The sequence below is a fragment of the Boleophthalmus pectinirostris genome, unplaced genomic scaffold, assembly GCF_026225935.1.
Source record: "Boleophthalmus pectinirostris isolate CB_2022bp ecotype Guang Dong unplaced genomic scaffold, ASM2622593v1 HiC_scaffold_21, whole genome shotgun sequence".
NCBI classification, from domain to species: Eukaryota; Metazoa; Chordata; class Actinopteri; order Gobiiformes; family Gobiidae; genus Boleophthalmus; species Boleophthalmus pectinirostris.
In genome coordinates, this window is record NW_026571175.1 from 7433885 (window position 1) to 7578063 (window position 144179).

Consider the following 144179-nt stretch of genomic DNA (forward strand, 5'->3'; position numbering starts at 1 on the left):
AAAATATATATCTTCATGTTGTCTGCGCTGAAATGAATCATAGGATATGAAGTTCCTGATGTTTATTAGCTATTACTACTATAAAACCATGCATTTAAGCAAAGGACCTTGTAATTCGATATATTGTGACGCCCCATGATACTATTGTGTAACGCTTGACCATGTGAAATCACAATATTTCAGTTATCTCTAATGGTTATGTATGTGCATATTTCATAATTGTCCATGTTCCTGTGTGTAGTTCTGAAATGAAGAAATTACTTAAAGTAAATGTAACAAATATTAAATGAGTTCAAGGTTTACAGATATCAAGAGTAATGTTGAGTTCTTCACAAAAAACATATACATGATGTTTTTGAATTGAATGAGCACCTCACATCAGGTTGCCAGATAAAACCAGGGATAAAACCAGTTTGCAATATACCCAAAATTGTGGGATGTGGGATAAACATAACGGCTAATTCATGCATCCCGAATTTCAGACTTCCGGTCATCGTGCTGTGCATACTGGGAAGGACCCTCCGAAAAAGTGAGCATCAAAACGCCTCGTTTGATTTTACAGTGGGTTGTGTCTATTGTCAAAGTCGAACTTTTCAAGTCTTTTGAACCATATCGCTTTTGTTTCTGGTTCTGATATTGTCATATTTTAGTTTTGGGATTCAGACATCATAATTGTGTGGTTGTTGGGTGTCGTAACAGCGGAAAACAGGCTTCGGACATGTGCAAACTCCATAAGTGCAAAAGGTAATCATATTTGTGTGACTGCAAACTTCCGTTCAGCAAAATCCCGATTCCTTGCTCAACCTTGGTTACGAATTTAAAAAGTCAACGCCAAAACAAAAGGCACCAGCTGTTCACCAAGAAACACCTTCCACTGCAAAGAGACCAAGACGTCATGTTACTGTAAAGTCAGTTGAACAAGAAAGTGTGAGCTCAGCCTGTTTGTCTTCTGTACCTCTCGCTTAACAAACGGGATCCCGCTTTGATGGCGCTCCACATACAAAATGTTCACTGCAAACTGGCAGCCAAAGGTTTCCTTTTTCATCTTTCCTGTGGATCAATCCTGCCCATCGCCTTCGCCTTTCACTATTTTTCAATTCCGTTGGGAAGGGAAAACACGGAACACGGAGGTTTGCAGTCTGATTCCCTTTTGCAGTTATGGAGTTCGGAAACTTCTGAAGCCCGTTTTCCGCTGTTAGGGTCCAGCAACCACACAATTACAATGTCCAAATCCCAAAACTAAAATATGACAATATCAGAACCAGAAACAAAAACGATATGGTTCAAAAAATTTGTCAACAGACGCATCCCACTGGGAAATCAAACATGACGGTTTGATGCTCACTTTTTTGGAGGATCCTTCCCAGTATGCATTGCGTGACGATTGAATTCGGGATGCATGTATTGTGACGGTACTGCCGCTTATAACTGAGTAGTAAGTGTTACTGCTATTACTTTTACTTTTACTTATTTAGAATTTACCTTTTATATTGTTTCTCTTTGTTATTATATTATATTGTGATGTGTGAGCTACTGTGTCCTAAACATTTCTACTGCGGATCAGTAAGGTTTGCCTAAGTCTAAGTTTAAGTCTACTTTTAAAGGCACACTATGTAACTTTTCTGGTGAAGGGTTTGCCACCTACTCGTTACCATGGAGATTACTGCTTTGTCTAGAATATGGCGCAGATTTGCATGAACTTCTCTAGCTCCACCGCCACAAGCATCAACAATGAAGCGAAAACATCTCCACGGAAACCAATTAGGTGCCATAGTCTCTAACCAGAAAAGTTACGCAATGCACCTTTAAATTGGCTTTGTGCTGCAACAGTAGAAAGACATTACATTTAACAACAGATAAAGACACAGTGAGGACATGTTCAGTGAGTAAGGATAAGTTTTATTGGTGTTTGAGGAGATCCATCATCCCTGTGGACAGCACACAATACTGGTGAGGAATCAGGGCTCGTGCCGCTTCATGGGATTTGTAGTTCTTTATAACAGTCACAACGAGAAGTTAGCTTAGCATCCACCGAGAGGAGAAATACGAGGCTGAGGACGTTATTGAGAAGAAGGTCCTTTAGTTATTGTGGTTTTTGTGTTACCCGTTATAATGTACAGCAGCAAACCATCACTGCCACCAATGAGAGACCGGAGCACCAATCGGCCGTCCGAAAAACACATCCAAAACACAGGAACATAGAAAAATATCACGGTCAAAAAGTTCGTAAAGATCCGCAAAATCTGGTGTCAAAATAAAGGAAAGAGTCAAGTCACTTCATTTAAGAGACTTCCAGTTTGTGTGGACATAAAACAACGAGGGAAAAATATATTGGATGGTAGTACTACAACTCCCAAGATGCACCTGTGGCTCGGTAAAGTGTCCACGAACAGGCTCATGTAGGAAATCAAGTAAAAGTCATTGTCAGGAATCAAAACAGGAGAAAAACATTGAACAAGTCGTTCAGAAAATCAAAAATTACAACGGGATCATAAACAACAACGATAATCGGTTAGCACTGTTTAGCAAGAAACATTAGCAAAGAAATAAAGACAATTTAGTTGCCATTTCTACATAAAGACGACACATTTAAAAGTCAACCATTTAACTAAACCCCTCCCCCAAAACATGATTGTCCAATCACAGCAAACAAAAGTTAATTTCACTTCGTGGGTCGCCATCTTTGGGTACACAGTGTCCTTTAGAACTACAAACTAAAACAGGCGTAGCTTATTGGTCATTAAAACGCGACATGACCTTAAAGAGCTACTAATCAAACTTTTAAAAGGCCTTGTACCTGATTTTTTATTTATTTATTTTTTAAGTGTATTTGATATACTGTATAAGCAAATCTTGACGTCAAAACAACTCCGGTACTGAATTGGCATTTTTCCGTACGACAATCAGGAGGTGTGTATTGGCATGCTAGTTGTTGTTTGCGTTTAAGTGATGGTAAAACTCAGCTCTGGTCTGGAAGAGTTGTGAAAAGCGCTTATAAAGTCATCGCGGTGAATCATTACGACGTTCTGAAGCAGGAATAACTTTGGACTAGTTCTGTTTTTATGTTTTAACAAAAACATGAAAATAAAAAAATCAGGTACAGCACCGTTAAGTGTAATTAAATAGAATCAGGTAGCCTAAGTAATGATTTTGATACTATAAGGTAGGTTGTCTAGTTGTATGGATAAAAATCTCTATTTCGCAATTGAAAATATAACATATTTATGTGTGTTTTGTTAGTAATAAAAATATTTGGCCTTCTAGCTTTTTAGTACACTATACCTGCTATGTTTATTTAATGACCATTTTAATATCTATATTTTTGTACATAGTAATAAAATATCATAGTATCTTAATTGGTTAGTTATGGCTTCTAAATTTCCATGGGTAATATAGAACAGTCTATCAATAACTTTGGCTAATATTACTATAGACTTAAATATACCTTAGTTAGAGCAGTGCTATTGATTTGGGATACTAAAAATTAGTTATGTTTTTATGTTTAGACCAGCAATTTCTTCACAAACTGTCATTTCTGTGTTTAAAATGATATTAAAGTGGGATTAAACACCTAGCTCCGCCCACAATCGTGTTGCAAACAGAGCAGCTGAACAGAGCTTTTTCACAACGGCAACATAACGGAAGTGCCCCGCTGTAGGTTTACGGGAATTCCGGTTAAAGCTACTTTATGGCAAAATGTCTGTGGAAATGTTTTTTCACCAGCTTCATAAATCTGCCCCATCAACAAATCTTCATCCAACAAAGTCGACAAAGGATAAACATGACGAATTTATCCACAACTATCAAGGGAAGAAAGACGAAAACGTAAATGCGAACAACGGCGACGCATTAGTAAACTACTCCTGAGCAAAACTAACATTATAGTCATGAATAAAACATAAGTAATACGTAATTCGTTAATAAGTAACTTGTGAACTCAGACTGATTCGAGAATTTAAGATAAAAATCGATTTTATGATGTAGATATTATGAGAGATCGAGAGATTTGTGCAGTTCGAACGCTACAGATGTTCACAGATCTCATGTCTCGCATTTAAACTGCACAAATCTCTCTGTCTATGATAATATCTACATCACGAATTCGATTTTTAATTTTAATTCCAGAATCAGTCTGAGTTAACAAGTTACTTACGTTTTATTCATGACCATAATGTTAGTTTTGCTCAGGAGTAGTTCACTAATGCGTCGTCGTTGTTCGCCTTTACGTTTTCGTCTTTCTTACTTTGATATTTGTGAATAAATTCTTCATGGACACAATATGTTCTTTGTCGACCTTGTTGGATGAAGATTTGATGATGGGGCAGATTTATGAATACGCAAGATATTTCCACAGATATTTTGCCATAGAAAAGCATAAACGTAAGTGACATTTACCCGACATCGCGGCTCTTCCGTCCGTTGTGAAAAAGGTGTACTGGCCGTGGAGAGGAGGGGCGGGGTCTAGGGGTATAAGGAGCAGCGTGATTGGTCGAATGGGTATCGACGCTTTAAACTCCGCCCCTGCAGTTAGGCGTCTGGATCAGAAACATCAGAATGTAATCAGGGCAGTTCTATGTGATGTCACGTAGTACATGAAACTGCTTTTTTTAACGCAAAGCTGCAAATTTACCCAGATTTTGTGTTTAGTTCCACTTTAAACTCACAGTATAGTAATATAATAATAATAATATAACATATACTAATGCTGGAGGCGGGGTTTAGAGAACGGTTAGTTGGTCCGGCGTGAATCCTGGCCAAAAAAACGAAAACAAAAATACCCAAAAAAAGTTTAAAACGGGGAAATAACTTCATAGAATCCCCTTTCCAACAAAAAAAAAAGAACATTTTAAAGCACATTTTTCATAATCAAATCATATATTACCGTTTTTTGCATTATTCAAAAATGTGTTTTCAGACAAAACACCTGAGAAAAACTAACAAAGAATTCCAATGAGTTTTCCCATTATAATCAATTATGTATATTACAACTAGAATCACATCATAATTCAAGCATATATAATTTACACATATATATATATCTATTGTACGAGAATAGTTTAATATTGGATAATGCAGTTGTATGGTACAGTATAAGAGATAGGGTGCGTTTCTTTCTGGCATTTCATTGGGTAGTTAAGGAGAGGTATCGACAAGTGTAGAAATCTATATATATATATATATATATATATACGATTTATCCATATCATTTTCAACAAAAACAAAATGAAAAGTAAAGGTTTAATAGACAAATAAAAGGGTGTAGGCAGTTTAGTCTGTTTTGTGTTTTGGGGTTGGAAAAAATGAGCACCATTCGTCTATAAAGGACCACCACAGTAAAGGTGAGAGAGTGCATGCTCAAAGACGCAGCAAATCAACCCGGCAACAGTGTCATATTTGCACTCAGGATGGACGGATGAGGAAACAGAGAGAGAAAAGAAGGAGAGAGGGAAAAAAAAAAGGATAGCTAGTCTGAAAAATAGATCGCCAACCTGTTGCTAACCTGCAGCAATGGTGTCCAAATCATTCGTAAGTAATAGCGAGCTTTAGAATGGTTACATATGGGGCTGTTACCATGGCGATTAACAATTTTATCTTTCAAACGTCCTCAAAATGGCATTCATAAAAGAAAAAAAAAAAAAAAAAAAGTGACTGAATCCGATTAAAAAGATAAAACTGAGGCTGTATTACTTTGGATTTTTGTATTTGTTATGAACTATATGACAATTACAAGCAAATTGTAGTCAGAAAATTTAATAAATGCAATGTTTTGACTTTTTACTTTTGAAATTTGGCAATAAAAATATGAGTAAATTAATTTAACCTTGACAAATGGTGATTAAAAGTGCTTCCAGGAATTTAAAACGTGATAAATTTAGGTTGACACGGCAGCAATTCGGTCTGTATCTTATTAAACTAATAGACCTTTCTTTTTTTTTTTTTTTGCATAATTATTATTAAAAGTTGTCTCTCTGTTTCCTCTCTGTCTCTCCTCCAAAATGGCCGCCCGCGAAATCAACACAGAAGAAGAGTTGAACCCAAACGTCCACAATGAAACGAACAGAAAGATTGTAAAACTATACAACGTTATATTCCACCTTTGCCCAAGTGAGGCCCATCGAAAACAATCATTACTAAGATTCTCTGTCTGAAAATACCTGAATCAGCCTAGATACATTCTCAAATAGCTTCCATCTGTCCAGCTTTGCCGTTTAAAATAGACCATTTGTTGTTAAAGTGCACATGAGAGGTTTTCGTGTTTTTCGAATTCTGACTTGGTTTGGTGGGATAGTACCTGTGCTAAAATATTTATCCAAGTTTTACATCAGTTTGAGTGGAAAAAGTTGAGAAGAGAAATAGAGTTCTAAAATGAAAAACCTTTATGTCATCGAGTTTAACAAGGTGTTTTATTTGAATTAGTCTAATCATAACTATTGTGTAATCCAGACAAGTTTTGGGATGCACCAAAGCTGGAAAATATGCTGGATCGGGTATCGGTCGCATGATATCGGTTATTGAGATCGTATATTGCAACTGGGCCTTTCATTGGATGTAATAAGATTGTTTAAAAGCTGATTTTGGACCAAACCGTGTCTTAATGTTTGAACTTTGATACATACAAAGCGGTTACTTGAAGAATAAATAACAGGTACGTTATAGAGCGTGGAAACCCGACTGAAGTTCGACGTGTTCCGACGGGTTCGAGCAAATATTTAGGACTCGCTTTGAGACTCTTAAGTGTTCAAAAGATCAGATCGCTGCATTTCTAGTTTAGACACAAGTCAAAACCGTGTTATTATTTGTGAAATGCGGCACGGAACTTCAGACACATGATTTGTAAAGCATAAAAGATTGGTGATAAAGTCCGCGGGAAGTAGAGTCACTATCGAGAATCTAAAGCGTCACCTCGATCTGTTCGCTGTGTGGATGTAAACAGACCTTTTTACTTTTAAATAACGCCTCAAACTGGATTAATAGTACGGTTTTGTGGACTGGATGTTATTATTTGCAGAGGACAAATTATATGGATAATATGAATGAGATGCTGCACTTTACGAGAGGTAATAAAGTCTTCTCCTGAGTTTGTATTTTGCGTCTTTGTGTCCGTTGGAGGCTACACAAACAATATCTAATGTGTGTCAATAATCGGCCTGTGAAAAAAGTGTGATTTTAATTGCGTCGGTTTGGTCGAACTCGGACACAAATATCTTAATGGCTATCGAGCTCGGGTCGGATTCGATCACTGCTCTGTCGGACGAGGGCCGGGCTCGGACAGAAAAATTCGTCCCGATCCACACTCTAGTACGCTTCGCATTTGGATCTCTTGTGTAATAAGTTCACTGTGTTTTAAGGACGTCCCTACATTGGTTTTGGTTAATATCGGGTATCGGCAAGCAAGTTAAAAGAATCGATATTGGTGCATCCTTAGTTTTGACCCTTGTTTACAATATGGTCGCCAGATAACCTTTATAAAATTACCTCTACGTTTGTCGTATTTGCTGCTCGTGTCCAACTGGAAAGTAAAATTTGACACTTTTCTCAAACATTTAAAACACTAGAGGCAAGATTAAAAAAAAAAATCGTAACTATAATGTTAAAAATTTGATGAACTGAGTCGTCTAACCTGCCATATGCACTTTAAGCGGTTAAAAGCTGGGAGAGGAAATTATTTACGCATGGCCCCGTGACCGCACAGCTCACAGCCCCTCCCCTCCCCATATAGAAAATATACAAAAGATTATCTCCAAATTCCTCCTCTTGCGGCTATCTCTGCTATTAGAAAAATATACATTAATAATCCTATGTCAAAATCTCTATGGACGAAATCCCTGCAACCACTTCTTCCTGCGTTTTCCTGGACTAGCCCCACCTTCTCATCGACCCAGATCGAAAAATATACACGTTATATCAGTATTGTGTCCTATTTATAGAAAATAATTACACATTTGAACCACTTGTGTCCATGCCTTTGAAAAGCTCTAAAAAGTGAAGTTGTTTTTCTTCCGTTGGGTTTTGTATTGTGAGTTCAACACTGTGTATAGAAGAGGTCAAAGCTGAGAGGCGAGAGACGCACTACTTGTACAAACCCCGAGCCACACCGGACGTAAGCGCGGGCGGGGCGGATCCACGAGGGGGGGGCGGGGCTAGGGCGGGACGATACGGTGATACAGTACATGTGAATTGACCAGCAAGTCTAAAATGACAAAGCAATACAACTCCAGCAACGTACAGAGCACTCATACATGGAGCAAGTGTTCAGTAAGAAGTATTTACAGAGAAACTGGTGTTAAAACGTTCAAGTTGTTCAGAAAAGCTGATTTAATGTACAATGTTTTGTGGTGTAGTTCGTTTAATCCATAAAAACGATCCTGCCTTTCACCTGTATAGTTTATTTTTTTCATCCCAAGGTCCAAATAAATAAAAACGTGAATATAGAACGCACGTAACTTGAAGTGGTAAAGTCTATAATTTCAAAATACGCACCATTTTCTTGCATTTTTTTAGCATTTGTATCAAAGTATTACTGCTAAAACTCATATTTCAAGATGGTGGTCATGATTTAATCCAATGAATTCAATCCACGAGAGTCAGAATGATTCAAATTTAAGACTTCACGGTTTAAAATAAATTATCGGACTGTTTTTGTTTGGTCAAACGTCCTCAAAATGGTGCCTATAAACATGAAAATGAAACCGATATATATTAAAACTTTTACTCAAGTAACAGTTAAAGTTCTTCCCCCATATGTACTTGTATTTTTATGTATTTTAACCATATTTACTTTCAACCGCAATCAATAATAATAACTGATCTACTGCATTTAGCCGTAACTTGACAGACCGTTATAGCGTCCGACGTTTTGTAGTTTTGCATTTTAGCGAACTACAATTCCCACCACAAATAAACTCGCATATATTTGACGCTGTAAAAAATGTAAAGTTGTGTACATCGTGTAATTCCATGTATGCAGAGAGTAGCTTAAAACGTGTTGCTGGTGATTGGCTTGCTAAAAAAATCCACCCCAAAAATAATCGACGTTTAAATCCGGTGTGGCACAGAGCTTATCACAAATCTACATCTCTCCCCTCTTCTCCAACTTCCATCTAAAGTGCAGTTGTAAGCGGGTTGCCTTTGTACCCTATATCTCTATCCGAAAAAAACTCCGAAGATCTTTTTTCCGCCGTCTCGTTCCGCCGGCCTCCTCACAAGTCTCCGTGGCGACTCTCGTATTTGTTGATGATGTTCCGACAGCGCCCCAGCTCCTTCCGCATGTCGGCGACCTCCTGGCGTAGCGCGGCGTTCTCCCTCTCCAGGAACGCCGCCCGGACGGAGATCTGGTTTTCCTTCAGTCGCCGCGCGTCCCTGGACCTCTTGGCGGCTTCGTTGTTTTTGACACGGCGACTCCAGTATTTCTCGTCCTGTTATAGCGGCATGTTTTTGGGGGTGTGTGGGGAGGAAGGAGGGAGGGGAGAGAGACAGAAGATAACAAAAACAAAAGAAAACAAAACAAAAAAAAACAGAGAGAGGAGAAACAGGAGGATCAGTCATGTGATGAGAGAGAGGTGAAGACAAGGAGAAGGCTCAATAACAACTGTGCATGGAAAAGCAGTGTAGCATTGCAGTATAAAGCAACGTGGGCGTTTCTGTAAGCTTTGACAACGGTTTAAATATTCTATACTTTGATTCTTTTGGGTTTTAACTGCGTTCAGCGGTTAGTGTCTATAAGAGGTGTTTAAAACCTTGTTCAGACCTTGTATAGACCTGATTTAGACCTTTATTAGACCTTGTTTAAACCTGGTTTAGACCTCCTTGAGTCTTGAGTTCGACCTCTCTCCACTGCTCCTCTGTGTAGCCTTGACCTAGGTTAGTCCTGGTTTAGTGCTGCTTTAGTACTGGGTTATACCTAGTTTAGTCTTGGTTTGGTCCTGTTAGTTATAGTGGGTCTGGTCTGTTCGTGGTCAGTATCAATCAGAAGTGCTTTGAACCTGGTTTAGACCTGGTTTAGCCCTGCTTTAATCTTAGAGTTAGGCCTCTCTCCTCTGCTCCCCTGCTTTAGTTCTACTTAAGTCGTAGCCTAGACTTTAGTTTAGACCTGGGTGAGTCCTGGTTTAGACCTGGTTTAGACCTGGTTTAGTCTTAAGAGTTAGACCTCTCTCCTCTGCTCCTCTGCCTTAGTTCCACTTAAATTGTAGCCTAGACTTAGTTTAGTCCTGGGTTAGTCCTGGTTTAGACCCGGTTTAGACCTGCTTTTTCATTTTTACTTACTTTGGACCTGGTTTAGCCCTGCTTTAATCTTAGAACTCTCCTCTGCTCCTCTTCTTTGGTTCAACTTAAGTCATAGCCTAGACCTGGTTTAGTCCTGGGTTAGTCCTGCTTTAGACCTGCCTTTTGCTTCTGACTTACTTTTGACCTGCTTTACTCTTGAGTTCGACCTCTTTCCTTTGCTCCTCTGCTTTAAGTCTACTTAAGTTGTAGCCTAGACTTAGTTTAGTCCTGGGTTAGTCCTGCTTTAGTCCTGGTTTAGTACTGGTTTACAAATAGGTTAGTCTCGGTTTGGTCCTGGTTAGTTTTAGCTCATGTGGGTCTGGTCTGTTAGTGGTCAGTATCAATCAAAAGTGCTTCAGACCTGGTTTAGTCCTCAATGGTCCTAGTTTAGCTGAAGGTTAGACCTGGTTTAGTCCTGGTTTAGTCCTGGTTGGTTATATCTCCTGAGGGGTCTTCCTTGTCTGCAGTGATCAGTACCTACATCAGAAGTGCATTAGACTAGTGTAGTCTTGCTTAAGTCCCTGGTTTAGACCTGGTTTAATCTTGGTTTAGTGCAGCTCTCGTGATGTGTTCCCAGTCTGCAGTTAGACTTGGTTTAGTCCTGCTTAAGTCCTGTTTTAGACCTGGTTTAGTGCAGCTTGTACGGGATGTTCCTGCAGCTCTACAATAATACTCAGTTTATGTACCAAACGTGGTCAAAAGATGGAACAGAACAGTTTCTGCAGCTCAAGTGACTGTGGAGGATTCTTGCTGTTGTCAAAGCTTACAATAAACGACCGTCACATTCACGGCCACAGTCAACAGACACAGCAGCCAAGAGATCAGCACGACGTATCAGTTTAAAAGGGCTGCTGTTTGAATGAGGAAACCTTTAGGAGATTTACGGTACATGAACTGATAATATTACAACATCATTCCTGACTATTGTTTAGAACCAAACTAAAAGGACCTGTGTCTGATTTTCCCCATGTGTTTCAACATAATCAGTCTTACCAAGTATTGTATAAGCAGCTCCTGATGTCAAAATAAATCCACTGTGTACCAATATCTAATTAAAGAAAAATGCATGACGTACTTGAAGAATAACTTTGGACTGGCAAACTGTTTTAAGGGTAAATAGTATTAAGATTGTAGAAAAATCAGATACTAATCGATACTAAAACCAGTACTGAAACTAGATATTCATTTAAGCAGGTATTGATATTAAAAAAGTCACATTCACAGGACAGAAATGAATCTTTAGAATGATCTTGAGCTGTGTCAGAACAAGTATAAGAGGACAAAGACTGGAATGGAACCTACCTGGACCACTAAGATATAAAACCACATGGGAATATAAAAGAAAGTATAGATTTAATGTTGAAAATCACATTCTATCATCTAAAGAAGGAGAGTTTTCAGTATGATTGTGGTATCGGAATCGGCATCGAGTCCTTAGCATTGAAATATAGAGTAAAATTGTATTACCGTGGCAACACTAGACAGAGGTGGGAAGAATTCATCATTTTGCAAGTCTCAATTAAGTCTCAAGTCTTTGACCTCAAGTCCGAGTCAAATACAGGCAAGTCCAAGTCGAGTCTCGAGTCACTGGCTTGTAAGTCCAAATCAAGTCCAAGCCATCTGTCATTTGACATTTTTAAACCAAAGTACCAAATATAGCTTAGATTTTTGCAATTTATATGAATTTTAAGATATACTGTACTTATAAAGTCGTAGTATATTTATATATGAGTATTTATAAGGTGTGGAGTCATCAAGGTAGATTCCATGGCAAGGAGAAAATTCAGTTTATTGACTGGACAAAAGTTTGGTTGAAGACGTTGAGACGATGAGCTGCGAAACGTCTTCAACCAAACTAACTTTTGTCCAGTCGACAAACAGGATTTTCTCCTCGCCGAGTATTTATAGAGTATATAAGAGTTGTAGAAATGCATACTTTTCCTTTTTTAAATGTCTTGACAAGATCTTAGAGTCAATCATCACAAATTCAGATTTAAAAGTGCTTTGCAAGTCTCCTCAAGTCTCATTTCTCAAGTCCAAGTCGAGTCCCAAGTCCTAGTCCATTTTATCAAGTCAAGTCTCAAAGTCCTAAAAATAGTGACTCAGTTCTCGAGTCCAAATCACAACTTGCAAGTCCCCACCTCTGCTAGACTGTATACTTGACATTCCAATATTGAAACCAACTATTTTTTTATCCTTGTACATGATAAATTGTTCACTTCTAGCACTGAGTGAAATGAAAACTGCTAAGACATTTACTACCCAAATACAAAACACAAGACGAATGCGTGATAGCCTTCCTTTTCCTGGAGCTTAGCATAAGATTAGACTCTCGGGGCTACTATAATAATTCACATTTTTACAACAGCATATGAAATCATTATGGCCTTCAATTGAGTATTAGGCAAATGGCTTTCTCCTATCCGGCGTAGCTTTTATTGTATGCATGATTTCCTGCCTGGGTCATATACAGTATATTGGGTATTGGATATTACTGTGTGGTTGGATGGTTGGTGTAAAGTGGGGTTCATGATTTATACAGAGGCTGGCTTCATTTTGCACTGGCCTCAGGAGCTGCAGATGCTTTCATACATAAACATTTATTTGAACAAAGCACCAGTATCAGGAACACAGAAGGAGGACTTGAAAGCTTAGGTATAATAGGTCTAAGAAGGTTTAAAATATGGCATTGATTTCATAGCTATTAGAAAGTGTGATGTTTAGTTCATTTGCATGTTTATTTAAGTTTGACAGTTTCCCTACTCTACTTCTTTACTCACCATACAGGTTTGGAACTGTGGAAGACTAAATGACCCTCCCACCCTCAAAAAAACCCTCAAAAAACCCTCAAAAAACAAACATGCTTTTATTTAGTCTACGTTTGACTGTGTATTTAGATATATTGAGAGATATGTATAAACTATGAACCATTTTAACAAGTACTTTCTTCTCAGTTGCAGTTTTAAAGTACTTTTGTTGCCATAGCAGCCCTAACCCTAAAATATTCTTATCAGGTGAACAAAGTGCCATGACCAATGGGATTTGAACGACCAAGTTGTAAAATCAGTTTTGAAACTAAGGAAATGACTTGATGCCGATTTTGATGCCACAATGATAAAAAAATATATACATTTCTATACATTTTCTCTATCAAATATCATAGCGTCGCACATATTGTCTTATAATAGTGTTGTAGTCAAGATCGCGTCAAGATGCGGCCTTGACTACAACACTACAATACAATTGTTTTTAGCAGTTGTATTGTGTTTGTACTGTGTGTTTTATTCTACTGCGATTGTCATTGTCTGTTCTTTGTTTGTGTACAGCACTTTGGCCAAATGTAAAGTTTTTAAAGTGCTTTATAAATACAGTTAGTATGGAATGGTATGGTAAGACCGCGTCAAGACCAAGCCAAGACCAAGACCTGTCCGAGACCACAGGGCCCCAAGACCAAGAAAAGACCAAGACCTCTGAAGATTGAGACCAAGACTTTTAAAGGCCGAGACAGAGACAAGACCAATACCACGGCCCAAATTGTGACCATCTTTGTCATTTTTTAAAATGTATTTGTATTTTAGTTATTTTGGCACATTTATATCAACATAAATCTATCTCCATTTTATCTGATAAATTTGAATTTAAGCTTAAAATAAGCCAAGCAAACTGTGCTTCACTTAAACACTCTGCGCCCCTTTATGGACCCCCACCCATCTTTAACTTAGAGAACTTCCACTGGCACTTTACAAAAACCTGTAAAAACTGAAGAAAGTGGGTAGGATTTTTTTAAACTGTTCTTTCAAGTTCCTAACTGGAGTTAAACCTCGAGTCTGTGACAAGACCGAGTCCAAACACGGTCGAGTCCAAGACGAGACCAAGACTGTATCAAAATGATCTTGAGACGGGTCTTGAGACCAAGACCGGTCTCAAGTACTACAACACTATCTTATAATAGTTGTGGTAAAACTTTAAAACAATTGTCTAGCTTTGTCCTGTTTATGTAAAATTTTCAGTATCAATATCTGTTAAATAAGCAACTACTTTATGTATAATACTTGCTTTAGTATTGATTAGTATCTGAGTTTGCAGTATTATTTTGACAACCCTACCACGACTTCCGCTTTTCTTTCAGCAGTCACCATCCCTTTTAAACTGCTAAATCAGTACTGCGTAAGCCAACAGAGAGCAGAGCTGGAGCAGTGCATGATGGGAGCTGTAGTACCTTCTGCTCGTCGGGCACTAGCATCTTGCGTGCCTTCTTGATCATGGGCTGCGGTTTGAGCTCTTCGTCGGAGAAGCGGTGCCGGCGCGGGTCGAACGCGTCCTGTCCCGGGACGCTGGACAGGGCCAGGTCGGCGGGGTCGGGGTCGAAGTTCACCATGATGTCGGAGCTGCCGTTGGTCCCTGCTGGGGTGGGGGGGCCGGGGGGGCAGGTGGTGGAGGGAGAGGGGTCCTGCGGCACCGACTGGCCTCCTGGAAGAGAGAGGAGGAGATACAGGACGTCAATTCACTGTGAGAAACAAGAAGAGATGGTATGTATTTAAAATTCATAAAGTTGAGTCATAAAGTCCGTAAATTGTTCAAATTAAATACACTAGTCAGAAGTTTTAGAACACCCACATTTTTCCAGTTATTTATTGCAATTCAAGTCATGCAAGTCCAATGAAGAGCTTGAAATGGTACAAAGGTAAAAACTGAACAGCCAGAGGTTAAAAAAAAGATAAAAGATAAAACTAAACACGAGTTCAAGCTCTGACAAAACTACCTCAGGAAAAAAGAACAAGATGGTAAACTTGAAAACATGGAGCGTCCAGCACAGTGTCCAGACTTAAACTCCATCGAGCTGGTTTGGGATGAACTGGACAGAAGAGTGAAGCAACCTACAAGTGCCACACATTTATGGGAACTTCTGCAACAGACTTGGGAAGAACTTTCTGAACAATATTTGATTTCCACTGTAAAAAGAAGGAGCCACGAGTGTGTTCAGCTGTTATATCTGCCAAAGGTATTGTTGAATCAAAAGTTTTGGTCAACAGTAAATAGTAAACAGTAAAGAATTGGAAAAAGTGTGGTGTTCTAAAATTTTTGACTGGTATATATGTTTTACAACACTGATTTAATCCCATATTACGCTATTTCCTGATTATAATGTTGTTTCCTCATCACAAACAGACCTGGAGTGGTGTTTTGTGTCATTCACATATGTTCGACACACAAACCCTGCATATTTAGGCTGAGTTCTTCTTTCAAACAGAAAAATACTCTGTTCCACCTTGTGATAATACAAGAAGTGCTCAACTGTGTTTTTAAACTCCATACACTTCAACAAAATCATTTCATCAATCATTTCAGCCCAATTTTGGCAATCTCTCTCTTTTTAACAGTACCAAAGGGCCCATATTATATACTATCTTCTGATTCTGAGGTTGGATCTTCATCAAAAACTGACCTGGAGTTGTGTTTTGTTTCATTCACACATTTTTAACACAAAAACCTTGCATATTTAGGCTGAGTTCTTCTCTCAAACTGAAAATACTCTGTTCCAACTTATCATACTATACCATAATTTCAGCACAAGAATTTCCAATCTCTAATAAACAAAAGGTGAAAAGTAACTTGAACACTACAGCTTCATGACATCACAAGGTGGAACAGAGCATTGTGAGCTTTGGGGATGTAGGACTATAATAATGCAGACATGTGTGAATGAAACAAAACACAACTCCAGGTCTGTTTTTGAGGAGGTAACAACTTTCTAACACGACTTAAAGCTCACAAGAGTCAATTTTGCGTAATATAGGACCTTTAATTACAAAAACACTGGAGATGACATTCGATCTGTTCATGCTATAAACTGGTGTTTTAGTTCTCAAGACCATTATCCAATCAAAAAGCACGAGTCTGTTATTCGGGTTGCCAGTTTCAATGCTGAACTCCAGTTGGTTTCAACCTAAAATGACTCTCTGAGGTTCCGAGCTTTCACATAAGACCTGTTTATATTCTGAAAATGAGAAAAACAACAGCAAGAGTTAAGCTACGTAGTGTCTTTAATGTATTTGTTTATTTAACATTTTGATTAGGGGTCCTGTGTGTGGAGAGAAAAGAAATAAGAAGCTCTTTTCTTTTGATCAAATGACCAGCTCGATACCGTAACGCGCTCTATTTCTGAAGTAGTTGTCTTCTTTCTAATGACCACTAGGAGTCACCAGTGTCCAACTTTTCCACATGCATCGCTCGAGAATTTGTTCATTTGAGCAGATCAGACCAGGCTCCAATTACAAAGCAACAAAATCAGCCACAAACCAACAGTGTGGCAATCATTTCTACTGTCTAGTGCTTCAAAGGAATTAGTATGTAATCATTTACTTCAAAATCCAAAATCTTTCAATGTTTCTTTGCACTTTTGCTGCAGAAAAAGCTTCAGTTTTGGTTAAATCTGGAAGTTTAAAACACAAATCTTCAAAATTCCTGCAGTTAGGAAAAATATTTGCAGTAATTGTACTATTAATACACTGTTAATACACAAGAAGCATAAAATATTGGACCATACATTACATCTACCAGAAGTTGGACCAAGTCGTTGTTTTGCAAGTCTCTAAGTGAGTCTCAAGTCTTTGACCTCAAGTCCGAGTCAAGTCCTAAGTCAAAGACAAATCCAAATTGAGTCTTGAGTCACTGGCCCATAAGTTCAAGTCAAGTCCAAGTCATCTGCTTTAAGCTTCAAGTCATTTCAAATCTTTAAACCAACTTAGATTATTGCAATTTATATGACTTTTAAGATAAATTGTACTTAAAAAAATCATAGTATATTTATATATAAGTATGTATAGAGTATGTAGAGATGTAGAAATTAGTTTAGTTCATTTTTCCTTTTTGAATGGCTTGACAAGATCTTAGTGTGAATCATGATCAGAATAGAAAGAATTCAGATTTAAAAGTGCTTCTCAAGTCTTCTCAAATCACAGGCCTCAAGCTTGAGTCAAGTCTCAAGTCTCTAAGCCTTGAGTCCCAAGTCTAGTCCATTTTATCAAGTCAAGTCTCAAGTCCTAAAACTAGTAACTCAAGTCTGACTCAAGTCCAAGTCCTGACTTGCAAGTCCCCACCTCTGCCATGTACTATTGATCTACTACTATACAGCTATACTATACAACACATCTTCAATCAGTGATTTTTGTAATTTATTTGATGTTTAAACTAAATTGTACTTAAAAAGTCACGGTATATTTATATATGAGTATTTATTTCAGAGTTGTTGAAATGCTCATTTTTCCTTTTTAAATGTCTTGACAAAAGTGCAAATTATAATCAGTCAGAATAGAAAGAGTTCAGATTTAAGAGTGCTTAATAACAGAATCAAGTCTTCTCAAGTCACAGGCCTCAAGTCCAAGTCGAGTCCCAAGTCTTTGTCTATTTTATCAAGTCAAGTCTCAAGTCCTCAACTCTGACATGTACTGTTATTGTCAAACTCTGTTCTCTATGAAAAGCTGTTATAAGTCAACGTACATAATTATTGATGATTGAAAGGTTCTATATTGCTCAAAATGGCCAGAATAATAAGCTTTAAGCCAGGTTAGAATGTTGTTTCCTCCTCAAAAACAAACCTGGAGTTGTGTTTTATTATCATTAGTCTGTCTACATCTCCAAAGCTCCACCTTATGATGTCACGAAGCTGTAGTTTTCAAGTTACTTTTTACCTTTAGTTTATTAGATTTGGTATGATGGTGAAATGATGGTATGCTATGATAAACTGGAACAAAGTATTTTCAGTTTGAGCAAAGAACTCAGCCTAAATCTGCAACGTTTTTGTGTTAAACGTGTGAATGAAACAAAACATCACAAAACTCCAGGTTCGTTTGTGATAAGGATTCAACATTAGAAGCAGAAAGTCTCGGGCCCTTTACTGCTGAGTTGTCTAACACATGATAAATTCTGTTGTCCCAGAAAAGATGGGACACTGGAAGAGCCACTACTCTAACTGAAAATAATGAGGTATGTCCCTGAAGCAAAACGGTGGCATGAGCCCAGCTGCAGAGAGGGAGAGTGCACTTCCTAAAACTCACCGTGCTGCTTACTCACCGTTCTGTTCAGAGTTTTAATGTACAATAGTGACTTGGTGTGGCTTATTTGCGAAGTTTTACAATCATCAGTACAGTTACAAGTTTCTTCAACGAAAAATATGAATAGACAAGGTAAATACAGTACAGAAATTACAAAAAAATTAAATAAAAATACAAAGTTGGATTTCTCTTTGCACTGTCCCTTTTAGAGTTTCTTGATGAATGTAAAGACCTGCAGTGTTCCACAGTACATCATTATTACACTTATGTTTACAAGTATCTGATGCTACCAGGTCAGATCTGTGTAGAGGCAAGCCCGTTCCCAGTAAGAATGCATATCTTTCAGGACTATTTAAATGTGGAAAAAAGTGAAACATTTCAAGCAAGGCAATAACATCTTCATGGAGACCTGCAATTGGTTTACCCTCCACCAGAAAAGTTACACAGTGCACCTTTAAATGTGTACATGCTTACAAAGTACTGAGTAATACTACAACTACTTCGATCTCTATATGAACACTACAGTGGAACAGAGCATTTTGAGCTTTGGAAATGTAGACAGATTAATAATAAAGGGTAAGGCTGTGTAATTAATCGAATTTTGATCATGATTGTGTGTCAAACAATCTCCAAACTCATTTAATCGAGCGGAAACGATAGAACAGCTGGATATAAAGATTATTTTGGATACATTTATGTTTTTCTATGTAGCTCGCCAAAGTACTTCTGAATTATACATATTGTGCTCAATGACTCAAATTTGAAGAAGTACCATTATAAATGTATCATTTAGATACTTAACTTTGAGCACTTATAAATGGATAAATGTTTATATTTTATAGACTTCAAACTGTTCCAAATCTACAGATTTCCTATGCTGAATTTCTTGTGACCACGTAAAGTAGTAGCTCTTTGGCATTTTCTTTTTTAGCTCACCGGAAGAAAAAGGTAGGAGACCCCTGCCCTATTTCATGTTCAAAGTATATTTTATTCTTTTTATGTTTTATACATCGCAAAACTGCTCTAACGTTCATATTTGTAGTCTGTATTTATTTGAAAGTTTTGCGTAAACGATCAATAACAAAGTGTTTTTTTGAGAGAGAAACACTGAATAAATGCATCGTGTAACTAAAAAATAATCGTTTGAATAATCGTGATTTCAATATTGACCAAAATAATTGTGATAATGATTTTTTCCGTAATCGAGCAGCCATAAATAAAGAGTTACTCAAACATGTGTGAAAGAAACAAAACACAACCCCAGGTCTGTTTTTGAGAAGGTAACAACATTCTAACATGTCTTAAATCTCACTAGAGTCAATTTTGCGCAATATCCGACTTTTAATCTGGATAATATTGCGTTTTAAGAATCAAATCCCCGATACGATCCGTCATTAACTCATCAAATACTAAGATAAACATTGCAGCTGCAGCTTTAAAACATCCTGCTATCCCTCCGTGTGACCACCAGGTGACAGCGCGGAGCCAGAAAACCCACAAAGGCCATTGAGTTCATGTTAGGATGAATCTCCAGAGCAAGGCATCAAGCTGTTTAACCCTTTGTGTGACCAGAGCCGCTCAAAAACGCCGCAAAATCACGCATTTACGAGATAAGAGGCGTTCTCTCTTGATCCTAGAACAGAGGACGCAACAGACAGTGGCCGGTATTGTGACACGGGAGATTAAACGAAGATATTAGGAGGTTATTTGAGGCTGCAGAGGGGAAATGATGCGGTGAGAGAGTCCATCTGCACTGCAAAATACACAAGACGAAATGCACCAGAAATCCTCGGTTCACGGTTTTACAGTATTGCAGGATTTTGAACAAAAAAAGCGTCCATTTTGGAGCATAGTGGTGGGTTGGAGAAAGAGAGGAGAGGGAGAGAGGGAGAGGAGAGAGAGAAAAAGAGAGAGAGTGGGCTCCAGGCGAAGTGCCATGGATTAAAAATAACCACGGAGCTGCTAACTGGTAAACTGGAGTGGTACTGCACACTAGAGCAGGGGTATAGGAGATTTAATACTGAGTGGAAAGATAATTGGATTAGATTAAATGACAGGTTTAATGATGTGTCAATGGTACATGCATGATTCAGACATACTGTAGGGATTATTACATGGAAAATAAAGTCAAATAACAAACCGTGCGTCATCATTTTCTGTATATTTCCAGCTTGTTTTGAAATATTTTGCTCGTACACTACATACAAAGTGGCTATGATTCAGACGTTTCAAATAGGGCTGCTAATAATAATTCCCACGTAATAAAAATTTGAATGCAATTTGAAAAGACAAACCAGCTTTTGATAGCTCCTCCGCTCTCTTGAGGTGTTTTGCATTTATTTTTTGCTTAAAGCCAAAAATAAACAAAAATAAAAGCATGTTCTTTGAATTTGCATGTGTTTATTCTATTGAAAGTGCTCACTGCAGGCTCGCATCTCCACAAACCTGACTCTTGTTTGGTCTGGAAGATGGAGTCCTACTGTTTGTTTTCATGGGAATGTTGCTGAATTTTTCACAATAGGCATAAAACGTACATCCATGGAGAACGTTCCCAATTATGGTTTTAACTTTCTGTTTATTTTCTATTTATTTTATTTTATTATATCTATTTTCTATTTATCTATAACAGATAATATTCCCCACAACAAAAACTAACCCTATGTCCTGTCAATAATTCGCATGACGTCTTGTATAAAGCTGTAATTTTATTTTATTACTTATCTTTCTATTTTATTTTGACTTGTACATATACATTTATATAATTATACCTTATTTGACACTTGTCTCTTGTGATCCTTTTTGCTGCTTATTTAGAATTTATTATAAACATTTATATTTTTACTCTGTTATTATATTATATTGTGATGTGTGAGCTACTGTGTCCAAATAATTTGCCTTGTGCATCAATAAAGTTTGTCTAAACCCAAACATTTAGAGTAATTAAATAGATTAAGTTGTGTAAACTCAAAATTTAGAAACAGTTCTTCGAACCTAATTATGTCAAGTTGCTGAAACCTGTTCTTCTTTTTGAGTAATTTTTAATTATTATTATTTTTTTTTTTAATTAAAGGGAACTCTTGTTGGTATAAGTGAGTGTATCTTCAAAACATAGATGAGGTACAAGTTAGAAAAATTAAGTAGTTAAAAATAATATGTAATGTGTATATAATTATAATAAAGTATGTGTATACTGTGTAATGTATGTAAGTATGTATGTATACTTACATACATTAAACTATATACATATTATATTATATTATTGTATATATTATTATATAATTTTGATTAGACGAGTAAATCCCATGACTTTCACCCAGGGCCCCGGGTTCAGACCCCCTCCTACAGTGTGTACAATGTGTGTTTACTATGATGTGTTTATATGTACACTATAATGTGTGGTAGATACAGCTGTATATATTGGATTGTGTGCACAATGTGCCATGGATTACATATAAAACTGAAAATTAATTAAATTATTCCAGTGGTTTCAAACTCTAACTGCAAATATTTGAGTTGAGTTAAACGAGCACTTTTACTTCAGCTCTTACAGAAAGGGACAGGTAGCAAGTACAACTGTTTAAGTTCTGGAAGATTGTGATTTTTAAGTTCAACAACTTAAAATAATTGAAGCAATCGATTACCTCAATTTTTTGGACTTGTGTTTGCTTATTTTGGTTTACAGTGTAAGTCTAAGTCTATGTCCATAGGATCATGCTGATGACGTGCCACCTCAGAAACGTACATAGTGTATCTTTAAGAGTCTGATGTTTTGTGTTTTCTGAATGTGGAAATGTCAGAGAGACTGAGCCTGTCAGATCAAAGCTGTGGATGTCACTCATTTCACTCACAAATTCACCAGAAAACCCTCCAAACCACAGGCAAATCCCAACTCTGGACTCCAGCCAGGAACATGTCTCCAGGAAGCAAAACTACACAGGAGACCAAACCTGTCTATTCCCCTGAAAACACAAACCAAGATCTCGTGCTAGGAGATCTCGCGAGATGAAACTGGCACACAGAAAAATGTTCTCGTGAGATTTTTTCCATGTGTAATTAAATGAGTGAGTTAAATCTCCTATAGGACAGAACTGGACTCTGGATCGGACAATTTATATATTATGAACTCTGCCAAAATCTCATGTCTTGTCTCCTGTTGTGGAAATTTTTTCTCATTCCACCTCTCCAAACTATGAACAAATTAAAATGTAACTCTTCGCAGACAAACCTTTTGAATGTGACACTAAAATTCAGTTTGGTCCTTGGCACGCTAACACTTAACACTCATTTTGGCAGAGGAAAAAAGTTTGGGCACCCCTACAGTCTAGCAGTCTTCACACTTTGGTCTGTCCTGGTTTGATCTTGGCTTGGTTCTGATGTAGACCTGGTTTAGTCCTGGTTAAGTCGCAGTTTTGACGTGGCATGTGTCAATAGTTCCTTCGAAAATATTGGAAATGCTGCCAAAATAGTGACACAAAATGAATAGAAGGGGCATAGGACAACAGCCTGGTTTGATCCTGGTCTCGCTCCAAGTCTTGGTTTGGTCTTTTTCCAGTCCAAGTCTAGTTCCAGTTGAGGATATTGGACAACAAGCGAAGTTATAAAGGACACTAAATGGAAAATTGGTCCCCAGCCTCAGCCAGTGCTTACTGCTGTTGTGTCTATACTATTAGAATCCCCTTATACACTGTAAGGACTTAGACAAGAAGTACTATTTTTGTTTTACTATAACTCGTAAAGTATCAACACATAATCTTGGCAAAATAATCAGATTTTGTATGGAAATAAGTAGGGGTGTAGTGGTAAATGTATTTGCGCTGAACTGTTTACTAGTACCGGACGTTCCGTGCATGAGTGAGTTTGCGCAATTTGTGTGTGTTTACATTTTGAAAAGTTTTGTTTACTGTTTACGAGGAATTAATTTTTTTATCCATCGATCCATTTTCTTCCATTTATCCGTTGCTGAGTCGTGGGGGCAGCAGTCTAAGCATTGACTCCGAGACTTCCCTCACCCCAAACGCGTCCTCCAGCTCCTAATATTTCATACATTTGTTGCTTATTTGAGAATATTTTATTTATAGTATTAGTATTACCAAGCAGAACGTTGCATTTATTGTATTTTTCTGTTTGTATAATGTTAAAACAAATTGTTAGTTGAATAAAAACACAAATAAACAACAAGGAAATGGTTTTGCATTTTGTTCCCGCACTGTACCGAAATGAACCGAAGCATGGCCTCAAAACCAAGGTAAGTACTGAAATATCGTGATATCGTATCTTCAAAAATCTCACAATAATATCGTGGACCATCACAATATATCGAATGACAAGTCTCTTTGTTTAAATTAAGAGTTATGGTGCAGCAATAGCTACAAAAATTACAGAGAACTACATAGACCATGATCCTTTGCTCCATTTCAGTGCAGACTACAAGAAGAAATAACAGTTCTAACACTTTTAAGTCTTAGTTCTTTGGATTAAATCTTGTCAAGGCATTTTAAGAGGAAAAGTAGCATATTCACAATTTTGTTTGCCTCTTACCATGCGATGTATATTCTGAAAATATTGTATAAATATAGAGATTTGAATATTGTTACATCCCTAATCATGAGCCTCCCCACCATATCGTGAGCTTTCCCACGATATCGCAATAAATATCGTACCGTGAGGTTCATACTGTGACGATATTGTATCGTGAGACTTGGATATCGTTACACCCCTACTGAGGAATGATTGTTGTGTACCGTTACACCTCTAGAAATAAGTTTATCGAATACCATACAGTCACTTGTTGGACTTTTTTTCAAATTCTCTGCAATGCAAAAAAAAGGTCAAATGACAATTCTATAAGAGCTAAATTTCACACTATAATTTCAAAAGTTTACCACAACTGGTTAAAGGGCCTACATTATATTATTTTCTTATCTGTAATAATGTTGTTTCTTCATCACAAACAGACCTGGAGTTGTGTTTTGTTTCATTCACACAAGTTTAACACTAACCCTGTATATTTAGGTATATATTTAGTTCTTCTCTCTAACAGAAAACAATCTAATGTTCCAACTTGTGATGTCGTGGGAAGGACAGGAAGTTCTCCGCTGTATTTTTAAACTCCATACACTTTCACTAGAATCATTTGGATGATTTCAGCTCTGGAATCGCCAATCTCTACTGAACTAAAGATAAAAGGAGCTGGTAACTTGATAATTATTGCTTCATGATGTCACAAGGTAGAACAGAGCATTTTGTGTTTTGGAGATGTAAACAGATTAACAGAACAAAACACAACTCCAGGTTTGTTTTTGAGGAGGTAACAGTGTTCTAACATGGCTTAAAGCTCACAGGAGTCCACCCCAAATCATAAAAATGTCACAATTCAACTACACATACTGTATGAGAAAAACCGGAAACTCTAATAAGGCCAGATGACTACAAAACTTTTTTTTTTGAATATGTAAATTACACCGAATATCCATAAATGACAAAACTATTATTGTGCTGTAAGAGAGTTTTGTGAAACACCCACTTGCTCAATAATAAATTACAAAATCGATCAACAGAAATTTGGCACTTGTTTCCGGGAAATGAAGTGTTTTATACACAATGTGCCAAGTTCATCAAGTAAACATTAAGTGAACCATTAAAGTAAACTTCATTTGGTAGTACGTTTCTGGGTATGTTCCTGTTCAAAAAATCGATCGAGAAGTTTTACACAATAACTAATAAATCATTTGATTTCCTGTAATTTAGCATTAAAAAAATATGAATAGGAAAATATGTTGAGGAAATGTTTGACTCAAATCTCATCATTTCCTTTCATCACCAGGTCAGATAAACAACAGGTTAATAATACTGTAATATCAGACCATCCAATACATGCTTTTGTGTCACACCACATCAAAACAGGAACTAAACTTCTTGGAGAAAACCTGGAACTAAACGTGGACTAGACCAGGACTAAACGAGGGCTAGAACAGGACCAAAACCCAGTAAAACCCATATTATCTCTTTGAACTGACAGTTGTGGTCTGGGTCTGGCCCTGGGTTAGTCCTGATTTACTCCGGGTTTAGACCTGGTTTAGTCCTGGGTTAGTCCTGGTTTAGTCTCTGGTCTAGTCCTGGTTTAGTCTTTGTTTAGTCCTGGTTTAGTCCTCGGTCGTGCCTCTGAACCTGCTCCAGAGCTGTGTTAGTGCTGGAGCGGCTCATTTCCTGTCTGTGCTCTGTGGCGCTCAGATGGAGAGCTCACTGTACTTTCTCTGTTTGTTTTAATTTGTGGAGATTAAGATTGTTTTTCTTTGATTTCACTCGACTGTGGCTGGAACACAGAGGATCAAACTGAGATGCAAACAATTCTATCAATGAATAAAGACCAAATAATGGGAACAGGGAACACTTTGAATTGTGGACCACACACTAATAACCATAAAAATAGCAATATCTTAAAGTTGTCATACGCTTTACAAATCCTCTCAAGGCTCTAACACACAAGACATTATTCACTCCACACATGCTGCTGGTGGTAGATGTAATCGTAGCCGCAGTTGCTCTGAGGCAAACCGACATAAGCGAGGCTGCTCACCTGCACCATCGGCCCCTCCAACCAATCACTCTCACACAAACTTAACTTTCAGAGACAATGTGGATGTGGATGAAAAGTCTTGAAGTTGAACCTCTGACCTTTGGGTTGGGGAACCACTGCTCTAAACACTAACTTGCTAACTACATGCTAATTGTTATTATTCCACTATAAGTTATTTATAAAGAGCTTATTAAGATTATAGTACATGTACAAAATCATCTGTCTCGAATGACACTAATAATCACTAATATTATAGTAATAATCACTAATATTATAGTAATAATCACTAATATTATAGTAATAATCACTTCATGAGAAGAAAACAGTTTGTGGCTGGATTAGTGTTTTATAAATAGAGTATGTCTTATATTCATTAACATGTGCTCCCTGTTCTAAAGTCTCAGCAGATTTATGTCCACACAACAACGCTCCTGGAATTATTTTTGCGGGTTGAAAAAAATTCATGTCCACACACGTGTTGGATCAATAAATATTCATGTCCAGAGGACAACGGAGCACTGAGTGAAAATGATGTAATACAACTGCCACACCTGTATGTGGCGCTGTAAACAGGATACAGCCAGAGCCACTGGACACACAACACGAGAAAGAGTACATGCTTAATTATTTAGTCATTTAATTATTATTATTATTTTAAATCATTTAATAATTGTGTATGCGTCTCCGCTGGTGTTGTACTACATAGTAGATTAACAGGTTTTAATGCGACAGTGCAAACTTCTGCATCTGCAGCACAAACTTAACTCAGTTGTCTGCCATGTTTGTTGTTATGGTAGCTCACTTGGTAGTGTGTGTCATTTGCTGTATTCATCTTTTGAAGGTGAAGTCACACTGCCAACCTGACAATCATGTGTCCTTTGGAAAGCCCCCCCCTTGCCCCCAGTATTTGCACACACTGGTGTATGAATGTGTGAAGTGCTTTGAGTGCCGTGAAGGTGGAAAAGCTGTTGTGGATTGTTGTGGAGTGGTGAAAGAGTTTGCAATACATTTTAATTTCACAATTTGGGAAATCCATACTAAATCCACATTACATATCGGCCCAAAAATATTGGCAGAGGTTGTTTTTTAAGGGGTGGAACGAGACACGAGATTGGGTCTACGAGAACGAGACAAGATGAGATTTTGACATCATTGCTAAAATGTAAATAGTCCAATTTAGCTCCCAAAGATGCCTTCAGACTTTGTATTTTCTGCATTTAATATTTCTGTTGTCATTGTAGCAGTGCTTCTTGGAACTATGGCTTCTCAAAAGATGTAACCCACCAGCAATTAACTTTTTTTTTTGTCCAATTCAAATCGGGAAAAAGTCTCATGAGATTATTTTTCTCATATGCGCACAGTCTTGTGTTATTTTTGTCTCGCGAGATCTTGTGGCACGAGATCTTGTCCCATCCCTAGTCATCATCATTGGATTGTCTGAATTCTAAACAATAAGTATCGGCATTGGTCATGAAAAAATGTATTTACCATTTGTCACTTTTCTAATAGAAGTAAAAGAAACAGATGTTGTCAGTGCAGGAGCTCACATTGCCAGTGTTATTTCAATCCTTCTCTGCTGCGTTTCGACATCTCTACAGAGTGACTAACGCCTCTGTGTGTGCAGAGGTGGTCAGGGCTGCAGCAGCGCATCACGTGACCCCTCTCCTCCTCCTCTTCTTTTCACTAATGGTTTGTTTGAACTAAAACTATCTCCCCACCTGCTCCTCCTCCTCCACAGGCTCTGCTCTCGGGGCCCAAGCACGTCCAGGTATTTTCAGAGGAGCAGGGATGTGAGCAATGCAGAGGTGTGAATGGTCCAACGCAAAAGGAAAGAGCAGCCTACACATAGTACGAAGGATATATGCGGACGTGGACTTTTAAACTGGAATTTGTTTGTATTTTCAGGTTATATTCACAGATTGCAGGTTTATGTTCTATGCAACATGAGGACTCCCACATTTCTGCATTCTCATTCAAAACGTATATGTATATTTAGTTCAAGCAGATTATGCAACAGTTTTTATCCATATTATAGTTGCTTTCCCCAATTTTCTATTTACTCTGTCAAATTTGTATTTGGAGTGATTTGTGCATGTTGAAGTAATCTTTAATCGCTTATTTTCAAGATGCAATATTGCTGATGGCAAACTGGCAAACACCCACTGCTCTGTACTTATTTAGTTCACCAATTTTGTTTTCTTAATCAGTCATATGCGTAGGATTCAGCAGTGGTGCGTAGTAATTTTGGTAAATGCAGTATGAGAAAAAAAATCTACTACTTGCTGGCAGGGCTGGTTGTCATTCAGCTGCCGATACGATACATACATCAATACAAAGGCCACGATACGATACGTATCTCGATACAAAAGGCCAAGATACGATACATACCTCGATACAAAAGCCACGATCAATACATACCTCGATACAAAAGCCACGATCGATACATACCTCGATACAAAGGCCACGATACAATACATACCTCGATACAAAAGCCACGATCAATACATACCTCGATACATAGGCCATGATACAATACATATCTCAATACAAAGGCCACGATACGATACATACCTCGATACAGTGAGCTTTCGATTTGATACGATTCAATCCGATAAAAAAAAAGGCTAAATCATGGCTGTGATACTAAAAGTCTTTGTTAACCCACTTCTTGTGCAAATTTAATATGATAAATCATATGAAAAATCCCCAAAACAGTGGAAATGTCAATTGTGTTGCAAAAACAAATTTCTTTCCTCTGAACAAGCAACAACACTGTAGCACTGTAGCAAAATAATTTTGTAAAATATACCAATAAATACTCTTGATGATATATCGATAAAGCAGCCTATGATATTGATATTGTATACAATATATCAATATTTCTACTTGCTGGCTCGATGTGCAGCCATCCATAGAAGAAGCAGACGACTTAACAGCTCCTTGTTGTGATGACATTTATGATGAAGTCAGATTCCACTGGGCATTCATTTTAGATCAATAATGCAAGTTAAAATGGGCAAATTCTAATATAACCATGCATGGGTGTCATAGATTATAACTATGCACTATGTAACTTTGTGATTTGCTGTCTGTCACCTCCTTGTTTCTATGGATATGTCATTTGAATGTTGCCTTGAATGTTCCACCTTATTACTTTAAACAGTTCTACTTTACATTTATTCAGTTACAGGTGGTTTTATAGTTCAAAAATCCTAAAAAACAAAACAAAACAGGCATTCTAACTGTGAGCGGGGTCACCTCTCCACCGATCTGACCCGTCACTTGGTCTGGTTCAGGTTCCATGAAGATAGAAAGGTTTAATACCATACTGTGAAACATTCCAAACAAAGCAATAACATCTCCATGAAGAAAAGCATTTGGCGAACCCAGTACCAGAAAAGTTACACAATGCAGCTTTAAAGGAATCGTAATCGGAAGCTACATGCTTTTTAAAGATACTAAAATCACAACTGAACCTGAGTTACTAGTTCCTTAACTTGCAGATATCTCTATTTGCACGGGATAAGTACAACCAGGGGATGTCTGGTAATTTGCAATTTACCGGCCCACCTCTGTGTTACTTGCAGAGCATTCGTACGGGATAAGCGAAATCCGTAAATTACTCTGTTTTACTGACATTGACACAAATATTGCAAGAGAAAAGAACACGGAAAGAAAAGAAAGAGACAGAAAAGGCGCGCAATTTACAACAAACATTGAAATGCAGATTCGCACTAGTATTATCACCAGATGTCTGCGTTCAGAGAAATATATTAGGTAATTTGCAGCATCATTTTTAGTTTACAAATTACAGACGTGACGCATTCGCACGGGATTAAGATCTCAGGCATCGTCCGAAATTATTACAAATCACCAAAGGTCCACTGGCAAAACTAATCCCGTGTGATTAGGGTTTATAGTTTCTCATTCACAGTGTACGAACAGCACGTACTGCGGCAAGCTCAGGCACTGACTAATGACTGGCTCCAGGTGCATGCTGGTCGGATTCAGTTGGGAGCGAGTCCTGTCTATGTTGTTTTTGTATTACAGGATTTTTATTTTGCAGTTTTGCTAGAAAAACCTTGAAAAATCTCATAACTTGGTCTGGTGGAGTCACCTGTTTGTATCCTTGGATTAAATTGAATTCAAGTCATTCTGTGGAACATCCTTGGCAAAGCAACGGCATTTCTAGGTGAGAAGCAGGTTACAGATTAACCAGGATGGCGCCACCTAGTCAGTTCATTTCTTTCCAGCGACAAGGTCAGGAATTGTGAGGTGTGAAAAATCCCTCAGTCGTCCAGGTAGAATCCATGGCAAAGGAGAAATTCAGTTTGTCGACTGGACAAGTTAGTTTGGTCGAAAACGTTTCGCAGCTCATTCATACGGAAGCCGAGAGGGGTCACAACAAATGCAAACGCGACAACACAACAAAAAGCCACAACACACCAAAAAAAAAGCCACAACACACCAAAAAAAGCCACAACGGAAATGATCGCGGGACTCTATTTTAATGCAAACACCGCAACAAATTAAAACGTCACAACACAAACTCAAATGCTGCAACACATTAAAAAGCCACAACACATTAAAAAGCCACAACACATCAAAAAGCCTACAACGTGAAAAGTAAAGGAACGGAGAAGTTGGAAACGTAAGTAAAATTAATTTATTGTTTTATCATTATTCATTTCAAGTTGTAGTTCTTCTTCTTCACTTGCCGCTGAATCTGACCTCCGTTGTGGCTTTTTGATGTGTTGTGGCTTTTTGTTGCAGCACATGTGTTTGTGTTTTGGCGTTTGTATTTGTTGCGGCGTTTGCATTAAAATAGAGTCCCGCGGTCATTTCCGTTGTGGCTTTTTTTGGTGTGTTATGGCTTTTTGTTGTGTTGTCGCATTTGTATTTGTTGCGGCGTTTGCGTTTGTTGTGACCCCTCTCGGCTTCCGTACATTTAAGCTGCTCTGAAAAAGAAACGTATTCGACCAAACTAACTTTTGCCCAGTCAACAAACTGAATTTCAACTGACTTTCTCCTTTGCCATCGGCCAGGAATCGGAAAACACTAGACGGTTTGCAAGAACCCCAGAAGTGCGAGTCCAGGCACCAGCCAATCAGCGAAGAGCCAGACATTCTTTGTTGTCAACGATTCCCGAGATCGAGGATTTAAAGTTGGAACAAAGAGAATGTTTGGTGAATTTTATCAAGGGGAAAGACGTTATTGCCCTTCTTCCTACAGGATTTGGAAAAATCTTAATATACCAGTTAGACTCGTTAGCAGCGCATTACATACGTCACGACCAAATAGGAGCAATTGGTTAAATAAAAAAGTACCTGCTTACTGTCAAGAGAACGAATTCTAATGCTGCAAGGTCAGACGGTTTCCACGAAGTAAAACTGGCTGATGAAGCAGACTAGGTTACAGACCGTCCACCAGAAAAGTTACGTAATGCACCTCTAAATTGGATTTTTGATGAAACGGATTAAGTTACATGAAAGGACAGCTGTAATGCTTTGTGCCAGTAGTAATATTTTTTTTATGTTTTACAGAGATCTTACAGAGAAATCCATATATTCATATTTTGTAGCTGATGTCATCAACGTTCCCTGGGGGTGTGATGCTAACTGTAGGCTCCGCTCTGTCTGCGGCTTTGTTAAACTTTAATCTGTGCTTTATCTGAACATAATCTGACCGTAAAGAACTGACTTAGCTGAAACTACAACAGGTGAAATCACGTGTACTGTTAAAAAAAAAAGTCGCTTACACATCAAATTTATTAATAACAGTTTTTCAGTTAGTCACTCTCACCGTTTGGTTGAAAATGAAACACCTAAACAGGACCATGAACGCTTTTATCACTCCTGAAACCGCGCTGATTAAATCCATTTTGTGTTTTATTTCTTGAGTTTTCAGACAAACTTAACTCGTTTTTGACAGTTTTTCTAATGTGTGCACTCTGTCACCATGGTAACGCCTAAACATCCCAACACACAAATGAGCGTAGACCCCCCCAGCGTGATGTAGTATGCATCAGAAGTATCAGTATGACAGTGTTGAAAGAAAGCATGGTATATTAGCCTAATAGCATAATTGGGGTAATAATATAAGGCCAACATTTTGTCATTGAATTCCAAATATGGAGCGAGCACAATGGCGGCGTGGATGGCAGCGATTACAGTCTGAATGCTGGTGTCACTTAAATGATTTGTGACTCACGGCTCGGAGTTTAACACCAAAAAAAAAAAAAAAAAAACTCCCACTGCAAAAACACATGAAAATACCACTGTGTTCTATAAAGCTTTGGGCTGAGGGAAGAATATAACCTAATCAATAATACAGCTTCTCTTACAATAGTATTTCAAATGAGGCTGTACAGACAGACTTTATTGATCCATAAGGGAAATTATTTGGACACAGAAGCTCACACATCACAATAGAATTTAATAACAAAGAGCAAAAATATAAATGGTAATAATAAATACTAGTAACAAAGAGAGCAAGAGTCTGGTGTCAAATAAAGCATAATTCTATAAATGTATATGTACAAGTCAAAATTAAATATAGAAATGTAGTAATATGAATATAACTCAAATATTTACTGCAACTTGTATTGTACTGTGTTGTATTCCACGTTTATTCTAGATTTATTGTAAAAGCAGCTATGGTTAAAATGAGACCACTGTGTGTTTGCATCTAATAATAAAGTGTTTTTATCCTCCTTTATCTTCTGTGAATCAGGAACTAAGGCTGATCGAATGTTAGCATGCTAGTTGTTGTTGTATATTACGCAAAAGTGACTCTTGCTTGAGCTTTGTGGCCATACTGGCTTGTCAAAGTTTAATCTCTTCAGATCTCAGAAGCTCAACAGGGTTAGTACTTGGATGGGAGACACTGGGAAAATCAGGTGCCACAGGGGGCGCCGGTCACAAAAACTGTTATTGTGTCTTTAGGCAAGGCACTTCACCCACATTGTCTAGTATGAAAGTGGTGTGTGCATTTGCGAGAGGGTCCGATGGTGCAGATTGGCAGCCACGCTTCCACCAGTCTGACCCAGGGCAGCTGTGGTTACAATAGTAGTTTACCATGGAGTGAATTAAAAAAAGATCTGTAACGTGTCTTTATAACATGTTTCTGTGAAAAGTGTTATGTAAAGTAAACTTAATTTAAATTAATTTAAACTTTAAGCCATGTTAGAATGTTGTTCCCTCCTCAAAAAAACAAACCTGGAGTTGTCTTTTCTTTCATTCACACATGTTTGAGTACCTCTTTATTATTATTCTACATCCCCAATGCTCTGTTCCACCTGCCATGTAATAATAAAGCCTTTTTATTCTCCGTGAATCAGGAAGTAAGGCTGATGCACTGTTAGCCTGCTAGTTTTTGTTAGCTCGGAAAGTCTGACACAGTGATGTACATTTTCAGGAATACATCAGTGTTGTAGGTTACCAAAAACATGCAGTGGTAGACAAAGTAATTGACAAAGGACCGAGGAAGGGCATGTGGCATAAAAAAAAAAAAAAAAAAAACATCAAATGAAAATGCAAACACCTGCAGCTATGATTCAGATGATTCACAGTGCGGAGTTCAAAATAGGGGTGCCAAAAGTGTCGAAAATCAGATACTAATCAATACTAAAACTAGTATCGAAACGAGATACTCATTTGAGCAGGTATCAATACTGAAAAAGTCATATTCACAGGACAGAAATCAACCTTCCTGAGCAGCTTTAGAATGATCTTGAGCTGTATCAGAACAATTACAGGTTTTTATTCCTCAAATGTACCGCAAAAACATGCATTATTTATGGGAGCTGGTCCACTTCTCCACAAATCTGACCTGTAACTCGGCCTGGTAATGTGTCTCCGTGGTAGATAGTAAAATTAAACGCATATTGTAGAACATTCCAGGAAAAAAAGCGGCGGACCCTCTACCAGAAAAGTTACACAGTGCACCTTTAATGTTGAAAATCACATTGTATTGTCTAAGGAAAGAGTGTTTTTTATTATCATTGTGTTACTGGAATCGCTATTGCGTATCGAGATTGGACATTTTTGTAGAATGACAACAGTAGCTTACTAAAAAACAGATGTAATATTTCTTTGGGCAGTTTTGCTTAACCGTTTTCATTAACTGCGTGATCTTATTTAACTTCTCCTCTCCACATAAACCCGCCTTTACTCCTGAGAGCTGTAATCTGCAGTTTTTTACGACGCACTGGACATACTCACATTTGCGGGGGGATAATTGCGTCCACACACTCAATACTGTGTACTGTCCACAGCGAGGGAACATTACATTGAATTCCTTTACCTCGGCCACAGTAAACAAGGCCGAGGACACGGAGTTCATTCTATACATGAAGCCTTCTATAATGCGCTGTTTGTGTTTGGGACTCAGCTCAAAGCCTATAGTCGTATCGCAATAAGAGTTTGAGGTCGTCACGTCAGTATTCAACCTAAAATGACCCAACAGCCAATTTCCCTGCTGTGTTGTACTGATAGTTACACAATACTAAACGCTTGAAGTACATTTATTCTGTTGCGTAGTCCAATCAGAGTACTATACTGTGAATACTGGATACTTTTTATGTATGATTTATTTAGAATTTTTCAAAATGTAAAAGACAATTTACATAGAGATGTGTAATATCCAAGGCACAGATACAATATTAACAGTTTACAAAAGAGAGAAACCAAAAACAAGAAAAAAAGAGCTACAAAAGGAGGACAAAAAAGGACACAAAACAATAACATTTCGCATAGTTATATCAAACACAAGATACCCATGAATACCGTATTTTTCTGACTATAAGTTGCACTTTTTTCATGGTTGGGGTGTTTCCTGCGACTTAAACTCCGGTGTGACTTATATATTAAAATTTTCATACTGACAGTCACGAGAGGATGCTCTAGGCTTGAGTGTCAGTATCTGCTGCTCCTATTACTCCTGTACCTCTGTCACTTTGTCCTCTACTGTGTATGTCTCCTGCAGAAAAAGTCTCTGTCCTGCTGCATGTAGAGAAATATGCAGCTGAAAACAGTAATGATGCTGATGATGAGTCTGACAACAGCTACACAGAAGAGGAAGTGGCGCTCCGTTTACCTCCGGAGGTCAGGGAGTTGCTCAGAAGTGACACCGAGGATGAAGAATTTAATGGATTTAGTGATTTGGAGTGAGTAGGAGAGTTTGGTAAACTTGTTCTGTTGTTTATTCTATAGTTATCTGAAGAACTGTTCGTATGTGACGTTAACAATCTGTTGTTCTCTGTTCTGTTTTTATTACTAGAACTTGCTTTCAAGATGAAATGTCGGTTCATGGTCTCTGATTTTATGAAATAAATTTCCCCCAAAAAGTGCGACTTATAGTCTGGTGAGACTTATATATGTTTTTTTCTTCTTCATTTTTTGGCTGGTGTGACTTGAAACAAGCAACTTACAGTCCAAAAAATACGGTATATGAAATAAAACACAATACAACTCATGGGGTCACCTCCAGTGTCAGACACATGACATGATCTATAAAAGGTAACCAGCAGGGATGTAACAATAACTGAAATATCGTGATATCATTTCGTCAAGTGTCTCATAATAATATCGTGGACTGTCACAATATATCGAATCACAAGTTCTTTTGCTTAAATGCATGGTTTTAAAGTATCAACAGCTTATGAACATATGGAACTACATATCCCATGATTCATTTCAGCACAGACAACATGAAGAAATATGTTTTTTACTTGAATTCTTGGGATTATGATGGAAATAATTCACACCAAAATCTTGTCAAGGTGTTTTAAAAGTAAAAAAGTGTCCCATCTATAATTATATAAGCCTCTCCAAAATATCACAATAAATGTTGTATCGTGAGATGCATATCGTGATAATATCGTACTGAGATCTTCAATCTTTTCTCTTTCATTTTCTATAGGTGGAAATCTCTCCTGTTAAGATTAATGTATATTGTGCACTGTCCCTGTCTCATAAATAAACTTAATAAATAAAATAACAATAAATAAATAATTCAATAACATTTTGGAGATTTGACTTTTTTATTTTTTTGTATAATTTTCCTTGTGAAAACGTGCGCATGTATAAACGATCAGTAAGAAATCAGATTACTCACCAAATAGAAGTGGCAATGTTTACATGCACATCATAATCTGACTATATTCTGATTTCTGGACCAGTATTTTCAGTACTTCAATAATCTGATAACAGAAATCAGACAATAATCAGATTTTTGGTGTGGATATAAACACTATGTTTGAATAAAAGACTAAACACTTGCCACTGTTTGTATTAATGGACCCAGCTTTTTCAATGACATCTAAAAATGAGATAGGCCAAATCATTACTCAAGCCCCTGACAGGTTACAGGACAAATTTAAAGCTGAAATTTCTTCTTGAAGTTCAGCTTGTCTCCATGGAGATGTTATTGCTTTGCCTAGAATGTTCCATAGTATGCCAATGAACATATCAATCTTGATAAAGACAGAAAGGCCACACCACAAAACCGGTTTACAAATGTTTTTCACACATGTCTGAGTAACATGTTATTATTAGACTGTCTACATCTCCACAACTCAAAATGCTCTGTTGCACCTTGTGATGTCATGTAGTAGTAGTTTTCATGTTAGCAGCTACAAAACTTTTACTTTTTTTGGATTAGATTGGCTGAAATGATCCAAATGATTCTAGTGAAGATGTATGGAGTTTAAAAGCACAATGGAGCACTTCCTGTATTACCACATGACATCACAAGGTGGAGCATAGTGTTTTGTTTTTAAGAGAAGAACAACAAAACTCCAGGTATGTTTGGGATGAGCAAACAGAGATTAGAAAATAGAGCAATATGGGCCCTTTAAGAGTTTGATATTTCTCATCAGATGTGTCTAAATAGAGCAGACAAATGCACTTCCTGTGTGTGTGTGTGTGTGTACGTGTGCGTGTGTGCGTGCCGCAGGGGCTCGTCTCTGGTACAAACTGATTACACTCTGGAGCTGTGATTAAAACGGATCACTCCCTTTAGATTCATAAAGACAAACTCATCAAATGTAACTGCGGCTCACACTGACTAAGCAACGCAGTCATCAACACTACGGCCCGGTTTGTGCTGCTGATAGTTGAAGATAGTTCTGATCTATGGTATAATGTTTCCTCAACACACACAATTTGCATATTTAGGTTGTGTTTTTCTCTCAAATGTTCCAATTTGTGTCCAACAGAAAGCGCTCCAATGTGTTTTCAAACTCTATACGTCTTCACTAGAATCATTTGGATGATTTCACGCCTGGAATTGTGAATCTCTAGTGAACAAAATATAAAAGTTAACTGTTTTAATGACATCACAAGGTGGAAAGGAGCATTTTGAGCTTTGGAGATGTAGACAGACTAATAATAAAGGATTACTCAAACATGTGTGAATGAAACAAAACACAAATCCAGGTCTGTTTTTGATGAGGTAACGACATTTTGACATGGATTAAAGCTCACAAGAGTCAATCTGCCACCTGCTTGTCTCCATGGAGATGCTGTTGTTTTCCTAGAACAGGGATCACCCATCTTTTTTTTTTTTTTCTGGGAGCCACATTATCGCTCCTGACTGTGATGGGGGTTGGGGTCGGGTCGGCCGTTTAACCGAATTATACGACCCTGACGACGCAGATTATATTATTTGAAAACCTCCGCACTTTCTTTCCATATCAGACAAACTGCACGCTCCTCACACTGAACAAAAAAAGAATCGGTCGACCACTCTTCTTTGAAAACTCGGCGCTCTCTGTCAGCTTTTCGTACTTTAACACTCGCCATTTTGCTGCGCTTAACTGCACTAGAAAACTCTGCACGTGCGTCGACTGTCACTGTTTGATCTCGAGCTTGTCAAGTGACGAAAATTTGGTGCCAAAAGTAAGTACGTCATATAATAATGTAAATATAAATATAAATACTTCATATAAGCATATTTTTGAGGATTGCCTTCTAGGGCTAGTTCAAGTGGTGGGGGGCCGGCCAACGGGGCGTGGAGGACTGCAGTCGGACCGCGGGCCTTACTTTGATGACCCCTGGCCTAGAACGTTCCACAGTACGGTACGGCATTAAACTCTGCTACCGTGTGTTTAATTACTCGGTGTTCATGGGTGTTTTTATTACTCAAATATACATTACAAACATGCATTGTTACAGTGAGTGGGCTTGCCTCTCCACAGATCTGAGCTGTGATTTTCAAGTGCAATATATTGCTGAAAAGTATAAAAGTTATTTATTGCATTTTCTCAACCTCAAATCTTACAGTAGACAGAAAAAAAAAATATTCACCAGCAGTACAAAGAAAAAGTACCAACAAATCAATATAGTAATTTGTAGTAGCAGTCAGTAGTAGTAGTACAGTAAAATATTAAGTAATATTTAGTCCTGTCACGATAATTACTATATTAACTAAGGTTCAATATATAAAAGCTGGAACAATATTTTTGGGGGTTCAGTATTTATTGTGTGTACATTTTCTTTCCAATACTGCGGAGATTTTTTTCCATTTTTAGGTAATACGATTAGACTTGAGCTGTAGAGGGGAAAATACATAACTTCTATGACTAATTATTGCTTCATTTTATTATTTATTTGTTCCAGTTCTGTCCTTTAAATGATACTGTCTATTTAAAAAACTACTTTACTGGTGTTATCTTGCGTGTTTGAGTGACAGGTCTCGAAGTAGCAGTGAGTAGTAGCGCAGTTATGCATGAAGTACGCAGTGATAGTAGCAGTATTACTGTCAGTACTCTGTCGGTAACCTGCAGGAGTGGTCTCGGGCTCTTCATATCCGGTTGTGTGTATCTGCGTTCAGTTTGGAGGGCTCTTGCAGCTGTGTACGCACAAACACCCCACAGAAATACTATACACAGGAGGAATGTGATATAGGACCAGAGTTACATAAGGACCACCTCCCTCAGTGTAAACAAGCTGAGAGTCTACTGTACCATTGTTTAACATGAGAGGGTATGTACAGGCCATGGGCTGGGAGGAAATCATATGTGAAGATACATAGAACAGTACATGGAAACTGTTGTGCTCAAGTGGACGTACAGCTCACCAATAACATTATTTTAACAAGACAGATTAAGACGTATTACGGTTCTGTCTGCTTTATTTTATAATATATGACACCTGTGGATGACTATGTTGGAATTTGGGCATTTTAAACTACAATATTCATCTGGTATGACTATATAAAAGAAACAAGTCAGCTAACAGATGCATCACAAATTTCGGACTTCTGGTCACTGCACAATGCATACTGGGAAGGATCCTCCGAAAAAGTGAGTATCAAACCGCCATGTTTGATTTCCCAGTGGGATATTGTCAAAGCCGATCTTTTCAAGTCTTTTGAACCATATCGCTTTTGTTTCTGGTTCTGATATTGTCATATTTTAGTTTTGGGATTCAGACATCGTAATTGTGTGGTTGCTGGATCCTAACAGCGAAAAACGGCTTGAGAAATGGGCTTCGGAAGTTTACAAACTCCATAAATGCAAAAGGGAATCAGATCTGTGTGACTTTTTTTTTAGTACATCCAACAAGCGCACAATTACAATTTCTGAATTATCGTGGGTTGCTGTATTGATATATAGAGTTTTTTTTTTTTTTTTTGCTTAGTATGTTTCTTTGTGACATTATGCAAGATAGATGTATTTCATATTAAATTTGCACAAAAACGGGTTTAACAAAGAAATATTGTTGCTAAAATGCGTTATTATTGCATGTAGCCCCATAATGTGATCATATCGTATCGTGAGCCATGTATCGTGAATCGTATCATTTGTTTTTTTTTTGTTTTGGTTTGTTTTTTTTTACTGAAATTACTTCATAATGCTGATGAATCCTTTGAGTATTACTGATTAAGAAAATAAAATTGGAGAAGAAGCAGTGGGCGAGTACCGGTGACGTGAGAACAGGGTTAAATGTGGTAATTTTGTACTGAGGTGTATAAAGGTGGATTAATTTATATGTAAAAAGGCAGATTGAGATTGATTCTGTCTTTATATAATACATCATGTCCTTATACTTTTGTGGATAAACAGCAGGACATGTCTGTAGGTGAACAGGAATTTCTTTAGTCGGTAACTGTGCTGGCGATGTGCATTTATATCTTAATATAAAAGATGAAATAAAACAAAGGGGAATGGAAATAAAGTGTATTACAAAGAAGTAGTTTATAAGCAAAACTGACTCCTGTGAACTTTTAGCCATACTAGAATGTGGCTACAGACCTGGAGTTTTGTTTTGTTTCATCCACACATATTTGAGTGATGCTTTATTATTAGTCTGTCTACACCGCCAAAGCTCAAAATGCTCTGTTCCACCTCGTGATGTCATGAAGCTGTAGTTTTCAAGTGAACAGCTTTATCTTTAGTTCAGCAGAGTTTGGAAATCACAAGGCTGATATGACATCACAAGGTGGAACAGAGTGTTTTTTGTCTGAGAGAAGAATACGCAGGATTAAACTAAACATCAAGCAAAACGTGAATGAAACAAAACACAACTCCAGGTCTGTTTGTGATGAGGAAACAACATTATAACAGATCAGAGAATAACGTCATATGGGCCCTTTAAGTGAAATACACGTTTGTTTTTTAATCCTAACATTATATACGACACAGAATGAGACCAGTGCAGTGAGTGTGCGAGTGTGTGTGTGTGTGTGTGTGTGTGTGAGTGTGGTTGAGTTAAAGGGCCAAGGTCATGGGCTTCTGCTGTGACGTCTACAATATTTATAACTACATTTAGTGCCACTTTAGACCGAGACATATGCAAGTTTGTTTTTACTGAGAGGGAAAGGAGAGGAAGGAGGGAGGGAGAGAGAAAGGAAGAAAGAAAGAATAAAGAAAGAAGGAGAAAGAGAGGGAGAGAGCGGGAGGGGTAGAGAACAGGTGAAGTGGAGAGAGAGAGAGGAAGGGGGATAATGTCCGTGATTTTAATTGTGTTTGTGCCTGAGCAGAGAAATCTGAACTGAACTGCCCTTTGGGATTAAAACAGTTGTAGATTCATTGAGTGATAAATGGCTCACAACACATGAATATGGTAATGCAATAGTTACGCACTAATCCAGCTTCATCTGCTCCAATACCGATATCGATACTTTCACTTTCAGCATCTGCCCATACCCAATTTTAAACGGCACCAGTGTAAGGACGGAGAATGAGCTTTTATCTCCAAAAAATGTAGTGTAGTAACTGTCGAACAATGTTATGCAGATTAAAGTTCAAACATTATGAGACCAGGTCAGATCCTTCAAATCCAAGGCCATGGTTCTTGGAAAAATAGTGGCTTGCATTCTCCGCGTGGGTGGAGAGTCCCTCAAGTGGAGGAGTTCAAGTGTCTCAGAGTCTAGTTCAGGAGTGAGGGGAGGACGGAGCGTGAGATTGACAGGTGGATTGGTGCAGTGATGCGGTCACAGTATTGGATCGTTATGGTGAAGAGGGAGCTGAGTCGAAAAGCAAAGCTCTTGATTTACCGGTCAGACTACGTTCGTCCCTTCACCTATGATCATGAGCTCTGGGTAGTGACCAAAAGGACGAGATCGCGGATACAAGCTGAAATGAGTTTCCTTCGCAGGGTGGCTGGGTGCTCCCTTTGAGATAGGGTGAGGAGCTTAGTCACACGGGAGGAACTCGGAGTAGAGCCGCTGCTCCTCCACATTGAGAGGAGCCAGCTGAGGTGGCTCGGGCATCTGTTCCGGATGACTCCTGGGCGTCTCCCTCGGGAGGTGTTCCGGGCATGTCCCACTGGGAAGAAGCCCCAGGGAAGACCCAGGACATGCTGGAAAGTCTATCTCTTTGGGCTGGCCTGGAAACACCTTGAGGTTCCCCCGGAGGAGCTGGAGGAAGTGTCTGGGATGAAGGAAGTTTGGGAGTCCTTGCTTAGACCCCAACCCCAGATAAGCAGAAGAAAACAGATGGATCAATATTATGAGACATTCCAGGCCAACATCAGTCTGTCAGTCAGTCTGTAAATAGTCTTATTACATGGCCCAAACGGGATATCGACTGAACCGATATCATGGGGCCGATATCCAATCCACTTCCTGCACAAGACCAATACGATATAATACTGAGAATACGTCAAATGTACAAGCTTCCTTTCTTTAAAAAACAACCCCACTCTTTATCTCACTTTATCTCTCCCTCTCCTCTCGTGCTCTCTCTCCCTTCATTTCCTCTTTCTTTCTCACCTTCTCTCCCCCTCCCTTTCCTCTCTCTCTATTCTCTTTTTCTTTCTTTCTCCCTTCTTCCTCTCTCTCGTTTTCTGATCCCACATTTTTCTCTCTCCCTTTCTCCCTCCCTGTTTCCCTTTCTCTTCCTCTCTGTCCCTCCAATCTCCTTTCTCCTTTCCTTTTCACTCCTTTCCCTCTCACCCCCTCTTCCTCTCTGTATCCCATGATAACAACATGAATCACATTTTTTTTTAGAATCACGATATTTTAATTTTTTTGCACATCCCTACAGAGGACCCTCGTGGAAAAAAAATCCTCCGAACCACATTAGACCATAACTCACACATTAGTCAGCGTTGTGGCATCATAATTTCATTTCAGGCAACACATTTTCTATTTTTAGTTTGCTTTTGCTTGATTTTCTTTTGCTGGAACCCGATTGAATGAAGCACGTTTGAAAAGCGCTCCGGCCCAGAGAGGAGGAGGAGGAGGAGAGAGCACTGCGAACACTCCCCCAGCACGGACCTCTCCCCGGGCTCAGCTGTCCCGTCGATCAGGTTTCAGAAACACTCCCGCAAACTCACGCTGTACAACTGCGTGTTAAGAGGGCGCTGCGAAGGTCAGAGGTCAAACGCCGTCACATTCACAAACTCCGATGACGCTGAATGAAGAGATAAACAACAATAAAAGCCGCATTTCTCCAAAAAACAGTGCGGTTCTTAAAGAGGGGGTTTTACGCTGCATTTTTGGAGCTTTCATCCACGTTATAACAAAAACACGACTGAGCCTCGGCCGCAAACCTGCTTCACCCACGCTCCAGGACGATAATTCTCCATAAATATACAAAACACGATCCAAAAAAATACACAAGGACTTCACAAACCCGATGTGACGTACGGTAGTTTAGTTAGTCGTAATGTGCGTGTAGTGGGCTCTTTACAAAAAAACACGAAAGATATGTCTGAAATCATCACAGTTTATATAATCTTGAACAAATTTGAAAAAAAAAGAAAGAAGCTCCTGTATTTTTTGGACTATAAGGTGCACCGGATTATAAGGTGCATTAAGCGAAACAAACGGACGACACTTGAGACTGATCCTTTAGTCCAAACATCCATGATCCATTGGCAGATCGTGGCGTAATTCGTCCGGCGTTACCTCCCTGTCTTGGTGAATGTGGATTATGAATGTGAATGTGGGTGCATAGTTTAAGTTTGTTTTTTAATTTTCTATGAGGAGGACTCAAATATACATCGAATAATAATGTGCTTAACGCAGCTTTGCCACATTTGTTTACATTTTACAGCAATGAAACTTAAAACCACATGACTAATTTGCATAAACTATAAGCGCTGAAAAAACAGCCCCTGTCAGACTAAAGGACATGACTCAGTGTGTTCTTTCTGCGACATGGCGACGGCGTTAATGTGCGCTGAGTCGACGCAGAACTATACTTTGCGAGGCTCCTGACTTCAGTAGCCGTAATGCTCCGACAATGCATCAAGCGGCGCAGCTTTGTAGTTTACCAAAGTCGTACTAAAACATTTTGACAGATTTTTGAGCACCGTGTACCACATAAAATCAGTTTGCGGTCAGTAAACACAACCAGAATTAATCCATAAGACGCACTGGATTATAAGGTGCACTTTTTGATTTTAAGTGAGCCTTATATTCCAACTTAATACAGTCTTTTTCTGACAAATATTGCAACAGTGATTATATATGCAATTTCAAAAAGAAGAATTTTGAGAAAACACCAAAATATGAACTAATGGCTCTATTCACGCTTACGTCACAAAACGACATAAGATGTTTGGAAACATGCGAATTGCGACGACTTACTTTGGGTTTTCTTGGCAACAGAAACTCTTAGAAAATCTGGGAAAATCGAGAAAATGGCTTCACCTAGATGTGATTGTATTCTTTCTTTTTTCCTTTTGCACAATGCCTATTCATTTGTATATTATCATTTGTCTTCGAGTTAGGACTGGGTATCCTTAAAAAGTTGTCGATACGATACATACCTCGATACGTAGGCCACAATACGATACATATCTCAATATACAGGCCATGATACTATGCATATCTGGATACAAAGACCGTGATATGATACATAACTCGATACATAGGCCACGATACGATACATACTTCGATACGATACAGTGTACTTTCAATTCAATACGATATATTTCAACTCAATTCGATACGAATAAAAATTAAAAATAAAGGCTAAGAAGAAAGTGTGAAAATAGAGAGAGAATAGGAAAATAGAAGGAGAGGGGGAGAGCAAAAGAAAGAAGGAAAACAGAAAGAAAGGAGAAAGAGAAATGGAGATGGAGAGAGAAAGAGAGAGAGGGATAGAGAGAGAGAAAAAAGAAGGAAATGAGAGGGGGCAGGGAGAAAGAGGGGAGAGGAGAGATGGAGAGAGTGGCAAGAAAGGGAAGGACAGAGGAAAAGGGAAAGATAGAGAGGGAGAAAAGGAAAGCAAGAAAGAAGAGAGGGGTAGGTTGAAAAATGTAGAATAATGCATAATAATGAGGGATAAAAAGAAAGATACAGAGGGAGGAAAGAGGGAGAGAGAGAAGAAATGGTGAGATGGACGGAATGAAAACAAAGAAGAGGAATTAAGGAGAGATAAAAAGATGGATAAACAGAGAGGTAGGAAATGGAAGGAATGGGAGAGAGAAAGAAGGAGGGAGGATAGAGGGAAGAGATAAGGAGGAAGAGGGGGAAAAAAGAATGAAAAGAATGAGAACAAGTAATGAGCCACACACACATTTAGTCCTGAAAACAGTTTTTAAAAAGCGTTGTAATTGAGTAAAATATACCAAAAAATCCTCTTGCCGATATATCGATACAGCAGCCCATGGTATCGATACTGTATCACCACATTAAACGATATGATATGTTGATATTTTGATATGTTTGCACACTCCTAAACCTCATTTTTCCAGATGTTTTCCGAGAAAGAGAGACAGAGAAAGAGAACAGAGAGAAAGACAGAGAGAGAGAGCAGAGAGAGAAACAACAGAGAGAGAGAAAAGAGAGAAAGAAAACAGAGAGAAAGACAAAAGAGAGAGAGAACAGAGAGAGAGAACTGAGAGAAAAACAGAGAGAGAGAACAGAGAGAGAGAGAGAGAACAGAGAGAAAGACAACAGAGAGAGAACAGAGAGAAAAACAGAGAGAGAAGAGAGAAAGACAACAGAGAGAGAGAACAGAGAAAGAGAAAAGAGAGAAAAAAATCAGAGAGAAGAGAACAGAGAGAAAGACAACAGAGAGAAAGAGAACAGAGAGAGAGAAAACAGAGAGAGAGAGAGAGAGAGAAAAGAGAGAAAACAGAGAGAGAGAGAGAACAGAGAGAGAACAGAGAAGAGAACAGAGAGAAAGAGAACAGAGAGAAGAGAACAGAGAGAGAGAGAACAGAGAGAAAAACAACAGAGAGAGAGAGAACAAAGAGAGAGAGAGAGAAGAGAAAGAGAACAGAGAGAGAGAGAGAACAGAGAGAAAGAGAACAGAGAGAGAAGAACAGAGAGAGAGAACAGAGAAGAAAAGAGAACAGAGAGAGAGAAGAGAACAGAGAGAGAGAACAGAGAGAAAACAACAGAGAGAGAGAACAACAGAGAGAGAAAAAAGAAAGAGAGAAAACAGAGAGAGAGAACAGAGAGAAAGAGAACAGAGAGAGAACAGAGAACAGACAGAGAACAGAGAGAGACAGAACACACACACACACAGAGAAAGAGAGAGAGAGAGAGAGAGAGAGCAGAGAGGAAGGGCAGAAACAGAGAGAGAGGGGGAGAGGAGAAAAGAAAAGGGGTAAGAGAGAGGAATGGGGAGAGAGTGTGAAGATAGAGAGAGAGAGAGAGAGAGAGAAGGGGAAATAGAAGGAGGGGGAGAGAGAAGTAGAGGAGAAAAGAAAGGATAAACAGAAATGGAGATATAGAGAGAGGAAGATAGAGAAAAAGAAGAAAACGAGGGAAACAGAGGGCACGAGAGGGGGCAGGGAGAAAGACGAGAGAGAGAGAGAGAGAAGATAAAAGATAAAAGATGAGAGAGAAATGGAGAGATGGGGAGAGTGACAAGAAACGGAAGGATAGAGGACAAGGATTTTCTGAGAATTCCATGCATTTCAGAATATGTTTACAGAAGCCTTAAAACGATAAATGTAACTGTTTGTTTTTCCAGTTTTTCATTTTGAAGACAGGATATTGTGTTGTTTACGGTGAACATTCTGTGGCCTAAACGCCGGCAGTCGGTGATTTGATAATTACATCTACTTAAATCGTAATTTGGATTTGATTGTTAATATACTGCGCACCTCCAGCCGCCGCGCGAACCTCCTGCAGACGACGGCGTTCGGTTCGATATGTTCAATGAGTAAAGTGAAATAAAGTTGACTCTGTGCGGTGTTATATTAGGACAACACCGTCTCCCAGTGTAAATGAGGCAAATCTGGAGCTTAAATATTGACTTAAATCCACAAACCTGCTCCACCGGCGTCTTCAACCTGTCTCTTTATTTTCCATAATCTCTCCCTCTCTCTCTCTCTTCTTTTTCTCCCTCATTAGCTCTTCTCTCTCTCTATCTCATGTTCTTTCTCCTCCCTCTCTTCACCTCTATCTTCCCCTCTTTCTTTCTTACCTCGTCTCCCCTTTCTCCCTTTTTCTCTCTCCCCATTTGCCTATTCTCTTTCTCTCTCCTTTCCTCTCCCTACTCCCGTGTCTTTCTTTCTCTCTCCCTTTCTCCCTCCCTCTCTTTCCCTCACCCCGTTCTCTCTTTCCCTCTTTCTATATCCTTCCCCTCCTTCCCTGACTTGCTCTCTTTCTCTCTCTCTCCCTCCCTCCTCCCTCTCCGTCCTCTCCCTCCCTCTCTTTCTTTCTTTTCCTCTCTCTGTCCCTCCCTGCTTCCCTTCTTCTCTTTCTTTCTCTCCCCTCCCTCCTCCCTTGCTCCTCCTCCCCCTCCCTCTCTTTCTTTCTTTCTATTTCTCCCCCCCTCCTCACCTCCCTCTCTTTCTTTCTCTCTCTCCCTCCCCCCTTCCCCTCACTCTGTGACTCTCTCTCCCTCCCTCCTCCCCCTCCTTCTCTTTCTTTCTCTCTCCCCTTCCCTCTCTTTCATTATCTCTCCCTCCTTCCCTCTCTTTCTTTCTCTCTCCTCCTCCCTCTCTTTCGTTCTCTCTCCCTCCTTCCCTCTCTTTCTTTCTCTCTCTCCCTCCTCCTCCCTCTCTTTCTTTCTCTCTCTTCCCTCCTTCCCTCTCTTTCTTCTCTCTCTCTCCCTCCTCCTCCCTCTCTTTCTTTCTCCCTCCTCCTCCTCTCTTTCGTTCTCTCTACTCCTCCCTCCTCCTCCCTCTCTTTCTTTCTCTCTCTCTCCCTCCTCCTCCCTCTCTTTCTTTCTCTCTCCCTCCCTCCCCGACTCTCTTTGTCCTTCCCTCCCTTCTCTCTCGCTCTCTCCTTCTCCCTCTTCCCTCCCTCTCCTCCTCCTTCACCCTACCTCCACCCCCTCTGTGACTCTCTCTCTATACCTCTCTCCCTCTCCCCCCTTCTCTCCCTCCCGCTCTCCCTTCCTCGGTGTGTGAGAGTGTGTGTGTGTGTGCGTGTGTGCGCGGTTGTGTGTATATGTGTGTGTGTGTGTGTGTGTGTGTGTGAGAGTGTGAGAGAGAGTGTGTGTGTGTGCATGTGTGTGCGGTTGTGTGTGTGTGTGTGTGTGTGTGGTTGTGTGTGTAGCAGCAGCAGCACGTGACGCGGCGCTGCACATGGACGAGCGCGTGAGGCAGGAAAACACCAGCGCCAGGACACGACTGTCTAAACGACCAGATGAACAGAACAGAGAGAACAGAACAGAGAGAACAGAGAGAGAGAGAGAGAACAGAGAACAGAGAGAACAGAGAACAGAGAGAACAGAGAGAGAACAGAGAGACAGAGAGAACAGAGAGAGAGAGACAGAACAGAGAGAACAGAGAGAGAGAGAGAACGAGAGAACAGAGAGAGAGAGAGAGAACGAGAGAGAGAACAGAGAGAACAGAGAGAGAGAGAGAGAAACAGAGAGAGAGAGAGAGAACAGAGAGAGAGAACAGAGAGAGAACAGAGAGAGAGAACAGAACAGAGAGAGAACAGAGAGAGAGAGAACAGAGAGAACAGAGAGAGAGAGAGAGAGAACAGAGAGAGAGAGAACAGAGAGAGAGAGAGAACAGAGAGAACAGAGAGAGAGAGAGAGAACAGAGAGAGAGAGAGAGACAGAGAGAGAGAGAGAGAGAGAGAACAGAGACAGAACAGAGAGAGAACAGAGAGACAGAACAGAGAGAGAGAACAGAGAGAGAGAGAGAGAGAACAGAGAGAGAACAGAGAGAACAGAGAGAGAGAACGAGAGAGAGAGAGAACAGAACAGAGAGAACAGAGAGAACAGAGAGAGAGAGAGAGAGAGAACAGAGAGAACAGAGAGAACAGAGAGAGAGAACAGAGAGAGAACAGAGAGAGAGAGAACAGAACAGAGAGAACAGAACAGAGAGAACAGAGAGAGAGAGAGAGAGAGACAGAGAGAACAGAGAGAGAACAGAGAGAGAGAGAGAGAGAACAGAGAGAGAGAGAGAGAGAGAGAAGAGAGAGCAGAGAGAGAGAGAGACAGAGAGAGAGAACAGAACAGAGAGAGAAAGACAGAGAGAGAAGGAGAGAGAGAGAGACAGAGAAACAGAACAGAGAGACAGAGAGAGAGAGAACACACAGAGAGAGACAAAGAGAGAGAGAGAACACACAGAGAGAGACAGACAGAGAGACAGAACAGAGAGAGACAGAACACACGCAGAGAGAGACAGAGAGAGATACTGAGAGAGAGAACAGAGAGCGAGAGAGAGACAGACAGACAGAGACAGAACACAGAGAGAGAGAGACAGACAGAACAGAGAGAGAGAGAGAAAGAATACATAGAGAGAAAGAGAGAACACAGAGAGAGAGAGAGAGAGAACACAGAGAAAGAGAACACACACATACAGTGAAAGAGAGAGACAGAGAGAGAGAGCGGGGGGCGTGAGAAACAGAGAGAGAGAAGGAGAGGAGAAAAGTAAGGGGGTAAGAGAGAGGAAGGGGGAGAGAGTGTGAAGATAGAGAGAGAGAGAGAGAAGGGGAAATAGAAGGAGAGGGGGAGAGACAAGTAGAGAAGAAAAGAAAGGAGAAACAGAAATGGAGATATAGAGAGAGTAAGATAGAGAAAAAGAAGAAAAAGGAGGAAACAGAGGGCAGGGAGAAAGAGTAGAGAGGGAGACAGAAGATAAAAGGTGAGAGAGAAATGGAGAGATGGGGAGAGTGACATGAAAGAGAATAGAGGAATAGAGGAAAAGATAGAGAGGAAGAAAAGGAAGGAGAGAGCAGAGAGACAGGCTGAAAAATGTAGAATAATTAATAATAATGAGAGATAAAAAAAAGAGGGATACAGAGAGAGAGAGAGAGAGGGATGGAAGTAGAGGGAGGAAAGAGAGAGAAGAAGTGATGAAATGGAGGGAGTGAAAACAAAGAAGAGGAATTAAGGAGAGATAAAAAAGGCAGATAAACAGAGAGATAGGGGATGGAAGGAATGAGGGAGAGAGAAGAGTGAAGGAAATAAGGATAAAGAGACAAAGAAGGAGGGAGCTTAGAGGAGAGAGAGAGAGAGAGAGAAAAGGAAGAAGAGGAGGGAGAAAGAATGAAAAGAAAGAGGGGAAATAATGAGTGAGAACGACAGATAGAGGGAGAAGAGGAGAGAGGAGAGAGAGAGAGAGAGAGAGAGGTGCAGAGTGCAGAGTCACAGCAGGCGTTAACTCTTTCCTCACCAGGATTAGCTCAATGTCAAACGCTCTCTCGTCCTCTGCTCTTAAAGAGACACGAGCGGCGCTACACAACGAGAAAAACACCACAAACACGAGACCGACGACAAACAACAAACACCACAACGATATATGGATCTGAAAAATCCAAAACATAAATCCAAAACATGTTCTCCAGTTTTCCGAGTTAAACAGAAACACGCGCATAATCCTCCCGGCTCGGAAAATGTCAGATTGAAACTACAGCGCTCTGGAAAATCAATCTGGAATGGCAGCCGCTCAAATCTCTCGGTAAATAACGGGACGATACGCAAAGTTTTGGCTCGTCACGGCTGTCACGAGGAAGCATTTATGAAATATCGACTATAAACGATAACACTGAAATGAATTTAAGACAAATAAATGGATCAAAATATCAAAATGCTGCGATGAGTTTTATTTAAATACTGTCATACCATAAACTGGATTATTTGAGTACCGGTCTTGGTCTTCGAGACCATTTTTTAAGGGCTTGGTCTCGACTCAACTCGACCACGTTTGGACTCGGTCTTGTCTCGGTTTTGAAGGCGCTTGGACTGGGTCTTGTCTCGGACTTGACTGTTTGGACTCAGTCTTGTCTCGGTCTTGAAGGAGCTTAGACTGGGTCTTGTCTTGATCTCAGCCCTTAAAAGACTAGGACTTGTCTTGGTCTTGAAGGAGCTTGGACTCGGTCTTGTCTCAGTCTTGAAGGCACTTGGACTCAGTCTTGTCTCAGACTCGACCGTGTTTGGACTCAGTCTTGTCTCGGTCTTGAAGGCGCTTGGACTCAGTCTTGTCTTGGTCTTGAAGGAGCTTAGAGTTGGTCTTGTCTCGGTCTTGAATGAGCTTGGACTTGGTCTTGACTTGGATTTGTTGCGGTCTTGAAGCACTTGGACTTGGTTTTGTCTCAGTCTTAAAGGCGCTAGGACTTGGTCTTTTCTCTGTCTTGAAGGCACTTGGACTTGGTCTTGTCTCAGTCTTAAAGGCGCTAGGACTTGGTCTTGTCTCGGTCTTGAAGGCACTTGGACTTGGTCTTGTCTCAGTCTTGAAGGCGCTTGCACTTGGTCTTGTCTCAGTCTTAAAGGCGCTAGGACTTGGTCTTTTCTCGGTCTTGAAGGCGCTTGGACTTGATCTTGTTTCAGTCTTGAAAGGGCTTGGACTCGGCCTTGTCTTGGTCTTGAAGGCATTTGGACTCGGTCTTGTCTCGGTCTTGAAGGCGTTTGGATGCGATCTTATCTCACTCTCAAGGTCTGACACTCAATGAATCATAAAATGGAGACAGATTTATAAAACACTGATATATAATATGTGACAAAATAACTGTAAAATACAAATAAATGTCGAAAATGACAAAGATGGTCTTGATTTGGTCTCAGTGGGCCGTGATCTCGGTCTTGTCTCGATCTCAGCCTTTAAGTCTTGGTCTTGTCTCGGTCTCGACCCTCAGAGGTTTTGGTCTTGTCTAAGTCTCGGGACCCTGTGGTCTCAGACTAGTCTTGGTCTCGATTAGTACAGTCTTGACTACAACACTACAGATTACTCAAAATTGACTCTTGTGAGCTCTAAGTCATGTTCGAATGTTGTTACCTCCTCAAAAAAAGACCTGGAGTTGTGTTTTGTTTCATTCACACATTTGAGTAACACATCTCCACAGCTCAAAATTCTTTATTGCACCTTGTCATGTCATGAAGCAGTACTTTTTAAGTTAACAGCTACCTTTTACCTTTAGTTTAGTACAGATTGGCAATTGAATGTGTAGTAATGTGGAGTTTAAAAACACAATGGAGCCCTTCGTGTATTACCACATGACATCACAAGGTGGAATAGAGTGTTTTCAGTTTGAGAGAGAGAAAAACACAGCTGAAATATGCAGGATTTGTGTGTTTAAACATGCGTAAATGAAACAAAACACAACTCCGGGACTGTTTGTGATGATGAAACAACATTCACTAGACTAATCGAACCAAAAACATGACGCATATGTCAACAAGTTGCAATAATTTCCTTATTATGTCAGTATAAAACGCATTGTGATTCCTTGCGTGTGGTTTTCTCATTGTTTGTGTGTACAGATGTTACACTGCGCCCAGATGTTTGTGCCTCATTCAATTGAGTTCCGTCTATAAAACGACATCACCAGTGTAAATAAATGTACATTATAAATCCCGTAGGCTTAAGTCAGACTCTCTCAGTCTAGACTTCAGTATTTACGAAGAGATTAAAGGTTTAAGTACCTCTCCTCTGTGGTGAGAAGAATTATAAGATTAGACAAATATTTTAAAAAAACATCTTTAGCAGTAATTACATCATCACATTTTGAAGTTAAAAGGTCTTTATTACGCTGTTTTTTGATCTGTGTTATAATGTTGTTTCCTCATCACAACCATTTTGAACACACAGAACCTTTTCTCAAACTGAAAACACTCTGTCCCACCTTGTGATGTCATACAGGAAGTGCTCCATTGTGTTTTTAAACTGCATACGCCTTCACTAGAATCGTTTGGATCATTTCAGCCTTAGAATTGCCAATCTCTGCTTAACAAAAGGTAAACAAAGGTAAAAGGAGCTGTTAACTTGAAAACTACCACTACTACTTCATTACATCACAAGGTGGAACTGAGCATTTTGAGCTTTGGTGATGTAGACAGACTAATAATAAAGCATTACTCAAACATGTGTGAATGAAACAAAACAATATACCGTAATTTCCGGACTATAAGCCGCTACTTTTTTCTCACACTTTGAACCCTGAATATATGGTCGGATTATTTCTTTGACAACACAGACTTCAGAAAGCGTCGTTGTCTGTGCGGTTAACACGTGGATCTAGGGTTCACATGAAGTTGCAACAGTACTTAGCGTGTTGTCAGCACTAAATAAGTTTATCGAAGTGTGGTAAAATAAGTTCTGATGCTAAATGAACATTAGTGAGTGAGATATGTCTTAATGCGTTCAATGCAGGTGAGGGCGTAAATGATGAGAAGAAACATCTGAAACTTCAGTAGCCGGACATTCACTCATACCTGATCGACACACCTAGCCCCACCCCCGAGAGAGTCTGAAATCTGCTGAAATCCTCCAAGACACTGACATGACACAGACAGGACATAGGCTCTTTCTGCAGTAGACATGCGCAGTACAGCAGTTACCGTATTTTCCGCACTATACGACTGTGTACGTTATAATCCAGCAGGCTTATATATGAATTTATTGGGGTGTCTTAGTACGACTTTAGTAAACTACAAAGCCGCACCACTTGCAGCATTACGGCTCCCGTAGTCAGGAGCATCGTGGAGTAATACATACTGCGATTCCTTTTAATATCAAAATGCACCTGTCAAGAGACACACTTACAATGCCCACTTTACACTCAAGACTATTATAAAGTGAAAGTGCGAGCTGCGTGGGAGCAGTGGATGAGAGAAGAAGAACACACATTCACCAAGACAGAGAGACAGCGCCGAGCCACTTACGCCACGATCTGCCAACAGATCGTGGACGCCCGGGCTAAGGATCAGTATCAACTGTGGTCCGAGCTTTCACCAAGACCCGAATCATCACTGAACTGCCACGGAACAGTAACCACACTGACTCGGATAATGACGAGAGGGATGTGGGCGAGCTGGACGCCGGAATCGCCCAACTGTTTGAACAATTATGAGTTACTGTGAATACAAGAACAATTTATCGTCTCAATTGTTACGCATAGTTTTTTTATGCGTAAGAATTGAACAAAGTTGAGAGTTATTGTGAATGCATTAATTAAACTTTGACTGACTTCTCTAACTGTTTTGTTTCGTTTAATGTGCCTCATAGTCCGGTGCGGTTTATATGTGAAAAATTTTTTTAAAATAGACCATTCAATGTGCACCTTATAATTCAGAGCGCCCTATAGTGCACAATATACGGTATTTTGCACTTCATACACACACACCCCTCATAGAAAACACACGAAGAAATGCAGATGATGTAGCTTTTAAGTTAACGGCGATTGATGTGGCTGTGGAAGAAGGAAACAGAGCTGCTGCATGTGAGCTCGGCATCAATTAGTCGACGGTGAGACGTTGCCGATGGCAGCGTGACGAACTGACTCAACGCAAAAGGACGACAAAAGCTTTCAGAGATGATAAAAGCAGACGGCCCGAACTTGAAAACGTTCTTGAAGACGTGGACACCTGCGCCTTATATTCAGGTGCGGACTATATATGTACAATTTTTATTTTTTTTTTTAAAATTTTGTTGATGCAGCTTATATTCAGGCGCGCTCAATAGTCTAGAAATTACGGTAGTATAGGAAGTTGACATTTTTATCTAAATTTCGTATTGATTTTTGCCTGCTAATGATACGGCTGTCAGTTCAATTCCCAATACCGACACTGAATACTGCTGTCGTGCCACTGAGCAAGACATTTCACCCACCTTACCTATACAGTATGAATGTGATCGTGGTGGTTAAAGGAGTAAAAGACGCCAGCAATGTTTAGTTATGATTTACCAAACATTTAACAGCATATGCATTTTGTAACCTAAAACGCAAAATAAAAACACAATATTGCCGTTTATGTATCATTTTACAGATTTTGTACATTTCCTGTGCAGTTTTCTCACACGTTGCTGCTAATTTACATTGCGTATTCTTAAGGGGCATGATTAAAACTGCATTTGAATTTTACACACAGCTTCATAAAGGAGTCTTTTTATAGTCTTCATCACACTGTACCATAACCACAAGGGCTGAACTTGGCACCGTTTTGGAACATTATAACCTGGGTTTTATGGTGTAAATATCACTACACTGGAGCCTGTTACATATAAAGTAACAATTGTAGGCCATATATGATTATTTTACTGCAGAAATATTAAGCCTAAAGTGAGCGAAAGAGGATTCTTATTGGCTAAGGGCAAAAGAGACACTATTACAAACACAAATGCATGTTTTTGTACAGAGAGAAAAAGGACCTGACCCCATAGACACTAGAAAAACAAACAGTCTTGGCGTTAGAATGATTTAAATGTCATGTTTAACTGGTATCAAGTACTGTTGATCCTTTACACAGATATAAAGGAAGAGTATGCAGTCTTACAGTAGAGTACTTGGGTAAAAATGTAGGTATTTGAACTTCACTTGAGCATGTTTTGAAATGGACACGTTTTTTACTTCACTACATTTGGGAGCAAGTGCCTGTACTTTCTACTCCACTACATTTTTGTACACTACACTACTTTGTCACTACAGGGCTGAAAAGTAGAAGTATTTTGATAATCGTTTGAGTCCTGCTGAAAAGGCTGAGGATTTTTTTTTTTTTTAATAGTTTGAGTAAACAAAAATATACAAAGAAAAACAGCCTTGAAAAAAACATGAATTCAATTGCTTCTTTATCAACATCAGTACATTTAAAGACCTTAAAATCTGCACAAAATATATTTACTTTTTACTCATTAACTTCATTTTTAAACATGTACTTTAATAGTTTTACTTAGTACATTTGTTCATGTGATGCTTTTACTTTTACTTAAGTATTTCTTTGCTCAGGTATCTGTACTTACCTATATTAACCTATAGCCCCATCCACACTAATACATATTTGCGTTAGTCACTGTGGATGCAGTGTTCGTCCACACTAATCCGATGGAAAATGGCTCCAGAGATGGAACAATCTGGTGCCGACAGCTCCCACGAATTCACCTGAGTACAGATCTGATCCAGCGCTGTGCGGACGCCTGAAAACTCTGATACGCTCATGTAGGAGCTCTAGTTGCGTCTTTATTGGACCACGTCACTGTGACTTGCTCCTTCCTGATTCGCTGGGTTCGTGACATTGGTCATGTGACGCTATTGCAGAAAACATTTTAAACAAACCAGAGACAAACGGGAAACAGCGTAGCTAGAACAACTTGAAAGAACACGGTCCACAAAAAGACTGTTGCCCCTCTGTCACAGAAAGAACACATATATTCCCCCGAGTCGTGTCCTTTAGTCCGACAGAAGCTGAACTGCATCAGCGCACAAGGAACGAGCTGTTTTTTGAGCCCTTAGTTTATGCAAATGAGCCATGTGGTTTTAAGTTTTGTTTCTGTAAAATGTAAACAAATATGCTCAAAGTTGTGTGCATAGGGAAGGCTTTGATTGTGGACACAGAAACAACGTGTCTGGACGCAAATTGATTCTTGATCCGGTGATACGGTGATTTGTTTCAGTGTAAACAGCACCTATGATTATTTGTTTATTGCCCTTTTTGTTTTAATATGTTCTAAGCATCTTTGAGTATGCTAAAATGCGCTGTATAAATAAGCTGCATTCTTCTTACTATTATAAACCTGCAGATAGAGAACATATTATTTTTTCTCATTCTCAGTACAGGTCTCATGTAAAGCTCAGTGCCTTCAGAATCCCCTCCCTGAGCTGCAAAGGCTGCACTAGCTCTGACTCAGGATTTCAGATCACCATTCAGATCAGAGCGAGGCATTTTAGGTTTAAACTAACTGGATTTCAGCTTTGAGACTCTTGTGAGGCTCATTCTGCTTTCTGATCAGATAATGGTCTAGAGAAGTAAAACAACAACAACAAATGAAAGTCAGCAACCTAATTATCAAGCACAATGTCTGTTTAAATCCCCGTTACAGTTGTTACCAGGAAAAGCTCTGTTTGATTTGACCATGTTTCCTCATATCTGGGAACACAGAGAGCTCATGTTTAAGATCTTTCTGTGTGGAATTTGGAACATACTCAAGACTTCTTATTTTATATATTTAATCCGAAAAGTCTGTTCTATATTTGCTCTGTTTTGAAGCTTCATTTACACCGTATATCAAAGCCTCTTTACAAAAAACAGTTGCTAAAATTCTCAGAAGAGACGAGCGAATTTCACAGCACCATAAAATCTGAAATCTGGCAAAACATGTGCGTTTGGATGGCTCTATTATTTCCAGTCTACTTTTTCCACCTCTCTCTTCTCTCTTTCTCTCTCTCCCCCTTTCGTTCCGTCCTCTTTTCTTCCCTCCCTCTCCCTCTCCCTCTCTCTCATCCCTCTCTTCGCTCTGAGTAACACTTCAGCTCTACACAATCACCTCGGGGACTGGCTGGCTGGATGCATCATGCTTCAAAACGCAGTCACGTGTTTCACAATTCAAAGGAGCGCGCACGCACACACACACACACACACACACTCGCGCAGACTCGCAGGCACACACTCGCACGCACACACACGCACACGCAGAGCTCACAGGGCTAAAAAGCTGTGCAGGCAATAGGACACAAAGAGGATGAGACTCATAAAAAGACATGCACTTTCAATCCTTCTATTCAGCAACACAAAACGCTCAAAAAATGTGAAAGTGTGCGTCCAGAAGAGCAGCAAGATTAAAGGCGCTGTATCCTTATTTGTATTTAATCATTTTTATTTTACAAACTCCATATTACACTACTTTCTGATCTATGCTATATATATTTATAATACTTTATGACATCACGAGGTGGAACAGCGCAGTGAACAGAGCTTTGGAAATGTAGACAGACTAATAATAAAGGGTTACTCAAACATGTGTAAATGAAACAAAACACAACTTCAGGTCTGTTTTTGATGATGCAACAACATTCTATGCATTAAAGCTCACAAGAATAATGTATCGTAATGCAGAACCTTTAATGTAACAGAGTAAAATCTGTTTTGTTCCAGTACACATTTAGCCTGATTCATCACCGTCGAGCGAATGAATCCTAATGCTGCGAGGTCAGACGGTTTCCACGATGTATGTAATGCACCGGAACGCTCAGTGGTGCCATATAATTGCCGGCACAACAGCGAACAAAGCAGAGACTGAACATGTCTGTCAACGATCATTGTCATTTCTGCGAGGTGAACTTGTGAATTAAAGGCGTAATAAAAAATGCTAAGTTTATATTTGACAAAAGCAGTCCAAAGGAGGAGAGTGTATGGTTCAGCTCATCGCTGATTGGTCAGTGTGTGGTCTACAACTTCCAGGGTTCTTGCAAACTGTCTACTCTAGTGTATTCTAATTTCTGACCTAGTTAGTGGAGAGAAATGAAATTGAGTGGAGTCACTAGGCGACGGCAGCCTGGGTAGTACATATTAGGCCTGTAACAACAACAGATTTTGCTAGATGATCAATTGACTAAGAAATTTTTGCGATAAATGATAATATTGACATTTTGAGACCAATTTCAACTAATATAACGACAATGGAATCAAAATACAAATAAATCCTTTCAAAGATCTATAAACATTAACACAGGAACTGCAAGACAACCAAAAACAATAGGCCTAAAGAAAATAGACATAAGAATAGCCTAAAACAGACTTGTTAACAAAAAATGCACCTGAATAAACCATTGCTGAACCAAACACAACCAAAACAATTTAAAAAAATAAATAAATTATTAAGTCTATGTAACAAAATTGCCCTTAAAAGTTGTTTTAATCATTGACTTCTATTGGAACATTGTGGCCCCTCTCTCTGTGGCTGCTGCTGTGAGCCTTGACATTTTGGTCTTGAAGTGTATTAACCTGCTTTTGCTATTTCACTGTTTTCTTGTTCATAATATAAAGCCTGGCTCCAAATTCGCCCCTGTGACCGCGTTTTCTGCACTCAGTTTGCGCACGCATCTGCTGAGTCGATGAACAAATAATCCGTCTTTACAGTCTATGCTGGCATGTTCGTTCAAGCATCATTAGGCTAAGGCAGTGGTCTCCAACCTTTTACCTCCAGTGATCTACCTTTACAAAACAAAAACACCAGAGAGCTACTCATTTTAGTGGTCACAAAAAATTTTGCATATAAAAGAGCCACGACCCGAGCTGCCACAGTGAGAGCTGGAGAGATGGCAGCGGCACTTGTTCCAAACCCAAATGTTACTTCTCCCACAATCCGTGCGACAACCAAGGTACATGTGCATCTGAGAGAGGTTTCAGTGCCGCTGGAAATATTATAATTCGGGGGGATGGGGGGTGGAGGAGGGGACGCTATACCGCACAGCAGGAGACAGCCCTAGGTACAGGTAGATACTTATAAAACATAAACCATTTATTAGTGCACAATGTTAGGCATCAGTGGTAATAGCCATTTAATTAATATTGAATATTTTTTTTATTCAGCACAATGCATATGATTCAGAAATCTCTTGGCGAGCTACTTGGAAGGGGTTGGAGAGCTACAGATTGGAGACTCCTGCACTAAGAAAACAAGAGGAGTCAGTAAAAGAACGATAGAAGCCTTTTGACATTCAGTCTCTTTCGTACAGAGACAGAGAGTCGAGGAAAACAAACAAGCATGCAAATAGAAATTATCGCGGCCGTAAAAGTTATCAAGCGTGTTAAAAGTTATTGTGCGATTAATTGATTTATTGCTTATTGTTACAGGTCTAGTAGATATATTGTAAATGTTGCTGTGTGTTGTCTGCATCTAATTCTAAAACTTTTTTTTAATCAAGCGTGAACCAGAAAATAAGGTTGCTTCACCGTTTGCATGCTAGTTGTTGTTATCATTAAGGTCATGGCATCTGAGATTTGTGAAAAGGGCTTATAAACTTATCACGGTGAATATTTTAAATACTCAGAGGTAAGTGAGGAATATTTGGACCACTGCAAACTTTCAAACACACTAGTTCTGTTGTTTATGTTTTAAGACTTCAAGTTTTACAATTGTACCTAAATTGCAATTTCAATGTTTACAATTAATGCTATAGGCGAGTTTCAGCTGACGTCATTGTTATTAAAAGCCCGCGTTGCATGCTGGGAAATATTTTGGTCGGAGGCAAGAAACACGGTAGTGGTCAAACACAGTGCGTAACCTCGCGTATTTATCCCCGATAATGGTAAATTCCTGCTGCATTATCGGATGCACAAATAGAAGCACGGAAGAAGGAAAATGTCTTTTTCGTATTCTGAGTGAAAAGAACCGCTAACGGTGAATTAAACGGCTTTCAGACATTCACAGAGCAAACGTAGAAGATCCTAACAAACCGTGGACTCCAACAAGTTCAACAACACATCGAGACTCTTGGAGGTTTTCATCTTTTCTGCTGTGAATGGCCCAGGAGTTTCCACCAAGTCATTGTGGATATCGCCAAAGTGAATATTTGTCCAGGTAGTTGGCGATTCTGACCAGAAATTTGGTTTGGTCCACCTTTTGTAGGGGTTGAAAATTGTGATTTGTTGCGTCATCGTCGATGCTTATGACCAATTTCTGGTCAAATGGTCTTGGGTCCTCTGCCGTTAGAGTGGATAAATAACCGGGATCAATACCCTTTACGTGCTTTCTCGCTCCGTCCGTCATGTTGAATTAGTGTTTCTTGCCGCCGACCAAAATAATTCCCAGAAGGCAACGCGGGCTTTTGTCAACAATGAAACTCGCCTATTAGTAAAGAATAAAAGTGATAGAATATAACGTCCTTTGCAGATAACTAAACCCTGCTATCCCTGTAGTTTAGACTTCTACAAACATGCTCTGAAATACTGTACATATCCATCAAAACATCATCAGACATACAACTTGGTCTGATCTGTAAATAAAAACTGAAAATGCGATCACAATATTGCAATATTTTGAAATACTGTATAATACTCTATTTCAATTCAAGTGTAATTCTGCAGTTTCTCAGTCCCTGTTTAGCACTGCAGAGATGTACAAACTTGTCACATTACAACTCCAAAGCACATGCAAATTTTATGAAAACATATTCATACGAGACGCAGTCCAACAAATACAAGGCACGAACTAGTCTGGGCAAAATCAGCTGATTGGAAAACGACAGTGTCACAAAAGAACAAAGAAAAGGATCATGATTTAAAGGTGCACTGTGGAACTTTTTGGTTGGGGGGGTCCGTCACCTGCTTGTGTCTATGGAGATGTCATCGCTCTGTATGACATTAAACAGATCTACTTTACATTTATTCAATTACAGGTGGTTTTAAGGCTCAAAAATACCTACAAAAACAGGCGTTCTGACTGTGGGCGGGGTTGCCTCTCCACAGATCTGAACTGTAACTTGATCTGGTTTGGTTTTCATGACGATAGAAAAGTTGAATGCCATACTGTGAAACATTCCAGACAAAGAAATAATGTCTACATGGAGAAATCATTAAATTCAAGTTATTATTATTATTATTTTAATCAGGCTTTCAATCTGTTTTAGAACTTGGGTAGAGTTAGACCTGGTTTAGTCCTAGATGAGTCCAGATTTAGACCCAGTTTAGTCCTGATTTAGACCCAAACTGGACCTTCTTTAGTCCTGGGTTTAGAACAGGTTTAGTCCAAAGTTAGTAAATTGAGACTAAGGCTACTTTTATACGATGATGGTCTGAACAAAAGACGTAAAAGTGGTGTCACGTTTTCAATTTTATTCTGCGTTCAAGAGGAAATCTGCATGTATACGGTGACGCAAAAGTGTGTGGAATTCCATTGGGTATGCAGGCCAGGCGGTGACGGTAGATGTGACGTAAACGCGTACGCGACGTGAGCAGATCTGACCAGAGTTTTGCGTCTTGGGCAGTGGAGACGGAAACGCTACAGCGGAGCATATTCAACTTTTCCACTCTGGAGGGTGGTTTCAGATGTTTGCCTTTTTAAGCCCCCAAAAACGCCGTCACTGTCTAAACGAAAGGCACTTCTATTAAAATATTTTGTCGTTTTTACCCGCAAGCGTTCTCATGTAAACAGGCCCTCAACCTGGTAGGAGAATTAGACCAAACCAAAGTCTACCTCAGGACTAAACTGGACTCAACTGGACCAAATGTATGTGCAAATGTGAAGGCACCCTTGGACCTCACTTAGCCTTGAATTAGACTTGGTTTAGTCCTGGTTTAGTACGGCTCTTGTTGGGTGTTAACCTGATCCATCAGCCTGTTTCACTTCGTAGAAACCATCTGACCTCGCAGAGTTAGAATTCATAACCAATCGCTGCTATTTGGTCGTGACGTATGTAATGCGCCGCTAACGGGGTTAACTGGTACGTTAAGCTTTTCCCAAATCCTTGTAAGAAGAAGGGCAATAACGTCGTTCCCCTTGATAAAATTCACATTCTCACATTCTCGTTGTTCCGGCTTTAAATCCTCGACCTCGGGAATCGTTGACAACACAGAATATATAGCACTATATAGAACTCGCACTTCCAGGGTTTTTTTGCGAACCGTCTAGTGTATTCCGATTCCTGACCTAGTCGTTGGAGAGAAATGAAGTATAAAAGTAAGAAAACCGCTCAAATTAGATGCCTGATCCATATGGAAGAAAATGCATTAGGTAAAGAACTACACTGACCATGATCCTTTGCTTCGTTCAAGTGCATGTCACCATTAAGAAACGAACCCAATATGTCTTCTCAGTGTTAAAGACATTCAATAGAAGATGCTTCGTTTTTGAACTGTGCACGTGGCTCTTGAAAAACGATACAGCAAAACATAAAGATAGCTCTTAAAGGTAAAGTCCATCTATTATTTATGTAGTTTTTTATATGTCAACTTTGAACAACCTACACATGACATCACAGCATCCCTGTAGTTGAAACTGAGCTGGAGCGGGTCAGAATTCTATGGTGGAATTTGCCATGTGATTTGTGGGCTTGATTTATGGTTAATATCTCTGTAATTACTGGGCCTATGCAAAACAACAAAAACAAAACAAAAACTGGCACAAAGTTCAATGTTTTCACAGTCAGTATTTTAAACAAAAGAGGAATATTTCGTTCACAATAGCCGCGGTGCCATTATTCCACCTCAAAGATGTGATTGTTGTCGGCTGAAAGGACTTTGAGCCGTGAGATTAATGTGACAAGTTTGTGGAGCCGATCCCAAACAAATAATGATATGCTTCAACATTTGTGGATCATAAGATTGGATAAAAATGTATTCTTATGAGCTTTAAGCCACGTTAGAATGCTGTTACCTCCTCAAAAACATATCCGGAGTTGTTGTGTATTGTTTCATTCGCACATGTTTGAGTAATCCCTTTATTATTCATCTGTCTACATCTCTAAAGCTCAAAACGCTGGTCCACCTTGTGATGCCATGAAGCAGTAGTTTTCATGTTAACAGCTCCTTTTACGTTTTGTTCAGTTGAGATTCTAGTGAAGGTGTTTTCTATTCGAGAGAAAAACTCAGCCCTTGCGTGTTTAACATGTGTGAATGAAACAAAACAGAACTCCAGGTATGTTTGTGATAAGGAAACATTACTAAATTGAGCTCCAAGACGACTTCCCACGATATTTGTGAGTTCACAAATTCACCAGAATCCACCCTGGAGTGCCCCTGCTGGTACAATAGGGCCCGACAGGTGAAGGGCAACCAATCACGTCACAACATTGAGGTTTCTGCAGAAGACAAATGTGAAGCGCCCAAACAAACTAAAACAAACATGATGACGACAACAGATGTACTTCAGAGTATCGTATTTTTAGCCTGATTCATCAGATGGTTTCACTTCGTGGAAACCGTTAGGATTCGTTCACTCGACGGTAGGCGGGTACTTTGTTTTATTTAACCAATTGTTGCTATTTGGTCGTGATGTATGTAATGCGCCACTAACGGGGCTAACAGCCATATTAAGCTTTTGCCAAAACCCATAAGAAGAAGGACAACATCGTCTTTCCTCTTGATGAAATTCAACAAACATTTGCTTTATTCCGGCTTTAAATCCTCGATCCGGGAATCGTTGCCAACACAGAATGTATGGCTTCGCCTACATCCATCTCGAACGCTTTGTTTACTGTTGTGTGACATCATGGCTTCACAGTTCTTCGCTGATTGGTCGGTGCGTGGTCTACAACTTCTGGGGTTCTTTCAAGCCGTGTAGTATATTCTGATTTCTGACCTTGTTGCTGAAGAGAAATTTAAAAAATGAGCAGAGGCACTAGGTGGCACCAGTCTGGCTACAGTATTTTAGCGTCAATAGAGAGTATTTGTTTGTGAAAAATGTGCAGAAAGGAAAGCATTTTGTGTTTGTGGATAGGGAAGATGTCTGTGCTTTTCTCTCAGCTGGATGGAACAAAAGTTAAATTTTTCATCTTGTTCCACTGCTGTGACGCTTCCACCGATCAGATTCAAATATTTGTCATGACACTCTGCGTTTTCTGAACATTTTCTGCCAGAGCCACCCCAGACTGCAAGTGTGTAGAGCTCTATTCAGAGTGACACAACATTATAACACAGGTAAATAGTGTAATATGTAATAGATGTATGTATATAGGCCTTAAACATGGTTTAAACATGCACTTGTTTGAGTCACTGAGGACTCTGTCTCCTGGCTCTGAGTGAAGTGGCAGTGGTGTCAGTGTCACTATCAATATCAGGTTTAGTTCACGGTGTCATGCTTTTATACACAAGCTCACTGCATACAAAACAGACTGCACACAAAACATACCATCATCGAAAGCACACTTTCTATTTCAACAAGTTCAAACATTTTAAACACAAGTGGAACTGTGTGATTTTTTTGTAATACAAATCACAATCATCTTCAGTTTTATTTTGTCTCACAAAAAAAATAAAAATAAAATAAAATGTCTTTCAGTATAAATTTCCTAAACTTTAACAATAACATTTTTAATCATTGCTATTTAACACAAAAATACTATTTTTTTTTCCTGCAAATGAAGTCCGCTCCACACCACATGTGTTTAATTTCAGAGCTCTTGATTAAAAAGAGCCAAGCTGATCACTGACAATTACAAATCAATCACTCAGTGTTATTTTGATTATAGTTTGACTAATTGCATTGGTACATCTATAAAAAATGCAATTTCAGAAGCTGAGACTGACGCACGGGGGAGCAGGTTTGGACAGGAGACCTTGTTCTCACCAGAGGACATGTTGTTACCCAGAAAACTGCACTCTTTTCTCTGTGCTAATACAACTATTCAAATAACTATTTTAATCAAAGTGTAATTCCATATTTCACTTCATTTTCTCATTCCTCCGCTTGTTCCATCAAACCCAGAATCTGTACTTGGTGTGTTCTACCATTCCACCACTCTGCACTATTTGTGTTACATTAAAGACAGACATAATGATCATTTGATATAGAGACCACATTTGATTGAATGTCCTATATTATGCAAAATTGACCAAAGTATAGCACTAAATGGAAATTTAATAGAAATTTCCATAGAAACAAGCAGGAGGCACTAACAGGGCAATTTACAGGTGAGATCTGTGAAGAGATAGCCTGATTCATCAGCCGCTTTCACTTTGTAGAAACCGTCTGACCTCACAGCATTAGGATTTGTTCGCTCAGGTAGGCAGGTACTTTTTTATTTAACCAATCGTTCCTATTTGGTTGTGATGTATGTAATGCGTCGGAATACTCAGTGGTGTCGTGTCATTGCCGGCACAACAGCAAACAAAGCAGAGAGTGAACATGTCTGTCATCATTGTCGTTTCTGTAAGATGAACTTGCGAATTAAAGGTGCAATAAAAGATGCAAAATTTGTATTTGACAATGGAAGTCCAAAGGAGGATAGCGTATGCAGTCTGCTATTGCAACTCAGGCTGGTTCAGCTCTTCACTGATTGGCCGGTGCGTGGTCTACAACTTCCAGGGTTTTTGCAAACTGTCTAGTGTATTCTGATTCCTGACCTAGTCTCTAGAGAGAAATTAAACTGAGCGGAGGCACTAGGGGGTGCCAGCCTGGGTAATGAACAGGTGACCCCACAGTAAGAATGCATGTTCTTAAAGGTATTTTTGAGCAATATAACCATCCATGAACAAATAAACGCATCTTATATAAGATTAATACCATATTGTGGAACATTAAAGCAATATCATCTCCATGGTAGCAGACCCCCAACCTGAAAAGTTACACAGTGCACCTGGAGTTGTGTTTCGTTTCATTCACACATGTTTGAGTAACTCTTTATTACTATTAGTCTGTGTACATCTCCAAAGCTCAAAATGCTCTGTTCCACCTTGTGATGTCATGAAAAAATCTTTTACCTGCAGTAAACATTGGCAATTCTAGGGATGAAAAGATATGATTCTAGTGAAGGTGTGCGGAGATTGAAAACACAGTGGAGCACTTCCTGTAACATTGTTAATTTAATACTGATTAAAGTTTTTATATAAGATTTATTGTTTAAATGAACATAATATTGTTGAAATTCCAAAACAATATTGTTAATTGGTAAAAGAGAAATGTGAGTAGTCTTGAAGCAACATTTTTACTTTGGATTTAATTAACATCATTGCTTTGAATTTAGTAATAACCAGTTGTTACAATTAACTGACTCAACATTAAAACAACAGGCTCGTGTGGAAGTGTGGACAAAACATTTTTTTAATTAAATCCAACATTGCATTTCTTAGAGTGTAGATTAGAAAATAGCGTAATATGGGTCCTTTAATTACAGATGGATGGATACAAAAGTTCTGCAACTATATGTTAGATTTGAACGTATTTGAACAGATCTAATTAGACCTTTCTAACACCGATCACAGTTAAGAATTATAATTAATGATTTTAAAATGAACCATGGCATAAGCTACATTGCCTAAAAAGTGTATTGCAATAATAAATCAAATAAAAAAAAAAAAAAAATCGTAATTATTTTTTTAACATGCTCATTTATTATGAATAGTAAATCCTTTAGTCGCGATCTGATGACTCATTTAAATGTCACAAGGTAAAATGGCGTTGTGAATAATCCGAAGTGGCCCCAGAGCAAAGCACTTGTTCACAGCAGAACACGAAGAGAGGGAACGATGAATAATGAAAAAGAGAAGGACGAAAGGAGGAAGAAAAAAGATGTGTCCACCATTTATGAACTTTAAATTAGTCCTGTTCCTCTGCTCCTCTGTTCACTGTCAAACTGTTAAAGGTGCATTGCGTAACTTTTCCGGTGTCACGTCCTCGTCTCTGTGGAGATGTTACTGCATTACCTGGAATGTTCCGTAGTATGACATTAAACATATTCATCTGCAGTTTAATCATTATGGGTGTTTCTGTTGCGCAAAAATACATTCATCCTTCTGTGAACAGGGACGACTCTCCACAGATCTGAACTGTAATGTAGTGTAGTGCTGTAACCTGCTTGTCTCTCTTATGATATATACTTTAGGTTTAATCTATACTGTGGAATATTCTAGACAAAGCAATAATGGTTCCACTCACAAACGTCTCACATACGTCACACCTCAGCCTGTAACCGTCTCTAAGTGTTGGATACAAATCAACCAGAAGAACTTTTTGTAATATTATCTAATTTCTTTAAAGGATTTAAAGGCCCTGGACATTATTTTTCCTGTCTTCTGAAAAACAGAACGAGTTTAACAAATTGGAAGAGGTCCAAAGTTATTCCTCATCAGGATGCACCGATACGATACAGGTATTAGATATTGGCGCTGATTAGGGATGAAACAATAACTGACGATACGATACAGCGATATTTCAAAGTTCTCACAATAATATCGTGGACCATCACAATATACTGAATTACAAGTCTTTTTGCTTAAATGAAGAGTTATGGTGCAGCAAAAAAGACAGAGGTAACTACATAGACCATGATCCTTTGCTCCATTTCAGTGCAGACGACAAGAAGAAATAACAATTCTAAGCACTTTAAGTCTTGTCAAGGCATTTTAAGAGGAAAAAGTAGCATATTAATAGTTTTAGCTGTTTAACCTCCACAAAATATCACAATAAATATCGTACCGTGAGATGTATATCGTGAAAATATCGTATCCTGAGACTTGGATATCGTTACACTCCTAGTGCTGATATTGAAAAATTCGGTGGATCGGATATCAGCTTCCAAGATATCGGTTCAGCCAATATCTACTGTATAAACTAGTCTAATATGGCTCAAAACATAAATGGAAAATAGAAAATGGTCACATTTTTATACAGCGCTTTTCCACTTTCAAGCTCTTTACATCAAGTAACCATTTACCCATTCACACACCAGTGTACACCGACACTGGGGGCGAGGTGGGCTAAGTGTCTTGCCCAAGGACAGAACAATAGCGTTCATCTGTGGGAGCCAACCTGTGGATGTGGCTGCTCTACCAACGATGTGTATGATAATAGCGGGATTTGAATCACCAAACTTCAGATCAATGGATAAACGATTTTCCAACTGAGCTACTGTCACCTCAACAAATTAAACTTGTATTTTTACAAGTTACAAAACACTAATTTTTTATCTTATGCTGTTGAAAATAATTATATTCTGAGTCTCTGTGCTGGGTGTCAGCTGATACGTAAAGACAAAGTATCAACATCGGTATCTACAATCGGTATCGGCATCCCAAGTCTCTAATTCCTCACTTACCTTATGTATTCTGAGCATCCTAACTATTCACCACGATGAGTTTATAAGAGTGTTTCAGAATTTTCAAAAACTAGAGCGGAGTTTTGATGTCACACTATCAACAACTACCACGTTCACAGCGCACTTCCTCATTCACAGACGACAAAACTCTGTAGAATTAGATGCAGACATTACACAGCGGTCTCATTCTACCTCAAGAGCTGCTCGTAAAAGCCGTAAATCTGGAGCAAGACAAATTTTGCTAAACTAAACAGAAAAACATGGTGAATTCCCCCTTTAAGTTCCATGTTGACATTCATTTATGGACTACTTAAAAGCCTGCAAAGACGAGCAACAGTGGGAGGATGTATCTGGCTCTGGAAGTAAAATTCCTACTCGTTATTCCAATAGATTTTTCCGAAACTTTTTCCCAAAGCTTAACAGAATATAACCAACACTGTAACTGGTGACAACGGTTTGCAGTGGTCCAAAGTTATTCCTCGCTTACCTCGTGCATTCAGAGCATCTTAATTATTCACAGCGATGAGTTTATAAGCGCTTTTCACACCTTTCAGAGACCAGATATCTTGTTTTGGTGGTATTGCTGACACCAACTAGCATGCTAAGGTGCGCTTCCTGATTCCTGAATATCTGTCTGAGTATACAACTGACTTATTTTGACTTCAAACGCTGCTTTTACAATTCTTTTACAGGGGTTTTAAATACATACAAAAGTTGCTTTATGGTTACGAGTAGGACTGGATAATATGAGCTAAATTTGCACTTTAAAGTGTATTGTGCAACTTTTCTAGTGGTGTGTTCTTCACCTGCTTGCCTCCATGGAGATATCACTGTTTTATTATATCACAGTATGGAAATAAACTTAGTAATCACAGTGGAGACAGGTTAATGGTCAGATCTATGGAGAGGCAAGCCTATAAGAATTGGTAAGAATTCATGTTTTTAAGGTGTTTCTGATCTTATAAACAGTGTTGGGGAGTAACAGATTACATGTGCCGGCATTACGTAATCAGAGTACAAATTATGAGTAACTGTATTCAGGTACAGTTACTGTTTCCATGAGTGGTAATTGGATTACAGTTACTTTGTTGAAATTAATGGATTACATGGCAGTATTTTCCTTTTTTCACATTTTGGGCTAAACCAGGCTTAAACCAGGACTAAAACCAGGACCAAACCAAGACTAAACCAGGACTAAACCAGGACTAAACCAGGCCTAAACGAGGACTACTGTAAACCAGGACTAAACAAGGACTAAACTCAGGACCAAAACAGGACTAAACCAGGTCTAAAACCAGGACTAAACCAGGATTAAACCAGGTCTAAACAATATGACACCTAACAGTAGGTGGACATAATTTAAGGCAGCAGTGATCTCATATAAAAAACATTTCTCTATCAATATTTTTTTTAATATGGTTAAGTAAAGACTGGTCTTTTTATTGTCTTTTAGCAGACAAAACATCTTATGTTAAGATTTCCTAGTCTTTGCTTCTCTACAGCAAACAAATGCCTGTTCATGGAGACTTGGACTCAACAGCCAATTTGAAGAAAACAAACAATTTGCAGAATATGGTTGGTACATTCATGTAGTTTTAAAAAGCATGACATTATCAAGTAATCCAAAGTATTCAGATTACGTTACTCGCCTTAAGTAATTTAATGGATTACATTACAAACTACATTTTGGGATATGTAATCTGTAATCTGTAGGGGAATACATTTTAAAAATAACCTTCCCAACACTGCTTATAAAACATCTGTAAATGAACAAATACTACGAGATCTGTTTAATGCCCCACTGTCGAACATCCTAGGAAAAGAAATAACAACTCACTGCACCTTAAAAGTTACAAAATGCACCTTTAATAATGAACAGCATGAATAAAATCTGCTCTTTTTTTTACATTTTACGTTAAAAAACACTCATTTATTGCGTTATGTTGATGATTTGTGCAGCCCTTGTTACCAGTTACCACATAGCTGATGATCAACGTTCCAAAAAGTGAGTTTTACTTTCGGAATCTGATGTGCTCACCTGAATTGAACTCAATTCTACAAACAAACTTTAAAAAGAGAGATAGGCCTACACATCAAACACACCAGTCCATGTCAATAGTAGTCCATTACTTGTTACTACGGTGATCATGCAAGAGTCACATGTCACAGTCTGGGATTACACAGCAGTCAGCGAAGAGGCCACTGTACTCACTATAGGCTTAGGTTATTACATAAGTGCGCCACACACTCATGGTATGAAACACTACCATAATACTACTGTACTGTACTGTACTGTACTGTACTGTACACGTGGGTGAAATCAGGTTAGCAGTTACTGTAGGCAAAACCAGGCCGACCTCTTATTCAAAATTCTCACAATATCATAAAGGACTCGAGTATATCATAGTGACAGAACGGGGTTAGGCTGGAAATCACTCCCGAAAAGCTATTCAGATATTACACAATTTTTATTTCTTTTAAAATTCTGAAGAAATTCCCTTGGTTGGGCGTCTTTGGGACAGTCTACCTACTGTATATTCTATATTTCTGTTAAATAAAAGCATAGATTATTTTAGACAATATAGATCAAGAGTAAAAAGAAAGCAGAGGAAACTACATAGACCATGATCCTTTGCACCTCACTATAAATAAACTGAACTTGCATTGTGGGTGGTGGGTAAAACTCACTCAGTAACAGTTACCCAAGTACATTTACATGATAATACAATTGTAATTTTCAGAGTACTTTTCTAGAAGCATACTTTTACTCTTGAGTAATATATTGTACAGGGGAACAGTACTCTTACTTGAGTAAAGATTGATTTGATTCAGATATGAATTAGTTTTTCTCATTTTTGTAGTCTAATACCAGATTTTGTGCATTCATGCTTAGAACTTAAATTAACTTCAAATTATAGGACAGATGATGCGTCTCTTACTATTTAGAAGTTTATCCAAATACTTTTTACTCTTACTTGTGTACTTGGGATTTTCAACTGTATACTAGTACTTGGGCACAGTACTTTTGGCTACTCTGGAAATATGACCATTATTATAATCAGACAGGATTCTCCTCTGTACAACTACAACGAATATCTGTAAGCTCAATATCCTTATAATACAACACTATAAGGATTGTATCACTGTGTACACTCCTCGGTACTAGAGGCGCAGGTATGGACTCACCGTGTAGACACTCAGGCCCTCCCATCATGCTTTGCTGCTGTGGTTGAACGGTCTCCAGTCCCAGAAGAGAGGAGGATGAAGAGGAGGAGGACATGGAGGAAGAGGAGGAGCAGGGCGGAGGGGAGGAGGGGGGGCACTGTGAGCTCTGACTGGGAACGGCCGACTGGGAACTCTGCAACAGGAGAAAAAGAAGAGGCACTTATGAGTTAAACACAAGGAGTACATTCTACATGATTCTACCTCAACAAAATAACATCTCTCTAAGATTATCTCCATAAAGAACAGTGAATGAAATTGTTTACATAATCACTACTCACTGAACTGATCATTTTATAGTACTAACAAATATGTGTTATCAAGGTGCTCTGTGTAACTTTCCTGCTGGAGGAGGATATGCATACATTCTTACAGTGAGCACTGCCCCCTCTCCACAGAGCTGCCCTGTAACTTGGCCTGGTGGGTCACTTGCATGTCTCTATAGACATAGACAGGTTTAATGCCATACTGCGAAGCCTTCCATTCAAAGAAATGAACATGGTGCACCTTCCATTAGAAAGGTTACATAGTGCTACTTTAAAGTCATTATTTTTACATATGCTTGACATATTTATATCTGATGCTTTTCTTGTTGCTTTCTTGTTGTTGAAAGGAGTCTGGGAAGACTCCCCTCAGCTTCAAAGCCAGTCTTGGATAGTTATTTTAGTTTTATTTGACCTTTATTTTACAAGGTAAGTTGAGAATCTATTTTACAGGAATCCCAGCCCCAGCTGGGACTCTATTGTGTGTTTACTGGGGGCCCGGAGCATCTTCAAGAAAACTATGGTGTCAGTGACACAGGGAGAACCAGATATAATAGCTTGCAGCCATTTAATAATCATAATAATTTACCTTTTACCATTGTCTATATAAAACATACTATATGGCCTTTACTTGTGCATGTCCTAGTAAAAAACCTTGTAAAGGCATGTATTCTAGAACGATTGACCTCCACACTCAGACATATATGTACTGTATTCCATAAGCCCTGTGTGTCCAGCATTACTGAGTGGGTCAGACCTGAGAGGGGATCTGGGCGCTGGCCGAGCTGGGGCCGTTGTTGTGCATGCCCATCCCGTTCTCCGTCAGGAACTCCTCCAGGTCCATGTACTGCAGCTGGAACAGGCCTCCATCACAGGGCAGGGTCCGCTCCCACAGCAGGGGGCCCAGGAAGGCACTCTGAGAGGAGGCGCGCAGAGAGCCAGACCCCAGACCCCCACCCACTCCTCCAGGACCACCTGCTCCACCCACACCGAGGGAGTCCTCGTCGGAGTCCAGGGGCTTGTCTTTGTCTGTGGAGAGACAGAGAGAGGGAGACAAGACATGAGCTTCAGTTAGTTATGAATTCACTTGAATATCACACACACACACACACGTATCGATACTTTGCAGCTGACGTCACCAACATTCCGTGGAGATGTGATGCTAATTTGAGGCACTGCTCTGTCTGAAGCTCTGTTTTTCAGACAAACATACGCATGAAGAACAGACTGGAAGTACAACAGATGAGCTGATTTTGCATTAGTTCACGTTTTTTCAATTAGTCACTCCTACCTTTTTGCTGAAAATCAAAACATCTAAATCGGACCGTGAACATTTGTATTGATCACAGTCTCCTGATCCATTTGAAACTCTTTCTGTATTTTAATTTTCTTTAGCAGACAGGTCAGAATTTTATGGTGTAATTTGCCGTGCACAAAGTTCAACATCTTCTCTGCCAGTACAAATAAAAAAGTTACCTTCCACAATAGCGTCAGAAAGTGTCATTAATAAACCCCAAAGACCTGAATATGACAAGTTTACCTTTTTAATTCAACAGATATATGGGTTAAACAGCTTGCAGAGACATCATAACAATCCACTTTTGAACCATTTGCCCTCTGGTTGGTGGATAAACTCTTAACCCCCTTCTTCACTGTTTTAAAATAAGATACATGATACTATGATGAACAATGTCACTAGGTAAACAGCGTAACTTATCAAAATTAGAACTACTTAATACAGATCATTTTACATGAATGAGCTGCTGTCTGGTTTCGAACATTTGATTTGAAATCTGTCCTCAAAGCGTCTCTTCTCACAGATGGTGTCTTTAGGAAGAGACGGCTCTGTGTTCAGGACATGGACTGTGAAGATGAATAATGCCAATCTCTCGCACCTATGATTAAAATACATGGAACATTTTTACACATTTAAGATTTCTGTACCACTACCTGAGCTGTACAACTGCTCATCTCTCTCCCATTAACTGGGAAAGCCACTTGAAATCTGTAGTGTAGCTTCAAATTATGGCTCACGATTAGGGAAAAATAAAACAAAATAAATAGATTTGTCATTTCTGTTTTAATATGAGGATTCTGTTTAAAGTTCACATTTTAAAGGACTCATATTGCGCTATTTTCTGATCTGAGTTTTAATCATGTTTTCTCATCACAAACAGACCTGGAGTTGTGTTTTGTCTCATTCACACATGTTTAACACACAAACCTGCATATTTAGGCTGAGGTCTTCCACCTTGTGATGTAATCTGGTAATACAGGAAGTGCTTCACTGTGTTTTGAAACTGCATACACCTTCCCTAGAATCATTTGGATGATTTTACACCTAGAATTGCCAATCTTAACTGTACGAAAGGTAAAAGTTAGTTGTAAACTTGAAAACTGAGGTTATGTTTACACTGAAACAAATCACAGTATCACCGTATCAGAAATTATTTGCATCCAGACACGTTTCTGTGTTCACAAGTCTTCCCTATCCACACAGCTGTGAGCATATGTGTTTACGTTTTACAGAAACTAAACTTAAAACCACATGACTAATTTGCATAAACTAAGCTCCACAAATAGCTTGCTCCTTGTGGGTGGTCAGTTTCTGTCGGACTTAAAAAAGGACATGACTCAGTGGGATATATGTGTTCTTTCTGTGACAGAGGGGTGTTCTGCTGATGGTGAGTCTGTTCTGTGCAAGTAGTTCTACCTCCGCTGTTTCCAGTTTGTTTGTTTAAACTGTTGATCTCACGAACCTAGCAAATTAATCAGTGACGTGGTCCAATAAAGACGCAACTACTCTTACTCCTACATCAGAGTATCAACGTTTTCAGGCATCCACACAGTGCGGGATCAGATCTGTACTCAGATGAATTCGTGGGAGCTGGAGGCACCAGATCGGTCTGTCTCTGGAGCCATTTTCTATCGAATTAGTATGGACAAACACTGCATCCACAACAAAAACGACTCAAATACATGAATACATTAATGACATCACAAGGTGGAACAGAGCATTTTGAGCTTTGGAGATGTAGATAGACTAATAACAAAGAATTTCAACATGTGTGAATAAAACAAAACACAACTCCTGGTAAATTTTTGAGGAGATAACAACAGCAATTGTCACAAGAGACAATTTTATGTAATACAGGACCTTTAAACACAAAGAATCACATTTCCAGACATGTTTGTACAGATCTAAAGTACAGGGTTAGCAGTTTTTATGCAGAATAAGACAGGAGATTTTGTTGTTTGCAAAGGAAATTATGGTACTTCATAAACTGTAGCCTTTGTGATTGATTGCTTCCATTCAAATTGCAAATTCAATGTGATTGTGATTAATCTGGGAGCTCTACTTCAAACAGATGAAAACTGTGCTTAAACAAAATATCAAGTTGTGTTAATTATAATAAAGATTTACAGCAAAACGTCCGCAAAAAAAAAAAAAGCTATAGTCACAAAATGAACATCTCCACCACAAACCTACTAGCACTATACTACTACTACTACTATAGTTGTAACTGATATTATTACTGCTACTTCTGAGCCGCTTGCTGTTTTCCATTCACACCTCTAACAACATGCACACTGCAAAACAAGAATGCTTCCCACTTTGTCAACAAGGTCATCTATAGAAATTATAAAACAAAAACAAAACACAACTATAATTAAATAGAAAGAAAAAAAAAATTCAAGAAAAATAAAGGGATCTTATTTCATCATCTTTTGCAGCCTTCACCAAACACTGTATCTAAAAGGAACACTGTGTAACAAGTAAAGTTAAACTTGCTTGTTGCCATGGGGATGTTATTGCTTAACCTGGAATATTCCACAGTATGGCATTAAACGCATCTATTTCCACTGGGTCAATAAGTGATGTAAAGTTACAAGTGAGATCTGTGGGAAGGCAAGAAAACAAGGCAATAAAAATATATGTAACTGAGTGAATGCAACTGCAAGACATATTCGTTTAATGCCATACTGTGGAACATTAGTCAAGGTATTAACATCTCCATGGAAACGAGCAGATAGTGCATAGTGCATTTCCTAGTGTTGGAGACGTGTGGAGACACTTTTTAAAATATTCCATCCAGTCCTTGTATGTGCAGAGGTCGCTGGTGCTAGGCTAGTGCATGTCAATGGCCATAGTTAGCCTGACACTAAAAACAGTCTTACCCACTCCACAAAACACCTGAAGTAAATCTATTATTACGCCAGACTGTCCATGTGAATGTCTGTGTTGATAGAATAATGTTTGAAATAAAACTAACCTTGCATCACATGAATCGTCGCATGTTGAGGGACTATTTTCTCATATATCAGTCCACCGCTGCCAACCTTTCTATCAGGAAGTACAAATCGCTGCTGCTGCTGCTGCTGCTTAGACATAAATCCTTCAAATGCAAGGTTGGTTTTACTTCTAAAATTATTCTATCAACACAGACATTCACATCGACTGTCTTGAGTAATAATAGATTTGCTTTGGGTGTTTTGTGGAGTGGGTAAGACTGTTTTTAGTGACAGGCTAACTATGGCCATTGACATGCACTAGCCTAGCACCAGCGACCTCTGCAAATACAAGGACTGGATGGAATTTTTTTTTTTAAAAGCGTCTCCACACATCTCCAACACTCTGCCTCACTAGGAAATGAGGCCCTATGTCCAAATTTCCGAACTGTCCATTTAAATGTAGCGGACTGACATCAAGATTAGAGCATTCCTTAAAGGGACAGTTTAGATTTAAGTTTGTGTTTTTAATTTCTATTTTGTACTTTTTTATTAATTGATTGCTATTTGCTTTTTAATATTTTTCCATTGTAGGACTGAACAATTTGTGAATTTCTGATGAGCATTGCGATTGTGATTAAATTTGCAATGCTTTGTTTCTGTTCAAGGTTCACATTTTAAACAAGAGCAGAAAAACTGACAAAAAGATTGAAATATGCACCGTAATTGAGTGTACAGTTGAAATCCTGTAAAATGTGCCTATTACTCCAATAATACTGTAACAGAACATATGTTAGAGAAATATAAAACTGTACCGCTTTGAAATAAATGCAATAACTCTGCATATTATATTCTAAGAAGCGTACAGGCTGAAATGTTAAGTGTTTTTGAAATGGCCTTTTTAGTTCCTTTCTCTGCAGCCCCGTGAGTCCACTCTGCTCTGACTGAGACTTCAGACTTCTAATTGAAAACCTCTTAATGCATTGACTTTTAATTAGAGCTGTCAGGAGAAGAAAACCGCTGTGAGTAGGACTACTTTTTTCAGTGGAAGTATTCAAGTCAAATGAGAGGGGAGGTGAGGGGAGTCGGGTCATTCTCCCGTGTGCAGTCCAGGCCAATATACCAGAGCAGAGAGAAAAAAAGGAACATTAATGGTGCACTGCATAACTTTTGTGGTGGAGGGTTTGTCACCTGCTTGTTTCCATGGAGTTGTTACTATATTGATGCGCCTGGAATGTTCCACAGTATAACATCAAACATAGCTATCTCCATGGAAACAATCGATTGATGTCACTGGGCCAAGTTACTGTACAGGTCATATCTGTGAATAGCCTGATTTATCAGCCGGTTTAACTTTGTGGAAACCGTCTGACCTCACAGTATTAGGATTTGTTCACTCGACGGTAGGCAGGTAATTTTTTTATTTAACCAATCGCTGCTGTTTGGTCGTGATGTATGTAATGCACCAAATCTCGTAGGAAGAAGGGCAATAACGTCTTTCTCGCTGATAAATTCACCAAGTATTCTCTTTGTTCCAGCTTTAAACCCTTTAAACCCTCGGGAATCGTTGCCAACACAGAATGTCTGTCTTTGTCTACATCCATCTTGACCGTTTTGTTTACTGTTGTGCTGTACCACAAAAGTGACCCAGACAGACGCTTGAGTTTGACGTCATGGCTTCACAGCTCTTCGCTGATTGGCCAGTGTGCAGTCTACAACTTCCGGGGTTCTTGCAAACCGTCTAGTGTATTCTGATTCCTGACTTAGTCGCTGGAGAGAAATGAAATTGAGCGGAATGAAGTGGACACACAGTAAAAATGAATGTGTTTCAACTTTCTCAGAGATAAATATACCTGTAATTGATGTGACGCAAGATGGATCCATTTAATGCTATAGTGAGGAACATTCCAGGCAAAGCAATAACATCTCCTTGGACTACCAGTAGAAAGTTACATAGAGCACTTTTAATACAGTTGGCTAATCAATAATCAATAAATCCTGAAAATTCTGTTCACAATCTAACAGTAAAAACTAAAAATATATAATAATAGAAGTCATTTCAGACTTAAAAAGTAAATCTATGATATAAAGTGTGGTTTTCTAAGGCAGATTTTGTCACATGAACCTTTCTTTTTTTCCAATAACCACCAACACTCATGCACACACCTCTTATATACATAAGCACTGTGGGTGAAGTGTTTTGCCTAAGAACGCAACAACATTTCCACTAAAGCCACTGCTACCCCATGTGCTTATGATATGATGAACAGTTTTGACAGACTCCACATATCAGGAGTCCAGCTCAAACCTCTTCAAAATCACGACTAAACTGGGAGTAAGATTGTACTTGTATCAGGACTTAAACAGGACCAAACCAAATCTACATCAGGACGAAACCAGGAAGACGGTGTCGCCTTAGAAACTGGAGATAGGATAACAAGTCAGTAACAGAGGAAGGACATGCACACTCCACTCACAGAGATCAGGAGTCTATCCCACAACCTCCTTCCTGAGCATAAACTGTATAAAGAAGTGGACTAAGGCAGCGTGATGTCACCCATAGTGTTCGGCTCCAGTCAAATGAAGCTCATCGAGGATTGCAGTTATAGGAGCGAAATTGCAGCCGAGTTCTATATTATAAAAGGAACTGATCTACAGACAAAATTGTAAAATAAAAGAGCGGGTTAATCTGAACATTTTACAGAAAGTTACAGAAAGTGGAAACATTTCTTTCGATATAAAGTGAACTGGAACCAGAGCCGATGGAAATTCCCCCTGGCTGGAAAGTCATATTTCATATCTTACATATATCAATAAAATACATAGTTAAGACCTTCCTAAAAGTGATTCCAGAGGCAGAGTTAGCGGGCGGGCTCTCACTATAATGCACTGTTTTGTAGGTTTTTTTGTATTTCTTTAATATTTATTGTCTGTTTTTCCCCATTGTTCATAAGACACGCACATCTTTACATGAATTATGGTGGATTGGAAACTTGTCTTATTAGTTAGGTCGCCTACTAGAAAACCAGTTTTATTTTTTTGCTAGTGCAATTACATTTTTGTTTACACCCATTACATATGATTATGATTATGCTATGATTATGTTCAAATCAGGGTCAATCAGATACTATTTTAATGGTGTTTTTTTCTTTAAAAGTAAACTACTCTCATTTAATGTCATACTGAGAGAAAATCAAATTGCTCTGAGGCCTTGGACATTCGTGGCACTGAGGGCAATTGGTTTTGATTTTTGAACAAATTCTGTAGCTTTCTAAATTTCTTGTGTTGCGCCGCTTACAAATTATGTTCATGGCAAGCAGGGAAGGAAATAATTCATATTTCTTCCCAAATCAGTCCAGATGTTATAGGACAAGGGGAACAAGAAAAAAATATTTAAAATACAACTTCATAGTAAACTTCTGCGAGCAAATGAGGATTATATTGATATAACATACTGAAAAAATGTGTGCCGCTTCGGGAACATCGGTAAAATCACATAAACAAGGCCCGACATTTGGACTCACTACATTCACATATGATATAGAAAGCTGACTCAATACATCACATACTAAAGGCCGGTGTGGTGTAGGATTTTGACCTCGTGGTGACCCCACTTAAGTATTTTGACCCCGGGGTCAGAATTCTTTTATGGTATGTTGACCCCCCTATAGAATATTGACCCCCCCCCATGAAAATCTATATTTTATTAATAAACAACTTGAATTCTATAGAAAAAATAATAATAATTTGCAGATATTGTATTAATATTCAAACATAGTGACATATTTAAAAGTGCTTTTTGAAGAACTCAGATGCATTTTTTATGTTTTATGATTATAACTTTTGAATGTTAAAAATCACTTAGTTGTTTAAACATATTTGACTGAAAATTAGATAAGTAGTTATTGATCATTTAGGTAATCAAAGTGATGTATAATGATTTGGAATCTTGTTAAAATAGACAGGGGTGATCTATTGAGTAGTTAAATAGGGGATATGAGAAGATTTAATAACACAACGTGACTAAATTCAAGGTTGTTATCCTTAATTACAAACCATTGCCTAAATTGACATTATGATTAAGGATTATCTGAACATAGCAAACTGAAAACCATAACAATGTAAAATACAATATAAAAAGTGACCAGATTGCTATGTATATGCAATTTTAACAATACGTTACATTTACACAAAATACCAAGTCGTTGGTATTTCCTTAAAATCTGAAACGGGCCATAGCATTTACCACCTTACTGGCCTGAAGGCTGATTTTACTTAATTGGAAACTTCCCCATCCCCCGACACATCTTCGCTGGGTTCGTGAAGTCACTCAGAGGCTCTGTTAAATTATCCCATGCTACCTGGGACCCCTTTTTACGTCACATTGACTCTTTAACTCTTCCTCAGGATCTGGAGGATGTCTAAAGTATAAGAAATAATCCTTTCTTTCCCTCTTTTTTTCCTCTTCCTATCCCATGTTTTTCACCTCTATGGGCTCCTTTCCTCCTTTCGCATCCCTACTTGTTACTTTTTTAATTTATTTCTGAATTAGTTTTATTATTATTATTATTATTATTATATTATTTGTATTCATTTACATTGTGTATTTAATTAATTTATGTCCTACTATCAATTTTATTTACTTAATCATTATTATTATATATTTTTTAATTTATTTATTTTATTTTAAATTTTATTTTGGGTTGTTTGGCCAGTGGGACGGGGGGTGGTGGGTTGACGTTCAGATGTGTCCTCTTTACTGTCATATCTATAATGGTACTATTCAATACAGCGCACTCTGTTTGTTTGTTAAAATGTTCAATAAACAAAGTTGGAAAAAAAAAAACATTCCTTAAAATACCTTAAAAGAAAGTGAATATGTAGTAATATATAATAAAAGTAAATTACATGAGAAATAATGATTATATAAGTAACTACTAAAGAAAAAAGTAAGGGGAGTCAAAATCCTACAGGGGGGTCACTTTACTATAGCGGTATGTCGACCCCAGGGTCAAAATACTACCTCACACCGGCGAGAACGTTCCCAGCTGAGAGAATAGTACGACTGGAGTGGAAGGAGCCGGAAGCGCGTCCATGGTCACTTCCTGGCAGGTTAGCTATGTCTATTTATAGTGTACGTTCTTGAGAGGAGGAGGCGGGCTAACCACTCTGCCATGGAAACACAGAAATCTGCCCATTCAGTAACATACAATACAGCTTCTTTGTTTGGATTCTTCCATTAATATTTCAGTGTCATACAAATCTGTGTTCTTCTATTATGGTATTAAGTTTTTGAATGACCACTACATTGTCAATATTTGCTTTGTGTTAAGTTCATTCAAGTATGTTTTATTCTCTTCTTGCCCACATCGGTATACAAATCTGTAGTGGGCGTTTCCATGGTTATTGTCCACATTGAAAACACACAGAAGGCCGGCTGCGGAGCGGTTTTGCAGTAGTTCCATCGGATTGTACGCGACCGTGTCTCTAATGGTTCGTGAGCTAGCGTGGGGCACTTAGTTGTGTTCACGAATGCCTTTAATGATCGCCGCAAACTGGACTGACCCAAACTCCCACCGCACTGCAGCCCGATGGAAAAAACATGGATTAGATTAGGCTTCACATGTCAATACACAGATGCTATAAACCATATGGGGACTTCATTCACACGTGTACAAGTCTGCAAGCTAAATAGAACTTTATTTCAACACTAAAGACAGACTCAAACCGATTTTGAACACAATGATAGTTAAAAAACAATAGAAGACAACAGACAATAGAACAGGGGTGTGCTTAAATACTGAAATATCATAAAATAAAAATACTGTGATAGTAAATTTGGTGATACAGTATCGTTATCATGGGCTGCTGTATCGATATATATACGAGTATTTCTTTGTATCTTTTAGCTATTTTTTTTTTTTTCACATTACAATTTTGTTACTTATATAGCAGGGGTGTACGGAAGCTGAGAGGGGTCAGAACAAACGCAAACGTCGCAACAAATACAAATGCAACAACACAACAAAAAGCCACAACACACCAAAAAAAGGCACAATGGAAATGACCGCGGGACTCTATTTTAATGCAAACACCGCAACAAATACAAACGCCACAACACAAAAGCCACAACACATTAAAAAGCCACAACACATTAAAAGGCCACAACACATCGAAAAGCCACAACGGAAGTGACAGCGGGACTCTATTTTCCGACGTGAAAAGTAAAGGAATGGAGAAGTTGGAAACGTAAGTAAAAGGAATTTATTGTTTTATCATTATTCGTTTCACGTTGTAGTTCTTCTTCACTTGCCGCTTGATCGATCCGTCGGAAAATAGAGTCCCGCGGTCATTTCCATTGTGGCTTTTTGATGTGTTGTGGCTTTTTAATGTGTTGTGGCTTTTTAATGTGTTGTGGCGTTTGTATTTGTTGCGGCGTTTGCATTAAAATAGAGTCCCACCGTCATTTCCGTTGTGGCTTTTTTTGGTGTTGTGGCTTCTTGTTCTATTGTTGCATTTGTATTTGTTGCGGCGTTTGCGTTTGTTGTGATCCCTCTCGGCTTCCGTGGGGGTGTAATGGTACACAAAAGTCACAGTTGGGTAAGTACCTCAGTTTTGAGGTCACAGTCTGGTTCATTTCCGGGACAGTATTTGAACAAAATGCATTTGCTTGTTGTTTATTAAACCAACAATTAGTTTTAACATTATACAAATGGGAAAATAAATTAAATGCAAAGTGCTGCTTGGCAATACTAATAAGTTAAATCAAATATTCTCAAATAAGCAACAAATATATGAAATGTTATAAAAAATAAACAGTAAACAAAACTTTTCAAAAAATAAAGTGCAGCAATAACAAGTTTTATTCAATCTTCATATTTTTGGCCAGAAAAAACAACTTGTCCACATTAAAAAGATGTAAAAAACCCAAGGCACTCACTGGTTAAAATAAAATGCCTTTAGTAATTTACGGCATGCTTAATGGACACTTTACAAAGTCCAGACACGTTTCAGCCTATGGCTTTCCTCAGGGGACAAACAGAATTGAGAGCAAACCATGTGAATTAAATACAAAAAACCCACCAATAGGGCTGCTCCACCTGGAAGAGGAGGAGTGGAGACTCACCTGTGGACACCACCTAATAACACCACAAGACCAGTGGGTGCCTTGGGTTTCTTGCATCTTTTTACTGACTTCCCTTCCCAAAGAGCACCACTGAGTTGGATCTACTGTGTATTATCCTCTGGAGGTCCAGGAAGTGCTTCTTCTGAAACCTTTTTTAAACTTGTCCACATTGTCTGCAGTAAGTGTGGATCTACTGCAGTTACAATGTCCCCAGTGGTTGTAAATACACTTTCGTTAGAGACAGAGGTCGCAGGTATGATGGGGGGGGGAATTCCATGCCTCTGAAAGGCAAGACTGAGTGACGACCGTAGTTTTGCGAGGATTCACGTGGTTCAGAGGGACGCAGTCAAGGTGGGGGTCAACTGTTGTCAAGGCGACTGCCCTAACTATAAAGCGCTGCGGTAAACACTGTGACCACAATCACGGACGAGTTCCCTTCAGAATATTAAAGAGCCGAGCCTCCTGTGTAGCTGCACATGTAGTGGCAGAATGTAAACACACACAAATTGCGCAAACTCACTTTTGCACAGCCCTGCACCGAACTGAACATCCAATACGTTTCAGCACAAATACACGCACCATTACACCCCCATCACAGTGTAAGGAAAGTTGTTTATATGACACACTTGACATATTCACGGTTTAACAAAGAAATATTGTTGCTAAAATGTATTTGGTTCTTAAAAAACAGTAATAAATCACAGAGTATCGTATCAATTACCACAAGTATCGCTGTATCGAGATAATATCGTATGGTGAGCCGTTATTGTGTATCACATCGAATCGTAAGGGACCATGTGATTCCCAGTTCTACAATACAACGTGATTCTCAACAGTAAATCCTTCTTTTATCAATTAGTATCAGATTTTTATACAACTACTTCCACTGTATTCACTCAACTGTGCAACAATGGAAACTACTCTCTTCACTAATGGAAAAGAAAATTAATTAGTAACAGTTAGGAGGTTTCAAACAGCATCTTTAGTTTTAATATGTCTATAATCTGTAGAAATGTGAGCAATACTAAAAAGCAGTGCCGGTTGTTTCGTGGAAAAGAGTGAATCGAAACAGAGGATGCATGTTAATGATGAAGTGATAAAACGGACTGTGTATTTCATTAGAGCTGCACTAAACACTGAAGCATCTGACAGAAAGAGAGCAAGAGTACAGTGTGAAATCCTGGACCGACTGTGAGAAGGAGAGAAAGAGAGAGAGAGGAAAGAAAGAGGGAGAAACAGAGGAGAGAGGGAAAGAGAAGAGAGAACGTGAGAGGGGCAGGGAGAGAAAGAAGAAAGAATGGAGGGGGGAGAGAACAGAGAGGAAGAGAGAAAGAGAGAGACAGAAGAAAGAAAGAGGGAGAAAAGGATACAGTGATGAAAAGAGAATAGAGAAAGTGGGAGAAGGAGGGACAGAGAGAGAGAGGAAAGAAAGGAGGGAGAGGGGGGAAGAACAGGGAGAGAAGGAGGAAAGAATGGAGTGGGGAGAGAGGAAGAGAGTAAGGGATAGTGGGAGGGACAGAAAGAGAAAGAGAGAGAGAGGAAAAAAGGAGGGAGAGAGAGAGGAGCAGGGAGAGAAGGAGGAAAGAATGAAGGGGGAGAGAACAAAGAGGGAGAGAGAAAGAGAGAGAGAGAAGAAAGAAAGAAAGAAAGAAAGAAAGAAAGAGGGAGAAAAGGAGATAGAGATGGAAAGAGAATAGAGAAAGGAAAGAAAGGAGGGAGAGAGGTGGGGACAACAGGGAGGGAGAGAAAGAGAGGAAAAAATGGAGGAGGGAGAGAACAGGGAAAGAGGGAGAAAGAGATGAAAAGAGAAGAGAGAAAGGGAGAGCGGGAGGAACAGAGAAAGAGAGGAAAGAAGGGAGGGAGAGAGCGAACACGTGAGAAAGAGGGAAGAAGAGAGAAAGGAAAAAAGAGAAGAGGGAAAGAAATGGAGAGCGAGGAAGAAGAAAAAAAAAAGAGTAGGAGAGAGAAAGGGAGACAGTGTGAGAGGAGAGGGGGTTGGAGAGAGAAAGAGAAAGAGAGAGGAAAGAAAGGAAGACTACAGCGTGAAATCCAGAACTGACTGAGAAAGAAAGAGAGAGAGAGAGAGGAGCGATGCCAGCGAGAGAAAGAATAGAGAAGACAAAAGAAGGGATACAGGAGAGGAGAAGAGAGACAAAGAGAGGGAGAGAAGAACGCGAAAGAAAGAGAGCGGGCGAGACGGCGAGAGAAGACAGATAGACGGCGATAGGAGCAAAAGAGCGGGATGAGAAAGGAGAGAAGGAGAGATAGAGAGCGCGACAGATAGAAAGAGAGAGAGAGAGTGTAGATGTGCGATGGCGTGGGAGGCTGTGAAGGCGTCAAACAAAAGCAGCTCTGGTGAAGCACGTCGGTCGGAGTGTCCCTGAACGCAGCAGCGCGAGCCCGGGCCCTGAACGCGTCGCATCGTCGCATCATTAAGAGGAGAACAGAAGTGCCTCCGGGGGGCGCTGTGCTGGGGACGTGTGCAGCTCTACATCTCGACGTCAAATGTACAGAGACGGGAGGCTGCAGTAGCACGGACGCGCCGCCAGGGAACGCTACGGAGCAAAATGTAGAGCCTAAATCAAATAAAAAATAAAAATAAATAAGGAATGAATGGATATTTGCATAATTCAAATAAATAATCACGCTAATAATAGGCAAAACAAATGGAAAATACAGAATAGACCCTTTTCACAACGGTAGAAAGTGCCGTGATGTAGACAAACTCATGGATCTATTAAAATTAGGGATGGGCATTCGATGAAATTTCCTTAATCGATCCTCGGAATAATTAACGATCGATTATTGATTAATCATTAACGTTTTTATATTAAAATGATCATCATTATTATTATTATCTGCACTACTAATCTGCATAAATAAATTCAACTTTACGACATATAAACCGTAAACACTCTAGAGCCACATCAGCCCGTTTGACATTATAATGTGTTTAATTCAGTTTTGCACAACTCTCACAGAAACGAAACTTAAAACCGCATCACTAATTTGCATAAACTCAGGGAAGATAAAACTACAGCTCTTGTGTCGCTGATGCGGTTCAACTTCTGTCGGATTAAAAGACATGATTCAATGGAATACAGTGGGGGTGGGGACTCGTCATCATGATCGACTCTCACCTGGTAAAGCTTTTTCCCACTGGACACTGAAACATATGTGCTGCTTTGTACACTGTGCACATGGACTCACACTTGTCCTGAACGGAAAGTGTAGAATTTCTTGTACAAGTCATTGTTAAATACGCATATGCACTTCGATACGTTGCAGACTGACCGAATGTTTGTGTCTCGCTCCTTCTGAGTGCAGAGAGACACATGTACGGACCCCTGTTTGGTCACACTACACACAGCAACCTACATTCGATTTGTTGATTAAAATTTGCGTAATCGATGAAATTCTTAATGATCAATTATTGATTAATCGACTAATCATGCCCATCCCTAAAACAAACGCATGGATCTATTAAAATAACTGGATGTGTTTATTTATTTATTTATTTTGCACATATAACATGACAATAAAAAGAAACTCACTAGATAAAAAAGTAGGTGCCGGAAAAAACCCAAAAGGGCTTAATATTAAAACCACACAACACAACACAGTGAAACATCCACAGTTGAAAGATGATCAGACATTAGCACAAAATATCAAACGTTTCCTCAAATTCTTTTTTTTAAACAACACTTCTGATCTGCCGTCACCACTGTTGGGGAGTAACAGATTACATGTACTGGCATTACGTAATCAGAGTACAAATTATGAGTAACTGTATTCAGTTACAGTTACTGTTTCAGTGAGTGGTAATTGGATTACAGTTACTTTGTTCAAATAAATGGATTACATGGCGGTAATTTCCTGTTTTCACATTTTGGGCTAAACCAGGACTAAACTAGAATTAAAACCAGGACTAAACCAGGACTAAACTAGAAATAAATCCAGGATTAAAACCAGGACTAAACCAGGTTTAAACAATATGACACCTAACAGTAAACAGTATAAAAATAATTTCTCTATCAATAATATTTTGAATATGGTTAAGGAAAGACTGGTCTTTTTATTGTCTTTTAGCAGATAAAACATCTCATGTTAAAATATCCTAGTCTTTGTGACTCTACAGTAAAACAAAAGTCTGTTCATGGAGACTTGGGCTCAACAGACAATTTGAAGAGAACAAACATGAATTTGCAGGATGTGGTTGGTACATTCATGTAGTTTTAAAAAGCATGACAATATCAAGTAATCCAAAGTATTCAGATTACGTTACTCACTTTAAGTAACTTAATGGATTCCGTTCCAAACTACATTTTGGCGTATGTAATCTGTAATCTGTAGGGGACTACATTTCCCAGCACTAGCCATCACTAACCAGATGTGAAAACTGGCTCCAGAATTTACAGCCTCCGTATCGTAGCAAACTTGAGCTCTTGATGTGACAAATTTTGGAACATGAAAATGGTGAATTTGACGAGTTTTGTGTCTATGAATCTTTGCATTGGTTTTAAAATAAAATGTGAAATGTTTGGGGATGTAGTGGTCACTCAGCGGGATTTCAGCGGAAAAAAATCTCTGGGCTGAGACAAGGTTTTTCTCATAGAGCACAATATAATCACAAACTGCTCATGTTCAGCTGACAGGACACCTACAACTTTTTAAAATTGTGGTGATTTATGAATGGGCTTCAATTTTGAAACCTCGGGATTGGAGTAAACATCACTTCCAGTTAAAGCTTTTCTATGGCAAAATATCTGTGGAAATGTCCTGTGTATTTTCCACCAGCTTCATAAATCTGCCCCATCACCAAATCTTCAACCAACAAGGTCCACAAAGGATAAACATGAAGGATTTATCCACAACTATCAAGGGAAGAAAACATAAAAGCGAACAACGACGACACATTAGTGAACTACTCCTGAGCAAAACTAACATTATGCTCATGAATAAAACATAAGTAACTTGTTAACTCAGACTGATTCTACAATTAAAATAAAAAATTGATTTCATGATGTAGATATTGGCATAGATAGAGAGATTTGTGCAGTTTAAATGCTACAGATGTTCACAGATTACATGTCTCGCATTTAGGCCCCATCCACACTAGTTCGTATTCGAGTGTTGTTTGTTGTTTATGCAGTGTTGGTCCGCACTAATCCGATGGAAAACGGCTCCAGAGACGGAACGATCTGGTCACCGTGACCGGGTTTGTGACATCGGTCATGTGACGCTATTGTGGAAAACATTTTAAACAAACCGCAGACCCAGCCTAGTCGTGTGACGAGCGTTTCAGGAGGTTTCGCGTTACCGTGTGGATAGGGAACGGACACAGAAACAACATGTCTGGACGCAAATCGTTTCCGATACGCTCATACAATGATACGGTGATTCGTTTCAGTGTAAACGTAACCTTAAACTGCATAAATCTCTCTATCTATGCTACATCATGAAATCGACTTTTAATTCTAGAATCAGTCTGAGTTCACAATTTACTTATGTTTTATTCATGACCATAATGTTCACTAATGCGTCATCATTATTCGCCTTCAAGTTTTCGTCTTTCTTACCTTGATAGTTGCGGATAAATTTGTCATGTTTATCCTTTGTCGACTTTGTTGGTTGAAGATTTGGTGATGGGGCAGATTCATGAAGTTGGAGGAAAATATGCGAGACATTTCCACAGATATTTTGCCACAGAAAAGCATTAACCGTAAGTGACGTTTACCTACATCGCTGCACTTCAGCTGTTGTGAAAAAGGTCTATTGAAAAACTAAAAACCAAAAACATATTCATATGATTTGTTTCCGTGTAAACGTAACCTTAAACTGCATTAAATCTCTATATCTATACTACATCATGAAATCTTTTTTTTTTTCAGAATCAGTCTGAGTTAACAATTTACTTATGTTTTATTCATGAGCATAATGTTAGTTTTGCTCAGGAGTAGTTCACTAATGCGTCGTTGACATTGTTCGTCTTTACGTTTTCGTCTTTCTTACCTTGATAGTTGCGGATAAATTCGTCATGTTTATCCCTTGTCGACTTTGTTGGTTGAAGATTTGGTGATGGGGCAGATTCATGAAGTTGGAGGAAAATATGTGAGACATTTTCCACAGATATTTTGCCACAGAAAAGTATTAACCGTAAGTGACGTTTACCTACATCGCTGCACTTCCAGCTGTTGTGAAAAAGGTCTACTGGAAAACTAAAAACCAAAAACGTATTCATACATCATGGACACCATTTTGAAGACTTTGACGAATTCAAAAGATGGATTTTTTGGTTTGTTTGTTCATTGTTCACTGTTGGCAACGCTCCAAATGGTTTACACATTTGAAATCCATGTAAAATCAACCAAAACTGAGAAGAAATTACAAAATATTTTTCCAAAAACATGATGAAATTTGGATCCTACAGACTCGCACACTCACAAACAGACCTGGAGTTGTGTTTTGTTTCATTCACGCACGTTTAACTCACAAACCCTGCAGATTTAGTTCTTCTCTCAAACTGAAAACACTCTGTTCCACCTTCTGACATCACGTGGTAATACAGGAAGCGCTCCGGTGTGTTTTTAAACTCCACACACCTTCACTAGAATCATTTGGATCCTTTCAGCTCTTGAATCTCTAATCTTTACACAACTCCAGGTATGTTTTTGAGGAGACAGAGATCGAGCAGACTGATTACAGAAACGGTATAATGGAGTAATTGATATTATAGATCATCTGGTTAGAAATGGAAGGGCTGAACAAATTCTCACATAGTCTCTGAGCTGTTATCTCAATGATCTGAGCGCGCATCTGACCCAAACTGCTCTCACAAGACTACAGCCCATGGGAAGTATGCAGACAGAATGGTATTACAGTCCATGAAACCACATTAAACTCATCATTCACACACTAAACTGCTGCGAACTCACTTCAAGTCGTCTCCTTTTTGTTTTCCGTATTATATAATTTACATTTTAGATTAATAAAAGGATTTGAAGACTAAAACACCATTGCCTAAGTGACGTAAAGCCCCAAAATTTTGTATGTCTAACTGAAAATTTGGAGACAGAATGCACGGTCATTAGTATTAAGATGTGGTTTAAAGGTTTAATATGTAACTTTTCTACAGAAAGGTACGTCTTGCTTTGCCTAGAATGTTCCAGAGTACGGTATTAATATTATGGCATTTTTATTACTCAAAAATGTCTTGAAATACCTGCACTGTTACTGTCAGGGTTTCCATTCTTTTTCACTGACAACATTTCAAAACATTTTCGTTTTCCGTGATTTTTTCATGACCTAAAGTGAATTTTCCATGACTTTACAGCACCTGCATGTGTAGATCTGATCAGACTTTTAGGGCTAAATGTGAAATTTGAACCCTTTCCACTCACCTTATGGTTTGGTATTATAGTTTTTAAACATTGAAAATACTGTCAGTGCATATATTGTTGTCTCTTTAAAACAAAAGGCACAGATGTTCAGAAATAATCATAACAGTGTAATGAGAACTTGACAGAAAGCTGCAGTTGTGTGAAAGAGATACTAAAATTCCATGACTTTTCCAAAACTTTGATTGAATTTACAAATTACCATGACTGTTCCAGGATTTCCATGACCGTGGGAACCCAGAACTGTTATCACTTACTCTTATCTGTATATCTGAAGAACTTTAAAACTCGTGGTCTTACTTGCTTAACTCTATGGAGATATATAAGTTCTATATTATGCTCAAATACACACTAGAGAGCTATAAGTCATGTTAGAACACTGTTACCTCCTCAAAAACAGACCTGGAATTGTGTTTGGTTTCATTTACACATGGCTGAGTAATCCTGGTTTATTAGTCTGTCTACAGCAGACATGTCAAACTCAGGCCCGGGGGCCAAATTTGGCCCGCGATATAATTATATTTGGCCCACGAGATCATATCAAATCTGTATTAGAACTGCCCGCAGGCTACAGATAGACTATAGAGACATTATTTATTTAAAATGGTTTTATTATTTTATATTACGCTTGTTCTGGATTCAATGTTGAAGCAAAACTATTATTAAACATTTATTTTATTAAGAAAAGGTTTAATATTACATATCTCGAAAGAAGAGAAAACATGCAGATGCTGTTGAAATTTTTCAGTAAATATTTATTTTGGCCCACGACTTAGTTCCACCCCGAGTCTACAGCGCCAAATCTCAAAACGCTCTGTTCCACCTTGTGATGTCATGAAGCAGTAATTTTCAAGTTAACAGCTCCTTTTACCTTTTGTTCAGTCGAGACTGGAAATACCACTTCTGAAATTCTCCAAATGATTCTAGTGAACGTGTATGCAGTTTAAGAACACAGTGGAGCACTTTTTGTATTACCACGTGACATCACAAGGTGGAACAGGGTTTTCTGTTTGAGAGAAGGACTTAAATACACAAAATTAGTGAGTCAAACATGTGTGAATGAAACAAAAACACAACTCCAGGTCTGTTTGTGACGACGAAACAAGATTACAACATAGATCAGAAAATAGCATAATATATGTACTTTAAAGAAGGAGTATTTTTGGACTGAATACAGCACAAATGCAGTAACTGTACTCAGAAATGTAGTAAAAGCAGAATTTCTCCATACATACGCCTGCTGATCTCATTTTAACACTCGTTTAGTCAAACTCTGCAAATTCTCTGCACTGGACTGTACCCACAAGCCTGAAAGCATGAGCAAGTGTGACAGCAGAGGAGAGGAGGAGAGAGGGAAGAGAGAAAGAGAGACGGAGAGGAGATGGAGAGAGCAGAGAAGAGAAGAGAAAGAAGAAGCAGTAATAAGAGAGAGAGAGGAAAGAGATACAGCAAAAGAGAGACGTAGAAAAAGAGAGTAAAAAGAGATTGAGAGAGAGGGGGTGGGGGTCGAAAGAAAAACCGAAGAGCGAGAGAAACGGGGAGAAGAGGAAACGCGAAATAAAAAGGCAGAGAGTAGAAAAAAGAGCGCGAGAAAGACGTGGAGAGGAGAGAAGAGAAAAGGAGAAAGAGAGAGGAAGAGGAAAGAAAAAAGCGAGGGAGACGGAGAGAGGGATCAGAGGGAGAGAAGAGGTCTGGTTAATATTTGCTATGGCAGCTGTTGAGAGGGCCACAATTCAATCCCATCTTTATTTAAACAGGACACGGACGATCCTCTCCACCTGCTCGCATTCGAGACGTCCAGGCCGTGCGCGAGGGTTTGGTTTTCTGCGCGTCTCAGAAAGTGGGGAAAGAGAGAGGGATTTGGAAGCGAGGACGGAGGGGGAGACGGAGAAACGTGCAGAGGAATGGTCGGTGTGTGCGCGGCTGGTGCTGGAGCATGCATATTGGATAAGCTGTAGCACCTACCCACTCAGTCACATGCACATACAGTACACCGCTGAATAATCACTCACTCACAGAAGAGGAGAAGGAGAAGAGACGGAGGGAGGGAGAGAAGAGGAGGAGGGGGAGAGAGCTGAGGAAAGGGAAGGGAGAGAAAGGGAGAAAGAGGAGAGCAAAACGAGGAGGCGGGGGAGAGAGAGGAGAGGAAAGAGGAGACGGGGGGAGAAAGAGGAGAGCGAGAAGAGGAGGAGGGGGAGGGGGGGGGGGTAGAGGGAAGGACAGAGGTAGGGAGAGAGAAAGAAGAGTAAGAATAGAAGAGAGGGAGAGGGAGGGGAGGACAGAAGGAGGGAGAGAGAGAGAGAAGTGCGAGACGAGGAGGAGAGAGGGGAGAGAGAGGAGAGTGAGAAGAGGAGGAGGGAGAGAAGAGAAGAGAGAGAGGAGGAGAGAGAGAGGAGAGAGAGGAGAGGAGAGAGGAGGGAGAGAGAGAGTAAGAAAGGAGAGAGAGAGGGAGAGAGAGAGAGTGAGAGAGGAGGAGAGAGGGAGAGAAGAGAGAGAGGAGAGGGGGAGAAAGAGAAAGAGGAGAGTGAGAGAGGAGGAGGAGAGAGGAGAGAGAGAGAGGAAAGAGGAGAGGGGGTGAGAGGAGGGGAGAGAAAGAGGAGAGTGAGAAGAGCAGGAGGGGGAGAGAAAGAAGAGTAAGAAGAGGAGGAGGAGGAAAGAGGGAGAGGGAGGGTAGAGGGGAGGACAGAGGAAGGGAGAGAGAAAGAAGTGCGAGAAGAGGAGGAAAGGGGGGAGAGAAAGAGGAGAGTGAGAAGAGGAGGAGGGAGAGAGAAAGAAGAGTAATAAGAGGAGGAGGAGAGAGGGAGAGAGAGGAGAGAGAGGGGAGGACAGAGGGAGAGAAAGAGGAGAGAGAAGAACAAGAGAGGGAGAGAGAAAGGCGAGCGAGAAGAGGAGGCGGGAGAGAGAGGGAAGAAGAGCGAGTATAGGAGGAGGGAGAGTGGGAGAGAAGAGAGGAAAGAGGAGAGGGGGGGAGAGGGAGGGGAGAGGGAGAAAGAGGAGAGCAAGAAGAGGAGGAGGGAGAGGGAGGGGAGGACAGAAGGAGGGAGAGAGAAAGAAGTGCGAGAAGAGGAGGAGAGAGGGAGAGAGAACAGGGGAGAGAAAGAGGAGAGTGAGAAGAGGAGAAGAGAGAGAAAGACGAGAGCGAGAAGAAAGGAAGGGGGAGAGAGGAGAGGAAAGAGGAGAGGGGGAGGGATGGAGAGAAGAGAAAGAGGAGAGCAAGAAGAGGAGGAGGGGGAGAGAGGGCGGCAAATGAGAGGAGAGGGGGAGAGGGAGGGATGGAGGGAAGGAGAGGAGAGGGGGAGACAGAGGAGAGTAGAAAGGAGAGAAAGAGGAGAACGAGAAGAGGAGGACAGGGTGAAAGACAAAAAAGTAAGGGACAGAGGATCAAGAGAGAATGAGAGCGGATAAAAAGAGGGAGAGAGAGGAACGAGAGAGGGGGAAAGAGACAAAGAGGGAGAGAGAAAAACAAAAGAAAGAGGAGAGGGGAGGGAGAAAGCGAGAGAAGAGCAAGAGAGACAGAGAAGGAGGAGAGAAGAGAGGGAGAGGAAAGAGGAGAGCAAGAAAAGGAGGAGGGAAGACTAGAAGGGAGAGAGAGGGAGTACGGGAGAGAGGACAGAGAGAGAAGAAGAGCAGATAAAGTGAGGGAGAGAGGAGAGAAGGAGACGGAGGGGAAAAGAGACAGAGAGGGAGAGAGAAACCAAGAGATTGATGAAAGAAAGGAGATGGAGAGAGGAAGAAGAAAGAGGAAGGAAAGAGAGGGAGAAAGAGAGAGATCGGAGAGGAAAGAGAGTGAGAGCGCGACAAAGAGACAGACAGATGAGCCAGAGGAAGAAAGAGGAGAAAGGGAGAGGAGAACGATAAAGAGACTGAAAGAAGAGACGCCAAGAGAGTGAGAAAAGAGAGAGAACGAAGAAGAAAGAGAGTCAGAGGAGCCACAATATTTCTCCTAACAAAGACCAGATCTCAGAAGTTTAGAATCCCCAAAAAACAGAACAACAGAGAAAAGTAAAACGAGGACAGAGAGACAAAATCATAAGAAGTTTTACTAAAAGTGGTCAAAATTTCACGGCGGAAGCTCAAATGTTTGATATTATATTAAAAAAGACGAGATTAACGTGACATTTGTGGAGATAATAATAAGGTTCAACGTTTGTGGAGTTGTTTTTGTAATTCTCCCTGATCTGAAATGTTGAAATCAAACTTGAATTAAAAGTGCTTCAAGTTACAGATCTTCTTTAAAGGCTGAGCTCTTCTCTCAAACAGAAAACACATGTGGTGGTACAGGAAGTGCTCCACTGTGTTTTTAAACTACACCTTCACTAGAATCATTTGGATGATTTCAGGTCTGGAATTGTCAATCTCTACTCAATTTAAAACTCGCAAGAATTCAGTTTTGCGTAATATAGGACCACTTACTTCTCCTGATGTGAAATATAAAAAAATAACAAATATAAAAAAGCTACAATTTAAATGTCAAACTGGAGCGACTGGCAATGATGGAAACAATCTGCATAGGCTCATGAAATCTGCACTACTGTCCTATAGAGACCTGAGACATGAGGGACCAGGACTGAACCAGGACTAAACCAGAACTGAACCAGGACTGAGTGTTGGGACGGGCTCGGAGGTGCGTCCGTGTAGACCGTCTGGTGACCGCAGGCGAAAGGACCTAAAGCAAACGTCGCCCGATCTGGCTTTGTGGACACCCTGCGCCGCCGGCTCGGGGTTCTCTCCCTCTCAAGTCCAAGATTTGTCCTGGTTTAGTCTTGGTTTGGACATGGTGTAGTTTTTGGTTTAGTCCTGGTTTAGTTCTGGTTCAGTCCTGGTTTAGTCGTGGTTTAGTTCTGGTTTAGTTCTGGTTTAGTCCTGGTGTAGTCCTGGTTTAGTCCTGGTGTAGTCCTGGTGTAGTCCTGGTTTAGTCCTGGTGTAGTTCTGGTTTAGTCCTGGTGTAGTCCTGGTTTAGTTCTGGTTTAGTCATGGTTTAGACCTGGTTTAGTCCTGGTTTAGACCTGGTTTAGTCCTGGTGTAGTCCTGGTTTAGTTCTGGTTTAGTCATGGTTTAGACCTGGTTTAGTCCTGGTTTAGACCTGGTTTAGTTTTGGTTTAGTCCTGGTTTAGACCTGGTTCAGTCCTGGTTTAGTCCTGGTTTAGTCCTGGTTCAAGCCTGGTTCAAGCCTGATTCAGTCCTGGTTTAGTCCTGGTTTAGTCCTGGTTCAAGCCTGGTTCAAGCCTGATTCAGTCCTGGTTTAGTCCTGGTGTAGTCCTGGTTTAGACCTGGTTTAGACCTGGTTCAGTCCTGGTTCAGTCCTGGTTTAGTCCTGGTTTAGTCCTGGTTTAGACCTGGTTCAGTCCTGGTTTCCAGTCCTGGTTTTAGTCCTGGTTCAGTTCTGGTTTAGTCCTGGTGGTTTAGTCATGGTTTAGTCCTGGTTTAAGTTCCTGGTTTCAGTGGTTTGTTGGTTTAGTCCTTGGTTTTAGTCCTGGTTTAGTCTTGGTTTAGTCCTGGTTTAGTCCTGGTTTAGTCCTGGTTCATGTGTTGTGGTCTATGATTTATGTCGGTGATTCTGAACTGTGTTAATGCTAAAAACATGATTCTGCACCATTTTGAGTAAAAAATAAATAAATAAATACTTTTTTTGGTGCCTTTATGTTTGTACTGAAAGTGATTTTTTTTTTTTTTTTTTACTCCAAATGATGCAAAATAAATAAATAAATAAAATTACTTTTTTGGTGCCTTTATTATTTATTATTTTTTTTAAATAAACAAAAAATCTATATGACACGTGTGTATTTTGTCACGTCAAGTTGAGTATACGGTTCCCCACTGCACCACTGTTTAAGAAAATAGTGAATGAATACGGCGTATATTTTACACCAGATGCCCTTCCATGCAACCTTCACTTACGAACTCTGAGTGGAACAAAGTTTGCAGGAAGAAAATAAAACGCTAGAATAATTCCACTCTGTTTCAAAAGTTGGATGACAAACTGCACACAGACACTTGATATTTTCACAGGCTCCATGAAATCATTTGGGTAAAATTCAAAATCTTGACTTCAAATGTAAATACTTAAATTCCTCGGGCTTTTCCTGTCTGCACCAGCCTTCAGAACGGTCGACCCGAGAGCAGACATTTGCAAACTGTTTTGGTTAGTTTTAAGTCAGATGCCCTTCCACGTACAGTCTCATCCACACATGGGACAAAATGAACAATAGAGCAAAACAATATGGCACGAAAAGCTATATTAACATATTTTCTCTTTTGCACTCTTCTCTCTCTCTCTCTCTCCTCATTCATCGCTCTGCTTTATCTCTCTATCTCTCCCACTCCTTCCTCTCTCTGGCTTCTTCACTTCTCCTCTCTCCTCCCTCTCTCATCATCCCCCCCATCTGGCACACCTCCTCTCTCTCTCCCTCTCTCTCTGACTCTTCTTCTCTCACTCTCTCTCACATAACCCCCCCCCCTCTCTCTCTCTCCTCACCCTCTCCTCATCCCCCCAACTCACACACCACCTCTCCTCTCTCTCTCTCTCCTCTTCTCTCCCTTGCTCTTTCTCTCAACCCCCCTCTATCTCCTCAACCCCTCCTCTCTCTCCCTCCTTGGTTTTCTCTCTCACACCTTCTCTCTCTCTCTCTCTCCTCACCCCCTCCTCTCTCTGTCTCTCTGTCTCTCTCACTCCTCCTCTCTCATCATCCCCCCATTTCTCACACCTCCTCTCTCTCACTCCTCTTCCCCCCGCTCCTCTTTCTCCCTCCTTGTTTTTCTCTCTCTCACACCTCCTCTTTTTCTCTCTCTCTCACTCCTCCTCTCTCTTCCTCCTTGTTTTTCTCTCTCACACACAACTCCCCTCTCTCTCTCTCTCTCTCTCTCTCTCTCTCTCTCTCTCTCTCTCACTCTCTTCTCTCTCTCCTCACTCCTCTCTCATCATCGCTTCATCTCTCCCTGGCTCTCTCCTCACCCCCTCCTCTCTCTGTCTCTCGCTCACTTCTCCTCTCTCCCCTCCTCCTCTCTCATCATCCCCCCATTTCTCACACCTCCTCTCTCTCTCTCTCTCTCTCTCTCAATCCTCTTCTCCCCCTTGCGCTCTCTCACTCATTCTCTCTCTCCCTCCTTGTTTTTCTCTCTCTCCCACCTCCTCTCGCTCTCTCTCTCACACTCTTCTCCTCTCCCTCGCTCTTGCACAACCCCCCCCACCCCCTCCTCTCTCTGTCTCTCCCTCCTCTCTCATCATCTCATCATCCCCCCATTTCTCACACCTCCTCCTCTCTCTCTCTTCCTTTCTCTCTCACTCCTCTTCTCTTTCTCACTTCTCTCTCCTCCCCCTCCTCTCTGTCACTCCTCTTCTCTCTACTTCCTCATTTTCTCTCTCTCTCTCTCCCTCACTCCTCCTCTCCCCCCGTTTTTCCCTCTCTCTCATACAATTCCTCTCTCTCCTTGTCTCTCTCTCTCACTCCTCCTCTTCTCTCCATCTCTCTCTCCTCACCCTCTCCTGTCTGTCTCTCGCTCACTCCTCCTCTCTCCCTCCTCGCCCATCATCCCCCATTTCTCACACTTCCTTTCTCTCTCTCTCTCTCTCTCTCACTCCTCCTCTCTCTTCCTCCTTGTTTTTCTCTCGCTCACACAACTCCTCTCTCTCTCTCTCTCTCTCTCACACTCTTCTTCTCTCCCTCTCTCTCACACAGCTCCCTCCTCTCTCGGTCTCTCCCTCCTCTCTCATCATCTCTTCATTTCTCCCTGGCTCTCTCTCTCAACCCCCCTCTCTCTCTCCTTACCCCCTCCTCTCTCTCACTTCTCATTTTTCTCTCTCTCTCACACCTCCTCTCTCTATCTCACTCCTCTTCTCTCCCGTCACTCTCTCACCCTTACCCCTATCTCAATCCTCCTCTCTCACCCCATCCTCTCTCTCTACTCTCATCAGCCCCCCCCCCCCCCCCCCCCCCTCTCGCTCTCTCTCACACACCTCTCTCCCTCCCTCTCTCTCTCTCTCTCTCTCTCTCTCACCATCTTTCTCTCATTTTGACCAATCACAAAATTCTGATCCATTGATTTTTCTTATTAAAAACAAATAAAAAATGGCTTTCCGATCTTAATTCCATTTGACTTTTTTCCTGAACTCTGCTCCGAACCACATCCTTTTACCGACACACGACCGGCTGCAGACCTCTCCATTAAAAACACCCAGCAGATCACTCACTACGGCTACACAATACTGGGCAATTTTGCGATATGTGATAAAGCTTTTAAGAGATATTATCGATATTATTGTGACATTTTAACATACTTTTTGACTCAATCATTACAGCTAGAATAAAACAGAAACAAATACATGCTTTCATTTACAAGTAAAACTGAACAAAGACAAAACCAAACCAAATCAAGGCTCATTTTGGACTTAATATGGAAAATCATTAACATTAACATTAAAATCTTTTTCAAAACCAATACATTTTGGTCAGATGGAGAACCTTGGTGTTATTGGGATATACTGAATATGCAGGGTTCCCGCTCTTTTTCACTGACAAAATTTATAAACATTTCCATGACTTTTTCATGACCTAAAGTGAATTTTCCATGACTTTACAGCACCTGCATGTGTAGAAATGATCAGACTTTAAGGGCTAAATATGAAATGTGAACACTTTCCACTCACCTTATGGTTTGGGATTATAGTTTTTAACATTCAAAATACTGTCAGTGCATTTATTGTCGTCTCTTTTTAAACAAAAGGCGCAGACGTTCACAAATAATCAGAAAAGCCTCATGAGAACTTAACAGAACAATGTAGTTGCGTGAAAGAGATACGAAAATTCCATGACTTTTCAAGGCCTGGAAAATTCTCAATTTCATTTTCATTTTCTCATTTTAAATTTTTATAACTTTTCCAGGATTTCCATGACTGTGGGAATCCTGAATATGTGATATACTATTCTATACTTTTGACAATCCTACAGGTTGTAGAAAAAGAAAATTAGAACTAACTGAAACTAAAGCTAGTATCAAACCTAGATACTCATTTGAGCAGGTATCGATACCCCAGAAGCACCATTCACAGCACAGATTTGATAAAGAACTGGATTAAGTGTGACGTCACCCATAGCGTTCGCCTCCACTCAAATAAAACTCACAATGCTAACGGTTACAGGAGCGAATTTGGAGGATTTTTTGACAGACAAAATAGTGAAAAAAGAAAAAAAAAGCTCTAACCATGTAGAGCGGGTTAATACGAACATTTTAAGACCAACATGACGAGGCTCACAGCAGCAGTTACAGAGAGAGAGGACACAATATTCCAATGAAAGTCAATGGGAGTCAGGGTCAGTAAGAGCTGGGAGAGCTCTTCTTATGTCCATTTAAGATTCACAGCACAGAAATTAACCTTTCCTGAAGCTTTAGAATGACCTTGAGCTGTATCAGAACAAGTATAAGAGCACAGAGACTAGTGTACACCCATGGAGCACTATGGAACATACCTGGACCACTGACGGGTTACACACATATAACACCACATGGGGATATAAAAGAAAATACTATGATTTAATGCTGAAAATCACATTCCAGTGTCTAAAGAAAGAGTATTTTGTTATTATCATCGCGGTATCGGAATCGTTATTTAGTATAGAGTCTATTCCTTTCGAACTCGAGCTATGATGACTAGGGATGGGCATGATTAGTCCATTAATAGATAATTAATCATTAATAATTTCATCGATTACGTAAATTTTAATCGACAAACAGAATGTAGGTTGCTGTGTGTAGTGTGACCAAACAGGGTCCGTACATGTGTCTCTGCACTCAGAAGGAGCGAAACACAAACAGTCGGTCAGTCTGCAACGTACCGAAGCGCAAATGCGTATTTAACGATGACTTGTACAAGAAATTCCACGCTTTCTGTTGCGTTCGGGACAAGTGTGAGTCCATGTGCACAGTGTAAGCAACATATGTTGGTGTCCAGTGGGAAAAAGCTTTTACCAGGTGAGAGTCGCGCAATGTCGATGACGAGTCCCCACCTCCCCCCGTACGGTGTCCTGGTTTTGACAAACGCAAATCTGGTCACACTAACCTGTATTCCACTGAGTCATGTCTTTTAATCCGACAGAAATTGACCGCATCAGCGACACTAGAGCTGTATTTTTATTTTCGCTTAGTTTATGCAAATTAGTGATGCGGTTTTAAGTTTCGTTTCTGTGAGAGAAACTGAATTAAACACATTATAATGTCAAACGGGCTGATGTGGCTCTAGAGTCGTTACGGTTTATATGTCGTAAAGTTGAATTTATTTATGCAGATCAGTAGTGCAGATAGTAATAATAATGATGATCATTTTAATATAAAAACGTTAATGATTAATCAATAATCGATCGTTAATTCTTCCGACGATCGATTAAGAAAATTTCATCGAATGCCCATCCCTAATGATGACATTTACTATCATGACAACACTGATATATTGTGCGGCCCGATCACTGACAATTTGAAAGTATTAGATTTCAGTTTGATTAAGTACAAGCTGCGGAGCTCTATTGGTGCATATTGTCTTGTGCTTGGGCCCTTGGTTGTAAATCACCCATTACAATAATGTGTTTTCAATGGGTGGACTGTGAAGTGAAACTAATGTGGCTTTTATCTGCGCAGTTACTGGTCATTGCTAATGTTTTGATCAGTGGTATCGTCAGCTCGGCGGTTTGTTTACGCCTCAAACACAGCTGTAGCCTCCATAAAACCATTATTTATGCATAACTCACACTGTTGTGCAATTAATTACTGCACGGGCCTTGACTAGACTAAAGTATGAGTATTTGCACAGAAATAAAAAGTATGTAAACAACTCATAAGCATATTTTATGATATGTTTATCCAAGTGGGTATTCCCTACAACTTCAAGCTATATTTAAAGGTCCTATAGTACGCAAAACGGACTCTTGTGAGATTTAAGTCATGCTAGAATACTGTTACTAGGCCTGGGTATCATTAAGGAGTTGCCGATACGATACATACCTCGATACATAGACCATGATACAATACATAGCTCGATACAGTGCACTTTCGGGTTGATACGATACATACCTTGATACATAGGCCACGATACAATGCATATCTCGATATAGTGCACTTTCGGTTCAATAAGATACATACCTCGATACATCACGATACATTCGATACATATGGATACATACCTCGATACATAGATACGATACATACATCGATACATAGGCCCTGATACGATACATACCTCGATACATAGGCCCTGATACGATACATACCTCGATACAATGCACTTTCGGTTTGATACGATACATACCTCGATACAGTGTGCTTTTGGTTCAATACGATACATATCTCGATACATAGGCCACGGTTTGATACATAATCTCGATACAGTGCACTTTTGGTTCGACACGATACATACCTCGATACACAGGCCAATCTCGATACAGTGCACTTTTGGTTCGATACATACCTCGATACATAGGCCAATCTCGATACAGTGCACTTTTGGTTCATACTACACATACCTCGATACATAGGCCAATCTCGATACAGTGCACTTTCAGTTCAATGCGATACATACCTCGATACAAAGGCCACAATTCGATACATAGTCTTGATATAGTGCACTTTCAGTTCGACACGATACATATCTCGATACATAGGCCACAATTCGATACATATCTTGATATATGCACTTTCGGTTCGATACTTCGATCAAGGCCACAATTCGATACATAATCTCGATGCAGTGCACTTTCGGTTTGATACGATACATACCTCGATACATAGGCCACAATTCAATACATAAATCAGTCTCGATACAGTGCACTTTTGATTCGATATTACACATACCTCGATACATAGGCCAGTCTCGATACAGTGCACTTTCGGTTCGATGCAATACATACCTTGATACATAGGCTGCCGTACGATACATATCTCGATACAGTGCACTTTTGTTTCAATACGATGCATACCTCGATACATAGGCCACAATACTATACATAACTCGATACAGTGCAATTTCAGTTTGATACGATATATTTCAAATCGATTTGACACGGTTCAAATATAAAATAATGGCTAAATCATGGCTGTGATGCTAAAAGTCTTTGTTAAACCACTTCTTGTGCAAAATTAATACAAAAATCAGCAAAACAATCATCAAAACAGTGAAAATGTCAAATGTGTTGCATAAACGAGTTTCCTTCCACTAAACATACAACAAAACTATAACATTGTAACAAAATAATTTTGTAAATTAGTAAAATATACCAAAACGATATCGATACTGTATCATCACATTTAACGATACAATATATAGATATTTCGATATTTTAGCACAACCCTAACTGTTACCTCTTCACAACATATCTGGAGTTGTGTTTTGTTTCTTTCACACGTTTGAGAAATCCTTTATTATTAGCCTGTTTACATCTCCAAAACTACCTTTCATCTTTTGCTCAGTAGAAATTGGCAATTCCAGGTCTGAAATCATTCAAATGATTCTAGTGAAGTTTGGAGTTTAAAAACACAGTGGAGCGCTTCCCATATTACCACATGACATCACAAGTTGGAGCAGGTGGATTATTGTGCAGTGTTTTCAGTTTGAAAGAAGAACTCAGCCTAAACATGCAGAGTTTGTGTGTTAAACATGCGTGAACAAAACAAAACACAACTCCAGGTATGTTTTTGTGATGAGAAAATAGCGAAACACAGGCCCTTTAAATGTGTAGTCATGGTCTCAAGATTAGACAAATACAAATGTTTGGCAGGAAGGGCATCTGACATTATGCTCTGCTCATTTCTATAAGACAATAAGAGATAGAAATAAGAAGTTGTAATGGTAGCCCCAGAAATAAACTCATCTCAGTTTACATTTTGCTCATTAGAAGTTTATACTTGTAGTCAAAAATCACATCCTAATCCTACAGATAGGTGGAGCTAGTGGTGAATGGTGGTACTGCAGCAATAGAAATCTCACATCCAACAAAGCATTTGTCACAGGTCCAGTGACAGCAAGTGTTCCATAACTGTGGTATAGTGGAATCCCATTGGTCAGGGTGAGGTAAAATGGGAGGAGCTACATATGAAAACTATAGTAGGTCTATATGTATGCTCTAGGCTACTGGACACAACAACTTAAGCAAGAAGGAATGGTGTTTAAATATAAGTTATGCACAGTATAGTTCACTTGCTGTTCCTGATTTGTTCTATAGTGATAGTGATGCCATGACAACAAATTACACTCTCAGAAATCAATGTCCACAATCACTTTCCAGATGTCCACTGATGAGGAAACTAGTGGTGAAAGTTGGTACTGCAGCAACAGAAATCTCACATTCACCACATCATTTGACACTTTAAAGACCCAATGACAGCCAGTGTTCCATAACTGTAGTATAGTGAAAGCCCATTGGTCAGACTGGGGGTAAAGTGGGAGGGGCTAAATATGAAAACTATAGTATAAGTATGCTCTAGTAATCCAAGACGAATTTCTCTATAATTGGAGACAATAAAGGCTTATCTTACATAAAATAGCAAAAGCAATAGTTAGCATTAAATTATCTGTTATTACACACATGTGACATAGACATGACAGCAGATCGAATGGACACACGTGAATAGGCTCACCTTTCATTTCGCAGCAGTCCTTGGGTGCTCTGGAGTCGGCTTTGATTGGCAGCTGCAGCAGAGACTTGAGGTTGGTCATAGAGGTCAGGTGACTTCCTTGGGGGCCACTTATGGCGGGGTTACTGGCCCCAAACTGGGGACTGGTGGCCCCTGCAGGGAGATCCGGAGGCAGGAGCTGCGTGAGAGGCCTTGACATAACTTCTTCCACGGGGAGGAGGGGGCAGCGGGGAGGCGGGCTTCAGGAGAGCGCAACCTGCAGCCTCTAAGTTCAAGATCACAATAATCCAATTAGCGGAATAAGTGACAGGCGAGACGTCAAAAGCTGCGAGTTCTGACGTGTTTACGCACAAGATCCACGGGTGACAGCTCTACCTGACATGACTAAAACTATCATGAAAAACACACAATAAACGCTTTATCTCCAAAATGGCACCATGTTGGCACAGAGAGTCTTAAATCATCCTTAAATGTGGCTGGCGCGATGCAGAGCCAGAGCCCAGTGCCCGGGTAAGTTTGTAGAGGCTCGTCTGGTCACTTGGACGCACAATGTGAACTCCTCCGAGGGGGATGAGAGGCGAAGCAAAGCGGAATAAGCGCTGATGACTGCCCGCACATTCAGCGAGCAGAAACGAGAGGATTAGCAGCTATTCCAGACGCACAGAGAGACAAAATGACAAAACAGAGGATGAGATGTGTAGGAGAAACCAAGAGGCGATCCCACAAAAATAAAGATAAATCCGGTGGAGCGCGCGCCGCGGAGATGGGGCTGCAGCCTGGTATTTTCCTCCCTCCCTCTCTCCTTCTCTCTTTTTTCTCCCTATCTCTCTCCTTTCTTTCAAACACTCGCTTCTCTCTATTTTCTGCCTCGCTCCTCGCGTTTGCCGTCAGTCAGCTGGAACCAACACGGGCCACGGGCGTGACGTCACCGCTCACGGGGAACGGCGCTCGGGGGGCGGGGCTCATTTGCATACACAGGGCACGCCTCCCTCCTGCACAGCTCTGTCTATGAGCGACACACAGGCACTTTCACTGATAGGCAATAAGAAATAGTCAAATTGAGAAACATATTTAGGAATTCAATTTACGCACAAGAAAAGCTACGTTTTACACTACGATTTATTGTCTGAATACAGTCAAAATGTGGATTAACGAGCTTGTTTTAGGCTCTAACATCTAAGATATCATCAACACAGCTATATAGAAAACTGAGAAGGCAGTAAATACAGAACGCATATTTAAAAAAACAGCTTTGCGCAATTAAATGGCTAAGAAAAAACATTAAATGAACTAATCTCTGCTTCGTTTTTCTATCTGTATTATCCTTTTCTTTATTCCCAAGCACCTGAAGAGGCTCATTAATATGTATCACCTCATTATCTCCTCAGCCAATGAACGAAAAGCAGCCCGGGGTCCCCGCCCTCTCCAGCTGGCGGCTTCTTTCTGGTTGGTCCTCCTCCTTCTCCTTCTCTCACGCTGTCAGTGCAACAACAATCAACCACCACCTCAAAAACTCATTGCAAAACACATTCAATGCATATTCATAACGCACATGAATCACACATCGCTATAATAACAGAAACTAGGCAGTACGGGACATTTTACGCACTTCATTTCGTGCGTAAAAGGATTGACAGTGATCCAAAATGCTAAATTCTAAGCGTTAACTGTAACGTAGCGCATTGAATCCACGGTTTAAGTGTTTTCTGTTATAAATCAGCGCCTTTACGAGCTGCCCCGTCTGTACTCTCCTGTCATCCCTCCTCGAGAAGCACATGGCTCTTGCACGGGGCCGTTGTTGCCTACCGGCGACTGCGCTGCGCCGCGATTGGCTGAATCTAGGTCAGTCGCTGCCTCTGCCTCGCTCCCATTGGCTGAAAATAGGTCAGAGTTCCCGCCCACAGGTTTTCCCCCATGCTACATCCGCGTGACTGGCTGGACACGGGCAGAGGACCGCGTGGATTAGCGTTTCACCTCGTGTCATCAGTAAACAACTCACTCTGGGGATGGCAAAGTCTGACAGAAAATCCAGCATGCGGGATGATTACTCTGGTATATGGCAACCCCTGCTAAAAGCTCTTTAAGTATTATGGACGTGCAGACAAAGCAGAGCAGCTTTCAAATTCAAAGCCATTTAAATAATAATTACGCACGGGTCCATCCAGACAATTGCCTATTCAGTGCGTTCATTAGTATGGAGTTAATACTTACTAACCCAGTGAAAAGCTAAGTGGCATTTACTGTAATCAGATGAACATTTTTTTTAAAGGTTTGTGGCCCCAAAAATGTAAATATTTAATTTACAGGATAAAACAAACATAAACTGATATACCAAAACGGTTACTACGTTACTATCCAAATTGTAAAACAGTCAGAGTTCAATAAATAGCATCAGGTTGCCTCTTAAAGCCAGATAAGTTTGTAATAATGTGTAAATAGGCATTTCTGATCTAAATCAGAGGTTAGTGTGTGTACAGTGAGCATTGAGCATGCAGAAATAGCCGGGGCTGGGATCGTAAACTCGCTGGAGAGCCTTGTCAGTTGTGGCGCAGTAAAATTACTCAGCACATTTCTCTGTTTTTCCTCACACACGTCTATAAACTGCTATGTGCCACAACTCTCAGAAGTGAAGGAGGGAGGGAGAGAGAGATAGAGGGAGGAGGGAGAGAGAAGAGAAGGAACTGCAAAGGTTTTCCCCCCTCTGAAAATCTGCATATGCGTTGATTTGGCTCCATCTAGTGGACGTTTATCGGTATGGCACGGACATTAGGCAGATGACTATTACTAGTATGTTCATGTAGCAATAGTGGTGAAAGTTATGGGCCACTTTTTATACAAGTCCCTTTACAAATGTTATATAGCCTGGTAGTAGCCTATTCATTTTTACTGACATATTATTATGCATACAGCGCCAGCCCATTTTGGAGAGAAATTAGAAAAGCCCAGCCCTACATACATCATTAATTGAATACATGACTGATTAATGACCTTTTAAAGAAGCAATACTTAATGGAGATCCAATTAGTAGGCTACTGCAAAGCAATACCTTTGGGAAAAAGTAATTTAGTACTAACTTCATAAATTATGAGCAAAAATTATAGATGGTTAACGAGTCATTTTTGAGCCATTATTTGCCAGTGTAGTGGAGGTAACATCTACGTACAGTATAGATCACCAGATATGCAATTTGTGATGGTATGTATGCTCAGCGTTAGCTTTGTTTAAATTTGTTTAATTAAATGTTTAATTAAACTTGAATATCACACTCAATTCTTTTTCTATCATGATGAAAACAACTTGAAAATGTCTTTAGGCACCTGTTCAGTTTCATCTTAAAATGTTACACTTCCAGTATACCAGAAATTGTGTAAACTCTCGAGCTTTTTATTTGATTTTAGCGTTCAACAACTCACTTTATGTAGAGAAAATGAATAGTACTTTAGTAATAATATTACATGTTTTAGTTTAACAGGAAAAAGAACAACACTTGGACAGGACCTAAGTATAAACTATGTGTACACACATCATTACAAAACTGCAGCGCGTGGTAAAGTACAGAAAATATCACAGATACACAGCCCTCCCAAATACAAACCCTCCCCTGGACAAGAACAGTACAAGAAATCATGTGTAAAAAACATCAGATAAATCAGGACACAATAAAATATATTATGAATTATACAGTACACTGTCATCTGTGGAGTCCTTTTTACATCCTGAAGACTTTAACAGTTTTAGTCGAGTTTTACTGTGCAATACAAAACGTTCTCCCGAGTTTTCAGTCTCGAGCTCAGTATTTTTGAGTCGCTTCACAAATTAAAGTCATTGTTGACTGTCAGATCAGGATTGGGCAATGCTGTCGTTCTTAACTAGGAAGAGCTTCCATTTATAAAACAAGCAAAGACAACTGGAAACATAAAACAAAATATAATTATTCTGTAAATGATGTAACAAATAAAAATAAATCTCAGGTCTACAGTGGGCTTTTCATGAATAAATACTGTGTAAATACTACGTATAAATCCACGCAGTATTAATACTACGTTTAAAAGAAATAGAGTTTTTGTGATAGCTGCTACTGAAAGTCCTGCACCTCTTCAGAGGTGACATCTGTGAAGGTGGTTTTGATTATAGGCCTTTTAAAGTCCAAGCTAACTACAGCCACCAACACGCTTAAGGTTAACCAGGTTTACTAAACCAGCCTGTGTCCACCAGCAAAGCACTATGTTAGCTCAGGCCTCTGTAATGAGAAATGACCAAACCTAAAGACTAAAACATTACTGAGTGTAGTCTGAGAGCAGGGCTGCCCTGTCAGGAGAGATTAGCTGGGGCACAGACAGGTGCTCTGCGTCCTGGTTGTGAGGGGGGGATGTTTTAAGGTTCATGAGTCCCCAGTGGACAGGCGCTGTCACTGCAGTGGCCCTGCGGCAGCAGAACTTGTGTCGAGCCAGGAGCTCAGGGCTCCAGAAACAGTGGCGACACTTGAGGCACTGGAAAGAGGCCTGTCTCAGGTGAGCTCCACGGTGCCTCAGAGCTCTGAGCAGAGAGCGAGAGCGCTTCCCACAGACAGAACAGCGCAGGCGCGATGAGCCGCCTCGGGGCTGGTGTCTCAGTGCATAGTGCAGCCGCAGCAGCCCCTCTTTGGAGAAGGTGCTGCAGGAGCACATGGGGCAGGGGAAGCGTTTGAGGGACACAGTCAGAGAGCTGAGTCCAGACACTTTGACAGCTCCTCCTCTCCAGGACTTCACTTTGACCTGACTGCCTTTGGCCCTCAGCTGGGCCAACATCTTCCTCCTGTTGATTTGCGCCTGGAGCCTGCCCCTCCTCCTCTTCAGCATCAGCAGCTTCCTCCTGGTCTCTTTACTCAGGGGCACGCCCACCAGCTTCCCGTCCCTCATGATGCTGTGGATGACCACGCGCCTCTTCTTTCTCCGCTTTGTGCTCGGTGCATGTTGGCTCTGAAAGTCTTTTGGGTGGTAGTGGAAGGGGTGCTGCAGGGGTTGTGTGTGGGGCTGCTGATGCTGCTGTGGGGAGGGGTTTGGTTGCATGTGTGATGTCCCTGCGTAAGGGTGCCCTGAGCCTGAGTCGTAGTACAGGGGGGAGTACCCTGTGTGCTGAGGCTGGGCCTGGGGGACCTTCTGGCCGCTGCGGTCCATGCCGTGTTGGGACAGTTTGTGGCGCACCAGGCTGTTGGAGTAGGCGAAGGCTTTTCCACAGACCTCACAGCGATAGTTCTTCTCCAGCCCCACCCCTCCACCGTGCACAGTCTGAGTGTGAGCCGTCAGGTGGAAGTAGTGTCTGAAGGACTTCCAGCACACTGTGCAGGTGTAGATGCGTTGTGTGGGCGTGCCCGTCGTGGGGGACTTTTCCTCTTGGGAGCAGGAGGAGTAATATTCTGAGTTCTCAGAGTTCACTTTATTTAAACTGGCTGCGCCTTTAATGCGTCGGCCCTGAGAGTCGATCTCTCCTCTTCGGTGCAGTTTGCCATGGCGGACCAGGCTCTGTGCGTAGGCAAACAGTTTTCCGCACAGGTTGCACTTGTAGTTCTTGACACCAGAGTGCACGGTCAGGTGCTTGGTGAGGTGGAAGGGCTCTCTGAAATTCTTCCCACAGACGTCACAGGTGTGGGGCTTCTCTCCGGTGTGGATGCGGTGGTGTCTGCGCAGAGTCTCCGCTCTCCTGAAGCATTTACCACAAACCTGGCAACCGTACGGCCGGTCACTGTTATCACTGGGAGGCAGAGGACTGCGCCTCCTCCGCACCACAGATCCAGGCTCTCTCTTCTCTCTGGGTTTCCTGGGCCTTCTTGGTTTGACCTGGGGCTGGCTGGGGTGGGTTAAAGGCATGGTGGCTCCGTTTAGTGTCACTGTGGAGGATGGTCCTCCTATGTTCCCAAAGCCCAGCCCCCCAAGCAGACCCCCGATGATGTCTCTCCTCTCGCCCTCTCGGCCCTCTCCGTTCATGTCACAGGAGGCAGCTGCAGCAGCCGCTATGGCTGACATGGCATTGCTGGTGACCTCATCCTCAGAGTCGTCCAGCAGAGAGGACAGGGGCAGGTGGGGCTGTGAGGGAGGAGGAGGCTGAGGGGGTGGGTGGTGGTGGTGCTGCTGCTGCTGCTGAGGCTGCTGGCTCTGAGGGTGGGTGGAGTGTGGGTGCTAAAGGGGCTTTTCGGAGAGTCTGGTTGGACATATCTGTCCCTAATGAACTTTCAGAGTAGAGTGAGGACTGAGACCTGTTGTACTCCTCAACACTACTGCTGTAGGACTGGTTTGGATAGCGCCCCCTGGAGTAATCTGTAGCATATTTGCCATTGGCCATGTTCATGGGTTCATTAGAGATTCCTACTCTGTCACTTCCCTCCATCTTAATGCTGCTCTGATTGGGCTGGTTTGATCGGCTATGTTCAGAACTCTTGGGTTTGGAGCTGCGTGGAGGTTTGCCACAGGCCCCAGAGGCAGCGTGGTTCAGCAGAGAGGTGCTCTCCCTGAAGCAGCGGCCACAGGCGGGGCACCTAAACGGCTTCTCATCGTGGATCTTCTCGTGTCGTGTCAGAGACTCTCTGCGGTTAAAGGATTTCTGGCAGATGCTGCAGACAAAAGGTCTGTTCTCGGAGTGAGTGACACTGTGCTGGATGAGGTGGCCCCTCTTTTTGAACCTCTTTCCACACTCTCCACAGCAGAAGATCCTCTCGGGGCTGGGGGAGGTGCAGTCAGACTTCCTGCTTTGGCTTTCAGGCGTGAGGCCGTGGCTGCGGAGGTGCCGCCTCAGGCTGGAGAGGTGAGTAAAAGTTTTACCACATTCACCGCAGTGGTAAAGAGGTTCAGGCTCAGGCTGCCCTGAAGAGCTGTTTTGGCTTTCTCTGGATTTGGACAACTGGTGGCTACCATTGGCTACATGTGAGGATGAGGAGGCAGAGGAAGAGGGGATGGAGGAAGAGGAGGACACCGTGGTCGCTGAAGAGGGAGATAAAAGAGAGGTGTGCTGGGAATCAATAATTCCAGCACCTGCCCCTCCCACCAGCCCCGAGGAGCTCTGGCTGGAGCTGCTCTCGTGACAGTTCACACTGTTAGTGTTGTGACTGTGGCTCTCTGCTTTCCTCTGGGGCAGATATCCTGCCATAGCCTTTTTCCTACGACTCCCTCCACTAGAGGGCGCTGATGACTGGCCGTCTCCAGACTTTGCTGCCTCTTCTTTGGAGAGAGACAGGTGTAGCGGGAGAGAGAGCGGGATCCCAGCTTCCTGCTGCATGAGTGAGGCTATCTGGTTTGAGGACAGAACGGGAATGCCTTGAAAATCGAAGCCCCCGAGTGGAGCGGGCTGTGGGGCGGGGTGCAGAGGGTGAGGGTGGTGGGTGTGGCTGTGCGTTAAGGCGTGAGGGGCGAGCTGCTGCTGCTGAGGCTGTGCAGTGCTGTGTGCATGCGACGTGTGCAGAGCAGGGGGCGGGGCCAGGCCGGAGTTTGACTCTGAGCTCTGACTTAGACCTAGCCCCAGAGGATTGTGGGAGCCCTGCTGCACCAAGAACTGCTCCAGGCTGCTGTTTGTCGGGACACCCGACAGGAAGTACTGGTTAGCAGCGAGCATGCAGCTGAACTGCTGATGAAGGCTACGGGGGTCCGACTGGCCCACTAAGGGCACAGCAGTGCTGCCTGAGGGGTTATTGGACACTGAGACGGAGGTGGAGGGAGAGGGGGAGGAGGTGGGAGGTCCAGGGGAAGGCTGAGGGACAGGCAGCCCTGGGTGAAGAGGTGGAGGAGGGGGGGCAGGTGTAACACTGCTCCCACCCCCAAAGTCAAAGCGCCCCATGCCCGAGTGGAGCTGCTCCTGAGCCAGTGCCTCAGCAGGGTGAAAGGGCCGCAGAAACTGAGGGTACCCCGCAGAGGTGGTGCCAGTCCCGCTCGTACTGCTCATTTTGTTGGACTTCCTTGAACTGTGGGTGGAGGAGGAGGAGGTCTGACTCTGGTGGGAGATGGGGGGAGGAGGGGCGCCCATTTTGGCAAAGAGCGACGAAGAGTCTGCGAAGGCGTTGGTGCGAGGCGACTGCAGGGAGCTAAGGCCCAGTCCGGACAGCAGACTCCCGGACGGCTCTGTGGAGGGCGGGTGCTGCCCCTGGAGCTGCCCCTGGTGCGGCAGAGGGACCTGCTGCTGGTGGCCGAGCTGTCGGTCCAGCCCCAGGCCTTTGAACTGATGGGCTTGGTGTCCACTCAGCATCTCTAAAATGTCCATGGGGTACTTACTGAACTGGAACATCTCCCTCTGACGCTGCAGTGTCCCAGGGCACAGCGACCAACACTTTCACTGTAAGCCCTTATTCAACTAACAGCCCAAGCTGGTGTCTTTCATAGAAATATCTCAATTATTTCTATTGAGTCGATACGAAAGGCCTCAAGAGCAGCTGTTGGGTTTTAAACTGTTCATAAATAGTCTGTTGGTGAGTCTGTAGTGTTGCATTTAAGAGTTCCATGTGTAGCTTTTGGTCAAATCAGATTTAGCGTTCCCAAAATGTTCAGTGGATCTTTTCATTCCTTTGTCCTCTGTTCATTCATGGAGTCCGGTCACAGGAGCCTGCAGTAGAAAGCAACAAAAGACATTTCAGCTCGATACAATAATACAGTCCTAACCGTTCTAAATACAGGCTTTGTTATCTGAATCTTTTAATGAGAAATACACATGTCCTTTGTAATACCAGGCAGTTTGTGAGTTAAATTACAGGGTTATAAAAATAGACTAGCATTTGGATAAGTATGCAATATGACAACTCTGTCCACTTCAATTTAAAATAAGCACATTAGAATCATTGCATGCTTTGAAACGGTTCCTACCCTCCAGGCCAAATAGCTACAGTATATTTAGATGTTATTAGTATCTCATGACAACAAGATTTATTTCATTTGAAGATGATATCAAAAATTTGAGTCTGCTGACAGATCTCTAGCTGTGTGTGAAAATTCAGTCTGGTTTTCCAAATGGTGCAGCAACAGTCCGAGCAGCTGTTACGTTTAAACGCTGAGGAAAGTGCTCTGCTTCCTGTAGGGTGGACAAAATGATCTAAATAAAAAGCAGAAAAGGACATTAATCAATATTTTAAGAAACACATTAGCAGGGTTTTTCTGAATAGGTTTTGAATGATCTTAAAGCTGTCAGAACTAGTATAAGACCACATGATAATTAAGGGCACGTTCACACAAATTGGGACTAAACTCTGAACTGAACCCAGAACTAAACTTGGACTAGACCAGAACTAAGGGTGCTTTTCACATTTGCACATATAAAACTAATACTAACCCCACAACTTAAAGACTAGCACTAAATCAGGATAAGCACGAAACTAGGGGTGTGTAAAAATCTAGAAATATCAATATATCGAATCGTTTAATGTGATGACACAGTACTGATATCACGGGCTGCTGCATCGCTATATCGCCAAGAGTATTTATTGGTATATTTTACTAAATTATTTTGTTACAGTGCTACAGTTTTGTTTCCTGTTTAGATGAAGGAAACTCATGCAACACAACTGACATATTCACTGTTTTTGATGAGTAAAATGTGTGTGTTTCATATGAACTTTGTACAAGCAAAGACTTTTAGTATCACAACCATGATTTAGCCTTTATTTTTTATTGAACCATCTAGAATTGTTTTGAAATATATATCATATCGAATCGAAAGCTCATGGTATCGAGATATGTATTGTATTGTGACCAGTGTATTGAGGTATGTATCGTATCAGCAACTTCTTATTGTTACCCAGCCCTACATAGGACCAACCAAATATACTAATATATTAGAACAGGGCTGTCAAACTCAAATTCACAGAGGGCCAATATTAAAAACTGTTGTGGGCCAAACTAAATATTTATTGAAAAATTTCCACAACATCTGCATGTTTCTTCTTTCAAGATATGTAATGTTAAACCTTTTCTTATTTAAATATATGTTATAATAATAGTTTTCCTTAAACATTGAATCCAGAGCAAGTATAATACAAAATAATAACAACATTTTAAATAAATAATGTCAGCCAGCAGGAAGCTCTAATACATATTTGATATGATCTCGCAGGCCAAATATAATTATATTGCAGGCCAAATATGGCCCCCGAGCCCGAGTTTGACATGTCTGTATTAGAACATAAACTGGGCCTAAACCAAAACCAAACAAGTACAAATTTCAATTTATGAAAAAATATTATTTTGTGTTGAAAAGTCTTACTTCCATATGGTATCAAAATTGGTATTGAGTATCAAGCCTTTTCCTTTGTATTAGTATGAAGATCGAGCTTTAAATTTTAATAGTTTAGTATAATACTTGCTTCCATGGAGTGTAGGTCTCAAACACAATAGAAAAGTGCAATCTTCCATAATAACAAACATGTGAAGTAGTATATGAAGTTATTTTTAAGATTAACATTGGTCTTACGAAGATGCAAAAAACTGTATATTTACTGAGGCAGTTTTTGTTGGTTTTTAGGCTTCCTGCTGAATTGGCCCAAATGAACACAGGCAGTACTTTTTACTTCAAATTCAAGTACCTCTGTCACTGCAACCTCAATAACCTCTCACTGCATTTGTGTTCTAACACTTTTTAAAGGTGTCGTGGCTCTGTCACACGTATGTTAAACACGTCTATGTCTGTATCTATAAAATGCATGTCTTACCATGTTGAACAGCTGTCTGTGGCCCTCCACTACGAATATGTTTCTATTTGCGTCCCTCTGTGAAAAAGTTTGGACACCCCTGCTCTAACTCTATCAATCAAACACTTATTAAAAGGCTGCAAAGTTAAGCAAAGCAAAGTTATTGATCAACTTTCAGTTGTTAGGGAGAAGAGAGAGAGAGAAATAAGAGAATGCTCACAACACTTATAAAAAGATGTAATAATAAGTAATCTTCCGGTCCAATTTTAAACTTTGGCCTGCTATTCATGATTTTTAGTAGTAGATGTAGAAATGTTGAATTCTACGCACTTGTATGATTTAAATAAAAAAGATGAAGGATTGTCAAAAGTATAAAAAGCAGATACTAATTGATACTAAAACTACTATGGAACCTACACACAACTGAGCCATTACATACATATAAAACCACATGATAATATAAAAGGAAGTACTATTATTAAATACTGAAAATCAGATTCTATTGTCTAAAGAAAGTTTTTATTTTTAATTATCATCATCATTATTGGAATCGGTATCGAGTCTATTCCTTAGTATCAAAATAATTGAGTTTAAAATTTGAGTAGAGTGACAACACTAAAGGCTGCAAAACTGCTAATCAGAGAACTAAATAAGTATAACATTAACCAAGGCGAGTGATAATACTGGGCTTTTGTTTTTAATTTGAACAGGTCCCTTGTGTGATTACTGAAGTGCTGCACATTTGCAACGTGCTGCTGGGCAAAAGCACAAACAGAGGCTGAAAATGCCACACATTTCCTGTAGTGATGGCTCCCCGCTGCTTCCACAGCTCAACTAAAGGCCACTAACATCACTGTTGTTTATGAGCACAGATCGACCATAACCACAATGTAAAACAATCATGCAGTTATGACTTATACATCTACACTCTGGGGGGCTGTGGGCTTTGAGTACTTCATATTTATTACCAACGCATAGCAGGATAAAGTACCATAGTGTGGATGTGGATTTCAATTACTAAGTTAGATAGACAACATTAGCTTTTTAACATTTTGATTACGTATTTATCTAGATCATGGAATTTTCAAATAAGATATAATTATACTTTTATTGAAATACCTATGTAACTGTTTCTCTTTTATATGCATGTGTTGCCAATCCTTTTCTCTCAGCACCCCAATGGATATGTTCCTACTATACTACTACTATATAATATACTACTAGACACACAGTAGTGTTGTAAGTGCTGTTGTTACAATACTACAATTTCACACTTAATACTCTTTCTTTAGACAATAGAATGTAATTTTCAACATTAAATCATAGTACTTTCTTTTATATTCATATATTTATATGTATAATCCCTCAGTGGTCCAGGCAGGTTCCAGAGTGGTCCATGGGCGTGTACTAGTCTATGTGCTCTTATACTTGTTTTGATACAGCTCAAGATCATTATAAAGCCGAAGTCATCAACCTGTAACTCGGAAGCTATCAGTAGCTCTCCACACCCTTCCAAGTAACTCACAAAGGGATTCCTGAGTTATGCGTAGTGTACCTGAATAAAATTGGATTAATCAAAAGGCAATTACCATTGTAAATGTACCATTTTGATGCCCAATTTGTGCACTAAAGAAACTTATAAATATCTATCTGTACCCTATCTAAGGCCATGCCTCTTATATTGACCGTATTCGGTTTCTTGAGACTGCTAAAATGAGGAGCTCTTAGGCATTTTTGTTTTGTAAAAGTAGCTCACTGGAGGAAAAAGGTTGGAGATCCCTGTTCTAAAGTGATTCAGGAAAGGTTAACTTCTGTCTTGTGAACTTTTTAGCACTGATCCCTGCTCAAACAAATATTTAGTTTCAGTAATAGCTAATGTTTTTGTGTGAATCACTTAGTGCTATATCATGTATGTTTGAAAAAGTGCTATACAAATAAATTTTGATTGATTGATTTTAATATGGATTGGTATGTGATTTTCAAATCTTTTGATAGTCACAGTTACAATGTTCAAATGTATTGTTTAAGATTAATAAATGAGTTATAGACAGTATTGATTATTTTACATAAGCAATTTAATGTTACTAATAATATTGTTACTCCATAAAATAAAGTGTAAAATACAATGTAACTTTTCAGGTGCTTAGATGTTTTTGCTTTGCCTTGAATGTTCCACAGTATGGCATGAGACTAATCTATTCTCCATTTAATTACAGGTGTTAATAAAGCTATAAAATGAGTTGAAATAGATGCATTGTTTAACCTGAGCGCGTTCTCCTCTCCACAGATCTGACCGGTTATTGGCTCTGTATTATTACAGATCTATAGTCAGTTGTAGTCCGTGGGGTTGGGAGGTGTGTCATGTGCGTGGCGCGTCTCACCTGCAGCTCCTCGGGTGTGTGTCCTTCTCACGTTGGACTAAAGCGAAGTCTCCATCGCTGAAAACGCAAATTCTTCTATCTACACAAGCTGCAAACGGAAAAAAAACAGTTGCAAGTCACTATTTTACCTTAACAATGCAACGTGAGAACAAAGCTAACAGTAACGAAGGTATTGTTCAAGATAGTAGTGGAAAAATCAACTTGTGCCAGCAGAATTCTTACAAACGCAAACAGCAGTTCACATTTATAAAGGTTTTGGCACAGGCGTTTTCACACTTTCACACTCTTGTTGGCGTCTGTGTAGCATTAGCATCGTTAGCATCTTAGCCCCACGCTAGCAAAAAAAGGCTCCAACTTGCACAGGGAGGGCTTTTTGTTTATGTTTTACCTCTTAACATCGGAGTATTTGAGGCGAAAAAAGCTCAGGCATTCAGCGGTGAACATATGAACGCGTCGCGGGGGGAGAGTGCCATGTCTGCGGGGAACGTGCAGCCTGACAGCGGGGCCCTTTCCTTCTTCATCCATGGAAAAACACAGAGGCAGGCCTGGCTCTGCTCCTCTTTTTTCGGCTTCTCACTGCTCGCTACGGACAACATTTCCGCTGGCCTGCTCGCATACGACCATTGTCTGCAGCTACGCGCCTCGGCCCGGTACCAAACTGTGCGTAAAACCATCCAAATGCGCGTCTTTGTTCGGCTAGCATCGCCTTCTGCTTTTCCCTTGGTTTTCTCCTCCTCGGCTGGCTGCTCTGTGCTCTCCGCCCCGTTTGTGTACCCCCTCGGTTGGTTGTGGAGGCTACTGCGCTCTGGCTAGGCTGTAGTGGTGGTAAAATGGTAGTTTCCTGGCTAGGTCCAAGCTGGGAGCGAGTTGGTTCCGGGTAATGGTATGCACAGGTCACTCAGAGCGACCCGAACGCGCTCAGTTCATCTCCATGGCTAAAATATGGATCCTTGAAAGCTGCATGGTGCGTCTGGCGTGCGTTGTGTGCGCGCATGTGCCACTGTTTGCTCCGTGCGCTTTTTGGCACCGTGTGCTATTAAACTGCAGCGTGTGAAATGATAATTAGGCCATTATAGATGTCATTAGACCCATTCTGCATCGCATTAACTCTTTGTGTGTGTTCATTTACAGTGATGCGAAGGGAAGTCTAGTGGGAATTCAATGAAAGCCATCATAAAGTAAAGGCTAAGTACAGTAATCTGATTTTGATGTACGAATAATGGGTTAAAGTAGCACTAGAACATGTACTTACACGGCCACTTTGCATTTTTATTACAGACCCTATGAGATGCCCTTTTGTAAGACAGATGTAAATATATATAGTTATATAACTGGCAAAATGCATTTAATTGCTGATTATATCATGGTCAGTTGTTGGGTATGTAAATTTATCAGTTGTCCAGGTGTTTCATGGCAAAAAGGTGATTAAAAAAATAGTTAAATTGTTATAACTGGTTGTGTTTAGAGTGAATACATGTCAACACTCATCCAACTAGACCTAGCTTTTCCAATAGGCAACATCATCTCAAAAATGAAGATACCAATCAAAATATTAGTTCACTTTCTTTTTCTGCACTGTCTTCCTATGACCTCTTGTATATAGCTGAAATTTTATATTTTTATTACTTATTTTTCTAATTTATTTTGACTTGTACATGCACATTTACGTCATTATGCCTTATTTGACACCTGCCTCTTGCTCTCTATTTTTTGCTACTAATTTAGAACGTATTATTACCATTTGTAGTTTTTACTCTTTGTTATTATATTGTGATATGTGAGCTACTATGTCCAAATAATTTCCCTTGTGGATCAATAAAGTCTGTCAAAGTCTAAGACCATAAAGGGCGCAGATACAGTAGGACTGTGTACATAACAATTACGTCAATGATATTCACCACAGCTCCATCTGCTGGCGGAATGGCAGATTGCAAGCTGACTGGCTCTTTCATAATAAATAATAATAGAGATAAAAGTTGACCCAGGCTATTTGCAGTGTATTCTTCAGAAGTGAATGAATGATGTATGATATTGTAAACAAAGTGACTGAGTGGTACACTTTACTGCCTTTATATGCTTTTTTCTCAGCATTTGACCCATTCTTTCATGCCACTAGGTCAATCTGTCTTCAGTGCAGAACCCGGGCACTCAATCCACATCTTGACTTTGCTTTGGTCAGTATTACAGTCTAGCTGGAGGACAGACAAATCAGAGTAAGAGAACCCATTTGGTCACAGGGAGAACATGCAAACTCCCGACCCAGCCCGGGAATCTGACTGCAGACCTCTTTGCTGTAAGGTGAGGGTGTTATCATTTATTAAAAGTCCTATATTATGCAAAAACTGACTTTTGGGAGCTTTAAGTCATGTCATAATGTTACTTCATCAAAAAACAGATCTGGAGTCTACATCTCCAAACCTCAAAATGCTCTGTTCCACCTTGTGATGTCATGAAGCTGTAGTTTAAGTTAACATCTCGTTTTACCTTTAGTTCAGTTTAGTTCAGTGGAGATTGGCAATCCCAGGGCTGACATTATTCAAATGATTCAAGTGAAGGTGTGTGGACGTTAAACACACATTGTTTCACTCATCTTAAATCTGCCGTGTTTGTGTGTTAAATATGTGTGAAAGAAACAAAACACAGCTCCAGGTCTGTTTGTGACAAGGACAACATTACAATTGTATAATACAGGCCCTTTAAAGAAGATATTATGCTTTTTCTGGTATTAGTAATAAACTGTCATGTCAATCAGTATTTTATGTTTATGTTCATTGTAAAAGCAATGCACTCCAGCGGGTGGTAAAAACAGTGAGGAAAATCTTTGGGACACTCTTCCAGAGATTAGAGATTAGATTAGTACCATCTATACCACCCGCTGTCTGAAGAGAGTGCATAATATCCTGCAAGACCAACACCATCCTGCCCACCACCTGTTCCACCTGTTGCCCTCAGGAAGAAGATACAGGTCCATACGCGCCAGAATATCTAGACTGGCCCACAGCCTGTATCCTCAGGCAGTGAGGCTGTTGAAAAGTGCCCTGCCCCCCCCTCTCCCCTCCTACGGTCAGTAAACCATATCCACCCTGTACAATAACTGTGAACTGGACTTTTTGCTGTTAGAGGTCCTGTGGCGCGGATATAGCGGATCACTTCCACATCTTCTGGGGATGTCCCGTAATACAGTAATATTGGCTAGATATAAAAAAAAAAAAAAGTGATTGATAAGTTCTTTAAAATCAATATTCCAATGACTTTTGAAATGATGTATCTTGGTATAATTGATATTCTGAATTTAAAAAGATGGGAAGATTATAAAATGTTAAGAATTATGTTGTTGGCTTGTAAAAAAAAGCAATTACCAGGAGATGGCAAAGTGATCAGAGTGTTAGGTAACACTGGAGTGGACCCAAAAGGACTCAAAACTACAACAAAATGCAAAAGTAACAAGGTTTATTAACCAGGGAGGTCAGGTGGTGAGAGATGTGGAGCCAGATGCCGGGATGCAGGAGTCTTGAAAGGCGGGAACTAGGAGTACAAAAAATGCAGGTTAGCATATAGCCAGCGAGGAAAAATCAAAAGCTGAGCCGATAGGAGAATCACCATCAGGTAGACGAAACAGTCTGGCAGAGTCTGGCTGGAGAGCTGGGCCTTTGTTGCAGGCTTGATTGGAGATGGAAAGCAGGTGCTCCCAGCAGACTCCGCCCACATCCACACACAGAAGACTCAGGTCACAGGCAGGGGCGTGACAGTACCCCCCCTCCTAGGGGACGTCTCCGGACGTCCTACCAGGCTTATCAGGGAAGGTCCTGTAGAAATCCCGGAGCAAAGAGGCATCAAGGATGTAATGCCGAGGAACCCAAGATCGCTCCTCTGGACCATACCCTTCCCAGTCCACAAGATACTGGTGACCCCTCCCACGGCGCCGGACATTAAGGATACGGCGCACAGTGAAAGCAGGGTGATTGTCAATGAGCCGGGTGGGAGGAGGGGGAACGGCAGGAGGGCTGAGAGGACTGGAAACCACAGGTTTTAATAGGGACACGTGAAAAGAGGGATGAATGTTCATTGATTTTGTAATTTGAGACGCACAACAGAAGGATTAATGATTCTTTCTATAGTGAAAGGTCCAACAAACTTGGGAGCCAATTTACGAGACTCAACCTGAAGAGGCAAGTCACGAGACGAAAGCCAAACCTTTTGCCTGGTTGGTAGGTGGGACACGGTACACGGTGGCGATTGGCACACTCCTGGTTGCGGACACTAGTGCGTTTGAGTGCTGCTCTGGCTGCCTTCCAAACAGTACGGCAGCGTCTCAGATGGGCCTGGACAGAAGGGACTGCGACTTCTGTCTCCTGAACAGGGAATAATGGAGGTTGAAAACCCAATGACACCATAAAAGGAGACATACCAGTAGCAGAAGACACCAAGGAATTGTGGGCGTATTCGACCAAAGGCAGAAAATGAGCTCCAAGTGGTGGGTTACGGGCTGTGACACAGCAGTGCAGACTCCAGGTCTGGTTAGCCCTCTCAGTTTGTCCATTGGATTGAGGATGATAACCAGAAGTAAGGCTGACTGAAGTCCCCAGAGACAGACAAAAAGCCTTCCAAACTTGAGAGGAGAATTGTGGGCCTCTGTCAGACACAATGTCTGTGGGAATACCGTGAAGACGAAAAACATGTTGAACCAAGAGTTTAGCCGTTTCCGAGGATGAAGGTAATTTGGGAAGAGGAACAAAATGTACGGCTTTAGAAAAACGATCCACAATGGTAAGTATAGTGGTATTACCGTCTGATGTGGGAAGACCCGTAACAAAGTCTACTGCAATATGTGACCAAGGCCGGCTGGGGATTGGCAGAGGATGGAGAAGACCAGCAGGGGGCAGGTGACTGGATTTACTGCGAGCGCACACAGGACAAGCAGAAACAAAAGCTCTGGTGTCACGAGCCATGGAGGGCCACCAGAATCTTTGTCTGAGGAAAGTTAAGGTGCGATTAAAACCAGGATGGCACGTCAACTTGGAGGCATGCCCCCACTGGAGGACTTGGGAGCGCACAGAGTCGGTACATACAAACAATTGGGCGGACCAGTACCAGGGTCAGGTTGGTCTGTTGGGCCTCCCGGACTACCTTCTCTATCTCCCAACTAACAGCTCCAAGGAGGAAACTGAAGTAGATGGCTTGTCCATGACACATGCTGGAGGCAAGATAGGATCAGGTGGGGTTTCAGCCTCTTCAGAAGTGGACTGACGGGATAAGGCATCAGGCTTAACATTCCGGGATCCAGGACGATAAGTTAAAACAAAGTTAAATCTTCCGAGGAACAGTGCCAACAGCCTGACGGGAGTTCAACCTCTTAGCAGAACGAAGGTAAGAAAGGTTTTATGGTCAGTCCACACGATAAAGGGGTGCTCAGCTCCTTCCAGCCAGTGGCGCCATTCCTGCAGGGCCAAAACGACCGCCAGAAGTTCTCTGTTGCCAATGTCATAGTTGGCCTCAGCTGGTGTTAGTCGCCGAGAGAAGTAAGCACAAGGGTGAATCTTCTGATCCTTAGGGCAACGCTGGGACAAGACAGCACCCACTCCAGAGTCCGAGGCGTCAACTTCAACTATGAACTGTTTGGATGGATCTGGGTGGACAAAACAGGAGCAGTTATAAAAAGTTGTTTGAGTGAGGAAAAGGCTATTTCAGCATCATAGACCACTTGAAAGGGACAAGGGTGGAGGTCAAACAGGTAAGTGGAGCTGCTTTACGACTGTAATCTTTGATGAATCTCCTGTAGAAATTGGCAAATCCCAAAAAACGCTGGAGTTGTTGCGAGTCTCAGGTCTGGGCCACTCCGCAACAGCTTTCACCTTAGCTGGATCAGGTTTGAAGTTGCCCCTGCTCAATAACAAAAACCAAGAAAAATTAACAGTGGTTGCATGAAATTCACACTTTTCAGCTTTTACAAATAACTTGTTTTCTAAGAGTCTCTGCAGAACCAGTCTCACATGCTCACATGTTCCTTAAGATCTTTGGAGAAAATCAAAATGTCATCCAGATAAACGAAAAACAATTTATTGAGCATGTCACGGAGCACATCATTAACCAGGGCTTGGAATACAGCAGGGGCATTTGTAAGTCCGAACGGCATGACTAAATACTCAAAGTGACCAATAGGAGTATTAAAAAGCAGTCTTCCACTCATCTCCTTGGCGGATGCGGACCAAATGATAGGCATTGCAGAGGTCTAGCTTGGTAAAAATGTTAGCTTGATGGAGGGGCTCAAATGCCGAGTCAATGAGTGGTAGGGGATATTTATTTTTTATGGTAATGTCATTTAATCCACGATAGTCAATGCAAGGTCGTAAAGTTTTATCCTTCTTATCCACAAAGAAGAATCCAGCCCCTACTGGGGACGAGGAGGGCCGGATAACCCAGCTGCCAGAGAGTCTTTAATATATTGCTCCATAGTTTCTCTTTCAGGACGGGTAAGTTTTATACAAACGACTAGACGGCAAAGGAGCTCCAGGGAGTAGGTCTATGGCACAATCATAGGGACGGTGAGGTGGAAGAGACAATGCTTTCTCTTTGCTGAAAACTTGAGCCAAATCATGATAAATGGTGGGAACAGAGTTCAAATCAGGAGGACAAGGTGGATGGAGTTTAAACTTTTTACTCAAAGTAATGGCTGCCTTGAGGCAATGGGAATGACAGTGAACACTCCAGCTGTTAATCTTGTTGGCTGACCAATCTATTTGTGGGTTGTGCAGCTTAAGCCAAGGTAGTCCCAAAACCACTGGAGCTTGTGGGGATGGAATAACCAATAATTGTATCTCCTCTCTGTGGTTGCCAGAAACTACAAGGGTTACAGGCATGGTGCGGTGAGTGATTTTGGCTAGGTGGCTTCCATTCAGTGCATTAACCTCCCTAGGAAACTCTAATGGTTCAGTAGGAATATTAGCTTGGAGAACAAAGGTTGAGTCAATAAAATTATCGTCGGCCCCAGAATCAACAAAATATGGCATGAGAGACTCACATAAAACAGCAAAGAGTTGAAGAAGCAGCCGGTCCGGAGAAAATGGCGTTGGAGAGGAAACATGGCTCACTAGGACCCCTCCACTCACAGGTGAGCCTGGTCTTTTGGCCGCAAGGGGCAAGCACTGATGTAATGTCCTTCTTGTCCACAGTAAAAGCAAAGACCAGACCTTTGTCGACGTTGGCGTTCGGCTGGAGTTAATCGGGCCCGACCCAGTTGCATAGGCTCCACTGTGTCAGAAGGCTTGGAGTGGAGGGTTGAGTCTGTTGGGTCCATGTTCTGGCCAGACTGTTCTGTTAGGTAACACTGGAGTGGACCCAAAAGACTCAAAACTACAACAAAAATGCAAAAGTAACAAAGGTTTTTAACCAGGAGGTCAGGTGGTGGAGAGATGTGGAGCCAGATGCCGGGATGCAGGAGTTTGAAAAGGCGGGAACTAGGAGTAACAAAAATGCAGGTTAGCATATAGCCAGCGAGGAAAAATCAAAAGCTGAGCCGATAGGAGAATCACCATCAGGTAGACGAAACAGTCTGGCAAGTCTGGCTGGAGAGCTGGGCCTTTGTTGCAGGCTTGATGGAGATGGAAAGCAGGTGCTCCCAGCAGACTCCGCCCATCCACACACAAGACTCAGGTCACAGGCAGGGCGTGACACAGAGGCCTAAAATAGAAGAGTGGTTAGATATAATATTAAGTATTTATAATATAGAAAAACTCACCGCCTCACTTAGATTGGAAGGTCATAAATTTAAGAAAATTTGGAAAGGATGGTTACATTATATTAAACAACATAAATCTGACTTTGTATAGAACCTGTATGAGTGTCTGGATAACAAAGACTGAACTTACACCCCGGTTTAAAGCTACAATTTTTTATTTTATTTTATTTATTTTATTTATTATTATTTTTATTAATTACCTATTCTTATGAAAGTTACATTACAGTTTGTGTAAGTAGAAATGAGAAATGTGGAAATGCCTAACTATGGACATTGGACATCCAGATTTGACTTAATATGGACAATTTGTAAATTACTTTGATTGTCCTAATTATCATGTAAATCCACATTGTGAAAAGACAATAAAATACAAATGAAAAAAAAAAAAAAAAAAAAAGAACTGGACTTTTTGCATTGCTGCAACGGGACATTTATTTAAATATATTTAACTACACATCTGACTGGTTGCCTCCCCTGTCCCTGATGTCCCAGTGGTGTTGGTGGTGGTGTTGTCATAGGGGGGTGCGCTACACTATTATGCACTTTTAAAATACTATGCTGTATGTACAGTGTTGGGGAGTAACAGATTACATATACCGGAGTTACGTAATCAGAGTACAAATTATGAGTAACTGTATTCAGTTACAGTTACTGTTTCAGTGAGTGGTAATTGGATTACAGTTACTTTGTTGAAATAAATGGATTACAGGGCAATATTTTCCTGTTTTTACATTTTCCCCTTTATTTTTTTCTGTAATTCCACTCATTGCTGGACACTAAACCAGGTCTAAACCAGGTCTAAACTAGGTCAAAACTAGGTCTAAAACCAGGTCTAAAACCAGGTCTAAACCAGGTCTAAACCAGGTCTAAACTAGGACTAAACCAGGAATAAACCAGGACTAAAACCAGGTCTAAAACAGGATTTAATAGGACTAAACCAAGTCTAAACCAGGTCTAAACCAGGTCTAAACCAGGACTAAAACAAGGTCTAAACCAGGTCTAAACCAGGTCTAAACCAGGACTAAAACCAGGTCTAAACCAGGTCTAAAACAGGATTTAATAGGACTAAACCAAGTCTAAACCAGGTCTAAACCAGGTCTAAACCAGGTCTAAACCAGGTCTAAACCAGGTCTAAACCAGAACTAAAACCAGGTCTAAATCAGGTCAAAAACAGGATTTAACAGGACTAAACCATGCCAAGTGGACCGTGTCTCCTCCTCTTGTATCAATAATATTTTTAATATGGTTAAGGAAAGTCTGGGCTTTTTATTGTCTTTAAGCAGACAAAACGTCTTATGCGAAAATATCCTCATCTTTGCTTCTCTACAGCAAATCAAGTAATCCAAAGTATTCAGATTACGTTACTCACTTTAAGTAATTTAATGGATTCCATTACAAACTACATTTTGGGGTATGTAATCTGTAATCTGTAGGGGAGTACATTTTAAAAGTAACCTTCCCAACACTGTGTATGTATGATGCTCTAACATAATTTTGTTGTTATTTCATATGACAATGACAATAAAGGAATTGAACTGAACTTGATTAACCAGAAACAGGTCCATTGATTTTCTTTTCAAAACTTCACAGCAGTATTTCACCATAACAAAAAGCAGATTTGCACAATGTTTTTTTTAGTGTTGAAAAACGACACGTGACATTTTTGTCTTTTGAATAATTGCATGTAAGTACAGAGCAGTGGGCGGGGATAGGGGTAAGTGAAAGTGGGAATTTTCTGAGCACTCAAGTCTTGAATATAGGACAATAGCGGATTACTCAACAAAGAAGTACAACTGAGTACACTAATGATGAGGGAACACCAACGTGGCTATAAGCTTATAAAAGTCAACTCGTTTTTTGTTTTGTTTTTTCTGCCTGACCTACCAATATCTATAAGCCATATATAAGCAATAACATACCCTTTCCACTGCTGTAATCACATATGGCCTTTAGCGCTTATGCCCTTTGTGTCCGTAATATCCCACACCACAGTCTCATGATAATTCCTCGCTTACTGTATATTGCGTCCCTCTTGAGTCATTGTTGAGTGGCGCAGGGTCTTCGGTTTGGCACTTAATGGCTTTTATGAATTTAATCAGTCATGTTTCGGGGACATGGGGAGGGGGCGGGGGTCACAGGCAGGAGGGCGGGGCTATGTGAGGACTCCAAACTGGTCTCTTGGGACAAACACACTGACTGTTTAAAGGAGGCGGTAAAATATGAAGTACCATCAGCCGTTTTATTGCTCATTAGAAGTGTATTTGAGTGTCTCTTTTGTCTAAATTGACAACTTGGAAAAGCAATAAGGACAGTCACCATAAATATGTATTAATTAAGTCTTTTCTAGATGTTATTGTGCACGTTTTATACTTATTTAAACACTTCTACTCAACCTGGGAAGCACTTTAACCATCCATCGTTTTTAATAGTGCTTTAAATTCATTACAATTGGCTTTGTTTTGTGTCAAACGCATATTGAAATTTTATCAATATGCTTTAAAGCAGGGGTGGGCAAACTTTTTGACTCAGGGTTCTAAAATTTGAAGCAAGGGCCGGACCAGGAGCAGATGGATGGAGTTTTTTGGTAATCCATCTCATAAAAGAAAAAAATAACTGAAATAACCCATAACTGAAAATCATTACAAAGCATTACAACAAAATATCTGTCTTTTAAATCCCACGGTATTTACTAATTATGGAAATGACTTTTAAAACACTGAAAATTATCATTATTATTATTAGTAGTAGTAGTAGTAGTAGTAGTAGTAGTAGTAGTAGTAGTAGTAGTAGTAGTATTCAAGTTCAGCGGGCCAGATTAAAAAGATTAAAGCGCCGCATCAGGCACCTGGGCCGTAGTTTACCCACCCCTGCTTTAAAGACACACTGTGTAACCTTTTCTGGTGGATGGGCTGCCACCTGACAGCTTTTCATGGAATGTTCCACAGTATGGCATTATATATTTATCTTGCATTTGATTACTCGTGATTTTATTGTTCTTAAAAACCTCAGAAAATCATGCATTTTTGCTGTGAGCCGGACCACAGACCTGACATGTAACTGTTGCCTGTCTCCATGGTGATTAATGCCACGCTTTGCTACAGTTCAGGTAAAGCAATAACATCTCCATGGAGACAAGCAGTTGCTGAAGCTTCCACCAGAAAAGTTACATAGTACATCTTTTCTAACATATTAAATAATGTTTCTCCATATGAGTTTATCTACAATCAGTGTTGGGAAGGTGACTTTTAAAATGTAATCCCCTACAGATTACAGATTACATACCCCAAAATGTAGTTTGTAACGTAATCCTTTAAATTACTTAAAGTGAGTAACGTAATCTGAATACTTTGGATTACTTGATTTGTTGTAGAGAAGCAAAGACGAGGAAATCTTCACATAAGATGTTTTGTTTGCTAAAAGAAAATGAAAAGGCAGAGTTTTAAAAAAAAATATTATTGATAGAAGAGGAGGAGACACGGTCCATGCAGCATGGTTTAGTCCTGTTAAATCCTGGTTTAGACCTGGTTTAGTTCTGGTTTTAGTCCTGGTTTAGTCCTAGTTTAGTCCTGGTTTAGACCTGGTTTTAGTCCTGGTTTAGTCATGCTTTAGTCCTGGTTTAGTCCTGGTTTAGACCTAGTTTAGACCTGGTTTAGACCTGGTTTAGACCTGGTTTAGTCCTGGTTTAGTCCTGGTTTTAGTCCTGGTTTAGACCTGGTTTAGTCCTGGTTTAGCTGGTTTAGTCCTGGTTTAGACCTGGTTTTAGACCTGGTTTAGACCTGGTTTAGACCTGGTTTAGTGTCCGGCAATGAGTGGAATTACCGAGGGGAAAAAAAAAGGGGGGGGGGGGGGGGTATAGCCCCAAAATGTGAAAACAGGAAAATACCGCCGTGTAATCCATTTATTTCAACAAAGTAACTGTAATCCAATTACCTCTCACTGAAACAGTAACTGTAACTGAATACAGTTACTCATAATTTGTACTCTGATTACGTAACTCCGGTACATGTAATCTGTTACTCCCCAACACTATCTACAATGCACACTTCTAAAATGTCCATGGTAGAGGAATGTTTGCCCAAGCCCCTTAAAACTTATGTACCAACATTAATATTATGCACAACATTTGGATCTTTGAATCTAAAATAAGACACAAGCACTCAGCCATGTGGTTTAGTGGGATTTTTTATTATAATTATCAACAGTATGGTTTCTACAAACGCAAGATTTGATCACCAATAACAAAAGGGTAGCACATCAGTGAGACCTTCAGTTTGGATATTCTTGGAGATAGACATAGAGAGGGATGTCTAAATAAATGTATCATACAAGTTGAGGTATGCAGAGTAGCTTTTTCAATGACAAATCTGCCCACGGCCCCAGCAGCAGTGAACACAACAGAGCATTCACACAACAGAAACACACACGGTTTAATGGGACAATTCAAGTTACATGAACAAGATCTTACTCAGGGCTTCAGAGAGGACAGGGAGTACCAGTCGAGATTTATCATGTATTAATATCTCCTTTAAAGTATTTGGTTTTGTCTACTTTTCTAACATATTCAATAAAATATAGGAGCATAAAAACGTGCTCTCATTTACAGTTCGTTTATAAATGTTTTAGGACAAATATCAGATTTTTAGTACCCACATTCATGACACCAAAATCTGATTAGAGTCTTATATCTGGACCTTTAAGATGCTTTAAATAACATGTAAACTGTAAAATTTCGTGTGAGTAATCATTATCATACATATAGTGAAGACCATTTTTTAAGAACAAGAACATTTTAATAGTCATTTAATGGTCTTGTAACACCAAATATCATAATCAGATTTTGAGTGTGCATGTTTCGCAGGTGAATAGTTTGAATATTTTCAGATGGCTTTAACTATGACATAACAATAAGTCATTATTTAACATACATCCTGTGAAGGGAAGATTTTCACTATCCAGGTGTTAAAATTGAGCAAAGTAACAAGAACGTTTGTTGGACTTAGATTAAATGGTACCACAAATCTAAAGTGGGTCTGTGTCCATGGCTTGAGGTTGGTTCATAACAGAAGAGGATCTCCATATTTACATTATGGCTTATGGTGTGTACAGGCGACGTGCTGTCCTCACTCTCTCTACTGTAAGGTTAGAATCAAGAGTTTGACTTTAGAACAGCACACAGTTCATTCATTATAGTTTCATCTAAACTTAAAGAAGCACTATGTAACTTTTCTGTTGAAGGGTCCACCACCTGCTTGTCTCTATGGAGATGTAACTACTGCTTTTTTTAAAAATGTTCCTGACATCCAGATTTTGCCACATACTAGTACTTATGTATTGTATAAGCAGCTCTTGAGATCAAAATAAGTTTGCTATGTACTGTCTGCATTGAATTATTAAGTGTTTTATTGTCAGACAATCAGGAAGTGTACATTAGCATGCTAGTAGTAACTTCATCATCACAGCAAAACGCTCTGGTTTCCGAGAGATATAAAAAATGCTTATAAAGTCGTCGTGGTTAATCATTAAAATGTTCAGAATACATAAATTAAATGAGGAGTAACTTGACCCCTGCAGAGTCAAGTTACAGGGTCAGATCTAATGCACAATAGTTTAACGTAATGCTATACTGCGGAACATTCTACGCAAAGCAAAAGTATCTCCAGAGCAGATGTTGGACCCTCTATCAAAGTAGTTACACAAACTTGCTAATTCATAACAAAAAGCTTGCACAAGTTTAGTGCCCTTTAACTCTTCAAATATGGATGAAAAAAAGGACATCACAAAACCTTAATTTACTCTTACCAAATTGTCACAATATAATCATTTACATTTTAGAATGTAAAAAATCTTGCTTTGGTGAATGTTGCCCATAAAGAAAATCTCAAATTTGTTTTTCAATTATTTTACAGGACTTAAAATTCATCACGAGTTGATATGAACATGTAACGATTTTTTAAAATGTCTCGAAAGACCAAAAACCCACGTTCCAATAAAATAAAGCAGATCCGTTTCTGTAAAAAGACAAAATACACTGAACTGAAAACATTTACACACATACACGCCATGACATCATCAGTCAGCACTGTGACATCATCAACACTGGCCTGTGACATCAACATGCGGTTCATATTTTCTCGATAATGATTGCATCAGCTCTTTTAGTTCTGGACAATACAGAGAAATGTATTTTATATTATTCATATTGTTTTAATTATTCCACTAGAAAGATTTAATATACTCAAAATCTCAGGAATATACATTAAAATTCACAGATTAAAAAAATAATGTTTGAATCAAAGAAACAGGTGGTTGTTTTGGGGGGTCTTTACATGATGCAAAAGTATGAAGAAATGAAGAGTGTAAAAGACAGTGGCTGAGAAAAGCTTCTGTCAATCATCAGAAACCATGGCAACAACTGAACCCCCATTTCCACCAGGGGGTACAAAAGTTACTCAGGAAGTGAAATTTAAAGGGGCACTATGGAACATTTCAGGAGGAGGGTCCGAAACACTGCTTTTCTCCATGGAGATGATGTCGCTTTGGCTGGAATGTTCCACAGAGTAGCATTAAACTCAGCAATCGCCATGGAGACTAGCAGTGGACCTCACCAAAAATCAAGTATTTTTCGATAAGAGTAACACCTATAATTGAAAAAATGCCATATTGCGGAATATTCTAGGCAAAGCTATCACATGCAAACAGGTGATAGACCCAGAAAAGTTACACGATGAGGACCGTTGCCATAGCGATGAACTATTTAAAACAAAATATTATATCTTTTGAATGGTAAAAAGTCATCAAAACGTTGCATGTAACAGAAAACTTTAAAACTTTACTATACAATTTATCTTACCAATAATTGAATTAATACTAACGACAACTATTTTGACAAAGTTCCTAAAATACATATTGTTGCTACCTTGGATTAGCAAAATCTAAAAATTCTGTATACACACGACAAAAAATGTTATCTCCGGTCTGCCCCCTGGTGGAAATGACTTGACGTATTTATGAATCTCAAACAAAGCCCTGATTACATTTAACCACCATTAAAGTCCAGCCCGAACAGCCGAAAGGTCCAACTCACAGCCTAACACGTGGAAGAATGGCACAGTAATTCATGAAATAAATATATAAATAAATAAATAAATAATCATGTTCATAGGTTCCAAACGCCACAAAAGTCCCTTAAATCTTGGAGGATACAAAAACACTGTTGCTGTTGAGAGTTCATGGTTATTTTCTTGTCTCACTTTTATAACAAAGAGAAGAAAATCAAGTTTACACAAGCATGCCTCCGACAGTGACGCACACGAAAAGTACAAATGTATGAAGCCGTACAGAGCACAGAGACAGTTATTTAGCCCTTGGAGTGAAGAGTCCTCGGTCCCGCCTCACACCCGCCCCCCTCCCCCTCTGTCCCCCCTATGCCCCTCCCCTTATCCAGGTGAGCGGCTCATGTGGTCGCCATAGAAACCTCCGGACCAGTGAGAAGTCCCGGGCGTGGAGCCGTGAGTCGTGAGGTGATTCTTCTACATCAGAGAGAACTTATGCAAAGGGTCACACAGCACAATGTTATAAAGATATACACCACTGTACAAAGGCTTCCACAGCGCATGGCAGCAGTTTGTTCAGATCCAAATCAAGCCCCAAAGGCATTTCAACATGTTTTTGCAGAGAATGGGTCATCTTTGTGATAGTCCAAATGGACCGACTAGCTGCTAAATACAAACGAGTATACACAGTTGTACAGGGCTCAGTGAGGGACATTACTCATAGATTCATTTCATAGAAAAGCTTCATTTGAAATACTTTTAGTGAAAGAAAAATTCTGTCGTCTGTCTCAGCGCTCCTGTGAGCTCTGAGGACAGAGGACAGGGATGAACCAAAGACAAATCCAACAAATCAGGTTCCAATACTTAAGTCACAGCGGAGACCAGCAGCCAGAGCCACTGTTTTTTGCTTTTTTAAATGGACATTTCTGTCTTCCCTTTACAAAGAATGGCTCATATTCTGTTTCCGATGTACAGAGTGACAAAGCTTTACGCGTCATAAGGACTAAAGGAGGATCACCACTTTTGTTCAGGGGAGGGGTCTGTGAGCAGCTCTGAGGGACAGCGCCGCACTTTGAGACCCTTTTGTTCACTGCCTACATTTCCCATGATGCCGCGGGCTCACACAGTGACCTCGTTCTTACTGCCAGTCCGCAGCCCCTGCCCCCCTCCTCCCCCTGGGATGAAGTGCAGCTGCTCGATGGTATTCTGCCTCTTGTTGGCGAAGGCCATGCGGCGGGCGTTGGGGTGCCCCCCTGTGCCGCTGTAGGGGTCCCAGTGCGAGGGCGCGCTGGACCCCCGCTCGTGCTCATGGCCCGACGTGGGGTGGGAGTTCATCTTGATCATGTGGTGCCGGTCCAAGGACGGAGTCACACAGATGTTCTGCTGAGACTGGGCCTTCTGATGGTGAGACAAACGCCCCATAGTGGGCACCATCCCCGAACGCTCCGCCCCCATCACCCCCATGGACATGATGCGGTCCTCCAGGCAGTCCGGAGACACCAGGAGCCTCTCATGGGACCTGAGGCACACACACGTGTTAAACATGTCTTTACATGTGTTACATATGGGACACAGTATGTGCTGATGGGCAGTCAACTGAATCTGTGAATGTGTGAAATGGAGTATGTGATTTCTTATGACCTCTACCTTATAGACTTGTGTTCTTGTACACATATTTATGGTAATAGTAGTAGTAGTAGTAGTAGTAGTAGTAGTAGAGTATGAGGTCTGACCTGCGCAGTGTTTGTGAGTTGGAGCTGCGGCTGGTGCTCATCATGGCTTTGTAGTACTGGTGCTGCTGGTTCTTGGAGAGGCGGGACAGCGTGTTGCCCTCCCCCAGAGCGAGCAGCTGGTCCTGGGAGCGCACACGTCGGGGCGGCCGGTCGAAGGTGGAGCTGGTGTACTGGGTCTGTGCAGGAAGGGGGTAGGGGTTTGGGGTGGACGTGGGGATGTGGAGGCGTGGCCTGGAGCCGTGCAGAGGCAGGGTGCCCCGGGAGCCCAGGGTGTAGTCTCCACCCCAGGGCAGGTGGTGCTGTGATGAGTGGAACGAGGGAGGAGCGTTGTTTGAGCGGCGTTTGGACGTGTAGTACCCAGGGTACTCATCAAACTCTTTCTCTGTGACACACACACATAGAGGGGTATTAAAATAACTGGGGAGGGTGTATTAAGTATTAAACTATAATATACATTTCAATTCTTTTTTCATTGTTTATTGCATTGAAAAATGGCTACTTGAAATTTTTGAACTCTGCATGGTATGACCTGGAGTCGGCAAGTAAATACTCAGGGGCAGAGATAGGGGGTAGGTGAAAATGGAAGTTTTTAACCACTTAAATGCAGGACAGTACAAGATTACTCAACCATACATGAATGATCCAGTCGAATTTTAAATAATATTTTGCATCAGAATTCTGGTATATTATTTGTTGTTCATTTGGGTAAAAATGTATTTACAACTATTTCTAACAGCGCATCATTTTAAGTTCAAGTTTCCTTTTTGTGTAAATGCATCCTCATTAAATCTTTGTATGTCAAATTACTTATTCCATTTCACAGTTAACACATTAAAGCACATCAGAGAATGGAGAAAACTAAATACGTGGATATAATTTCTTTCCTCTGTCCGTTTTCAAAGCCTGTTTTGCATCTGAAACTCCATGAGTCAGTGGAGGAGGACTGCCTTAGGGCTGTGTACTGAGCATCACAATAAGGTTCATTAAAGTGGAATGTTTCTGCTGCTCCTGTTTCTCTATAGAGGCCCTTTAAACTTCAAAGCGTTTCCATGGCACCAATTTAAACATGATCTTTAGCGCCACCTCCTGCCTCTCCTGTCACACACTACACTCACACTGTGGTCATTTTTATAGGGGTAAGAACGATTAAAGCTTATACTCATGTTTCACTGTAAGGCATTAAATGTATCTATCAATTTATCTAAGGTTTATTTCATTAGGGATGCTTAAAAATACCTGGAAAGACGTGCATTCTTAGTGTGAGTGGGCTTGCCTTTCCATAGATCTAACCCGTAACTTGGCCTCGTGGCATCACTTGTTCATTTCCATAAAGTTAGAAGTTTGATGCCATATTGTGGAACATTACAGACAAAGTGAAATAAAACATACATCACCATGGAGACAAGCAACTATAAGACCCTCTACCGGAAAAGTTACACAGTACACTAGGGGTGTAACGATATCCAAGTCTCACGATATGATATCGACACGGTATGAACCTCACGGTATGGTATTTATTGCGATATCGTGGGAAAGCTTATGATATGATGGGGAGGCTCACAATTAAGGATGTAACAATATGCAAATCTCTCGGTACAATATTTTCATGATATACATCTCACGGTCCGATATTTATTGTGATATTTGGTCGAGGCAAACAAAACTGTTAATATGCTACTTTTTCCTCTTAAAATGCCTTGACAAAACTTAATCCAAAGAACTAAGACTTAAAAGTGCTTAGAACTGTTATTTCTTCTTGTAGTCTGCACTGAAATGGAGCAAAGGATCATGGTCTATGTAGTTCTCTGTCTTTTTTTTAGCTATTGCTGCACAATAACTCTTAATTTAAGCAAAGAGACTTGTAATTTGATATATTGTGATGGTCCATGATATTACTGTGAGAACTTTGACAATATCATATTATGATATTTCAGTTATTGTTACATCACTATAGTACACCTTTAGGCACAATTGGATCAGAACTGTAATTTGAATGATCACAGATAGCAAAAAACAGCTTAAACCGTTTTTTTTTTTCCTAATTAAAGGTTGTATAATACGCAAAAACTGACTCTTCAGCTTTAAGCCATGTTAGAATGTTGTTTCTTCATCAAAAACATACACAGAGTTGTGTTTTTTTTCATTCACACATGTTTGAGTAACCCTTTATTATTATTATTAGTCTGTTTACATCTCCAAAGCTCAAAATGCTCTGTTCCACCTTGTGATGTCATGAAGCTATAGTTTTCAAGTTAACAGCTACTTTTATCTGTTCAGTAGAGATGGGCAATTCCAGGGCTGAAATCATCCAAATGTTTCTTCTGATGGTATATGGAGTAGGGGTGTGCCAAAATACTGAAATATCGATGTACGTATCATTGTTTAATATGATGCTACAGTATCGATATCGGAGGCTGCTGTAATGATATATCGCCAATAGTATTTTTTGGTATATTTTAATAAATTATTTTGTTGCGCTGCAATTTTGTTGCTTGTTTAGAGGAAGGAAACTCATTTATGTAACACATTTGACATATTCAAGGTTTTGATGAGTAAATTTTAAACTTTGCACAAGACATGGTTTAACAAAGACTAGGGGTGTAACAATAACTGAAATATCGTGATATCATATCATCAAAGTTCTCACAATAATATCGTGGACCATCACAATATATTGAATTACAAGTTTTGTTAACCTCCACAAAATATTGCAATAAATATCATACCGTGAGATGTATATCGTGAAAATATCGTACAGAGAGTTTTGGATATTGTTACATCCCTAATCGTGAGCTTCCCCCACCATCCTGTGAGCTTTCCCACGATATGGTGGGGAGGCTCACGATTATCGTACCGTGAGGTTCATACGTGACGATATCGTATCGTGAGACTTGGATATTGTTACACCCCTAACAAAGACTTTTAGTATCACAGCCATGATTTAGCCATTGTTTTTTTACTGAACTGTATTGAATCGATTTGAAATATATCGTATCGAATCGTATTGAATCGAAAACTCACTGTACGAGATATGTATCGTATCGTGGCCTATGTATCGAATTATGCATAGTATAAGCAACTTTTTAACGATACCCAGCCCTAGTATGGAGATTAAAAACACAATGGAGCACTTTCTGTATTACCACATGACATCACAAGGTGGAACTGAGTGTTTTCTCAGCCTAAATATGCAGGATTTGCGTGTTAAACTTGTGTGAATGAAACAAAACACAAGTCCAGCTCTGTTTTTGATGAGGAAACAAGATTATAACATAGATCCAAAAAGAGCATAATATAAATGTATGCGTGATTACTGAACTAGTTAAAAGTTTATAGTTTTGCATCCTGTTTTTATGGCAACATTTATCTAAAAAAAAAAAAAAGTAGCCTAATTCCTTATCTTCCCACAATTCTCCAGCCCTACATGATGAAGATGTAATGACAAATGAAGAGCCCATGTTATGCTACACCACATGCTATGCACAGTGCCTCTTTAGACATGGGACTAATTAATTCAACACGACTTTATTTCCACTTTTGGCTCCAGCGTAGTGAGCCTGTTGCCATGGAAACAACGCAAGCAACCAGGAAGCTAGTGGGAGCTTTTCCATGTCAATTTCTAATATGCTATGGTGCATATTCAATTCTTTTGCCAATACTCTTTATAACAACAAGAGAACAATCAATCAAATGTAATTAGCTCTGTGCCATATATTCAGTCTCCTACATCTTTACGTGTCCAAGATTGAAACTTCACAACTCTTGCATTTCAATATTTGCACTATCCGTTAACAAAGCATTTTATATAAGCTTTTCTACTTCCTTCTCTGCCCCGCTCTCTCGAAACAAGCTGTATTCCGATATTAAAATGCATTTTTGTTTTTCAATTCCCAACAGCGAGAAAACCATAGCACAGAGTCAAACCGCATTGACCTATGACGTAACCGCTGCACTCCTCCTCCTCCTCCTCTGCACTGTATCCTGTCTGTTTTTTGACTAAATTGGAATAATAATTACATCGTGGTACATCAGTGCTTGCTTGGCTTTCTCCTCATTAGCCTTTTCCCATATGCGTGCTTATATTTGGTCTACGCAGGGTACGTGGAGGTTCAGACAAAGGGAGGGGGGGCTGTGGCGGTTTGTTCCCCGACTGAGAGTGCTCAATCCCTGCAGACAAACCAGGACCAGTGCCCCTCCCCCCATCGCAGCCTCCTTCACTTCATTGCCTTCTCCTCTCCGCTCTCCCTCTGCATCTTATCAGTTCAAATATCTATTTTTTGTCCCTGTATCCTCGGTTACCCCGGCTGTTGCTCCGGATGGACAGTTGCATTGTGGTTGTCAGTCCTGTCACGTCCCCTGCTCCCTGTTTTATTAATGGGCTGCGCAAGAGCCGCTGCCGAGAGGAGTTAACACGCTGCGTATTTGGAAGGCTTTGTAAAAACAGGTACAGCGCCAACCAGACTGGCCACAGCCTCACTATAGGAACAATATAAGGAACAATAGATAAAACGTAGAGTTTAGCAACAGAAATACGAAAAAGCAAAGCAAAAAAAAAAACCAAAAAAAAACCACTTTTCAGCTAAGCTTCAGCTTTCAAATTACACTATGAACTGGTTCTATATATTTAGGTAAGACAAGACAAAGCTTAAGTATGAGTCTCTCTCTCACACACAGCTTCTTTCCATCCATCTGTCTTCCAGTTTGTTTTCTCAAACTAAAAATCCACTGATGAACTCACTCATGTCATCAGGTGTTTTTAATAATCACTTCTATTTCATCCCTACTGACCACCAGAGGGCGGTGCTTAAAGCACTCAATGACCCTTTGTACACATGCTTTAAACGCCACCCTCTGGTGCCAGTCCAAGATTCATAGAACTGTAGTTACACACATAACTCTTATTTTCTCTTAATCACTGGGTTATCTGATTATGTAGTTATCAGATTTTTTCCTGGCCATGTAAGTGTACCCAGTGAACCTGCTACAGCACCACCTTACCTCCCCTCACACAGACTGTTCAGTGACTCATTTTGTCAGTGATGTGCAGATAAAACTCATTTAAAGCTCTCATTGGTGTGTTGAAGCCTTTAAGCTGTTATGTGCAGAGCTCTGTCATGTGTGTCCCTCTATGTGCGTCAGATGATTTTGTGAGACGTGTGTTTACTTTTATTCTAACATGTTTCAGACATCCCATGATTCATAAGCCTATAGGATTGTGTGACATCATAGTGTCTGGGTTACACTGACACACAGAGCAGAAATATGGACTTTATCTGCCTGTCGTGATCAATCTAAGACTGTTTCACTGTATATAATATAATAATAGAAGTAGGTGTGCCTATTTTTCAAATAAAATAAAATAAACCCAGAACTATTATAATAAAAATGATAGCTTACATTTGAAAATCCTCTCTAGAGGTAAAGCAGAATACACTAATTGCTTTTGTGGAGTAATAAATTGGAAAACGGCACTGTACAAGGCCATGGGGCAGGTTCAGATTTACCAATTATAGTGAATGAGGCTAGAGTTTTTGGAGTAATCATCACGTACCCCCATAGTTAATTAGCAGTTAATACAGAAATGTCAAGAGACCACAAACTCCTGGGACATTTAAATGATCAAACCTGACCTTATTTCACCATTAACTAAACTCATTAAACTCTCGTCTGCCCCAGGCCCATCCTCCAGGACTCACCCAGCCTCTTGAGGGAGCTGTAGCGGCTGATCTCGGGCTTCATGGCGGCCTCGTACGATGGGGGGAGTTGGGCCAGGTTGTGGAAGGAGTGAGAGAAGGAGGGGTGACCGCTGTTGTGTCGCATACTTCCTGTTCCCATGATGCCGCTGGGGCCCGGACCCTTTATGCTGCCCGATAACATTCCCGGAACGGAGGGGAGCTGGGACGAGTTGTTCATCCGCGGGCCACGCTCTAAAATTAGGAAGTAAACAGTTAGAAGCCAAGAAGTAGACAGGAAGTAACTCTCAGCGCCATGGAGATTGTCTATAAATATAAATCAATCTTTTGGAATTTATCAGGGAGTTTTGTAAATGTGTAAAAGATCAGCCACATTCAAAAACAGAAAAATACAGAGACAGCATCAGGCTAACATACAGGGGGATCACAAGAAGCAGGAATATGGTGAAAAGATGAGTATTTCAGATGTTCAATTATAAGTCAAAGTATAAATTTATTTGTGATGGATGACTGACCTTGGGCATTCATCTCTTTAAAAACCTCAAAAAGTTTTATTAATGTCTCAATGTCAAAGTATTGATTCATATGGTAATTAGAAATGTACTTCTGGTTTAGTCCGAGTTTTTTTTAGGCGAGGTTTAGTCCTGGTTCAGTAATAATGAGATGCAGCTTGGGAGCCATTTTAATGACTTGAATTGACTTTAAGAATTTAATATTTTGAATAGTTTATTTCTCTGGCAACTAGGGATGGGCATTCGATTAAATTTTATCAATCAATCATTGGGAGAATTAACAATCGATTTTCGATTAATCATTAACGCTTTTATATAATAAGTATCATCATTATTACTTTTATACTTTTATATTATTACTATAAACTCAACTTTACAACATATAAACCATAACCACTATAGAGCCACATCAGCCCGTTTGACATTATAATGTGTTTAATGCAGTTTTGCGCACGTCTTACAGAAACGAAACTTAAAACTAAGCAAAGGGGGAAAAAAAAAAAAACGCTCTTGTGCACTGATGTGGTTCAGCTTCTGTCGGACTAAAGGACACGACTCAGACTCTTTATGTTGCAGTAACCAGGATACTGCGTTTACATGCACCATGACGAAACCAGGACACAGATGTGCATGTAAACGCACTCATGGAGGGATATAGTGATCTCCAAGGAGGTGCCAAAGCCAAATCGTGGGACTGAGGCCGCAACTCCAGTGTTTGCGTTTGTCGATTAAAAATGAACGTAATCGACGAAATTCTTAAGGATCAATTATCGATTAGTCGACTAATCATGCCCATCCCTAATGGCAATAGTTTAACATCATTTGAAACCCAAAGATGATGAAGATCTGAGTGTAAAAGTTTCATAGAAGAAGTGTTTTTCCTTCTTAATTGAACTCCTAAAATATCCGTGACCCGTGCACCATCTTCCTGCTTGTGGAGATGCCCCCGTACACATGACACTGAGCCAAAGCACATCGATCCGTTCACACAGGATGCTGTCCTTATATAAGACATAGCAGCAGAGTGGGGGAGGGGCAGTGCTTTGCAACATGTAAACGCACTATTAGTTACATCATACATTTACATTGAAACAGCACAGTGAAACTCCTGAAAGAGCGGACACACAGCACTTCGGCCTCACATGGAGCTGCACCCAAGGGAGTCAGAGCTGCACCCGAGGGAGACATGTGGAGGCCTCAAGCAGAGCTCAGAACCATGCTGCCAAGGCGACAGGGGTCTCAGGCCAAGTACAACACACACGAACAGTCTGAGCTTAAATACTGTATGTATTACAATATTATAAAAAACTGTACTTTGTCTATTTGGGAATCATAGTAATATCTGTCTTTGTACTAGTAGTAACGGCAGTGTATGTAGTATAGAGTCCTCGTGTTTGAATTTATAATAGTAGTACAGTAAGTTTTGAATGCAGAAGTTTAGTTTTCCTTGAGTAATTATCTAAATATTTTATACTTAATCTACTGTATATGATAATAAATTACTTTTACTTAAACAAAATGACTGAGTCTCCATTAAAGGGCACATATTACTCTATTTTCTGATCTCTGTTATAATGTTGTTTCCTCATCACAAACAGACTTCGAGTTGTGTTTTGTTTCATTCACACAGGTTTAACTCACAAACCCCGCATATTTAGGCTGAGTTCTTCTCTCAAACCGAAAACATTTGCTCCACCTTGTGATGTCATGCACATGTCACACAGGAACTACTCCACTGTGTTTTTAAACTCCATACACCTTCAATCATTGGGATGATTTCAGCCCTGGAATTGCCAATCTCTACTGAAAATATCACTTCAAGACATCACAAGGTGGAACAGAGCATTTTGAGCTTTGGAGATGTAGACAGACTAATTATAAATGGTTATTTCCAGCTAAAGCTGTGCAGTTAATTGAATTTTGATTGCAATTTTAATTTGTGTGTCAAATGATCTCTAAAATCATATAATTGAGTTAAAACAATTTAAAGCTTAACAAAGTTTATTTTGGGATATTTTCTTAATGTAAATAAGTATATTTATCTTATTTTTTTTTTTTAAATATAGAGATTGTAGAGCAGCTGGATATATAGTTTATTTTGGATACGTTTATGTTTTTTTCTATTCCTTATTTCATGTTCAAAGTATGTTTTATTCATTTTATGTTTTATAAGTTACAAAATTGTTCTGAGGTTCATATTTTTAGCTTATATTTATTTTCAGTTTGAAAGTTTTGCGTAAATGATCAATAACAGTAGTTCTTTTGAGAGAGAAATGCTGAATAAATGCATCGTGTAAGTAAAAAATTGTCGTTTGAATAATCGTCCTTTCAATGCTAACCAAAATAATCGTGATAATATTATAATATATCGAGCAGCCCTAATTCCAGGTATGTTTTTGATGAAGGAACAGCATTATAAAATGGCTTAAAGCTCACACAAGTCCATTTTGTGCAATATAGGACTTACTACTACTAATACTACTAATAACTACTTATATATTAACAGAGCTCCCACTGAAGAGCCATTTAACCACAGTGTCTCACAGCTGAACCCTGTGCTGCTTCAGGACACGATGAGACCTTAAACTGTCCTTTGGCTGTTGGTCTCACACAGAATCGATGTGGTGCGCTCAGGTGCCGATGGATATGAGGGCTTTGGTTTAAAGAACACACATGTACCGGGCATCGACCATTGTTAGTAATGGCCCCTAATGTCCAGTAATGTCTTTGTTAAGCGTCACCCAGGGAGCACAGTGCACCTCGCGCAAAAGCAACGCTACAGATACACAGGACACAGTAATGCTGGCTCCAGGCCCGTACACATACAGGGACGTGGGGTTTATGGGTCTGTCGTTTTTGGACACGCTCGCTCCTGCTCGCTCTCTCCCTCTCACTCTCCTTCTCCTCTCTTTCTCTCCCCCACCACAGGAGCTGCCATATTATTTTAACATCTACCTCACTGAGTCTTAGGCACTCACAATAGGCCAATCAAACTGTGCCTCTAAAGCCTGGTACGTTTGTCCAGTACCCAGGCACGGAATGCTTTGGCACAGTTGGAGAAGGTGGGTCAAAACAGGGCACAGATATTCCTGTACGCTCCCATGTATGACTTCTATTCGCAAGCCCTAGCAGATGTTTTGAAGCCTCTTGCCTGACACTTGTGCAGGTCCGAGTGTGGTCCACAGAACCCGAGCCCCTTCACAATGTTGTCACGATACCAAAACCAGCGTTGCTTTTGTGCGCGGTGCAGAGCGTGCCTATAAGGACAGTGGGCTTTAGCTTAAGCCGGAGCTGCAGTACCGCATGGGGGCAGCAGTGAGCACACACAGGACAGAGGACAGGGCGCTCTGAAGCCGTGCAGCGGGACAGAACACAGCGCCCCCTAGAGACATACATTTAAATAAACATGTGCTTAGACTCAAGAGTGCGCACAGAGCAGAGTGAGGGACAGGCCAGAGAACACACAGACATGGAGACTCTCTGATTCTCCTGTGAGACTGACACACACAGAGATGTACACGGGCCTCAAAGAACCAGGCACCTTATAATAATGTTGTAAACTGTGATAAAACACAACAACAACATTAAAACTAACGCTACTAAACAGATGATAAAGCAGCATGTCTGAAAGTCTCTTCATGATTTGCTTTGTTGGAGAGTTTGTGTGTTTTCCTCCCTGATCAAGAATCCATGGTCCAAATTCCACCAGCCTTAGTAGGTTTTACTCTAGTCCATTCTCCAGAACTATATCCATGAATTGTGTTTTGTGATTCCATTTCTGTGCTGGTTTAAGGGCTCTCACTGTTAGCTCAGTCCTTACCATCCAGCTTCCATCATCAAAGGTATAATACTCCCTACAGCAGAAGCATAGTCAAACTGGACTGTAGTAGACTTGAATGGACAACAGTATCATAATGTGTTGAGGGTTCATGTCTCCAGGTGTTGGGTTGTGTTCTGATGGCAAAAGGAGAAATTCAATTTGTCAACTGGACAAAAGTTTATTTTGGTTGACTATAATTAAATAGCCAGTTTCACAGCTCATCCAAGCTGCTTCTTCAGTTCTGGTCAAAATGCTGGTGGACACTGCTTTATGCGTGCCATGAAGGGAGGAGCGAACTAAAATTAAACTTACACACCTACTTGTTTAGTTTCTGTTAATTACACTGTAAACAAGTAGGTGTGTTTGTTTAATCAGTGTAGTCAATTATTAACCTGATTCATCGGTTGGTTTCCATGAAGTGAAATGGGCTAGTCTGACCTTTTACCATTAGGATTCATTTGCTCAACGGTAGGCTGGTACTTTTTTTAGTTAACCAATCGTTGCTATTTGGTTGTGATGTATGTAACAGCAAACAAAGCAGAGTGAAAATCCTCTGTCTTGGGAATCGTTGCCAACACAGAATGTATGTCTTC

General features: G+C 40.2%; 3 protein-coding genes across 4 annotated transcripts in view; all 3 read right to left on the reverse strand.

The window, feature by feature from the left end:
- Positions 1-7576: 7576 nt before the first annotated feature.
- Positions 7577-104909, reverse strand: dbpa (D site albumin promoter binding protein a). 2 transcript variants are annotated; one of them, XM_055157003.1, is made up of 6 exons: positions 104376-104909; positions 104028-104289; positions 72415-72686; positions 71359-71530; positions 14483-14733; positions 7577-9416 (listed from the first exon to the last, which is right to left on the reverse strand). In XM_055157003.1, exons 2-6 carry the CDS (start codon positions 104221-104223, stop codon positions 9201-9203), a joined length of 1107 nt encoding a protein of 368 aa, XP_055012978.1. In that variant the 5' UTR covers positions 104224-104289; positions 104376-104909; the 3' UTR covers positions 7577-9200. The 2 variants fall into 2 exon arrangements, with proteins under 2 accessions (XP_055012978.1, XP_055012977.1); XM_055157002.1 differs by having other exon boundaries at positions 104028-104909.
- A 2478-nt stretch (positions 104910-107387) lies between these two features.
- On the reverse strand, positions 107388-118003 carry LOC110175558 (uncharacterized). Its single transcript, XM_055157001.1, is given in 4 exon segments — positions 107388-110165; positions 110167-112586; positions 117042-117129; positions 117430-118003. Coding segments are annotated over 2 exon segments (3969 nt in total). The 5' UTR covers positions 112272-112586; positions 117042-117129; positions 117430-118003; the 3' UTR covers positions 107388-108301.
- Positions 118004-132947: 14944 nt separating this feature from the next.
- Positions 132948-144179, reverse strand: part of shisa7b (shisa family member 7) — a 22432-nt gene continuing 11200 nt past the window's right edge. The window contains exons 7-9 of the mRNA XM_020941758.2: positions 139258-139488; positions 133562-133943; positions 132948-133347 (exon numbers count right to left, since the gene is read on the reverse strand). Of these exons, the coding sequence (XP_020797417.1) occupies positions 132948-133347; positions 133562-133943; positions 139258-139488 (1013 nt within the window). The remainder of the gene's footprint in view (positions 133348-133561; positions 133944-139257; positions 139489-144179) is intronic.

Coding starts and splice junctions, on each gene's coding strand:
- dbpa (XM_055157003.1), bottom strand. CDS start 104,223: ATGTCAAGGCCTCTCACGCAGCTCCTGCCTCCGGATCTCCCTGCAGGG. Junction 71,531..72,414: donor GCGCCCAGATCCCCTCTCAG/GTCTGACCCACT, acceptor CTCCTGTTGCAG/AGTTCCCAGTCGGCCGTTCC. Junction 14,734..71,358: donor AGGGCCTGAGTGTCTACACG/GTGAGTCCATAC, acceptor TCTCTCTTCCAG/GAGGCCAGTCGGTGCCGCAG.